Here is a 144179-nt window from a genome sequence, read left to right as displayed (position 1 = left end):
ACGTGGTACAACATCATAATTTTGACTTGCATTTCTCTAAGATGACTACTGATGTTGAATTTTATTTTCATACCCTTAATAGCCAGTTATATGGGTTTTTTTGAAAAATGTCTATTCAAATTCTTTGCCCATTTTGAAAATTGCTATTGTTTTTTCAGAGAGACGGATAGATACAGACAGACAGGAACAGAGAGAGATGAGAAGCATCAATCATCAGTTTTTTTCATTGCGACACCTTAGTTATTCATTGACTGCTTTCTCATATGTGCCTTGACCGTGGGCCTTCAGCAGACCAAGTAACCCCTTGCTCAAGTCAGAGACCTTGGGTCCAAGCTGGTGAGCTTTTTTTGCTCACATCAGATGAGCCTGGGCTCAAGCTGGTGACCTCGGGGTCTCGAACCAGGTCTTCTGCATCCCAGTCCAACGCTCTATCCACTGTGCCACCGCCTGGTTAGGCAATAAAAATATTTTTTAAAATAAAAAAATTAAAATTGTGATATATTTTTACAATGTAATACCATTCTGGAGTTTAAAAGCATCAACTTGGATGGATACAACACTAATACATAAAACAAACTAAATCTCAAAAAGAATTATGCTGAGCAAAAGAAGCCAGCCATGACTGATAATTTATAAAATTCTACAACAGGCAAAGTAGTCTAGAATGTTAGAAACAAAATCAGTGGCTACTTAAGGCTAGAGATGGGAAGAGGAGTTGACTGCATAAGCCACAGAAGAACTTTGGGAAGTAAAGAGAATGTTCTAAATTGATTAGGGTTGTGATTGTACACAGTTGTCAAATCTCATCAAATAGGGCCTTTCAAATGGTTGTATTTATTGTAAGCAAATACATATATAAACTCCTAACAAAAGCAAATTTGCAAAAAATGAAGTCCAGTGTCCCTAAACCAATACTTAATAGCATTTTACTTGTCTTATAGTTATGTGAGTAATTTGAATTGATCTTCTGTTACTTGCTTCCAAATACATCTTATCAATCATAAACAATATATAGAAAACATATAAAACCCATACATATCAAATAATTATACTATAAAATACTTTTCACATATTTTCACAGTTCAACTATAATCATACTTAAATCCACATTTTAATATGTATTCAATTCCTAACTAAAAAAGATAAAATAATTTTTAATTTAATTGTTGCTGATATTTTTCTCCAAAAAACAGAGCTTAAACTAAACTAAAATTCTTAATTGTTAAGTGGAATATATATGAAATATCCCTTTAAGTAACTACTATTTAATTCAAAAATGTATACATAAACAGCTATAGCATGAATTTCATGACATTGTGATCCGATTTTATGTGATATATTTCAATTTAAATATAAATATTCAAAATATTAACTTAAAAAATTTTAAAACTTTCCAACACATAAAAGCGATTTTAGATATATAATGATGGATAAATAGATTTGGGGGATAAACTTTTCTAAATTAGAGAATGCTGATTTATGGTATTAGACACTATAACTATTATGGGAAAAGATATAATTACAGGTTATTAAACATCACTATAGCTAATTTTTCTGTTCCTGTAAGTGACAAAGTATAATGAGCGGAGTTTTCTTCTCATTTTTTCATGTTGTGTTCTCTTTGTTATCAAGAAAGAAAGTGACTCATAAGATATACATTACGTGGCCTTACCTGTGGTGGCACAGTGGATAAAGCATAAACCTGGAACGCTCAGGTCGTCAGCTTGAAACTCTGGGCTTGCCTGATCCAGGCGCATAGGGGAGTTGATGCTTCCTGCTCCTCCCCTTCCCCTTTCTCTCTCTTTCACTCTCTGTCTCTCTCTCTCTCTCTGTGTGTGTGTCTCTCTCTCTCTCCTCTTTAAAATAAATAAATTTTAAAAGAATTGGGCAAATCTAGACTTCAAAGAGTTTTCTAGTTAGTAGCAGTATCACCATAGAGATACTGCCTCTCTAAGCTTTACTTTCCTGATCTATTAAATAGACAAATACAGATAGTTGTAAGGAGAAATTAAATTTTAAATAAGAAAATGAAAATGTACTTAGCAAAGACTGTGAAGTGACAATTGTTAGTGTTTGACAAAGAGTAACTTTTATTCTTAAAAATTACTGTTTTTGTCAGGTCCTAATCATAACAGTTTATTCTTATTATTTGATAAACTTTTGGAAAATAAAAATAAAATAATACATCGGAAATGGTCTTGTGCAGTTCAAAGCCTATTGGCAAAAACATGTTAACAGATGTTTATAATACAGTGAAATGATCTCTATCATAGTATGAAAAACCTAGCACCGTGTTTCAAGGGAAGAAGATATTATAGATTATTAGTTTTACCTCAGAGCTAGAAGGTGACAGCTGCCGGAAAGATGAAAGAAAAATCTCCGTTAATGTTATGACACTTACGCTTCCTCATAAACTAGCTGTGTGAGTCTGTTCATTTGAGTCCCTTTTTTCACAATGACAATTTAGACTTTATCCACCCCTCCTCACACTTCTAATGATTCCTTTCCTCCACACATTCTCACCATGTGACAATTCTTCATTGTTTTGGAGAAAAGAGAAGTCATCAGGTTAGAACTCCATTAATTTCCTTTTTCCTAATATGCAAACCTATCAATATCCCTTTATTCCTGTCACACTAAAGGCTCTTAGCTTCCATATGTACTTTAGATGTCATCTCTTCCACCTTCTTAAGAAACTATGTTACCTATTTCTCCTTCTCTCTTGTATACTTAACAACTCCTTTCAAATGATCCTTTTAGCTGGCTTTTAAATATGTTAAATGTTTCCTATAATAAATAAATAAAACAAACATCTCCAGCCACTGCCTAATCTTCTCTTCACAAACCAACTTCTTGAGTTTTCTATACCTAGTATTTTCTTCTCCTCACCTTCAGTTTTCATCATACTACAGTCTGGTTCATGCCTCCATCACTTCATGTTAAAAGCTCTTTTTAAGGTAATCAATAGCCTCATTTAACTAAACCTCTCCCCAAATATTTCTTACTTAATATCTTAGGAGCATTTGTCACACTGTCTATGCTCTTTTCCTTAAAAGATTTATTTTCTAAGCTTCATGACACAATGTTTCTTTTACTCCCACAGAGAGTGACTCTCTGTCTCCCACTTTGCTGTTAAATGTTAGGATTCTTGAAGTTCCATCCTCTTCTCATTTGATACTCTTCATAGGTGATAGAATCCATGACTTTATCACCAATATACCAATGACTCATATCCAACTGCCTACTTGGCATCTCTTGTTAATTACTTCAAAGGTATATCAAAGTCTACATATGTAAAGCCAAATTCTTGTTCTCCACCTTCCACAATCACCTCATAAATCTACACGTTGTTGTCTTCCAATGTGTGACAAACCATGAATGGTGACAAACCAGACACTTTTTTTTAACTAATTCATCTTCTTTGTCCTCTAATCTGGCACTAAGTCATATCAATTTCAGCTTCTTAATATCTCTTACTTCTGCCTATTTTTTTCTCTATCTGCACCGCCATCACCATAGTCCGAGCTGCTACTATCTCTCACTCCAATAATTGTAATGTCCTCTGTATTCATTTCTTATTGCCAAGGAACAAGTTACCACAAAATGAATGTCTTAAAACAACACCAATTTATTAACTCACTGCTTTTAAGTCAAAATGCAATGAATCTATACAGGGTCCCTTGACTTCTCAATATCAAGATGGTCTTTAAGACATCCCAGAATACTGACCTTTATTGAATGATATCCTAATCAGGAGTCTTATCTGTTGGTCATTTCCACTCCCTCAATAACAGAGACTTCTCTTTCTAATCTATTGGCAGTTTCCTAGGCTACTGGTAGAATCACAGAATCATTCAAATCTATCTAAAGAATTTTTATTAAACATTTATTATTTATGCAGCATGAATGGTAGGCACCATGGGAGAAGTCAATGGTAAGCAAGCAACTATTAAAATCCTAAAGTAATCCATAATGCAGTAGAAAGATGGATGTAATCAATTAATATGCAATGTCAATAGTGAAAAAATTTAGATACATATATAAAGTGTTATGAGGCATAAAGTGGATAGCAAAATGTTATTCCTTATTTTTTTTCCTATAGTAATTTTGCAGGAAGCTTACCAAAAACAGAAATCTGGATTTATTTTTAGAGATAACCCATAAGAGATTAAAAATATAGAATAAAGTAGTGTAAGATCAGCATTTTCAAACTTTATCAAAAACAGAAATCTCTAGATATCTCTATATGAGAGTAGTTTTACTTAGAAAACTCAGAATGAGAAAAAAAAACACTTTAGTTTGGTCAATAAATCACAAATTAAATATTACATAGATCTCTTTGAAAAAAATACACTGTAAACAATCTTTTTAATCATTAAGGCATTTTCATTTAATTTGATGAACATTTAAATTCATTATTTTAATATTGCTAATCATAGGAGCATCTATTTATATTTGAGAAATGAAAGTACATTCATATGAGCCACATTGAGTCCACAGAAAATATTTTATACATTTGAAGACTTACAGTGACTCTACAGGTTCTCAGAAATCTGAAGTATATAATTTGAAAGTTACTTATCTAGGTGGTCTACAGCTCAGAGTAGGAATAAGAAAATTTTGGATCTCTGGGGCCCTGAGAAAGAATTAGAGAGTGTGTGGAGCCTAGAATGGATTTGAGAATTGTGTAAGTGTTTTATACTCAGTAAGTCAGTGTGAATCCCTAACATAAAAATATCAAAATTAGTAGGGACACTAATGATTTTCTTTCTTGGTCCTTCTCATTTTACAATGAGGAAACTGAAACTCAGAGAAATTTACATATGGAAATTTGCCAAGTAATATAATAAAATATGACCTATGTTCCTGAATCTAAGTATATTATTTTATCCAATCCATTAAATTAAAGTGAAATACCATGATGATTAAAAATGTTTTTTGCAGTGCATGTCCTTTTTTAAAAAAAGATATATAAAATTTGATTTGTGATTTATTGACCAAGCTAAAGAAAAATATTGATGTTAATTACATAGAAAAGAGGACAAATTATAAAGAATATAAAATCTATACTGAAAGTAATTTGTATACAGTCAGTCCCTGGGTTATGAATGAGATAGGTTCTTTGAGTTTGTTCTTAAGCTGGATTTGTATGTAAATCGGAACAGGTACATTTACCTATTCAATGCATCTTAGACGGATGTTTGTCTTAACATAGTATTTATTTTTACCTTTTTGTGCATATAAATACTTAAACATTTTCAAACCTACAGAACCTATCTATCTCATCTGTAGTCCAGGGACTTATATAAGTTTGATCGGAAATTTGAAAATACAAATTAACACATTTTCCTTTCCAAGAATGGGAACCAGAAACAAACCACAAACAACTTAAAGCTTGTTTCCTCCAAGAAAAATTGTGTTTATAGCTCATTGAGCATTCTAAGTCAGAATACTTATGTAGGAGAAGAAATATTGGACAATACAAGGACTGACACTTCACCTCTATTCCTACAATAATTACTTGGCTTCATTTCCTAAAATTTTATATGAGGAACTAATTTCCTTTCTATTATTCTGACTATAAATGAGATAGTCATTTGCTTCTGTTTAACTCTGATTAATAGTTATAATCAAATATGTATGACTATTTAATCTAGTTTTGACCAAAACCACCTGTTACCACCAAAAATAAAATTGAAAACATGTACTATTTATTTAGCCAGAACTCTACTGTCACTCAAATAAGGAAACAAGTTCTGCATTGCATCTTTTTAAAGAGCACTCAGATTCTTTTATAGAAAGGCCCAATGCTGGGTTTTGTCCCCAACAAGTTTGTAGCTCAAAGTCCAGGAAGAAACAAGATGCTTCCATCATGCAAAGAAGAAAGTTGAAACTGAAGGCCCTGAATAAAGGCCTTACTTGTCACAAAAACAGGGGGTGAGACCCTCCCTCCAAAACCATCAGACATTGTAACTATTGAATCAAGATGACAAAAATAAATATGTAAACTAAAGATATAAAATAAGAATTTGAAACAAAAGACAGAAAAATGTAACTAAGTTTAAAATATAAAAAGTGCCTGACCTGTGGTGGCACAGTGGGATAAAGCGTGGACCTGAAACACTGAGGTTACTGGTTTGAAACCTTGGGCTTGCCTGGTCAAGGCACATATGGGAGTTGATGCTTCCTGCTCCTCCCCCTTCTCTCTCTCTCTCTCTCTCTCTCTCTCTCTCTCTCCTCTCTCTCTAAAAATCAATAAATAAAATAAAATAAATCTTTATAAAAATAAATAAAACATAAAAAGTTAAACCACAAATAGATACAGCTAAAGTTTTAAGAGTTATTAAATTGAAAGCTAGATATTGAATTAGGAATGGGAAACATAAGAAAATTAGGAAATATGTAATGTGTAAAAAAAATCAATTATATAATCAAGTTAGTAGGAGATCCAAAAGACGAGAAATAAGAAAATAGCAGTAGAAAAAAAGAAAGCACAACTTTACCAATTAAAAGTTCCACCAGGCCCTGGTCAGTTGGCTCAGTGGTAGAACGTCGGCCTGGCATGCAGAAGTCCCGGGTTCGATTCCCGGCCAAGGCACACAGGAGAAGCGCCATCTGCTTCTCCACCCCTCCCCCCCTCCTTCCTCTCTCTCTCTCTCTTCCCCTCCCGCAGCCGAGGCTCCACTGGAGCAAAGATGGCCCAGGCGCTGGGGATGGCTCCTCAGCCTCTGCCCCAGGCGCTAGAGTGGCTCTGGTCGCAACAGAGCAACGCCCTGGAGGGGCAGAGCATCGCCTCCTGGTGGGCGTAACGGGTGGATCCCGGTCGGGCGCATGCGGGAGTCTGTCTGACTGTCTCTCCCCGTTTCCAGCTTTGGAAAAATACAGAAAAAAAAAGAAAAAGAAAAAGAAAAAGTTCCACCAAAATCAGACTTCAGCTCTGGGAAAGCAGCTGGAAGTATAAAGGGGAAATCATGGCAGTCTAGAACCAAAAGGAAGCGAAACTAAAATTCAGAGTATAAACTAACCAAATCACTGCTAACAACTACCCTATGCATAATGGGATGGATCCTGGGGTTATATAGGAAATGCTAACAGAGACCACAAGAAATTCACTCTTGAAAGCAAAAGCAACCTGCAGCCATATCTGTGAGTGTGATGATTTTCTTGACTGAGTACAAGATCCAAGAATCTCAACCAATTCCAAGAAAGATTAAAAGATAAAAATAAAAAGCTCTTCTAGACATATAATACTCATCTAGACTTCATCATACTGATGAAAGCCAAAAATAAAGAGAACTTTGAAAACAGCCAGAGAAAAATGACACATTATATATAGAATAACAATGATTAAATAAAAGGTGATTTAGAAACTCTTAAAGCCAGAAGACATTGAAATGACACATTCATGAGCTAAATAAAAAAAGTTGTCAACCAAGAATTCTATATATAGTGAACATAAACTCCAAAAATGAAAATGAAATGAATAAATTTTTATATAAACAAAAACTTATTGAATTTATACCTCACAGACTTGCACTATAAGAAATACTAAGGAAGCCTGACCAGGCGGTGGCGCAGTGGATAGAGTGTCGGACTGGGATGCAGAAGACCCAGGTTCAAGACCCCGAGGTTGCCAGCTTGAAAGCGGGCTCATCTGGTTAGAGCAGAAAGCCCACCAGCTTGAACCCAAGGTTGCTGGCTCCAGCAAGGGGTTGCTCGGTCTGCTGAAGGCCCGCAGTCAAGGCACATATGAGAAAGCAATCAATGAACAACTAAGGTGTCGCAATGTGCAACGAAAAACTAATGATTGATGCTTCTCATCTCTCTCCATTCCTGTCTGTCTGTCCCTGTCTATACCTCTCTCTGACTCACTCTCTGTCTTTGTAAAAAAAAATAAACAAATAAATAAAAAATTTAAAAAAATTTAAAAAAAGAAATACTAAGGAAGATACTCTATAGGGCAACTTGAATCTGTAGAAAGAGATTTTAAAAACCTAAAATGGTAAAGATGTAAATATATATTAGTGAGACATAGAAGATCAAATGATACTAATAACTTTATTAACCTAAATGAAAACTACGTAAGGTGATAGATATGTTAACTAGCCTTATTGTGGTCATCATTTGGTAATATAAACAGATATCAAATTATCACATTGTACAGCTTAAGTTATTCAATATTATATGCCTATTATGTCCCAATAAATCTGAAAAAATAACCACATTAACCTTTTCCCAATGATAGAGCACTACACCCAACAACTGAAGATGCAAATTCTTTTAAATCTTAAAAATATTTGAAAAGATGGAAATTTCACACAATACATTCCCTGACCAAAATGGAATTAAACTACAAATTACCAAAATAATAACTCTAGAACATTCCCAGATATCTGTAAATTAAACAATTCATGGTTCAAAGAAGAAATCACACAAAAAAAATTAGGATATATTTTTAACCATCAATAATCAAAGCACATACATCAATATTTTTGGATGCAACTAAAGCAGGCATCTATGTAAGAGTTGCATCAATATGAATGAATCTCAGAACATTTCATTTGAATAAAATAGTCATTAAAGGAAACATTGGGTATGAGATGATTTATTACAAAACTGGCAGAACAATGACATGTGAAGTAAAAAACTAACGTTAGAAGAGTCACACAAAATTCTAGAGTATGGTTGGAGAAGAATAAATAGAAATGAGACCAGGATGGTACATGTATGGATATTCAGGAATAGTTTATTAAAAAAAAAAAGAATATAACAAAATGTTACAACTGACAAACCAGAGAAAATGATGATGATGATGATGAAGATATAGAAAGATAAATAAAATTATTGATAATGTAAAAATATCTTGAAATATTATACAAATATATTTTCCAAACTTCTTCTAGGAATGATTTTTTAAATGGAGATATGTATAAAATTACCTGGCACACATTAACGCACAGTCTTATTTTATTTTACTAAGTGAGATAAATATTACTAAGTTGTCAAAGTTCTATCAGTTTTAATTTGTTCGATTACAATTTCATGAGGAACACAACTCTGACATTGGATCTATACCTAACAATTGATCAAACCAAAGCACAGTTGAACCAGTCATTTCAACTCTCTTCAAGATCAATACCAATCACTATAATATTTGTTGGAATACAAGGCCAGGTATAGATTGTGGAGCTGGAGAAAATGATTGGCTTACCCTGATTTTATCACCAGGGTAGAGTAGCCCCGGGGAAGTGAAACAGCAAAATCCTGTCAGTGTGTCAGATGAATTAATCAATTTAGAATCCTACCCTTCATCTTTCCTTTGGTTATTATTCACTTTACTTCCTAGAAAATTTTTGCTTTTAATTTTGCCATTTGGGCTCAGATGACTACCTTATTTCTAAAGATTTCTTTTACCCATTTTCCAATGAGTCAATCTGATCTATTTTGACAATACAATAATGGATACAGCTGTTCCTGTGCCTAATTAATAATCATAAAGTAAAATCCAGAGGAGGAGAATTTGGTAGATTCAGACAGTTGCATGGGATGAATGAGATTGTAATATACTGAAATTTATATAACATAAACCATAATATTATCTAATATACATATTCCTGAAATTTGAAAGCTCTTATAATGAATGGATACCATTAAATACCATGTGTCATGTGAAAATGTTGGTTTACTTCCATATGATTATGATCATTACTAGAATTAAAATGCATTAAGACTATGGCTGTGATATATGAACAGAGGAGACAGTGTGCTTTTGTGGTCATTTAAAATGCAATAGGTAAAGGCATTACTCTTAAACCAATCCCAATAATAATAGATAGAAATTATGGAATGCCGTAATTGTGGTCAGTTTAGGAGAGTGAAATAACATAATCTGGATTCTCAAAGTACTGTAGCAGATTTCTAAATATCCAGCAAAGCAAATACCTCTAAGAGTCTGCTTACAAGTAATACCTTCCTACTCATGTAATAGATGTATACATAACAGCTGCTGCTAGAAATAATGTGCAGCAAGCAGCCCTCAGAACAAAAGGGGGAAAACTCTATTTCAAACTTTTTTTCCCTTCAAGTTAGGGGAAAGATGGAGGAAAAAACATCCGTATAGAACGCTTAGCATCTAAGCCTCCGCACAGCAGTGTGGGAGAAATAATCTAAGGATGCCTGCAAAGTAAAAGATGTAGAGCAAATTATTCATGGATACCACCTGCTGGTAGACATGCAGCGTTGCTATACAGAGAAGGGCAGAGAGGGGAAATACGTATCCAAAGACATGAAAAGACCGTAGCATACTGAATAGAGAAATAAGACATTTATAAAAGGGTGATGAAATTGACTAAACTCTACAGAAAACTGGTGACAACACCTCATTCTCCCAAGAACTTTACTAACAAATTTCTGAGTGTGAGTTTGAAATGTCTGTAGTAGTAGTGACAAGTAGCAATAGACTTCACTTTATAACTTTGTAATTATTCATAGTGATACATAAATCCAAGATTTCTAGGCCCTTTATTCTTATATCTAGAACAATAATTCTTGATGGGGACAATTATTCCACACCCATCAGCCCCACTGAGAAACTTGTCAATGTCTGGAGACGATTTTAGTTGTCACTATGGGGGGTGCTACTGACATCTAGTGGGTATAAGCCAAGGGTGCTGCTGAACACCCTACAATAGACAGGACAGCCCCGCAACAAAGTATGACCCAGCCGCAACAAAGTATGACCCAGCCCAAAATAGAAAGTGTCAAACTCCAGGAACTCTAACTTAGAGGAACCATTTCAAAAACACACAAAACTAATGTTAAACCATGACACTTAGGTTTTTTTTGTCTCTTGTTTAATTTAATAAACACTTACATGGTACATACTATATGTCCACTGTTTTAAGAACTTAACAAACATTAACATTTTATTTTCATAACAATTCTAGAGGGTATATATTATTAGTAGCCCTATTTTAAAAAACAAGAAAATTGAGACACAGAGAGGTTAAATGGCTTGTCCAAGATGTTACAGCCAACAAATGCTGGAGCCATAATTTGAACCCAGGGAGACTGGCACCATAGTAGTTCCCCAAACTGTGAAACTATGCTGATAACCTTTTAGTGGACATAGTCTTTTAATCTAAGAATATATCCAAAAATTAAATTATCATTTCAATGATTTTTCTGCACATCTTGGTATTTTCTGATAGAACCTGATGAATTCAATGTAATGTCAGTCACTGAACCTTTTGGTAACCCTGTATCCAGATAGCTAAGTTTATATAGTTGGAAAAATAAAAACACTGGGTTTTTTTATTCAAAAGATGTGAATTCAAAGGCAAATGAAAGAAGATATTTGCAAATACTTTTGATAAGGGGCTAATATCCAAAATGTATAAAGAACTTATGCAACACAACAAAATACCAATAATCCTATTTAAAAAATGAGCAGAAGACCTTAGTAGACACTTTTCCAAGAAGACATAGAGATGGCCAACAGATACATGAAAAGATGCTCAACATCACTAGTTATGAAGAAAATGCAAATCAAAACCACCTGAGATACTACCTCACACTTGTTACAACAGCTATGATCCATTAGACAAGAAATAATGTGTTGGAGAAATGTGATGAAAAGGGAATCTTTGCACACCGCTACATGGGAATGTTAACTGGTACAGCCACTATGGAAAACAGTATGGAGGTTCCACACACAATTAAAACTAGACTACCATATGACCCAGAATCCCTTTTCTGGGTAATTATCCCCAAAATTTGAAAACACTTATTCATAAAGATATATGTACCCCTATGTTCATTGTGCCATTAATCACAATCACTAACACATAGAAACAACCTTAGTGTCCTTTGGTGGATAACTGGATAAAGACGATGTGGTACAGATATACAATGGAATACTACTCAGTCACAAAAAGATGAAATATTGCCATTTGCAACAACATGGTCGGATCTTAAGTGCTACTCTAAGTGAAATAAATCAGACAGAAAAGGACAAGAACTGTATGACTTCACTCATATGTGGGATGTAAAACAAAGAGTAACAATTGAACAAACAAAACAAACATAAAAGAAACCTTATATATACAGACAACAGAATGGTGATTACAGAGGGAAGGGGGAAGAGAGGACAAACTAGATAAAGGGGATCAAATACATGGTGATGAATGGAGACCACAGCTGTGAGCACACAATCTAATACACATATGCTGTATTATAAAGTGTAGCTGAAACATACAATGTTATAATGAACGTCACCTCAATAAAGTTAATTTAAAAATTTGAAAAATGATAAAGAAAAATAAAAGGTATGAGTTCAACTCTATCTCTATTCCTTAACTCTGTGGCCTTCAAGTTTCTAAGCCTCAGTTTCCCTTTTTATGATAGAGGTATTAACAATTGCAGACTTCTTGCAAGGAATAAAGGTAAGGTATGTTGTGTGTGTAGTGCACATAGAGAACATTGAAAATCAAAAGAGCCAATAAAAATGGCTATTTTTTTTTCTACTTAACATACTGGAATTTCTTATTCATACAGGCTCCATATTCTTTCTTCTTCATACATCTCTACCTCCCTTCCCATTCAAGTCTGAATATTTAGTTCTAGAACAATTCTGACTCTCCTGGTTGGCCTCACTAAATTAATTATTTTATTTCCCAAACTTTGTAATAAGTAAATCACTAGAATAATAAATATAGAAGTACATTTTTTTATATAATTCAAGTGTCTTGAAAAAATATTTTTTACCCACCTTCTTGCTATGTAGATTGGTTTGTCTTAGCCAATCAGTTATTAATTCATGTCTCCTATAATATTTCTTTATCAGAAGCAAGACAACTCCCTGGTCTCAGATAGAAAAATAACATTGTAAACTTCAATTTGTGTTTACAAAGTCAACTTTGACTCCTTAGATTGCCAGCACTGGAAGACTCAAGCTTGGGAAGGAAAGGAGTTTATGTGTTAATTTACATGACTAGGAAGTTAGTAAATGTAACAGGCCCTGGGTTTTCAAGGACGGCTACACACCTCTTTGGCCATATGCTTTTGTTTGGGGGGGTATTGTTTTTGTTTTGTTTGTATTTTGTTTCATTTGTTTTTTAGAGCCTTAACATCTCTGAGTGAAAAATCCCAAGAGGCTTTGATTAGCCTGAAGAGATCATATGCTCATCAATGAACAATCCAAATGGCCAGTGAGATACGTTACTCTAATTTATCCGGCCTATCCTACATTCCCTGTTCTTCACTGATCATAAAGGGGAGAGGGGAGAGCTATGCTCACTTATTCACACACAAAGAGTCTCCAACAAGAAATAAAAGTTTTATCACCAGAAGAGATTGCAGATGCGTACTGTCCACTACAGTCACCAAACAGTTCAAGCCTTGATTGTAAGAAAACAAGTTTTGGTTTTATATTTGCATGTACTAGATGCCTAAATCAACATCGTTTTTAAGATTCTCATTCTCTTGTCTTGAGAATTTATATTGATCCAAAAGATAAAATGTTGTAGAGCTATCCAAAGAATCATTACTGAGAAAATATATCCAACCCATTGGACAGGGTTAAAACTAGTGGCAGGAATAGATATAATAGGAACCTTGTAATAGGGAAGGGAAGCCCAGCTGAGTACAGCATAGGACTTGGGAAATATGATAATAAGAAAAACGTTGTGTTAAGACAAGCAGTCACAGGCCCCGACAGGTTGGCTCAGTGGAAGAGCATCAGCCCAGCATGTGTATATCCCAGGCTCTATTCCTGGCCAGGGCACACAAAAGAAGTACCCATCTGCTTCTCCATCCTTCCTCTTCCCCTTCCTCTCTGTCTCTCTCTTCCCCTCCTGCAGCCAAGGCTCCACTGGAGCAAAGTTGGCCCGAGCACTGAGGATGGCTCTGTGGCCTCTGCCTCAGGTTGCTCCCATCGTGTATGCCAACTGTTGAAAGAAGATTATAACTGATATTGTATAATTTCAAGGCATTTTATATATTATTAATGCTTGTCTTTTAATGTCATGTTTATTATCATGATTCCTTAAAGCCAAGAGATGAGAACCATGTTGATAGATGCTGGGCTTTGTTGTAACAAATGTTCAAAGGAATGTTTTCTCAGGGTGCTCATCCCACTTGCAAAATATGTCCTTTCCTTTCTTGACTCTTCAAGTTGGAGGCTAAGAGATAACAATAGATCATAAATAATTCCCACAAGTGGAAGTTTTAAAAATTTATAAAAATATGTTCTGTATGAAGCCATGCTCTCATCAGCTTATTGATTTTACTTATAAAACTTATATCTCAAAGTAAAGATTCAGGGATAGACTCCCTTAATAATACAACCATTTTTTATGAGTCCTGGTCGAGAAGAAAGTTAGGACAGGGAACCCATAATATGATGAACTTTTCCTACAAATAGTCACAGCTTTTCCCATCACCTGTTTGCTTCAGATAAAGACCTTTCTGTCACAGATTCACAACAAGCAAAGATTAAGTTTCATCAAAATATGTTCAATTTTCAGATAGACTGACTTCAATTAAGAGATTTATGAGCTTCCAGTTCAAAATGGTGACATAAGAGGGTTCTAACCTCACCTCCTCTCACAGACACACCAGATCTCTAGCTACATGGAAAATAACTTCCTCTAAAAAAACAACAAAACAAAAACAACAACATCAAAAACCTCTAAAACTGTCTGAGCCACATCTAGCATCCACCAAACAAGAGAAAGTCCACCTCGAAGTGGGGAGGAGAGGCTGAGACACAATCTCTCCATAAATCCCATCACCACTATCATCCACACAACCTCTGCGGGGAGAAAACTCAAAACCTGGAGCTTCTCACTGAGGAGGGAAGGGTGTGAAGCCCACATCAGGCACCCCCAGCTTTTAAGACCTGCATCTGGGAGACAAGCTCCCACACAGCTAGCTTGTAAAACCAACAAGGCTCAGGACACAAGACCCACGAGGCTCAAAAAATCTGAGCTCTTAAAGGGCTGTCTCTGGACCCACTAGCCTCGGCGCCCAGCCCCCAAGCAGCTGATGGGGGGGCACCCACACTTGGTGTGGGCCTGAGGGGCAGTCACCTGATGTGACACTCAGTTGGTGGCTGCCTGGTGCTCTCAGGGACAGGTCTATGGGTGCCATTCCCCTCACTGCCCCTGCCTCACTCCAGAGCGCTGGTGTCTGCCAGAGGGGAGCTTTAACATGCATCCAGTGCCCCCATTTTTTTTGGCTGCCACCCAGGGGATGCCTCTTGGTCACCAGGCTCTTGTGGCCAGCACAGGTGCGTCCCTGGGTCCCATGGGACAATCAGATGACACAGTTCTTGGCAGGCTGACACCTCCCTCCCCCAAACTGTATAGACCACAGACTGAGACACACCCCCTTTCTGTGTCTTTCTGTGAAAGAGGCCAATTTACTGGCCCAGGGAGGTGGTGGGGGGCTTTGGCCTGAGGGCCATGCTCCCAGGGCTCTAAGGAGAGCTCTCAGGGAACAAACCTGCGCAGGGTGCCATCTTAATTCTCCGTCTGCCTCGCTCCAGTCGCAGGTAGGGACACCCTGAAGTCACCTGAGTTGGTGCTCCCATGAGACCACAGACACGTGCAGACTTCAAAAGCCGCTCCTGAGAGTCTAGCTTCCACATAGCACAATATAGCACGTTAGAAAATTCTAAATAAAATAATCTTCCACAATTTCATGAGTAACCCTTGACTTTTTCACTGATGCCACCCTCCAGTTCTTGTCCACTGTATTTTCAGAATCTGTATGGATTTTTATCTTCTAAGTATGGTCATTTTAAAATACAATGTTTGGTTTTTTTTAAAGCTCACTCTTCCCCCCCCCCTTTTTGCTCTATCTCTCCACCTCCCTCACCCCCCCCCCCAGCTGTCAGCCTGCTCTCTACGCATGAAAGAGCTATAAATAAGACCTACCAAGCACAGCATTGGATTCTATGTATATGTCAGAAATAACTCCGAAGAGCATAGGTTACCCTCGTTGTATTTCTTTTTTTTTTTTCTGCAATTTCTCATGGACTGACTTTGCTAATCAGTGCCTGTCAAAATCAATATTTTACATTCAGGTTTTCAATACATGCTTATTAAACTTCACAGGTATATTAAGTGGTTACCCATGATATCTTATTGAGACCAAACAATTAACTTGTCAAATGATTTTTATAAAACAAATTTCTAACTTCCAAACTTCTGCATACATTTACCATAACTATTTGAGGATCCTTTAAAGCACCTTTTAAATATTTTGAGGTCTTTTTCTCTAACTTTGCCAAATATAGTACTAATAAACCTCTCAATAATTAAATTTAAACAAATTTGCTTAAAATTTAACACAAGTTTGCAATGTTTTATTTATGTAAGCACTTTTGTCAATGTAAAATGGTACTGGGCATTCTTGAAAGTGAATTTTTTTTATTAAAATTGACCTAATAAATTCTCTGGTGCATGAACTTTGTATTAACACTTGTAAAAATGTTACCACTGCCTCTTTCATTACTGTATGGCTTAATAATTATGGTCTTAGGGTAACATTAGCATTGTTTCTTAAGTAAGAAGTACCCATATCTTTTTTTGAATATTTAATGTTTTTCCCCTTGGAGACAGGGTGAGAAATTGATTACCCTGTGATTATTTACATTAGATTAATTCAATGTGTGGCTTTCCTTAAAGTAAGTCAATTAACCTTATCATTAAGCCTTATTTTGTCTTAAACACACTTGGTGGTCTTTTTTTTTCTTTTTTACAGAGATAGAGAGAGAGTCAGAGAGAGGGATAGACAGGGACAGACAGACAGGAACAGAGAGAGATGAGAAGCATCAATTATCAGTTTTTTGTTGCGACACTTTAGTTGTTCATTGATTGCTTTCTCATATGTGCCTTGATCATGGGCCTTCAACAGACCGAATAACCCCTTGCTCAAGCCAGCAACCTTGGGTCCAAGCTGGTGAGCTTTTGCTCAAACCAGATGAGCCCATGCTCAAGCTGGCAACCTCGGGGTCTCGAACCTGGATCCTCTGCATCCCAGTCCGATGCTCTATCCACTGTGCCACCGCCTGGTCAGGCACACTTGGTGGTCTTGACTAGTTGAATTACACTTACCACATTGTAGGACATTAGAAACCTCAAAATAAAAATAATCCCCCATACTCTCATCAGCAATCCTTGACTTTTTCATTCACACCACCCTTCCTTGTCCACATTCATTCTAAGTAGTTGTAGAATTCTGAACATTCCAGGCTGGATAGCAGAAATGTAAGGAAGTTATTTTTCATCAACATCTTTGTATCATTTTGTCCAAAGTTCGTGAATACATCTTTTAATTACCACTTTTTCTGATCTTTTTACTTAAAAAAAATCCCATTAACGAATCTTACCTAGCATAGGTCTTCACCATTTGTTGCATCCATCTTTCCATCCAATGTTGTCCTATATTTCCTGGCCCTGCATTTGACATTCTATTTAGATTTTGACCAAGTCCCTCTATAACTCTTTATGACATCTTTAAAAATCATATGGCAGAAAAATATATCCTTTCAAGATGGTTCAGACAAAATAGAAGCTAAGAGTTGGTCACTAAAATACTTTCTTGGCCTATTGTCCCCATTTCTGTGAAATGGAAAGGTCAACCAGATTGGAAACAAAACAAAATATAATATTCAATACTATATTCTAGTTGTTTTCACGTATTTAAACTTTTCTAATATTCACAACAATCCAATGATATAGATACTCTGGCTCCAAAGTCTTTTAATCATGTACATATTGCCTATTAATATGATTAACATTATTTACTTTGTTCTCACTTTTTTTTTTTTTAAGTGAGAGGAGGCAAGGTAGTGATACAGACTCCTGCATGCGTCCCAACTGGGATCCATCTGGCAACCCTCATCTGGGGCTGATGCTTATATCAACTGAGCTATCCTCAGCACCCGGGGCTGACACTTAGACCAACTGAGCTGCAGGAAGAGAAGAGGGAGAGAAGGGGAGAGGAAAGGGAAGAGAAGCAGATGGTCACTTCTCCTGTGTGCCCTGATGGGGAATCAAATCCAGGATATCCATACTCCAGGCTAATGCTCTATTCACTGAGCCAAACAGCCAGGGCCTTTTCTCACTTTCTAACTCATACATCCACTGAACTTAGTTGTTTTTGGGAGAAGGTGGATATACATAAGCAATTCCTACTTAAAATTTTCTAACAATCTTGAGCAAAAAAATAAAATAAAAATAATCAAAGATTGCATTCTCAATAAGTTAGATTTTAAAAAAGAATTTCAGGCAATTATAATTCAAGTTCACAAGTATTTGAGAAAAGATTAAGCATTTAATCTTTTGTGTTGTGTTAATCATCTGTGTTGAAGAGCACAGAATAATAATTTTCATTTAATTATAGACCTATATAATATGGTACAGTAAACCAGGAATTAAATTAGAACTTTGAAAACCCAGCTCTGATCTTGGCAAAGCCTGTAGATATCTGTTAGGTTAGATAAGTCACTTCTTTTCAAATTAAGTGTCTTCCTCTGATTTTTTTTTTAAGTCTGAAAAAAATGTGTTTTGTAATCTCACTGATTTGTTTTAAATACTAATATGATATGTATTTGGAGCACTCTATAAATTGTACAGTGTTATATACAGTGCTACACAATGAGAATTACTGTAATATGGTTTAGTGCACACTCTAGTGTCTCTTTCATATATCCTTCCTTAGCTATATAAACTTGACCAAGTTCTCTAATCTCTCTAATATTCCATCTTTTTTACTTTAAAAAGTTAGAAGATGGTTTAATAATAAACTGATTTCCTAAGGATTTTTGTCCACCACATTATATAAGATAACACACATGTATGGTTTGAGTTTCCTCAGATGCAGGTCCTAAGACAAAGATTCAAGTATGAGTAATTTAATCAGAGGTAGGAATATGAGATAAAGAGGGCAGTTAGCAAGAAAAGGTACATTAGCAAACAAATTACCACTTTGGGTTATTAGAAGTCAATCCTGAGGGGAACTGTAAGTCTGTAGAATGGCATAAAATATACACCCAAGGAATGACATATAATAAATATATATAATTACTCATCTTCAAGTCCATTGATGCACCATTTCTATGTCCAGTCAGTTATCAAACCCTTCAAATGAATTGTCAGTTCTTATATGTTTTTCACTTCTAGAATTTCTACTTATTTCTCATGCTTGCATTTCTCTGATGAAATTCTCCATCTGTTTATATCTCTTCTTTACCTGCCCTAGTTATTATTGCTGCATAATACATTACTCACACACTTAGCACCTGAACATAACCATTTTGATTTGCTTGATGACTTAATGGTAATTCAGAAAAACCTCAGCTCTTGTTTTCTCCCACGTGATTCTAGTAAGATATCAATGGGGTCAGTAGTCATCTGGAGATTCAGTTGGACTAGATATCAAAATGTCTCAACCCCTAATAGGCAGTGGATGCCGGAAGTCACCTGGGGGCTCAGGTAGGGCTATTGAACTGAGTACATACTTGTACCTTCCCCAGGATGGCCATCTGAGGGGAGTCAAATTTCTTACCTGGCATCTGGCTTCCACCAGATGAAGCAGTTCAAGAACACCAATAGGTAGCTGTGTTATTGCCTGTGAAGACCTTCCAGTGAGAGTAGGTGTGGAGATAGAAGACAGTGATACTTATGATCGGATCCTGTGTGCCTAAGCTCATGTGTCTGTTTGTGTCTTCATTTTTTTAAAATAAAAGTATAAAAATAAAAAATTTAACAAAAAATTTTAAAACAGATAAACGCTTATAGACTGAGGATATAAAAAAAGAAAATAGTTCTGTATAGCTGTACAGTGTGTTTGTGTTTTAAGATAAGTGTCATTACAAAAATTTCAAAAAGTTTAAAAATTAAAACATTTATAAAGTTAAAAAGTTACAGTGCTGCACGTGTTTGTAGCCTAAGAGCAATAGGCTCTACCATATAACACAGTTGTGTAGTGGCTGTACCATCTAGGTTTGTAGAGAGCACTTGGTGATGTTCACACAATGATGCAATCACCTAAAGACCCATTTCTCAGAACACATCTGCATCATTAAACAGCACATGAATGTATGTAATTTGACAATACATCCATGGTGCAAGGCTATCAATGTCTACTTTTGTTCATTCCAAGTGAATGTGCAAGTTTTCTGACCCTCTTTCTTAATTGGGATTGAAAGAAGCACTCTCGTCAGATGGACAGTCTCATGTAAGGTGCTGGAAACGGCATTGTTCTATGTAATAAATATATCACATCTGGAGCAGCAACTGTATTGGGGCCAGCACTTTGGTAAGTTTTTGGAAGTGTACCGTTATTTCCACAGTCCATCGGGTTTTTGCCAGATGGCAGATGCAGATGCAATATCTGCATTCTCTAGTTTTTGAAAGTGGCACTGATCTCTACCATTCTACCTAGAATGCTTCAGATATACTGTCTGGAATGGTGGAGTTAGTTTACAGGGCTTTCCCATGGCCTTTCCCACTCTAATAGATGTTATCCCAAAGGTTGACAAATCAATAGGGGAGTTCCATCAGCTACTAAGTATCTACATCCTTTTAAGCACATAGATATTAGATAAATAACCTCAGGTTGACCCATGGACCCATTGAGCCCACTGACAGATGAACTTAGGCCATAGTTCAGTATACTTCACTAAAATTAAAGAGCCGTCATAGCATTGATGTGTCCTAAATACAGTCTCTGAGATGAGGTGATTAGCTATCTCTTGCTGTATAACAAAATATTAGCATTTAAAAACAATGAACATGTATTATCTTACATAATTTCTGAGAGTCAGAAATGCAGACGTGGCTTAGCTATGCGATCCTAGGTTAGGTCTCCCCATAAACATTACAGTCAAGATGTTAGCTGGGACTAGAGTAATCTGAGGGCATGGCCTGGGCCGGGGGACCTGTTCTATGATGACCGACTTACATGGCTATTGGCAGGAGGCCCCAGTTCCTTGACACATGAACCTCTGTATACAGCTACTTGAGCATTCACATAACATGGCAGCAAGCTTCCTCCAGAGCAGGTGACCTAAGAGAAGCTGCAAGGAGTTACCTAGAATGTATTTACCCCTACTCACAAAACATCATTTCCACCTTATCATGCTGATTAGAAATAAATCACTAAATCCAGGCAAATTAAGGAGGAAATCTGGCTCCTCCTTTAAAAAAAGAAGTACTTAAGTGATGTAGGTACACCACACCACAAAAGGATTTGAGTGCAAATAGTTTGGTTGGAAAACAATCCTAGGAAATATCAGAAGGAGAGAGGGAAGTGACACAGACAGACAAAGAAGGAGAAGATTCCATAAAGAGTATGTTACCGAGTTACCACTGTGGACAACCGAAGTATCACACCACTGGGAAATGGGGAAATCCGTCTCAGAGTGGGTGTGAGAGAGCGGAGCATTTATGCATCAGCTCCCCTCAGTCATATGTCACTGGGTTGACATATATCACTTATGCTCACAATTCATTGTTTAGGACTAGTTACTGGTCCCAAACAACTTTAAGGGAACTAAGACAAAGAAGTACAATTTTGCCATTTTCCAAGAAAAGGAACACTGACCTAAAACAAAGGGTAAAAAAACTGGTTGGCAACCCCAGCTGGTGATGACCACAGCTCTTAAGAATCAAAGCATAACTCTGAAGAAAACTAGGCCAAATTTTTTTGCCACAATAAGAGATTGGAGAGATAATGGTGACAAGTGAGATTCCTGTAGGGCCGGTCCCAAGGGAAAGGGGATGGTATGTTTCAACTTAGACATTACAGTGTCTGAGAGGAAGATCTCAGACCTGGGGATTTCCCTATCCCTCTGTCACCTTTCCCAGTGAGTCAGAGAAGGCCTGACTCAACACCTGTAGATTATTATTATCTTAGCACTCACTGCATTTCCGTCCTGATCAGTAACATTATTTATTCATAGCACTAACTTGTAGGGCCTTCACTTTCCCCACAGAAGCAGTGCCTAAAGCTCTGTTGAGCCTCTTCTGAACTCCCGATGAGTAGACTCATTTCTATAACCCAGAGTGCATTCCTGATACCTACAGAGACAGTGATAGTAAGAAAAGGAAAATTTCTCAGCCATTGTACTTGGGAAGTACCAGACAGTGATGAAAACTATCTCTGCTATTTACTACCTTTCTGCTAACCAATATGAACTCATTAATAAAATTCTCCAGTTCCCACACCATGGTAGATATCTGAAAATGTATTATATCAAGGAAATAAGTGTGTTAAGCTTCTAATTATTCCATTCATTTCCATCACTAGTGGTAGAGTATTTTTCAAATAAAATGTGAAGATTCAGACTTTCTGTGATTATTACAAATTTCATTACACTGTCTATGAAATTGACATTGCTAACCCCAGTGCCTTGCTCAATTTAAATGAAAGTAATTATATTTTGTGTCAGTCGTCTTTTTGAATTTGTAATCTCAGAATAAAAATTATTTCTTTTCTTCCACACGTTGGGCTATAATTTTGTGCATTTTTAGAGAGTTCCTAAGTTTTTCCATCACTCCAAATTGCATGTATAAGTCTTGACTTTTAACCAAAAAAGAAACAAAATGGGGAACATTTCTTTAATGCCAGTGTTGCCAAATTACATCAACATATTTAGCACTGTGATTTTGTGTGACTAGATGGATATTACTAGCCTCCACACTATCCTGGAAATAATCATCAAAATACAGTAAAAGATAGCACAGTTCTCTGATATGGGAAAGTGGGGATATTAGCCAAAGGTCTGGCAGGTCCAGGACAGATTTTCCTCTAAAATTAAATCTTTGAAATAAAGTAATGTGGCAGGCAGGAAACAGATCATTTTTAACCTACTTCTTTGTGACTTACCTCAGAGCTTATAGGCTTGGTCCAACTAGAAATTTTCTCTACTGACAGAAAGCTTCATTCTGAGGAAGCAAAATTCACAACAGTCTCAACTCTCCCTCAGTTATTCTTCATACTATGATTTCACTTTCAACAGTACTCATCATGTTTAAGGATGATACTTCTGTTTTCCGGTTTATGACAGGTAGCATACAAAGAAGAGATGAGGAAAGTATGGAGATTGGATGTTAACCACAGAAATTTTGCTTTCATATGTCATTAAATTTACTTTTTATTTACATAATATTGATAAGTACTCTCTTTTCTCTGTGTTTCCTGAAAAAGTGGAACTGTTTAGAAATATAATTTGGAGCCCTGGCCAGCTGGCTCAGTGGATAGAGTGTCAGCCCAGCACATAGATGTCCTAGGTTTGATTCCCAGTCATAACACACAAGAGAAATGACCATCTGCTTCTGTCCCTCTCCCTCTTTCCCTCTTCCTCTCCCGCAGACAGTGGGTTGAATGGTTCAAGCACTGGCCCAAGGCTCTGAGGATAGCTTGGTTGATTCAAGCATTGGTCCCAGATGGGGGTTGCCAGGTAGATCCCAGTGGGGCAGTGCAGAAGTCTGTATCACTATCTCCCCTTCTTTCACTTAAAAGAAAGAAAGAAAGGAAGAAAGAAAAAAAGAAAGAAGGAAGGAGGAAGGAAGGAAGGAAGGAAGGAAGGAAGGAAGGAAGGAAGGAAGGAAGGAAAAAAAAAAGAAATATAATTTGTTGATTTTTTAAAAATTGGCTCTAGAGCCCTTGTAGAAAATATTGTAAATATACCTTACATGAGTCAATGTATTTTTCAAAAAGTTTATAGTGAGAATGAGAGCATAGTTAAAGGGGACGTTGAAAATGTATGATAAGCAACACAGCTTGTGCTCTGACCAATCAGAAAGGATGTAATGACTAATTAGGACACTGGCTGCAAATAATTAGTTCATCTATATTTACGCCTACTGTATGACTATACAATCTGAAGATAGAGGCTACCAGGATAAGTTGCTAGGATGTAGGAATAATAATGATAGCATGTGTATATATTTTTTATATCTCAGCAAAGCTCATATATGTAGGAATAAAGAGTAGAGTAAGAGATATTATGATCCTCATTCTCTTGTAAAAAAAATGTGAAGGAATTGTAAGATAATAAGATCTTTGACTGATTGAATGTAGAAAAATGTTTTGTAAATACTAATATGGAATTATAGTCACCATTTATAGTTCTCTAAATTTATGTTCAAAGATTTCCTTTTGTAGGCAGTATATATACCAAGTGAATTCATAGCTCACATCAGTAATCACAACTAGGTCAGATCATAGAATTTACTTAAAGATGAGTTGCATGTGAAAACTGACTTTGGTTTATTGCTAGCTATAACTGATTTGGTGACATCTCTGACTATGCAAAGGGGCCACAATAAAGAGGACTGATTAATGCCCTCTGAACAGTGCATGAGATGCTTAGTAATTCCAAGAAACTATCAAAATTTCAAAATGGAAAATAAAGGGTGACCATGGAGGAACAAGATACATTTTGAAATTATTTCAAAAGAGTATAAATACCTTAAACTTTCTTATGTGTACTCAAAATAAAAAGAATACAAAGAATTGTTGAAGCTTTACATTATATAAAAACAGGTCATGAGATTGAAAATCAAAAATGGATAATAAATGAAAATGGCCACCCAGGGAATCCTCAGAAGCTTAAACTCTTGTTTCAGAAAGTAGCCACTCTTTCTCATTTGACCTTCCATCACTCCCAGTAACTCTCTAGACACCTACAAAGAGAGAATGTGTTTTGTCTAAAAAAGAATTTCTCTATGTGAGATCCCAAGGAACCCATTCTATATTTAATAGGCCTGTAGAAGACTGTGTATATTCTGAGATAATGGCGTATTTCATTTTCTTCCCTTCTTGTTACTTTTGATAGCACCCTTTGGTGAATCAAACACTTTACAGATGGGAAACTCATATTTACAACTATCTTGCTACTTAGGTGCGTGTCTATTCAGTTAAGGTGATAATTTTCTTGAGTTGAATCATCAAACATTCCTAAAGTGTAACGTTTATAGAATGATATTGTCATAAATAACTGTTGTTCAAGACTTTTTTTCACCACAAAGTAGTAAAAAAGATACATTTTTAACCATGATCCAGTAAACATTTTATAGATGTAATTGAAACAAAATCCCTTAGAATACAGTGAAAGCTAATATTCTCTATTCCTTTGTAGTTGGCTCACTCTTAAACTGCCATACAGTATGTTTTCGTTGTGATTTCTTGTCTACACCTAATAAATTGCTATCACAATTCACCTATACCTTGTGTTCTTCAGTTTGGGAAACACTGCTATAAAGATCTCAAAATATTATCTAGACCTTTGTTCCAAATGGAAAGAAATAAAAAAAGGGGGTTCTGTCCTAGAGATGATGAATTCTTTAGAATAAAAAAAAAAAACACTCTTCTCTGAGATAACCTATAAAGCCAAGTGAGTAGAAATCTGTTTCATGCACAAGGACTTGTCTGCCTGAATGCCTTTAAACGATCTCTAAAACTTAATGGCAAAAGTCCAGAACTTCACAATTTTGTGGAAACTCTGTAGTAATGCATTTGAATCCACCATGTAGTTCCTTCCCCTTTATTGCTTCCAGAGCTAAAGTTATATATTAAATGTATAAAGACCAAAAGAACACGTGGTATCTTAAGGATTGTGCAATGCCAATATGAACCTGGTATTGTGACATTATTATCAACATTGTGCTATCAGTGTCATTGTCAAACAGGATGGGTGTTACTGTAGCTAGCTGATGAGGACAGGAGCCACACAAAATGATCTTATGGTTATATAATCCTATCAGAACATACTCAGTGCTAACTTTATCATATGACAAAAGAAGTACTTGGAGCATTTTCCTAGTGTTGAAAATTGGTCAGTATTTACTTCATTCAAGTTTGCCTTTGCTTTTTTCCCTATTGTTTCACTCTATTCTTATACCACAAGTTCCCATGCTTTCTCTATTTTAATGAATATATATTCTTATTATGTTTTAAAGAATACACATATTTTAGTTAAAAATTATTAAAGTTTTATGTCTCCTGAAGCCCTTCAAAAGAAAAAAAAAACACACACACAACAATGTCTTTCTTCTTTTCTTAAAGAAAAACAACAAAACAGCATGATTAAAGATTTTTCCACATTTTAATATATTTTTCTGGGAACAAATACTATTGGTAGGGTCAGCATGAGGGTTCAGTGGCATGGGTTACTCAATATGATCTATTATCTAGCATTATGTATTACCCTACTATGGGTTATATTCTAGTAAAAAGGGAATAAAGGGGTCACTTTGTAGAACTGGATCACCTTAGGCTATTGAAGTATTCATGCAAATTAAAGAGCTTTGGATCCCCAAAGGTTTAATGTGCCTATATTAAATAAAAAAGAATGCATCTTCCTAGTAGGCTTAGTGTGTAGAAAAGAAAGACCAGGAGACAAAACGATTCAACAATACAAGCTACACTGAATTTAATACGAAACGTGTTCAGTTGCTCCAAACAAAAAACATTTTGACACACCTTAACATTATAATCAACTGAAAATAGCTGTGCACACACCAGGATCATTTTGTTGCATGAAGTCTTATGTTCACTTTGATGTAAAATAGAAAAGCATAAAACAAGAGGTATATATAGAGATAATAAATGTACCCTTATCTTTCATCAAAATGCAGAAACAAAAAATCATTTTGCTGGAATTTTTTAAAAGTATTTCAATAGACTCAGTTAGAAATATGGCTTATTTGTGATTAAATTTTTATATTTAATAGAGTATAATTTGGCCAAGTCAACCCAAACCACATTTTAAATAATTACTTATTCAATAAGTAACTTGATCTTTATCTTATATCCTCTCACATACAAATTTTTATTATAGATTTGAATAAGAGCTACTTGTTATAATAATATTGAGATTTTCAGATATAATTATGCTTCTGGAAACAAAGACTTAAATGAAATTAATCTGGATAATAAAAAGATGTATTTATGTGGATTTATACTTTAAATTATGTGAATTTATACTCATGGTACAGTGTATGTGTATGTGTGCATGTGTTTATAATGACACTATTACTTCTCCTTTTAACATAAAATAAGCGATCTTTAGTTAAAGATAACATACACAATCATAATATTGCTGAAGTTAAATCTTCCCAATAGTAATACTGAGTCAAAGAGTCAACTAGATAGTGAAAACAAACTTAATGACATTAATCTTGAAAGAGACCCTGCGTCATTTCTAATAAAGACATTTCAAGTCATGTGTGACTTGCTTCCAAATACTATAGGTCTATATTATTAATATTTGAATGCCAGGCCAAATATTAAAATTGAAAACTTCCCAACTGCAAAACTTTACCTTTAATCATTAGCAAGTGTTTATGATATAAATTTGATAGAATACCTGAGTTTGCTACTTGTTGCTAGCATGACTGTTTCTACTTATATAAGTTTTGCTCATTTTCTTAGTATCATGTAAAGACATCCATGGAGTGGGCAGGAGGCATTCATATACATGTGCCATTTGCCAAAAGTGACCCATGGTTAAGCAGCTCTATCCAGAACTTCCACATGAACTCTGAGAAGCCTGTTTGAATCTAGGAAAGCCCAAGTCAGTAGGTATTAGAGTAAACTCTAAAATTCTATTTTACCTGATTTGTCTTCCATTGGGGCAGTGAGAGTGGCAATTCAGGACAATGGAATGACAGCCTATGGCAAGATGGAGGAAATGACCAAAATAGGACTCATAGCTTATTTAGCTTGAAGGTATTTGAGCCAATGGGGTTAGAAAAAAGGACTCTTTCATACATCCCAGCCTAGAATTCTTGGATTTTGAGACAAAACCCCAATTAATATGAAATATTGCATTACCTAGTTTGTCTCCTTTGTGTATGGATTTTTTCAGGAGCCAAATGCACAGTAGGGGCGTTTGGACTAAACACTGCATTTGGCACTGAGCCTGGACATCATGCATCTGGCATTGTTTCAGTAACCAGCAAGTGAACGCCTGGAATGGACACTTAAAAAACAAGTTACAATGTGGACAGATTCCTGTATCAAAGGTGGTTTCTTTCTTTTACAGCTCAAATTGAAAGTGTATTTTTCTAATATTAATGGAATTAGGGATCCAGAAATTTTGGAAATTTTAAAGGTATAAAACTATTAGTCTGCTGAATGAGAGTCACTTGAAGGAAACCGGCATCTCTCCATGATTAGAACTAAGAATTGTTTAAGGGGACAGAGGGGACTTATTCTTAAGCCCCAGACTAAAGGGAAAGCTGCTATTCTTGTGGCCTGAAGCTCAGAAGGAGTCAGCAGCACTCTTGCTAAACCCTCAGTGGGTATCAAAGGCTGTGCTTTGTTTCTAGGTGCAAGGGAGTCTAATCCTAAACAGAGACATGGGCATTGGTTTTCCCTATTTATTGGTTTGTTTAAAAAAGAAAGATTAATATGAGAACTTTCATATCTCTGCATGGGAAGTCAGGTTGTGTTCCAATTAGAAAAAAAAAGATGTAGTGGAAAAAGAATATTGTATTCTAATAAAAATGTTTTATTTTTCATTTATTTAATAAATCATTATTGAGTACCAGGTATGTGCTAAAGTCATGAAGTTCATTCATAGCCTGAGGGTTGAGATGAGTTCAGGAAATGAGAAGACAGGAGCTCAGGAGACGAAAATCAGTAGGGTTACAGCATGAGACCTGGTAGAGGATGCATGGCTTGTCATTCAGCCCCGAGGGATCAGTCTCCTGAGGGCAGCATCTGGGAGCACAGCTTTTGGCAGTGGGCACTTGACATGCTTCTTTAGGATTTGAAAAGATACTAGAGAAGCATGGACCATGTCACAGTTACACTTATTATGAGAATTCTCTCAAATGTCTCATATAATTGATAGTCTGGGAAAGCTAAAACCAAGAGTCTCTCTCTCTCTCTTTCTCTCTCTCTCTCTCTCTCTCTCTCTCTCTGCTATATATACATATTATATATTATACATAATATATTATATATACTAGATACATAATCTCTAATGCTCTTTAGCCATCAGCCTCAGCCTGGACCTAGATTTTAATAAGAAAAGATTTGAAGAAATTGCCTTGCTTGGGAATTATTATTGTATAAGAGAATCAACATTTTGAGTATAAATTGTTACTTTTAGATTTGGGGTTGTGTTGGACTCTGGGGATATTTATAGTTAAGTCATATAGGAATTATTCCAATGATACAGTCCTAAATTGTGTTGACATTCTGGAACCTTGAAAATAATATATGAGTAACTGGTCTTATTAGTTAATTATTGATACACAACCAACAACCCCCAAATGACTTTAATTTGCTCATGACTGTGGTTTGGCAATTTAGGCAGGGCTCTCCGGGACAGACAGCTTGTTTCTATCCATGTGGTGACAGCTGGGCTCATTCATGTGTTTGTGGTCAGTTGGCAGGTGGGTCAAGGTCTAGATGGTCCAGGATGACCTCACTCACATGTATAGCAGTTGGCCTGGGCTTTCAGTAGAGGCTTTCAATGTCTTCAAGACCTTCTCTTATGTCTAATTCACACATTCTCACCCAATGGCTGGATTTTAAGATGTCATGGCTAATGCACAAATGCTCACCAAGCCACTGCTTGCAGCACATACGCTGATGTTTGGACGATGTAAGTCCCAAAGATAACCCAGAATCAATATGGAGAGGAACAAATGAGGGAATGGCTAGTTAGAGGCATGACTCACTGGATCCATTAGCATAACAACATGCCTCCATCATGCTGAGAATAATCTCTCTTTAGTAAAGAAAGCATATTAGTAGTTGTATGCAAAATGACTTGGGCTAAACACACACACCTGTGCACGCACACACACACACACACACACACACACACTCATACTCATTCACTTGAGTGAGACTCTTTTAGGTAGGGCCAAATAGAATAAGAAGAAATGTTAAAGTGCACTCCTTTGAATTATCATTCTGTTGTGAGAAAAAGACTGATCCACTTGTGAGCAAATAATTTTTCTTTAGCCCAAAAAAGTAAAAAAGTTAATCTTGATCATTTAAGAATTTATTGCATTATTTTGCCTATAGTATCCATATCACAATGTATAACACTGTCTGGTGAGTGTGGCTGAAAAATAATTATTCAAGATAGGAAGTAGAAGAGATGGCAAATTTTGACTTGATGTGGCCTTAGAGTTAACTTACTGCTTTATTTTGACTAATTGAAACTGCTAGATGGATGATAAAAGATTTGAGGGTGTAATGGTTTTAGAATATGCCCACAAATTGTTTGATAGCCCTTCCTTCAAGTAGCAGAGTTTCATTTCCCTCCTCTTGACTACAGGCTGGATTTAGTGACTCACCTTCTGATGCATAGTGTGTGGCAGAAGTGATGGTTTGTCATGTACAAAGTAAGGACAATTTGATTTCCTCTTAGATCACACACTTAAGGAAGCACCTGCTATGTCATAAGGACACTCAAGGAGCTCTATACACAGGTCCATGAGGTGAGAGATTGGGGCATTCAGCAACTACTATGTGAATGAACCATCCTGGAAGCAGATTCTTCAATCTCAGCCAGACTTCAAATGACTGCAGTGCCACCTGCTACCTTGAATGTTACCCTGTGAGGAAGTCTGAACCGGAACCACCTGATTTAGCAGATCCCAGGTTCCTATCTCTCAGAAACTGTGTGAGATAATGAAAGTTTTGTTTCATGCTGCTAAATGTTGGGGTAACTTGTTACACAACAGCAGAGTATAGAGGAGCTGAACTGCCTCTGTCATTAATCCTGGATGCACAGAATAGAGTACAGAGAGTGTTCAAGAAAGTCGCCATAGTAATGCAGGAAGGACTTACTGATATTCTCTGTCATCTGCCCCGAGTGAGACAGCCTGACCCTCAGCTGATCATAGACCTGACCTTTAACTCCATGGAATTAACAGAAGAACTAATACAAAAGCAATCGTTTTGGATTATAGAGAAAGAAATGAACACTTCTCCTCGATCCCTCTCCTCCTTACTATCCCTCAGGGATGAATCAGAATCAGGTGAAAACTACCAGTAAGAAACAGCATGCACTAGCCTGAATTTTGGCGGGGAGGAACCGCTGGTTAACAAATCCGGCACAGAGAGTTATGGATCCATTTAGACAATTTCCATGATGCCTTGGTGACAGAGTAAGGCCACACATACTTTACTCTTTCTTCCCACTCTTTTTCTCTTCTATCCACAAGCTGGAGAGAAGCCCAGAACTTGTTTTCCTTCAAAACAAAAATGCTAGCTTTCTTCTTCTCTCTCCTCCCTCTCTTCTCTTCCTGGATATTAGCACCACTGTTGCCAGCAGAGGTAAGATGCTAGATTGTGACGGGATATGGAGGGGAAGTAGCCTACCATGTACGGGGGAAAAGAGCCTCTTCTATTTCCTTCCAGAGCAAAAACCCCAGCCAAGAAGGAAATAGAATAACATTTTGCTTTCTTTGTGCATATATGTCTATATATGCATATATATATATTATATATTAAATATACATTATATATATATAATATATATATACTGCTTACAAAAATTAGGGGATCAGGGAACATGTAGATACTCCAATACTTTCAGCCTTTTGTACAGTGCATTTTTACCAATAAAATAAAAGTTGGTTCTGCATCTCATTTGCATAATCAAACAACTTTCTTTGACTTGTCATTTGCTTCTTTTTTTATTGCTTCATATTCATTTTGAAATGTCCCCTAATTTTTGTGAGCAGTATTAATATATATATATATATTAATATATATATCTTTGGGCCTTTCAGGGAAGAAAGCAGGAGTTGGGTTCAGATGTTAGTTGATTCTAATTAACCACTTTTCTTTTAATTTTTTAATATATAGTTATTAAATAAAATAGGAGAATTACTTCCTTTCATTAATTAGGGAAATCAAGTTAAGAAATAAATACAATGACATCAATTTGGACTATCTGGTTGTTAAATTGTCAGTCTAAAGTTCTCTAGAATGTGAGGAAATGCAGAATTATTCAAGCAGGAACTGGGCACTGTCACATCAGGTAAAATTCCAGTGTCAAGTTTAAAGTAAGGCACCATAGAAATAGCAATTTAGCATTCTTTGTTCTGATTTTGTGGTTTCTGTACCCAACTCCCATTATTTGAGGAAGTAGTTTTGCCTGAGTATGAACTGTGGAACTGGGTCATAGCTGATAAGCTGTGAAATGATTTAACCAGTTAGAGAAGGAAGAATAAAGAAAGACCCAAGAGTTATCACTGTTGTGACAGCTTAATAAAATCTTCTGCTTGGTGAGAAAAGAACTTTAAAAAGCAAAAACTCTAAGAAGTGAATAGTATATATTAAAAGTATGCACTGAGTGTCCAGTATACACCAAATTCATTATATGATTATCTCATTTAATTTTCATTAAAAGTGCCGGTGAGGGCAGTACTATTATCATTTCTACTTACAGATAAGAAAACCGAGGCTTAAAGAATTTAAATATGCTGGTAATGATCACTGAGTCAGGAAGCAAATATACAGGTAGGCTAACTCCAGAATACTCAGTCCTATCCATTTCACTATGGTAGCTCTAACAGGAAAGAACCCTGAGACTACTGAAGTATTATTAAGTACAACCACCAAATTCTTTAGACCTAACAATTTGAAGAGAGAGAAATGAAGAATATTTCTTTACTATGTCAGGTCTGTCTGTATGTCTGCCTTTCTGTCTGTCTACTTGTCTGTTATTCTAACATTATAGATTACAGGAACTTCAATCATTTCTCTCTAACTCAAGGCTGGGCATCCAGGAGAAATTTGTGTGTGTGTGTAGTTAAAATTGCCATCTTCTTACATATTGAAAATACAGTCTCTGGTCACTGTGGTCTTTGCTCCAACCAACAGATCCCAGCATCCTAAAAAACATCTGTATGCTGCACCCATCCCTGTTGCCCAGTGAAGCCATTATATATAAAATGCTCTCCTCTGACCTGCATCACTGAATAGACCGTTTTCCTATCCACTTCAACTGCTCTGGTACTGAATCCGCAACATAATACTGTTCCAAGCCCTCAGCTTCGTACAGGAATATCAGCGACATCTGCTGTCTGACTCTCTGTACCGTCTCCGCCTCACTTAGGCACTCTGGCTTTGAGACTGAGGGAGCGGCCAGACAATCTGAGTACCACTTCACCATGACAAAATGAAAGGGTGCTTTCCTCATGTCATAAATGAAATGCCGTGAAAATATTTCCTCCCTGGGCCTTAGGATGATTAGGGACGGCTTAGCAGGCCATGCTGTCAGGCCCCAAAATGGGCACTGGTTTTATCTCAACCAGGCCCCTGGGTTCCTCACAATAATGTCCCCTGGCTGGTTCCCTGACCGGACCCCAGAACCTGCCCAGGTAAAATACAAAGTTGCAAGAAGCAGATTTAGCATGCTATCCCAGCATTCTGGCCACGTCCAAATCCCATCTTCAGGCAGCAGCAGGATGGCCAGTGTATTATAACCTCTTCAAGTGTCCATTTTACAAGTGCATGCCCTAGTTTGGGGTCACATAGTGCACAACAATGCTGCTAAGTATTTGATTTATGAGTAAAGTAAAATCATAACAATTCTGTATAAATTACAATTTTGGAAAGCTTCCTATTTCATTGCACTATAAAAATAGTATAGAAAATTATAATATTATCAATGTATTTGTGTGTCAATTAAAACATAAATATCATGCCAATTGAGAGCAGGTCTAATCAAACTGGCAGCATTGATATAATCATGATAAGACCTTGGTTCTGAAATAAGCCACTAGAATAAACCTTCTTTGTTATGCAAATAAAAGGTAATAATTAGGCACATATTTGCAGGGCGCGATTGCGTGGAAAATAACCTGTTTTGAATCAATTCAGATTGTCTTTTCTGACATCCCTGGTATGTAAAACTCATCAATGTAAAGAATAAACAATAAGCAGGAGAAAGGAAAGAACTTGAGAACCCAACCTCTGCTCTCCCTGAATCTCATTAAAGCAACCTGGCCAGACAGACTGAGCTGCTGTCTCTAAGGCCCACTGGCAGAAATGAGCTCTGAAGTTCCCCACAGGGAATGAGGAACACGCAGTTTGGTTTGTTGACAGGAAACCTTGTGTCCACCCACTGCAAACTAGGGCTGGTGAGAGCACAGTGAGTCTGAGACTGGAAGCACTTCGGGACCCAGCCAGCTTACTTAGGAAAATAATGGATGAGCATGTCAGTTATTCTGAATCGGGACCTTTTGGTGCTGTGGTCACTATGGAGCTGGCAAGGGCATCTCTACAGAGTGCAGCTAGCATTCACAGACTTGCATGTGACCTATTTTTCAACAGTGCCATTAGATAGCAGAACTGATGAGCTGCCAGTGATCTCTCAGTCTGGCATGTAAAAATAAAATAGAGATTTCATTTTATTAGAACTGTGTAAATCCTGGGATTCTTGGGAAATTTTAAGGTAAAAGAATACAATTACCAGCTAATGGAGTTTCAGCAAGTAAGAGCATTTGGAAGCACTATTTATTAATTCAATGTATAATAAAATTATTTATACAGCTATCCCCCACGTTGATAAAGTATCCTTACATTGGCTTTTCTGATTACCCATATTCCTGTTCCAGTGGCGTTACTCTTGTTTCTTGAATTCACCTCCCAGATGAACAACCTGTACCCAATTCCTTGTCTCAAGTTCAGCTTTTGGGGAAACACAAAGACAGGAACTTTGAGAAGCAACAGTAGGATAACTGAATTCCAAACAGGGACCAAAGCTTGAGCAAGAGCCCAGAAGTAGAAGAGACTGTGCTACTAAGAACCTGTAGGTAGACTGGCCCCCGGCTCTAAAACAGGCCTCGGTGATAAAAACAATGATGAAGAGTAAGTACGCTGGGTGGGTAGATTTTGTAGGAACTCAGGCTAGCAAATTCCAAATAGCAGAGTGATTTGCACGAAAAGATGAAGAGCTTGGATTCTATTTTTTAAAACATAGTAATTCAGAGATTTTTCAGCCATGAAGTGGCATGTTCAAATACATATTTCAGGAAGATAGCTCCCCAGAAAAGAGTCAGAGAAAACTGGGGGGAAAGACACACTAATGGATGATGAAATTCACAGGTAAGAAAAAATGAAGCCTTGAACTAAGGTGGTGGCAATAGAAGTGGAAAGGAAGGTAGATGTTTAAGAGATAAAAATCACCCAGAAAACAGTATAATGTGATGGTTAACAGTGCAAACTCTGGGGTCAGAGTGCCTGGATTTCGATCCCTGCCCGGGTGTTGCTTGGGGCAGAGTCTTAAACTTTCTAGGCCCTGGTTTCCTCAGATGTAATATGGGGATATTAAAATTAAACCCTGATAATGGTATTGAGTATTAATTGAAATAATGTTGAGTTCTGGGTGAGAGCCAGTGGGGTATGCAATTAGAAGGAATCAATACATCAGGGCAGACAAGGTTGGCAGAGGACTTTATAAGTGGGTAGTGGGACTCTTAAGGCTAATTATTTTTCTTGATGGTAGAATAATAACTACCTAAAGAGTCAGGGATTTCTTGCTATATTACATTTAATCAATGACTTTTTTTTTTTCAAAATAAACAATCTTACAGATTACATCGTAGAGTTTCTGCCATTGGCAAATAAGAATCTATATTATCAATCGAAATCTAAAAAACACTAAGTAGAAAAATAGGATACTACAAATTCCCATGATTACGTTGAAAATTATCTTAGTGATTTTCTTATGTTTTCTATCAAAATGACAATGGGATGGTATACTGACTATGACAGCATTGCTACTTGTCTTTCTCAAAACCCTCCTCTTCATTCACCCTCAGTAATAGAAACCAATTTTATTTGGGTGACAAGTTTATTAACGGAAAACTACGTTTTGCATATTTTCCTGTGAAAAGGTATATCTCAAGTCAATGTGATGTAAGACACCTTGTGAGACTTCTGAGAAAGTATAGTTTGTCTCTGAAGACCCTAAGGATGGCAGAGCAGCAAGACGAAGGAAGACTGGATCCCTGACACTCCTGGTGTCATCACAATGCCAGTAGCTGCCTCCCTCTAAGTTCCTTCACGCGTGAGTCAAGACGTTCCTTATATGTCAAGCTCCTATGACTTTGGGTTTTTCCATTTTATATATATGGCCAAATCTGATCTTAATCAATATTGGACTAATTGAATTAAATCATCATTGACTTAGGTAGTTGTTAAATGCTAAATCAGCTAAAAGTAATTGATAAATAGGTGATTTGAGTAATTTAAAATTTATAAATGGAGTTTGCATCTGAGTTTGGTCCATGTGCCTCAAAAATAATTGTTTGAAAGTTGTTCTAAGAGGAATGAATCAGTTAGGTGATAATGGATAAAAATTATCTTGAATTACTTCCACATTTCTAGAATTTTACACACAAAGCATAAGCAACAAGACAATAAAGTGGATTATTTTCATAAATAATGTTCTTGTGATAAATGGAGAATGATCAAATCAACAGAAATGCAGAAATTCATTTTAATTTCCAATATTACCTAAAGTTCTATGCTTTTCCATTAAATTATGTTGTTGAAGAAAATGTACCATTTTGAAAGGTAATATAATTCTTAAATATAAATCTTATGATAACCCTATGGACATTAAATAAATAATAACAGAAAAAGAAGATTGTAGAAGACTCATAAATATACTTGTTAAAATCTCTTCCCATATTTTTACTAAAATTTGGCTATGATTTTCTGTTTTGTCCTCTTTGTTGTGTTCTTCCCCTGAAAGGGTAATTCCAGACTGAAGGAAGACAGGAGATACTGACCACAAGATAGGGTAACTCTAGAAGGAAGGGAAGAGGGAAAAGGGGGCCACAGAACAATACTAAGTGGGTCATTGTACATACTTTAAAATTTTTCTTGTTCATTGGGAGAATAAAAAAATAACAATTAATGAGAGAGAGGATGTAGCTAATCAAGTGCAGTTTCTGCCAGGGAGCGGTGCCAGAAAGTGCAAATGCAGCCTCCTTGTCTTCACGAGGAATAGACCCACAAAAAGGGTCACACTAATCGGAGAGTGTCCCTTGCATCCTCATTTTATCTTGTTTTACATCTTATTACATAGGAATTTCTCTAACCTCACAACCTCCATCATCCCCTATTTACAGAAGGATCCCCGATGTCCTTCTCCAGGTCTCACCTCTGCCCTGAATTCTAGAACTGAATACTGTCATTCTTACATGGATATCAGTAACTCAAAGACATTAAAATGAAAAATAGCCCTGGCTGGTTGGCTCAGCAGTACAGCATTGGCCTGGCGTGTGGAAGTCTCAGGTTACATTCCTGGTCAGGGCACACAGGAGAAGCACCCACCTGCTTCTCCACCCTTTCCCTTCTCCTTCCTCTCTGTCTCTCTCTTCCCCTCCGGCAGAAAAGGCTCCATTGGAGCAAAGTTGGCCCTGGGCGCTGAGGACGGCTCCGTGGCCTCCGCCTCAGGCATAAGAATGGCTTTGGTTGCAACAGAGCAATGCCCCAAATGGGCAGAGCATCACCCCATAGCGGGTATGCTGGGTGGATCCTGGTCTGGCACATGTGGGAGTCTGTCTGTCTGCCACGCTTCTCACTTCAGAAAAATACAAAAGAAAAAAAATGAAAAATAACTCTTTCCTTTGCCCTGCTCCCAACTCACACACATGTTCTCTGGCTTGGTTAATGCCTCCCCTTTACTGCTCATTTTTGCCTACACTTTCTCATTCCCAAACGGACTTAGCTCTGCAAGTTTCCTCTTATTTATCTCCTTCTTATTGCCTCTCTAATGATTGATATTAGTCCCCGTTCCTCCCATCTTTCACTAGGACCCCTGGATATCCTAGGAAATGCTCTCCATTCCTCCTTTTCTATTCCCCCTTAATTGAAGGTGATTTAGCTTCTAAAATTGATGTGTGACCATACTTAAGCTCTCCTTACAAGCCTAACTATCTTTACAGTTTCACCTCCTGTCATTGATTTCCCATGACCTTCAATTCTGGCAACATGAAGCAATTCACGTTTCTTCAAACAAGAGATGCACTTGAGGCTTTATGACTTGTCTGATGCTTTTCCCTGCATAGAGGCCCTCTTTACTTCCCTTCTCTTCCTGTTCATATTACCTGGATGTGTAAATCTGTGGTACCTTCTCTGTGCTTCCTGTCAAAATAAATCGTTCTCTCTTCTTTGTGCTCTGAGAGCATTTAGTACACATTTCTATTAAAACAGTTCTGTTTTGTGTGAGTACTTAATTTTTACTTCCCTTCCCACCACTAGGCTTTGAGTGTTTTGAGAGCAGAGATGATAATTTATCTATTTTTATATCCTGAATATACAGCACTCTATCTTGTAAACAATAGGTGTTTGGTTTCTCTGAATTGATATAAAATGTACCATCATGTTACCCAAATAAAGGTTGTTTTTTGTTTTATACAGTCTTCTTTCTCTCTGAAAAAAAAAATTATCCATTACTTTAGTTTATTCTCAAAAGGTAATGACTTGAAATGATCATGGCATCAAACCAGGGAAATACTCGTGCTACTAGTGCATTTACACAGCACATTTTAAGTGCACCGTAGTGCTTAATAATCACCATAGTTATTCATTAAAATTTAACTCTCTTTTCCAGGTAATTAAACTTGCATTTGGTAAAGCTATCCAATTTTTTATGATAAACAGCTTTTTTCTGTGTGTTTGTATGTGTGTTAAAGGCTGACTAGATAAATTCTTATAGCAATAGAAGTGTTCAAATTTCTCTCCCATCTTAAATACATGTCAACATTGCTTCTTTAATGCAGGAAGGTTCTCCCGCCCACACACACAAAAACAATGAGACTTAAACTATTGCCTCGAAAGGGGTAAATCTGCAATAATTTAGATATTTATTTTTTCTTTTACATATTTACATGCTTACAGATGAAAAGTACCTTTTAAAAAAAACCAGAAACATAAATATTAAAGAAAGATATAGTACAGTTTTTGGTCTTCCTAAATTATTCATCCTACTATGAGTAAATTATCTACATTTCATGCCAACAAAAAATGCATAGCCCTTATGACTTCAGATGTTCTCATCCCAAAAATGTACCTATTTCAACACACTGTGTTCCTTTTCTAAGAGACATTTGCCTTTCTCTTTGTTTTTGGATACAGGTGCTATTGTTGGAGTACACAAGCAGAGGCGGACATATTTAACAGATGTGAAGAAGCTCTGGAACTGCTGATATGATTCTGGAGTTTCAGTCACCAAAATGTCACACTCCACTAGGAACCAATCTTCTCCCAGCACTATTCTGTAGGGGGTTCCTCTGGACATCCAAATTGAAATGCCAGCAAAACTCGATTACAAGTTTGTCTCTTTTATTTTTTTTTTAAGGAGAGCTGTAAAATTTTCCATTTAAGTAATTTCAAACTATTTAATTTAAAACATAACAAAAATACAGAAAATAATTTAACAGCCTTTCATGTGCCTATCATCTATATTTTTTCACAATTTACTTAATGATTTTCCTTACCTGATGACTTTTTTAAAGAAATAAAACTATATTCATATTTTCTAAGTCCCACTCCCATCTTTTCTTCTTCTCTCTGATCTAAATGACAATATAAACAATAGCAGTATAGCTAATTTATGGGTGCATCTAACTGTACTAAAATATAACGGGACTTGGCAATTACAAAAAAAATGTATTCATTTCGAATTTGGGAAACCATACTCTAGAATCTAGAGCAGAAATTGACAACTTTTAGGAAAAGCAAGCTAGTAAAAATTTTGGGTCTCTGTTGCAATTATTCAACTCTGTTTTTGAGCGCAAAAGTAGACACCTACAGTACAAATGAATGAGCAAGGCTGTGTTCCCATATAAGTTTATTTACAAAAACAGACGGCATGGCAGATTTGGCCCACGGGTTGCTTTTTGCTGACCCCTGCACTAGACAGCCTAGATTAAACTATTTATCTCATTCAAGAGTTACCTGAAACACAATTATATATAGAATAAGCTATAAATAATATTCACTGTGGTTCTTGTAATAAGTTTTTTAGAAAAGATCAAAAGTATGTGCTTTATCCATCCTCCCCTTCTTTTATATTGACATGGTTTTCAGCACATGGTGGTCTAGAATAAAAATTGGCATTCCCATATTATTTTCCCATACTCATTGTGCCAACGAGTTATAACTATAAGAGGCACTTGGCAGCTTATATGAATTTCCTTCAAAAGAAAGGTGGCATACACCCTTTGAAGCTCTATCCTTTGCTTCGTGCATTGTGCTGCTTTAAACGTGGCTGAAGTCACTGGGACTCTGTCTCAGCTCACGAGGACGTGAGCCTCACTCTAGTAATAGAACAGCAATGAGTTGAAAGGTGTCCAGGTCTTTGGGAAGTTAGTAGGAACAGTTCCTATAGCCATATTATCCCTCAAATACCTATCTCAGTATATTTTTTGATGAGATAAATATATTTTAATATTATAAATCCATGGTTATCTGGGGTTCTTGCAGCCATCCCTAATTCCTACTAATATAACTTGCAGATCTACTGAGTAGGCAATAGCAAGCCAACCTAGCACTACTATTCTTTTCTAACAGAGTCTCCTCCCTCCTCGTTCAGATTCTGCATTGCGCACTTCTCTTCATCATGGAACCTTCTGGGGGATTGATCATTCTTACCCACTTACATTAGGAAGTTATACAAGATATAAAGAAGTGTCCATCTCCTCTCTACAGCTGTTCAAAGCATACGCTTAAAATGCTGTGCACAGACTTTATCACTTTTATTTATCTAATATTAATTAATACTAATACCTATAGTAGGTTCGTATAAATGCTAAAAAGCTTCTATGTGCTTTGTCCTCTTACTCTGTATAACAGACTCTCATTAGATATTCTAAGAAACATTGCTTCTACACAGGCACCACTATAACGGTGGTTGATATTATTTGTGCTGCCACAGTTGTAGCTAGAAGGAACACAGGTTCCAGACTGGGTAAAACCTACAAAGATTTTTCCTGATGCATGAAAACCATGAAATTTGTACTTTGAACTTCTTATCATATGTCCCCCTATATATAACATCCTGGATTTGGAGTAATTAATTTCACATCTATTTTAATATGAAGAACTTTTATTCATCAGATTGTACATTATGACAGGAAGAAGTAAGTTGCAAAGAAAATTAAAATTTCAATTTAAATGTAATTTAAAATAAGAGAAAGGTAAGAAGATACAATTAATATTTCTAACAGGAAAAAACTGGGGAGAAAAGGACCAGAATGCTAATGGTGCTTATTTCTGACTGATGAAGTTATAGGTGATTTCTTTCTTTCTTTTTATTTCCTAAATAGTCTACAATAATCATTACTTTTGAAAACCGAAGAAAATATATAACTCAAGTTCCTACAAGACTCAATTAAATAAAAAAAACCACATAGAATGGAAAATATGAGGAAAGTCCACATGGGACCAAAAATAAGAACAAATAATAGACCAACAGTTTTCATTTATGTGAATTAAAGAAAGGCAACAAAGATATAGTTCCCTCAAACACAAACAACACAGTGTTTAATTTTGCTTTGGTTAGATTTAGAACACTGTGCAATTAACCTTCTAGTCTCTTCTCTGAGCCCTTGAACCTCAGCTTCGTCTTCTCTGAAATTGTACCCATCCCTCAGAGCTGCTGAGATGACTGAAAATTGATGGGAAAGCCCCTGGATTTCAATTTCCAGCAGATGAATAATCAATTTCCATCCTTGTAATAGCAGATGTTCGATCAATTCATGAAATGTTACATGTGTATACACAGTGAGCATCAGTGTTGTGCGGGGAACAGAAACAGATGGGGAAGCCTCCCTGCACCCAAAGCCATCCCAACTGAGCTAGAGGCAGAAGACATGTACCCACATAGTTACCATGCAATGATCCTCATGAGAGAGGAACAGTTCAATGAAGGGCGGAGGCAAGTCAGGAAAGGTTTTACAGGGCAGAGTATTCCAATGTAAAAATGTAAAGAAACATGCTGGCAAAAGTAAAAATTCTGAATTTTAGAATTGGCTACCCCAGCAACAATGCGACATAGGACAAGGTTAAAAGCCCTCTATGAGTTTCAGATTCATCATTTTTCCAATTAGGAGGATTTTCCCAGATGATCTCTAAGATAACTTCTGCTTTTCCAACAAATACTGATATCTCGTTTTGTGCAAGAACTAATCTAACTTCTTCATAGCTACAGATATAAAAATAGTTTGTGTGTGTGTGTATGCATGTGCATGTGTGTGTAATAAATAGTATAAAGGCATACAGATATTTAATACTCACATAACCCTTAGGATACAAATACTATTATCACTTCTAAATCACATGACTAGGATTCAAATGCAGGCACTCCCCAATCAGTACTATTTGAATGAAGTCTTGAAAGGTTTTTAGAATTTTATAGAAATAATAATTTTTAAAAAGAGAACTTCCCAGAATGGGAAAGCCCCTTAAGGCTGGGATGCAGGTAAGTGAGAGAGCTTTAGGGAGGCTACCTGGGCCCCACTAAGAGCAGGGCTTTGATTACAAATACAAGAGTTGGAATATTTATTCATTTAGCTATACTAACTTATCATTATTAATTTATGTATAATTAAGGATAATAACATGTTCCTTATAGGGTTGAAGTGAAGGTGAAATAAAATAGTAAATGTAAAAAGCTAATCCCAGTTTTTGGTATATGGTAGGTACATAATAAATTGAAGCTATTACTAACAATGGATAAATAGCCTAATTTGGCCAAAACATGTTAGTTTTAGGTGATAACTGGACAATAATTGGCTACAAAGGTAGTTAGGATACAAGTTGGGAAGATCTTGAATACTTGGTTAGGGAGTTGGGGTTTTTTTTTCACACTTAACGTTTTCTAAGTGGGAATTTTGTATGTCTACAGTCAATATTAAGCTTGTTTGAGTTTTCTAAGCACTCATTTGGTGGACAAGAGGAAAATAGTACTGAAGGAGTATCCTGGGCTAAAATATAAAAACTGTATAGAAAATAATATATATCCATTCATTAGAACACTGGCTCTGACCTCCCAGTCTGTGGGATTGTTAAAGTTTCTGGCTAGAAAGATATATTGTTATAGTCTAGACATGTCAATTTCTTTAAAAAGCTAAAATTATATGAAGGAATTTTAAAAACAGAAATGATTGACCTGCCTTTATTCACTTATCATTCAAAGTTCAATGTCAGTCGGCCTAGCGTGCGGAGGACCCAGGTTCGATTCCCGGCCAGGGCACACAGGAGAAGCGCCTATTTGCTTCTCCACCCCTCCGCCGCGCTTTCCTCTCTGTCTCTCTCTTCCCCTCCCGCAGCCAAGGCTCCATTGGAGCAAAGATGGCCTGGGCGCTGGGGATGGCTCTGTGGCCTCTGCCTCAGGTGCTAGAGTGGCTCTGGTCGCAACATGGCGACGCCCAGGATGGGCAGAGCATCGCCCCCTGGTGGGCAGAGCGTCGCCCCTGGTAGGCGTGCCGGGTGAATCCTGGTCGGGCGCATGCGGGAGTCTGTCTGACTGTCTCTCCCTGTTTCCAGCTTCAGAAAAATGAAAAAAGAAAAAAAAAAAAGTTCAATGTCAGATCTATGACTTCTCATTCTGAGAAAATAAGGATGAATCCACGGACAAAGACAGACAGAAAGATAATATAAACTAATTTTTCAACAGTCTGAAATCAGCCTCATTGGCCACATATAAGTCAACAATGAATGTGAAGTCAATTTTACCAATAAATACTCAACATCTTTATTTAAAAGTGGCTATGTGTCTTGCACTTTGCTGAGGGCTACACGTACTTTCTTCCAATTAATTCCCATAGCATACTTATAGACAAGTATTTCAGTGTCACCATTTTTCAAATGAGAAAACTGAGACTCAAAGAGGTTAAGTAATTTGCCCAAGTACACAGAGATGTTTAATGGCTTGACCCAGGATTGAAACCAATCTTGGCTGCTCTGTTATTTAGTGCAAATTGTTAACTACCACCTGTATCCACATGTCAACCACCACCACCACTATAACAACTAGTACAACCACCATCACCATTATGACTACTACAACCACCTCCTCCAACACTATCATTACTATCCTATCACTACCACCAAATCACCACAAATACCAATATTACTACCATCAGCATCACACATCACCGCTGCCTCCCCCACTACTAACATCCACACAACAATCACACCACTACCACAACCCTCTCCATTACCACAACCATCTCCACTGCCATCCTCACACCACTGTCACCACTATTGAACACACAACCATCATCACTCCCACAACCACCATCACCACCAATATCACCACTAATAACTTGCACCTCCACCACCGGCCTCCCTTTTGTTTCTAAGGAAGACTAGTTTCCTTTAAAAAAATGCATATCCTTCTGGGAAAAATAATTGATGCCCACAAAATCCAAGAATAAATTTCTTTCTCAACTTCCTCTTACACAAGGGGCATGTCTTCATCAACAATATTCCTCTCCCAGGACAACTGTCATTTCTACTACAAATCATTGTTACGATATTATTGAGCTCATCGTGGCCAGTTGGCTCAGTGGTAGAGCATTGGCTGGGCATGTGGAAGTCTCAGGTTTGATTCCTGGCCAGGGCACACAGGAGAAGCACCCACCTGCTTCTCCAGCCTTCCCCCTCTCCTTTCTCTCTCTCTCTCTCTTCCCCTCCCGCAGCCAAGGCTCCATTAGAGCAAAGTTGTCCTGGGCACTGAGGATGGCTCCATGGCCTCTGCCTCAGGTGCTAGAATGGCTCTGATTGCAGCAGAGCAATGCCCCAGATGGGCAGAGCATCGCCACCTGGACGGCATTCCAGGTGGATCCCGGTTGGGCGCATGCAGGAGTCTGTCTGTCTGCCTCCCTGCTTCTCACTTCAGAAAAATGCAAATAATAATAATAATAATAAAGATAGTACTGAGCTCAAAAAGACCAAAAGTAGTCTTATTTCCCATGGTCATGAAGTAATACATTTTATTGATAAAGAGTATTTCTAAATTTTAAAAGAATAATGTTTATAAGATGAAATACATATTTGGAGGGGAATGATTCTAAGACCTGCTACATTAAGGATGACCCATAAGCCAGCATAACTGGCACAGGAGCTTGTGAGAAATGCAGAGTCTCAGGCCTCGCCCCCAATCTTATTAATCAAAATCTGCATCTTAACTATATATCCAGCTGATCTTTGGCACTTGAAAATTTGAGAAACACTGCCCTACACCCTTTAATCAAATCTATTACTCTGCATATAACAGTGGGTGATTTTGTTTTTGTCCATTTTTTCAAAGAGCTCGACTCAGCCACATAAGAAACATAACATTCCCTTTCAAATAATAGTATAGAGCCGTTTTCAAAAAGCTGCGCATCGCGCTGTTCATCCCTGAGCAATGAAAATGAAAACAGGTATGCTTCCCGAGACAGGGGAAGGCAGGCTGCAATAACAGGAGGAGGAATTCTGAGTAGATGGCAAAAAGAATTTCAGGAAAGGGTTAAAACTGAGGTGAAATAGGAACAGACATTTGAAAGAAACAATAACAGAGTGAAAACATTTCTTTAAATAGAACAGGAATAAAGAGGACATGGAAAAATGCTGCCCCCCTTTGAAGTAGAGAGGGGAAAGCTGGTAAAAGCTGAAGCTAAGTGGCAGAGGCTGTTAATGAGGTTCTGGGGACGTGTTTTTCAGCCCCCTCCCTTTCTATGTAATCTGTAATCAATTTAGTCTTCTAGAGTCAATTTTTAAGAACCACGGTGACAAGAGTAGTTTAAGAATCACCCCAGGGATGCAATACCGATCTCCCATAACCCCTTCCTCTCCTTTAATCCTCGTCCCAACTCCTGCTTTCTCTCTACGCAGAAAGTCTCTATTTTCTTTTCAGTTTCTATCTTTGAAACTCGTGTGTATCCTCATCATCACCCTCCTCCTCTCTGAGGAACGTATGCAATTAAAATCGATTTCTGAAGTGCTTATAGATGCTCACCATGGGTCTGTTCTATCATTTAGAATCACAGGATTTTAAGAAATTAGAGCCTACCTGAAGGAAAGTGGTCCATCTGATCTGGCATGTCTTATACACTGGGGTCTCTGCTCACTCTCGTCTCCTCCCACCAGCCGAGATCAGGGCTGGTCGATTCCAAATTCTACAAAATTGTTTTTATACATGTCAGCCTTGGTTTTAGCAATTGGTTCAGTTTTTCCCTTCCTGTTTTTATTTTGCTTTTAAAATAATGTTTTCTACTTATTTCAGTCTATCTTCTGTCCTTTAAATGACCTGGATGTGAAACATAATCATTTAAATAATATTGTTGGTTAAACTATGAACTGGAAACATGCTATACATGTTTAAACACAATATCCAAAGAAAGTTGAGTGGACAATATATTCTACTGTTATGTGATTTCATTCATGGTATATTTACCATGTAATTGAAAATGTCCCCTCTTATTTTATGCTAAAAAGGGATAATTCCACCTCTGGGGCACGTGAAGCTCGGTGTTTCTAACACTCACCCACCACACCAGAGTCTCTTAGTGCCGAAGTATTAGATTTCAGAGAGACAATAACTAGTACTAGAAACAAATCTCTTCCCAGGCAGAATTAATCCCCTCTCCTCGGACCTCCCAGGGCACTGGAGCACACTTCTGCCACAGGTTTTTGAATTATTATTAATTGTTTAAATAGTTTGAATCCTCCACTATAGACTATACTATGTCTGAAAGGTAAAAATTCACCTTAATATAGCTGGCAAAGTATTCTGTTTTTGATTGGCTGAAACAGAAATTAATTTTTGAGAGCTTTTTTTTGGCTGTCATTTACAAATATGTATATCTGTATAAAATTGCCAATGGAAATAATCTTATGTCTCATTATTATCTCTATCTATCTATAGATTGATATAGATAGATAGATAAATAGATACAGATATTTTTGCTGAGTAATTACTAAACCAAGGTCAGTTAAATATTATATATATTTATTCTAAGAGTCAATCTAATACATATTATCTATGAAAGAATCTGGGCTCCTTTGTCAAATCATTTAACTCATTAAGCATCATTCTCTACATCTTTATAATGGGGATATTAATTGTACCTACTTCATAGACTTAAAATGAAATAATGTATTAAAGCACTTAGTAAAATGCATAGAATATAGTAGGTGGTAAGAGTTCAATAAAGCTATTGATTTTTAATCAGAAACAGGAAAACGAAGAGTCCTAGGTATTAAAGACAAGTTTTACATTAGTTCTGAGTAACGTTGTAAATTGCCTTGGATTTTAGCACTCTGACAAAAGACTGAGACAACGCAAGCTGAAGGGCTAATGTCATGAGAGATTTCTCTCCTAATTTAACATCATCTGTCCCAGCTCCGAAAGTAATGAAAATTACCACTACCTGTCTCTTACTGCAAGCCCGATACCTCCCATCTCCCAGATTCCTGAGCAGACTAAATAAACATGAGCAAATTACAGAAAGCCTGTTATAAATGCACACACACCTACACACAATCACAAAAAGAATAGATTCCTGAACCAAGCGACATTTATTTTCCTTTAATAGGGATGAAGTATCACTGTATGCGATTTTTTTCTGAGCTCCCTCGGAATAGCCGGCTCCTTCTCTTTCACATCTCAGCTCCAGAAAGGCCGTCTCCTAGCACCTAGGGCAGCAGCACCCATGCCTGCCTCACCATCCTCCGTCCATGGTTTCATATCCTTGTCAATATCTGAAATTAACAACTTATTTCTTACTCTAGCACCTATTTCCATTCTTCCACTAGAACGTAAACTTTTAAATCTGTCGGTCATTGTTTATTAAATAAAGCAATACATAAATGCATGCATCCATTTGCTTCTGGAGTTTTTCTCCTCATTCCTGGATTTTCCTCCAGAATTCTTTCTAAAACCTTAAGGAATATCTGGCTATTTCCCAATTTTATCAGAGAGAGAGCAATTAGTTTCTACTGCCACTTACTGCTGTATGCCACCACCATCCCCTCCGGGCCTGAGTTATTTATTTATAAAGTTAAGAGTTAACCCAAGTACAGTTTATGGAAGTACAATCTGGAAAGACACTTTCTAGTTTAAGCAGACCTTGTTGTTTCCCTGCTAGGTGACATTCTGTAGAGAAACCTGTGTTTCTCTACAGAATGTCTCGTCACTTCTGAAAGATGACGACGGAAGAGAGACTTCTAAGTGCATCAGCTCCTGTTTCTATAATGGAGGTGGAAAATCGAAGCAAAAGACTACCCTTGATAGAGCTTAATCTATTAAGAAGTTCAAATTGTTTCAAAATGAAAATATTCATTTTACATCACAGTGGATCGTTGTTCTCTCTGTCATGATGAGGTCTCTTAATCTGTGAAGGGTAATTATGTATAGGATAATCACCAGCTGTTGTCTATTTGGAAGGAGGTTACAAGAGGAAAAAAGAAACGTCCTCAAGTAGATTGTGGGCTTCTTGAGAGTAGAAGCTGCCTATTATTTATTTTGGGACCGCTTTGGGTGACTAGGACAGTGTGCTGTGACATAAGGTAATGTTATATATGCATTAAATTGCTGACAGATACGTATGAGGAATTAGCCTGATTTTTAATGCAAGGAAAACTTTGCTGATTGGGGAGTTAATTAAGGGTAGGTATTGGGTTTCTGACAGAGTCGAGATATTTTTTCTCTAAAATCCTTTTTAAAAGAAAAAGAACTAATTTATTTAACCTGATAAGTGACTTTCTTCCAAGTAGAACTAAATGACTTTTTAAAGTCCCTCTAAAATGTGATCTTTCCTTACAGTATCTTATATAAAAAAGGATAAGTTTTAGTAGAGTTCATTTTTAAGAACACATTTTCCTTCCACTCACTGCACTTCAAAACGTCACTGGATTCTAGGATCATAAATAGCAGTAAAGTGGTTCAAATACTGGCTTTGCAGATGAGTAAACCTTGTTCTGGGGAGACGGAGCTGAGAGGTCACTCAACCTTCCCTTTGTTAGTCTCAGGACTTCAACTTTACTTCCTCGGCAAAGAGAATAACGGTTTTGAGAACCAAAGTGGAGTTTACATCAAAAGGCTGCTTTTTAGTAGCCGAACATGAGAGACAGGTTCTACAACAGATTCTCTCTCAATTAATATCTGCAAATAGGCAATGTTTTGGTTGTTGTTGTTGGTTTTAACGATGAACAGGGGTTAAAGTCTCATAAAGACAGAGAATTTTAGTCATAAGTAATCTGAAAATATCAGAAATGTACGATTGCCACATTTTAAGATGTTTATTTTCTAAGTGCCTCTTTGATTAACTAATTTTATTGAAAGATTTATTTGCAAATACAAGGCATTCTATTTGAAGAGTGGCTTGTTATAACCAGGTATCTTAGGATACTTTCAAATTGAGTCACAGAAAGAAATATACTATACTTTGCATCTTTGTATAACCCTATATATAGAAGAAACACAAGTTTCAAGAAATCATGCTCACACTTGTCATAAAAAAATTAACTTTACTATTTTCTATTCTACTCCACTCATTTTTTTAAATGTAGCTGTGTTCACTAAATTGATTCAGAATCCACAACTGGGTCATCTTCATTTCCAAAAATACTGCCAATTCCTTACCAGACCACCCCAGGTTAACATTCACCTTCCAAGGATCTACAATACTGTTTCTACATAGAAAATATTATATTTTGATAGTAAGTCAGCAAGAGTTAAATACCGTATCTGTAAACGCCAAGTAGTTCTAACAGGTGCAAAAACCCTTTGGTGTTCAATAAATGTCTGTTGCTGACAAAGTTAATTTTATCCTCTGAAGAGACCAAAGAGTCCCATTCCCTGATCCCACTTCTACTATATCACCTTCCCTGAAGTCATCTGCTTACAGAGATTTCTCTCTAATGATGCCTCCAACACAATTAGCACTTTAATCAGTCTGGATCTCTTGTACTTATACCACGCACAGTTTAAGGTTTATAATACACACATGCCTTTTTGTCTCACTAATTTTGAGACTTTGTTTTGTCTCGGTTAAGGGCTGTGTCCTGCACATCTTTAGTAGCTTTACGGAACCAAGCCCATCCTGCTCTCAGATTCCTGGTTATCAATCAGAGATGTAGGATGCCCTAGGATTAACCTCCACCCCAGAAAAACCTCCTTCTGCTAGCTCTGTCCCACAGCACAGAGGACTGCAGCACCCTCCACTCTGCAAAAACCTCCTGATTCAATGTTATTTCCATGATTTGGGCTACTGTAGGGAAAATCTCAATGTTTGGCCCCCAGCAGTCGACCCTAGGCGATTCTCAAAGAACATTAATAATTCTCTGCTGGTTTGCCCTCCCCCGCCCAAAAACAGGGTAATGAATGTTCTGAAGGAGAATTCTTCAAGGATGGCATGGTCAGGTGTTGGCTGGTCAGCAACAGCCGAGAAGCAGGGAGCTATGAACTCAGGACGCTGTCAAAGCACAGAGTAAATATTCATAGCTAAATCCTACAATTAGGTTTCTCCTACCGGTTTTGTTTGTGTTAGTGTGTGTGTGTGTGTGTGTGTGTGTGTGTGTGTGTGTTTCTTTGCAAAATCCTCTCCTCATTGCCCAGATTTTTTCCTAGCCATTTTTTTTTTTATTACTGCTAACAACATTCCCACTTAGAGCTCCAGAATAAAGGGAGGGTAGCATGTTCCCCTGCAGTGGGGTGGTGCTGTAGGGTTTGAATGGACGGTGAGTCACAAGCAGCCCTCTAAGTCACCAGACTGGAGGTGGCAGGGAAGGGGGGGATTATGGAGGGAAGACAGAGACTGGAAAAACAAAACCCCTGGAAGGTCTGGTGGGAGAGCTGCTCTGTCCCTTGATTCTGTCCTCTGTTAGGTCCCCTGAAAGCCCCTAATCACACAAATTAGGAGCCCCTGAGATTGCCCTGGGATGAGAGCAGGAGCTCCCCTTTGGGCAGACGCACATGCACCTTTTGCCTATAGTAATAGATGTCTCCAGGTAAAAATCAGAGACCTGATGGGTTCAGGTTGCAGTCCCATTCACAGGGCACCTCTGTCTCCTGAGTGCCCGGGAAGTGTGCTGTGCTCATGCCGTCTGCCTTTCTTCTTGTCCTATTATGCTGTTGCTGTTATTTCTTTTGCTAAGCACACAGTGAGGGTACCCTGGACGCGTATGGCCACCTTGCAGATCCAGGATGCGCGGGGTGCTGCATCCTTAGCCCAACATCCCTTATATAGAGTTAGGGAAAAAGTGTCCTTTGCTGCCTTGCTCTACCCAGCATGGGGGCGGGGGGTGCTAACAGATGTTAAGGACTGTGTGTCCTTGGAAACAACTTGCCCGCCTCCCAAGGTGCTACTGCCAACCAGGGATGCGCCTTGTTTGGACTCGGATTGTCCCGGGATCCACCTGGCATCAAGGGTTTTAAGAGGGAAGTGAGGGATGTCTCAGTCCCGAACACCAAGTCTGGAACTGCAGACCCCCATCTTCCCACGCCCTCCTCTGTGCTCACTCCCCCGAGGCTCCTCTGCCCACTGCCAGACCCCTAGTGGAGGGTGCTGCTCCCCCAGACCCAGCCAGCGCCCCCAGCGCAGGACAGCTCGCCTAACACTGGACGCTCTCCAGGGTTTGCTGGACCCCCAGACCCCTTTCTTACCTCCTGCCTCCGGGCTCCTTCTCCTGCCTCGGCTCCGCACCCAGCTCCTAGCCAGCCGTTTTCCCACCCATGCCCATCCCACTTTCACTACCTCGCCCACTACCGCCCCTCTCCAGAGTCTCCCAGGTGGTGCCGTCCCCCTAGTAGTGGCTGAAGGAGCTGGGGTGGCACAGTCTCCTGGGTGGGTTCTTTGGGAACTCACCTCCCTCCCAAATGTGCATCGTCTGGGGAGGGGACGGGGCTCCGAGAAAGCTGTCACCCACCGGGGAGGGTACCAATCTCCCAGAACAGACTATCGCCCCCCGCCCCCCCCGCCCCTCCCTACCCAAGGTCTAATTCGGGTCCCCGTGTTTACGCCACGTTTTGGTCCCGGGACCAGTTGGGGGGGGGAGTCCCAGCCGGGACAGGGGCAGCAGCCGGGGCTCAGCCCCACCGGCGGGCGGGGGAAGGGGCTGGGGCCGAGGAGCGAGCTCTCCTGCTAGCCACGCCCTCTCCGGGGACAGGAAAGGGCTTGCGGGGGCGGAGGGGGGGCCACGCTCATCAATTCCGCAGCCGCCGCCTCTGCAGCTAAGGGGGGAGCGAGGGGGAGGAGGGAGGGGTGGAGCGGAGCGCGGACGAGGATAAAAGTCGAAGTCAGGAGAAGTTTGCGCACTGCTCACAGCTGGGCGAGGGAAGCAAGGCACCGGGAAGGTGAGCCTCCTGGGCTCTGGGGAGGTGGAAACGGAGCCTGGAGCAAAGCCTCGTAGCCTGTAACGCCAGCTGGGACGAGGTTTAAAGCATCACTTAAGGCAGAATTAAGGTGTCAGGAGGTCGGGAAGGGGGGCAGGAGAAAAAGGGCTCAGGACTAATGCTGTTTGTTCTCAAGTCTAAGTAGGAAAGGCAGCCCCCCAGATTCTGGGTGGGCTGCGCCGCGCGCCCCGCGGACCTTCCTGGGTTGGAGGTGCGCTCCGGCTGCGCCTCACCCTGCAGCTAACATCTCCTGCTCCGCAGACCGGCGCCCGAGCCCGAGCTCCTGAGGCTGGAGACACCACCTGAGGGTCCCCTTCGCTTCTACTGAGCTGTGCCCAGCCGCCCGCTGAAAGTATTCCAGGTAAGGAGGGTCTGGGAATGAGCTTTGAGATGTTCCCAGGGAGGTTAACAGTGGCGATGCCCAAGGCACATCGTTTTTGTTGAAAAACTGCTGTTTGATTGTGGTGTTTGAGATTCTGATGTAGGGTCAGCTTAGTCTCGGCCCCTACACTTTACCTGGGAAGGTGCTACAATTTAAAATTTCATATTAAAATGTCTTCTGATTTTTTGGTGGCGTTTCTTATGTTGTTAATATGATTTTTTTTTCTCCTCAAAAGTTTTGTTCTCCAAGTCATTGGGCATGAAAATTATGGGACTGAAAGTGGTGGATTTTTTTCCCCCCCAAAAGGTGTTATTTAACAAACAGGTCATGTTGGCATTGTCGGCATCTATGTGATGTGTCATGGCTGTTTCGGATATTGGGAACGAGTACAGTGGTGAATGGAGTTGCTTGTTAAGTCATGTTTTACAGAGAATTATTTTCCAACAATCATTTATGCATAGCAGCCATTCTTCACACCTATTAGGAAAAATATGTTGTGTGCGTAGTTTCCAAAAGGGTACTCTTTTTCATGATGCTCTTTCCAAGCCTGGGTGAAAGACATCAAGAAAAGCTCTAACAAATTCATTCCTCTTCCTAAAACACATATTTTTCTTGAGATCCAAGAATTGTTTTGATCAAAGTCAAAAATCAACAATCTGATAGATTTTAACCCATTATTTAGGCTTTCTTCTGCAAATCTACTTAAGTTCTATCTGAAAGCTATAACCAAATATTATATGGTATATGCAAGACTGGAAGTCAGAAATTCACTTGCAGACCTTCAAGAGACCCTCATGATAACCAAAGTTGAAGTTAACGGGAAGCAAGTCATCTGTTCAAGGCAATTTGTTGAAATCATTGCGTAATTAAAGGTGACATGTTGAAAATAAACCAAAATGTGACTGTGTCATTCCTGAAACTAATCTTTAAATACCAGAGTGTCCAAGTTTGAGTGTGTCTTAAATGATAAGAGAGAGCAAATATTCTATACATTTCGACCACTTTGGCTTACCATTAAAGACGAAGTAGGAATGAATGCATTTAGTGTTGTGGAATTTATAAAGTATAATTTGTAATAGCATGTTGCTAGCCTACTATGTTTTCAGTTAGAGAACTCAGCTTTAAAAATTCAAAATTGCTTGTTTTCTTTACTAGCATTATGAGAGGAACTGAGGTGACTAGATTTTTAAAGCATCTTTGCAGTTAGGATTCTTGGGGTTGGGGGGGGCATTTGTTTCTATTCAGTATTTTGACATAGCTCAAAACGTCTCTCAGCCAGGATTTGTTTTGATTCTATGCCTCTGATCTACAGTGAATTTTAGGAGTTCAAGCCACAAGAGTAATATTCAGACATATTATAAAATGTTCTAAAATTATTTGTTGATCATACCAACATACTGAGCATAGGAAACATGAAATCCTTATTATAACTTTATCATGAGAACATATAAATAATCTTAGAGTTGTGTTGTTTTTTGATACTTGGAGTTGAAGGACATTAGCTGATATAAATTTGACTTCTGTTTCCCATTTTCCTGTGTTTTTGAAAATCCAGATAATGAATAACAATAGATAGATAAAGATAGAATTTGCTTCAGTCAGTTACAGAATGAAGCTAAACCTTAGCATAGAAGTGCCGTGGCATTTCTGTCTTGGTGTACTTCTCGGACTCTTTCCATGTCAACATGAATGAAGATATTATCTGTTGTTGGTTTTTATTGGAGTAAAAACAAAATGGAAATAGGAGACTGGTGATATTTTCAATGATAACCTAAACCACTATTCTCAACTCAGACTGCAAATTAGAATCAATGATAAGAAATTTCAAAAAAAATTTTGGTGCCCAGACCCTACCTGAAGCCAATTAAATCAGAATACTTGAGGAGGGGTCTGCATTTGGATATATTTTTAATATGATTGTAATGTGCAGCCATGATTAGGACCCACTGGCTGAGATAGTTCCCATTGGTTTTGGTAGAGGTCCTGTTGAGGTCAGAGGGTCTTCATGAAAATAAATACTGTATGTTCTGTTGTCGGTCTCACTGCTTTTTCTTTTTAAAAAAATGTATAACTTAATGTATAATTAAAAGAAAGAGGGTTTTTTTGGGGGGTAGATGTTTAAACTATAACAGCTTCTGGGGGGAATTTTTTTTCTTCAGAAAACAATCTATTGAATTTAAGCTTATTTGTCTGTTTAGAAAAATGCTTTAGTAAATTAAGTTTACTTTTAGGAGATGTTGGAAATGGTACTTTATGAATTACAAAACTTGACCTCATTTTGCATAGTGTGTAATGTGTAAATATGTACCCTTTTGAAAGGGAAGAAGGAGAAAAATAATACCATTCTCCTTGACACACCAACTAAAAGATCCTGGGTGCTGACTATGTTCCAGAATTTTCACATAATTTATTTATTTAAAGCCAACAATAGCTTTGTGAGTGACTAGCTATTATTCTGATTTACATATGAGGAAATTAAGGCCCCGTTAAGTTCATGAACTTGCTCAAAGCCACAAACTAAGTAAATTGAATGTGTGTTTGAACCCAGGTCTTTTTGTTCTAAATTCAATACTCTAATAAAATATATGTAAATATTTTTATATATTTAAATTTAAGACAGAATTTTAAAATAAAGCAGCATTGGTTAAGAGCACAGATGCTAGCACGGCTATGCTCGGGTTTTACACCTGACCCCATCATTTTCTAAGAAGCTGTGGGATTTGGGACGAACAGTCTAACCTCTGTCTGCCCTGATTTCCTATGGAAAATGAGGTTTTCCTAATGAAAATTAAATGAGTTAATATTTATTAATCACTTTGGCTAGGTGACTGGTGCATAGTAGGTTCTATGTAAGTGTTGTATTTTTTTAAATGTCATTTATTCAAAATTATTTTTGATTGTTTATTATATGCCAGAGATTGTATTATGCATGATCTGACAGAAAATAAGACATGTCCCAAATTTCAAGAATTTTGTGTCTAATAAACAATGATCAATTCATAAATAATCATTCCACCCAGGAATGAAACTTTCTTTTATTTTAATTATAACTGAAAGCATTATTTTGTGTGACAACTGTGTGCTTTTCAGTATTAAAATGATATTCCAGAGGTCCATATAATGAGGGTTATAAAACCAATTGATAATAATTTGTATTCGTTTTCAATTCTATCAAAAATAACACTTACATACGTTTCTGGCTATACTTTATGGGTTTAGAAAACTGATAGTCTTTAAATTTTTATTTTCAAGGTGAATTTAGGATGGACGAATTGGTAAAAAAAAAAAAAAATCTCTTCGGAATTTATGCGTAATGTGATTTTCTTGAACTGTTTTCCAAAAAGAGTATTGTCTGGAACATTTTTTTTAAATAAAAAGCAAAATAATTTTAGGGTAGGAAGTGTCCATCTAGAAGTACAATTAAAAGGTCTCTTATATGGGACTGACTCAGCAAAACTCTGATCTCACAAGAAATGGCTACATTTCTTCCCCTGAGCCGCTGCCGGGTACTGCGTGATACCTCCCGGGTACCCACCCGTGATATCTGTCTTCGTTCAAATGAAAAGCCTCTCGTTATTAAAAACAAACAAACAAACAAACAAAAAAAAGCCTATTCTTGGTGAAATAGCTTAGATACGCTACACCTGTTGGGCTATATTCAAATAAATAAAGTACCGGGCTCCGTAAAATATGTTGTTTTTGTAATCAATATTTAACCATTTTATTTCATTAAAATTTCTGTTTGCAAATGTTTGTCTTTCTTTTCTCTCATCAAGTGTCAAGGCTACTCCCAATTTTTCCCATGGACACTACATTCTCATAGTCTCACAGCCCCCCCCTCCGGTTGAAGCTTTTATTACCCTTCACAAAATATTTATATTCAATATATTCTCCTAACATGCGGTCACCTTCAGCCTCTCTGTGCTGCACTGTTACACAACATGGTCAGGCTTGTTTTCCATGCTCCCATTTTGTCATCCTCAGTTCACCATTATTGCCCAGGGACTGAAGACTTACAACCATTCTTCAGCCTGGTATCTAAGATGTTTCAGGATATAATCCCCTTTTTTTTCTTATCCAAGACAAATAGAAAAGCTCAACAGCTGCCTAACTCCAGTTCCGCAGCCTTTGTGACGCTACAGTAATTGACTCTAAGTTTGGAATCCACCCTTCTCTTTCAACCTTTGTGCCCTTGCCTGTCAACCTGTCTGTATTCCACTCCAAATTGGGGTGTGTGACTGGGCAAAGGGCTTTGCTTCAGCTGTGGAGCTGGTTTGCCTGAGTGCCAGTTTCTCCACAAACCCCGGTCCCGGTCCCTACCTTTTATTGGTCAGGTGGTTCAGAATTCAGCATTTCAAATCTTACCTTTCTCTATCCTTCAAAATGCATTCATCACTCACCTATGATACATCCAACAAATTTTCACTCTTATACCTTGGGCTCATATTTTAAAACTCAATAAATTTACTAAATGCCTATTATGTCCTAGTCAGGGGGTACTGTGACAAATTACAGTACCCTGGCCTTATGAGGACTGGAGGAAACAGACAGACCTATAGACAATTACACACCTGTATGGGGTAAGTACTGCAACAGAGAAACGCCCTGCGTGAGCCGAAAGCAGGAACAGCGCCAAGGTAGGCATTAGGAAAGCTTTTCAATGAAGATGACCCTAAAGGGGACATGATTTAGTATTGAAATGACAAGACAGGATGAGGAGGGGGAAAGATGAAATGTGTTCTGGGTAGGACACCAGTCTATAAAAACCCATAGAGGCTTGAAACAACATGCTGATTTGGGGAAATAACCATTATCTTAGTTGGCCCTGAGGTCTCCAAGGCACTGATTACAAAGGGGTTTGTGTGTCTGCAGGGCTGAAAGTTTTGCACTTTATCATGAAGACAATGGGCTTCCTTGAAGGAATTAAAAGTAAGGGACTGAAAGAATCAGCTGTGCCAATCTGGGAGATTACTTGGGTGAAAACGTAGGAGAAATATTAGTCTGAAAGAAAGATCTCCAAATGAACTGGAAGCCGCGTACCTTTTCAGTAACAGGGGGGGGGAAATAATTAGGCTCACCTTGTTAGAGAGAGAAAGGAAAGAACAGATTATTGTTGAAAATGGCTGATAGATGATCCCCTCCAGGTTTCTTTCACAAATAATAGGAGAGGTGAATATCATTCACATAATCTGGACAAGGAATATTTTCGGGAAGGGGAATAAAGCATTTAATTTAGAACATGATGCATTTAGTCTTACCCCTGGGAGGATGCTTGATGGAAGTTGGTACAGAAATCTGTGGCTCACGAAAGAATTCTGAACTAGAGATGCAGATTTGGGATATGTAAGTATGTAGGAATGGAGAATCTCACCTTTGAAAAGGTTAGAAAAACAAAGGCAGAAAATTAAAAAGGAAACAACATCTAAGACAGAACCCTGGGAACATCAATGCTTTTAAAAGGAACAATTAGAAAACAAGCTGAAAAAAAAGTCATGATGAAAACCTCGAGGAAAGGAAAGAACACAGAGGGAGCCATTTTGAGAACACCAGGGAGAAGAAAGTGGGCACCTGAATGGGGTGTTACACGTAGTTCAAGAAGGGGACGGAGTGAGATCACAGTCAGATTTAAGAACAATTTCGGGAGTGGGCTGAGGAATAAATACGTGAGGAAATGGAGACATTGATTGTACACAATAATTCCAGTCAGCTGGATGTGGTGCCCTAACATTATCTCCTCTTCTTGAGATCTCACTGTCCCCTCAAGTTTAATTCCCATGCCACTTCCTGGTTTTAGCCTTACCTGCATAACCAGTGACCCCTCCAAGCAAGATGTAGTATCACATCATAATATCTTTGTCCTTAGAGCTTCCAGAGATACATTCATGTACGCCTGTGTGTGTATAATAAAGTATTTTCCCTTTTGTCATTCATCCATTGAAACAAGCTCTTAATCTCTTTATTATATATAATAGTATATTGGGGAAAATGTGGGTTTTATAAACCCCTACCTGCAAGGATTGCAATCTAGAAATCCCAGTGTTACGGAATCCAAATATTTTTCAAAATGTCCGTGCACTCAAAAGTTGCACGGCTGAATTTTTCAGGTAAACATAACCAATTTTGGATCACAAATAATACCATCATATACTTCTTTTATGGCACTTTATCATCCCCTTTTTACTGTGGATATTTGTTCATTTTGATTTTCCTACTACATTAAAAAGGACTTTTATTTAGTCCATATTCCAGGAGACACATACATATACAGGAGACCTTCTCATAATGAAATGAGTTCAAGTTCCCTAAATGTGGCCATACATATTGTGCTTTTTCCCCCTGAAATCATTTATATCACATTGAGGATTACATTTTTCCTCTTTTAAGATATCAACTGTTGCCCCAGAGAATTCGGCCCCTTCTCTCAGCTACTTCTTCCAAATCAATAATTCATTCACATTTATTATACCAAACTCTTATTTCCAGTTTAGTCAGTGTCAGCTTAAGGAGCCAACTGTGTTTTCTTTAGCAAGCATTTAAAATATGGCTTACATATTCAGAACGTAGCATTCAGTTTAAGCATGCAGAACAATTTTTTCATCAGCCCCTTGATACCTTCTTAATCACAAAGTATAGACCTCTACTTCTCCCCTGCCTCTTGAATTAGGCTGAAACTACTTAGGTGGTATTTATAGTCAGGAAACAAACAGAACTTTCCATCTCATATTCTTAATATGGACTTGGAAGCAATTAATTCTAAATTGTTTGAATTACTGATCGTCAGCAAGTTAATACTTCCTAATTTTTAGAACCATAACTAAAAGAATAACAAAAACGGCTCCAATTCATTGATCCCTTACTGTGTCCTGGATACAGCAATGTTTAGTCACTTCTGACAGCCCTATGGGATGTCATCAAGCCATTCCATAGATGAAGAAACGGAGACTCAGAAAGCTTATGTTATTCTCCAAGCAATGAGTTAGAACTCAAATCTAAATTTGCCTGATGCTAAAAGGCCATGCTCATACCATTACCAGTCAAATGACATTTTGATAGTGACTTAGAGATGTTTTTATTATAATTGATATATATTATATTAAATGATTAGAGTCCTTTCTATGGACTTTTTAGACAATATTTCTGGAGGCTTTAAGCTCAGCTTCTCAACTCAATGGGGCTATAGGAGCCATGGCTATACTGATAAATTTTTTAAAAATGAGCTCAGCCTTTTAAAATAGCTCAAAATAGTCCAGGCTTGCTCTATACATCAAGTGCACATTCTAGGTAGCTATGCACATAAGCAGGAACTTCCTGCATGGCAGTAAAATGGTAAAATGTCATATAATTCTTCTAAGCATTCATCTCAGACCAAAATCTATTTCTATTAAGTAGATGTGAGATGAATTTATTGTAAAGATATGAATTTGGTGTCAGCCTAATATGAAAGCTGTAGTTATTCTTTCCTGGGACCTACAAGTAACAGCACTTTATCCCCAGACAAAAAAAAATCTCCCGGTGATAAGAAGAATGTTGCAAGGAAAGCTTTGCGGTTTGATGAAACGGCCTCTCTCGCGAGGTGTGCACCAGTAAACCGGGCCGGTGGGGAACCGGAAAGGCAAATTGCACGAAAGCCAAACTTAAATTTGAAATTGACTTGGCTCATACATTAATTAACCCAAACTTTGGCATAATTATTTGTTTCTCACTTTCCATCTGACAAACAATTCTTTTAAGCACGAAGGCACATTATAGAAGAGGTACCGGTGTCTACAGATACTCGAATGGGATTTCTTAAGCTCGATTTGAAGAGGTTCATAGCACAGAGAACACAATCATGTAAATTGCTCTGACACCTCGTTCCTTGCACCTACCACAGAGCTAAAAGGTCAGGACAGTATTAGAACACTTTTCCATTCCTAACGTAATAGAGACCTCAAAGATGGCGTAAGGCAAAATCCCAGCAAAGAGGAGTCTTTGCCCGAGACAGTTCAGAAAAAATAAGAATTTTACTTAATTGCTTTGTTTCCCTCTCAAAATGAAAATAATTTTATTGCCTCCAATGAGAAAAATACATATTCTTTAAAAAGTCAGATATACTATTTTAGTGAATAGAAAGCTAATGAGAAGCTTGGATTACTTTTTAGCTACTAAAATTTTAATCTGAGCAAATTTGTGAAGTAGCAACTTGGAATCAACAAATAGCCAAACTAGACATTATCGTCTCACTAAGCTGGGCTTTAATGTGTTAAAGAGGCAGGCATTCCTCGTACCTGAGGTGATGCCATATGTTTTCTTGGTGACTAGTATTTTACCCTTCTTATTGATCAGGAGTCCAATGCTTGCACTAAAGAGGAGACTGAGGCAGAGATGACGTATTTCCCCACCAGCTGGTGACATTTCTGCCATGAGGATTTCCAACCTTCTGATCCCACCACATCCAGCTCTCTCCCTTAAGGGTTTGCAGAGTTGCAGGGAATCGGGAGCATTTGCAGAGAAACGTTTGTATGAATGTACTTATGACCACAAGGAGAGCTGAACACGTCAATTAGGGTCGCGTGGGACTGCACTGCACAACAGGCAGAGCCTATCTCTGGTGTCTTCTTTTCTCTTAGTTTCACAGGCTTCTGCCACTGGTAGTGTTCCCATTTATTCCACAATCCTGCTTTCCTACGCACAAAAGCTCCTCTGAGTTTTTTCTACAATCGCTACCTCAATTCCCCTAGCCCACCGAAATCAATTGCTTTGTTTTTAACCCTTTTATTACAAACTCTGCTGCCTGCAAATAATGTAATAGGGGACTGAGCCCTTATTCCCTTGAGGAAAATAAAAATATTTGCTGCGTTATCGCCTGACCTGTGGTGGCACAGTGGATAAAAGCATAGACCTGGAATACTGAGGTCGCCGGTTCAAAACCCTGGGCTTGCCCAGTCAAGGCACATATGGGAGTTGAAGCTTCCTGCTCCTCCCCTCCTTCTCTCTCTCTCTCTCTCTCCCCCCCCCAAAAATGAATAAATAAATAAAAATAATTTTAAAATATTTGCATTATCAATGATTCGGGTGGTGATGCTTGAACTTGCGTTTCCTGATGTGTGTTCTTTGATCAAATCACTCCAAATGCTTATTCCTGAACTCAAAGTTTTGTACGACATGTAAGCATATTAAAAGCTGTGAGAAACCTGTTTTGCTGCATATGCACCACCTGCAATGTTGCCCAGTGGCTATCACCACTCATTCGAATCACTCCAACAGCCTCCTCTGACCTTCTCACCAGCCCCGCGCCCCTCCTGGACACAGTCTCTGCTAAGCACCCTAAGTGACCTCCTAAAATGTAAACCACTTTTTCTCTGTTCACAACTATAGAACAGCTTCTGACCATGCTCACACACCCCTCACCAGAGCTTCAAATTGCTCTGTGACCTCGCTGTCACAGCCTACTGTTCCAACCTCATCTCCCTGGGCCACTCACTCCACCACACTGATCAGGATCCAGTCACTGGAAGACACCACGTTCTTTCCTTCTCACGCCTTTCAAACGTGCACTTCCCTCCACCTCCCTCATTTTCATGTCTAGCTGCATCTCCTACTTCAGGCCTTAGCTTAAATGCCAATACCTCAGAGTGGATCACACTTCGAAAGTATTTCCTGCCCTGTTCATCTCTCTCTCTACTCCTTGTTTATGTCCTGTGTAATAATTAATACAGTTTGGAATCATTTTATTTTTTGTGTCTGTTTCATTTCATTTCTATCACCTGCATCCAAATGTAAATTTCATAAGGTCTGTCTTGCTAACTCTCTTCATTTATAGCACTCAGTAAATATCTATTTAATGAATGAAGAAATATGACGATTTAATCTAGTCCTATTTACAACATTTCTCAATGTATGTGACCATAGGAGCCTCTCGTGGTACCCCAACTCTTAATATCCTGCTGAAAATCTTTGAAAAATTGGCCTTTTCTCAAATAAAGTTAAGTAATAACAGGAATTTTAAATACTGAAGCAAGTTGGTAGATGTTTCTTGCTCATAATTTAAATCTCCCCTTAGATGTAACTTCATGGTGGGATTGACCAGTGAGTGTCATATCCACAAGTCTAAATAGGACTAGAATGTGGTAAGGCAACACTGCACCCAAGTTTACAACAGGTGATTTTAGTCTAAATGCTAAAGAACCTTCCACAGCCTCTTTGGCTCAAATGGGATTTTTTAAATAAGTATTTCAAGTGATGATATACAAAACTAGCTGAAATAGAAGCATTTTAACCAACTTGTACATGGTAGATTCCTAGAAATTAAGTTAATGGTGTTGGGAGTGACGGGGCCATAATCTAAACAGAGCCAAACGTGGAACTTGATCAATTCTGTCCCTTAGCATTTCTGGTTTTTAAGAAAAGTAAACTTTTAAACTTTTAAGGAAAATAAATTTATTGAAATATTTCAATGATGGTAATGGTAATAATGACAACAGTTGCTAACACACAACACTTACTATGAACCAGTGCTGCTCTAAGCCTGTTATATATAGATTTTAATACATTTAATCCTCACAGCAGTCCTCTCAGGTAGGTACTATTATTATCCCGTTACACAAGAGGAAACCGAAGCACAGAGAGGTGCGTGGCCTCTGGAAGAACACACAGCCAAGCCGCCGCAGACTCGGAAGGGAAACCAAGGAGGTCTGGCTCCAGCGTGTAAGTAAACTCTAAAAGGGACAGGTACTTATTAGCAATGTACTTTAACTGCAGAGTGTTGTCATTACACTGTAAAATGTCTTCCAGTTTTGCATTGTTGCAGATCTCTCATCAGCGAATCTGCAGATTTCTCTCTTTTTCTTAGAGAATTGTTTTCTATATTGGTTGTAAATGTTCATCTCTGCAGCTATCAGCGATGTACCCATGCTGACAGTATTCCACTCTGCCCTGTGGTTGCCCAGAAGAGGAAATGGCGCTCCAACAAGTGGACACTTCATTCATAAAAAGCAGAGTCAAATACAAAAACTGTTTTATTATTTTAAAGGTGCATTTTCTACCTAGAAAAAAACAAAAACAAACGCAAAACACAACTCTTTACAAAACATGGTTTTAAATAGAATTTTAAAACTATATTTTGATTACTTATGTGAAAATTCATCTGAAAATCATGATATGTATGGCTTCAATGACACGGAAGAAAAAAAGTGGCCTAAAAATGGCAAATACAAATACATTGAATTTTAATTGGGCTAAAAATGGTCAAGTTTCCTATTTACTCACTTGGAAATGATAAAGTTTCCAAGATCTATTTCAGAGCATGGCTACTGTTTTCCATGTGCTCTAACGGTCTCGTTTCCCTAAGCGATGACTCCGTTGGCTTGCCGAGGACTTGTGCAGAGGGAGGTATGGGTTCAGATGCCCAAAGGAAAGTCTGTGTGTACTTCCACGTGCGAACTGCTGAGCCTCCTGCAAGTGGTTTTTATTTACCGTCTCTGCTACATTTTTAATTTATTCACCATTTCTGTGGTTACTTTCTTTTCTAATATTAATTTTAGATCTTTTATTTACTGTTTTAAATTTTTCATGCATTCTGTTGTGTAATACATTTTAATCTAAAGTCCCCCCCCACACACACACACACAGTTACATCTCACTTTAAGAGTAATAAAAAAAATGAGGAATATGTTTTAGGGGCTTTTTACAGAATATTGATCGAGAACCTGACTGTGCTACATCAAGATTATCCAGTTTCCCTGGGAATCAGGTCATATTTCCAGTTGTAGGTTATCATTCTAGAGACAAGCAAATGGATGCACCAGAAAGTGAGGGGATTTGTCCTCCAAAGTTGTGTAAAAGTGTCATCAAATTCATGGAGAAAAAGAATGGAGGAAAACACAGGTATACAGCACAAAGAAAAACTTTTATTTAGTCAAGTTGGAAAAGAAAATCTACTCTTAATATTTCTTCAGTCGGCCCTGGCCGGTTGGCTCAGTGGTAGAGCATCGGCCTGGCGTGCGGAAGTCCCGGGTACGATTCCCGCCAGGGTACACAGGAGAGGCACCCATCTGCTTCTCCACCCCTCCCCCTCTTCTCCCTCTCTGTCTCTCTCTTCCCCTCCCACAGCCAAAGCTCCATTGGAGCAAAAAGATGGCCCGGGCGCTGGGGATGGCTCCTTGGCCTCTGCCTCAGGCGCTAGACTGGCTCTGGTTGCAACAGAGCAACTCCCCAGATGGGCAGAGCATTGCCCCCTGGTGGGCATGCCCGGTGGATCCTGGTCGGGCGCATGCAGGAGTCTGTCTGACTGCCTCCCCGTTTCCAGCTTCAGAAAAATACAAAAAAGAAAAAAAATATATTTCTTCAGTCAATTTGATATGATGCTATATTTTAAGAACTCACGAAAAAAATTCAGGATCTTGTTTGCCCTTTGTCAATTTCAAGATATTACAGAACAAGAACTATAAGCACCCCCCCCCCGAAATGCCAAAAATCCTCTTAGGATGGGGGGGGGGATCACTTGATCTTTAACACAGAAACTCATCTTGAATGCTTCTGAAGATGGATCAGTATCATTAATACAAGAGGAGCAGTCGTCACTCTAGTCAGTTTAGGTAACCTTTAAATAAAAAAATTAGTCAAGTCAATTGAGCAGAAAAGCCCAAACTTTTATAAACATTACATTATAGAATTTATTTGGACCCTGCCTAAAATTTTCCCTCCCAGAAAGCCAAAAAACAATCAGTTTACAGACTGAGTTAGGAAGGTCATGATTGAGAGCAGGCTGGCTCTGGTGATAGCACGTTGAACCTTCAAAGATGATACAGACCTTGCTTTCATTGATACTTCTCTACTGATTTAACAGGGATTTTTCTAACTCTCTTTCCATTATTTCTATGTACCACCTCTTAAAGTGACATGAAAAACATATTTGAGCTCTTCTTCATGTTTATTATAAATCCCCACCTAAAGGATTCAGTTTGGTCAATAAAAGTTATTTCTCACCATCAATTTTATATATGCATATCCACTCCTGGCCTTCATTCAGACTCTTAAGTCCTAATGTTAATTTATGTTAGTCCAGGATGTACTTGTGTATTTGAGGAATTTTCAGAGGAATGTATCATCTCCCTATTAAGTTTCTTCTCCTCTAAGCTACTTGTAAATCTCCTAAAACAACCTTTTACCTTTCTGCACTGCTTAATCCACTCATTCTTACAGATAGTTAGAGCAGATCTTAGGGTCCTAACCCCACTCCTTCATATCCATGAAGAAATGAAAGAGATACGACTTCTTCAGCGTCATACTTTCCTTTCAGTCACATGTTTTGGAAGGCATAGGAAGGAAAAACTATTCCAGTTCCATCCCATAGTGTGTCAGACAATTTTACATTTGGATTTGGAGGTGAATCCTAGAAAAAATAGGACATTCTCCATTGAGGAACCAAGATTATAGCAATATCAGTTTATTCTCCTTTTGATTCCATCACTGCCCAGAATCTTCCAGGTGGCCAGACTCCACCCCACATAAAATAAAAAAAGGAATGGAGATCCTGACATAACCTCCATGGTGACTAGTGGGCAGTTGGTATAGAGATAAATGGCGCCTTGGCTGACTCCCTGAGCTGCCCAAGCTGATGGACTTAGGCAGGGCAGAAAGCAAGATTACCTGGTTTTACCATTACTCATTGTATCCACCTACAATTTTTTTTTGGTAAAGTCTTCTTTTTCCTTTTGTCTTCACAATACTTTCAAGCAAAGCTCCAAAACAGATGTTGCTGAGTTTTTAAGTGGTAAGCATGCATGTGTTTTGCACTTAAGATTTCTCAGTGTGCTGATTAAATAACATTTAAAACTTTCTAAAAGCAATTTGTTTACAGAATTATTTTCAGATGCATTTAGAACCGTAAGGGACAAATACACAGGACAGGTAAGTTTTCCGGCAAATGACAGAAGGATTGGCTGGCACCAGTGGATTTTCAGATAGGGTGCCAAGTGAGAGTATATTCTTCCTTTTCTGGTTTAGGGGAGCCAACGGCAGTCTGGCAACTGTGAATGCACTATGGGAGTGGGGATTGGAAGCGTCACAAAAAATAACAAGGACTCTTAAGTGGCCTCTTATGTGTGTCAAATTATGTACAAACATGCATTATTTCATTATGCTCCACAACAACGACGCAAGTTAGGTATTTTTATTTTCATTTTATAATGGAAAAACTGAAAAAGAAGCAAACTAAATTAATAATAAGAAGAAATAGGAATAAAATAATTACAGTTAATAATAATATGTTTTGCTAATTTAAAAACTAACATATTTGAGCCTGAACAGGTGGTGGTGCAGTAGATAGAGCATCAGACTGGGACATGGTGGACCCAGGTTTGAAACCCCAAGGTTGCCTGCTTGAGTGCAGGCTCATCTGGTTTGAGCAAAGCTCACCAGCTTAAACCCAAGGTCTCTGGCTTGAGCAAGGGGTCACTCGGTCTGCTGTAGTCCCCCCGCCCCCACCAAGGCACATATGAGAAAGCAATTAATGAGAAACTAAGGTGCTGCAATGAAGAACTGATGCTTCTTATCTCTCTCCCTTCCTGTCTGTCTGTGCCTATTCGTCCCTCTCTCTGTCTCTCTCTGTCTCAGTCACACACAAAAAAAAAACAACAAACAAATAAACAAAAAAACTAACATATTTGTTGGTTCTTGAACAAAATATTGTTCTATTCAATTCTCATAATAAACACAGACATTTTATACCTATTTTAGCTCCAGGAAATGGTGAGGCTTAGAGACTTAAAGAAAGATGATATAACTAGTTACAGAGACAGGATTTAAACGCAAACCACTTAACTATAGAGCTCATGGTTTAAATTGCTGTCTTATACAACTAAAAGCAGAGCACGCATTCTCACCCAGGTCTGTGCTGCTCAATCCATGACTTTTCAGGGTCCCACATGAACTTTAAAATGGTAGTACTCAAATTTGGTCTGATGACCCACGCTGATCCACAACGGACACCATCATCTAAAACACACGTGCGCAGAATGATGGAGGCATGTTTAAATGGAGTTGCACTGTCTGGCAGCAAAGGTCAAAGGCAGTGTCAGGAGTTTCTCCAGCCATTAAGTGTGTTCAATTTAAAAGATTGTACTTTATATTTTGAAATATTTAAAAACTATAAATTTGTCAACCCTGTGCCCCCTACCTCACACTGGGGACAATGAATGAAGAATTGTATTTATTCATAAAGTTTAAAAAAAAATCTGGGCTCTTTTTAAAAAGGAATAGGGAATGAGGAGTGATACACAAAGTGAAATCTACAAATCTGTCCAAGATTAACCCTTACGCCAGCAAGCACCACTTCATACTTTTTAAAGAATTTGCAAGGAAACAGGTTTCACTTGGAAGAAAATTCTATCAGTGTATAAATATATTTTTACAGAGTAGCACTGTCCAGATACAAAACACCTGAGCTTTGCAGAGTATGTGCCCACAGCCCAGGAAGTTCCTGCACATCCCGTTTCTCACCTGTTCTGCACCCAACGCTCCCCGATGCTCTGCTGCCATAATGGGAAGTGTGTTGTCTTTCAAGTTCACAACAGAATACACGACTTATTAGTATTGTTTGCCCACTCAACCTGTTTCCTTTAAAGAAGGAATTATTCTATCTTAAAATATTTCATAAATCTTATTTTTCAATTACTGTTTATATTTAATGTTATTTTGTATGAGTTTTCAGTGTACAGCCTCGTGGTAACACAGTCACACACTTCACAAAGTGTTCTTCCCAATATTTCCAGCATCCACCTGGCACCTTCCATAGTTCTTACGTTACTGACCATATTCCCTAGGTTGTACTTTACATCCCCATGGCTATTCTGTAACTGCCAATTCTACTTCTTAATCCTTTTACCTTTTTCACCTAGTCCCTCAACTGCCCTTCCCTCTAGCAGCTATCTCTTCTCTGTATCTATGAGTCTGTTTTAAATAAAGGAAGATAAATGTCAAGAATGGTACAAAGCATATAGCAGTCGATAACTGCTATCTGCTGTTACAATTATTATAATACTCATTTTACAGATAAAACTATAACTCAGATTAAGACACAAGCTAAAGTAGCCCATCTAGTTAAGTGATAATACTGGGCCTTGAATCTAACATTGTCCACATTCCCAAGCTTCTTCTGGTTACCCCATCAACCACAGTTCTATCTGAATCCCAAACTTCCTTTTCACTCCCCTATGCCACAATTCTAGTAATAGTAAAAACCTGAAAAATCCCATCAATTGATATGTGTCTCCATCATTTTGTAGATATGTGTCTTAGATGATGCTGTCCATATGGGCACGGCACTTAAACTTCTCAGCAGGACAGTCGGATGACGTTTGAAATGATTTATTGGATATATCAATCCAATAAAATAACATTAAAACAAATGCAAGTAGGATTAGAAATTGTAAAAATCACCAGATAATGAAAGGTAAGATTCTCCAGTGCATAAAGGAGACAGTAACTGAAGGTCATCAGTTTAATGGGAAGATAAAATTTGAAAATAGACCTATAACTTTATAACAGAGACTTCGCTGAGTGACTAGTGAATGCTAGCAGATTTAGTTTCCTAAATTAAAGACACTGGTAGTATATTCTTTGTTTTTTATTGAAATTTCCTGAATAGTGACTTCATTTCCCTAGCATGAAGGGTGGCTTTAATTGGAAATGAGAGATTAGAAAAAGCGGGCATCTCACTGATTCCTTAGTCAAAGCTTTATTTCCATCATGATCCTAAAGAATAAGAAGTTTATGTCTTTTTAATGAGAAAAGACAAATAGGACTACATTAGTCTTTACAGCAAGCAAATGAAGAAGAAAAGCCAACTCATCTCTCCTTCTTTCAGAGGGATTTCCTCTTAATACAGCACACTAATTCAGAGCTCCATCTCGTGAGCGCATCAGAGATCTGGAGCTTAAACAGCTGCTTCTAATCTATTCAGAGACAAGTGTACGATCCATATACTCTGTGTTGTGGGAATGAACATGTTGAACTTCAAGGATTTAACAGATAAGTTTTATATCTTCCTGTGACTTAGGGTACGAAGCTTGTCATATAGTGTGAGAGCCACCAGACAGGGAAGGTAACACAGGCTGGATCTCCCAAGGGAAGTTAAGAGTTATGAAGTTAAGTTATACAAGTTAAGAGTTAGGAAGGGACACCAGCGAGAGTAAAAAGAGAGCGGGGATAATGCCTGAGAATCTCACCTGTGCACTGATTTTTGAAAATATTTCTATCCAAAGACCAGCTTATTTCTTCAAAGATTACTTTAGCTCCATCAAAAGTAGTGAATAGGAATCTACAAAATGGTTGTTGCCAAGCAGCTAAGTGTATTGCTAGCAATTTATCACCACCCCTGAAAGCAAGGAGAGCTCACTTTATTTTAAGTGACATTCTTCTAGTTAAATAAAGGTTTAAATTCCAACATGTAGCTATTTTTAATTCCTAAACTAAATGGCAGAATAAATAATGTTCTTTTAAAAAGTAAAGATAAATAAACAATTGCCAAATCTAGGTACACAAAGAAATAAATATCCTACCAATATAACTGCTTTTAAAACCTCTACTGATGGTATAATAATTATATGAACGTCAAGAAGTAACTTGTTTCTTTCCTAAAATTGGATATAGGACAGTAAGTAGTTCAAGAGTGTATATATTTTTGTTTTCTGTATTTGTTTATTTTAACAATAAAAAGTTTTAAGAAAACAAAAAAAAAGCAATGAGTGTAAAAAGGATTGCTAGATTCAAGTTAGTTTATTCAAATCACAAACATTGAGTGGCTACTTTAAGCTAGACAGTGTTTCAGGCCATTGAGATACAGCAATAAAAGGTCATGCTTCTTGGAAGCATTCTAATGCCACGATAAGTGATAAACAAATAAATATAACCAATAGATTTAAAGGAGTACAGTCTTGCCTTATCAAGAGTCAAAACATACCATGAAACTGAAGTAACTAAAATACCATGGTATTGACACAGAAAAGGATAAATAGAGGAATGGAACAGAGCAGAGTCTAGAAACACCTTGGAATTTAGTAAGTGATAACATTGGCATTTTGAGTCAGTAGTGAAAAAATGAGGAATTTAAAATACAATATCTACCTGTAGGTCTAAGTGTAAAAATTAAAACTGGACATGGACTAGGTGGACTATAAGAGAAAATATTTGTTATAACTCAGGTTTTATAAGTCTAAGCATAATACAAAGCCTAAAAACTCCAAAAAGGGAGTGGGATGAAAGATTTGACTAAATTTAAATGTAAAATTTCTATAAAGTGATGACTTCTGAACATAAAATTATAAGTCAATAACACGAAAATGTATTTGAAACATATAAAACAAACAATATTTATTGAACACATACTCTGCCAATTGCCATCCTAAAAATGAGCAAACATTGTATAATTCTCAAGACTCAAGAAAACCCTATCAAGCATGTAGTCTTATTATCCTCATTTTATATATAAACAGTATGAGGATTGGAGACTTTGGAGAAAGTGCCAAAGTCATCCAGTAAGAAAAAGGCAACCTGGGAATTGGAGTTGAAGTTACTAAACACTGAAATATGAAGAGCTCCTATAAAAGAAAAAAGGGAAATGGCCCAATTTTTTAAAAATGGGAAAACATTATAAATTCCATTGACAATAAACCAAATGGCCAAGGTGATTATAATAAAGCATTCAGCCTCACTAACTGAGGAAAAGCAGGTGATTTGGTATTACTTACCCAAATTACAGGTGCTCATCTGTGCTGGCCCAACATATTTATTTATTATCTACCCTAAAGAAATGAGGGTCTTTTTGTACCTGAATGATAGACATTCCCTTAACATCAGTTAACAGGGGAGTATTTAAATGTATTATGGTACACCCATATTGTGCAGTACTATACAGCCAATAAAGAAGAAGGAAGTATATGTATTGATATGGAGAAAATATTCATTATATATTAAGAAAGAAAGTTTCATAAGAACATATCTAGACAGATTACTAGATCCTGTTTTGTAAAAGTATACATTCTATGCACATCTATGTGCACAGAAAAATATCTAGGATAGCTAGCCTCACATTGGTAACAGCTTCTACTTCTGAGCAGTTATACTCAAGAAGTAAGTAAGATGGGTATAAGGGAGAATTTTAACTTACATAATACGAAATAAATTACAAAATAAAATCAAAGTTCTCACCAGTTCAGATTTTATCATTTTTTTAAAAAATGTATTTTACTAAAGGCAATTAGGAAAAATACAATGGAGAATATTTTAAAAACATTTTAATTAAGAAATAAAGTACATATCAAAAAACATTCTAGATCAGCCTGACCTGTGGTGGTGCAGTGGATAAAGTGTCGACCTGGAAATGCTGAGGTCGCCTGTTCAAAACCCTGGGCTTGCCTGGTCAAGGCACATATGGGAGTTGATGCTTCCAGCTCCTCCCCCCTTCTCTCTCTCTGTCTCTCCTTTCTCTCTCTCTCTCTCTCTTTCTCTCTGTCTCTCCCTCTCCTCTCTAAAAATGAATAAATAAAAATAAATAAATAAAAATTTATAAAGTGTATGTCTTTAAAAACAAAAACATTCTAGATCAAAGAGTACAAACTACTTTTTCCTAAATAGGATCTCTAAATGCAAGAAAAATACTTCCCATTTATATCTGACTCAAGGATATTAATACCTTTGAGGCCAAACTTTGCTTTCATACTTTTCCAAGCCACTGATAACAAAAGTCATCCAAATTCCATTTCTGTGTTCATTCTCCATTCGTATTCTGCTGTTTTAAAGCAAGAACTTGCCCTGGGAAAACAAATTCAAGTATCCTCAAGTATCTTGGTGACTTAAGGATAACCTTAATGGACTCAGGAGGGAGTACAGACCCATGTTTACTTTAGAACTGTTGCAGTATGTAGTATTTAAGTTAAATTAAACCATGCAGTGTGAAATATCTGCTCCATTCATTTGGCCATCTGAATTAGTCATCTCTGTATTATGGGTTAATTTTAATCTCTTCATAGTTGGTGAAAAGCACCTCAGTGGGTATGAGATGTTTTAGTAAGATTAAAAATTAAGCAGAAATATTTGTTCATTCATAAATGTGATAAACTCATCTGCCCACTAATTAGCCTCTAGTCTGAGCTCTTTGTTGTCAAGTTCTTGTTTATCAAGACCTGTTTTTAAAGGCTTTTTTTTTTTTTAATTTTTTATTTATTTTTTTATTTATTTATTTTTACAGAGGCAGAGATAGACAGGGACAGACAGACAGGAACGGAGAGAGATGAGAAGCATCAATCATCAGTTTCTCGTTGCGCGTTGCGACTTCTTAGTTGTTCATTGATTGCTTTCTCACATGTGCCTTGACCGCGGGCCTTCAGCAGACCGAGTAACCCCCTGCTGGAGCCAGCGACCTTGGGTCCAAGCTGGTGAGCTCTTTGCTCAAGCCATATGAGCCCGCGCTCAAGCTGGCCACCTCGGGGTCTCGAACCTGGGTCCTTCCGCATCCCAGTCCGACGCTCTATCCACTGCGCCACCACCTGGTCAGGCTCAAGACCTGTTTTTAAAGATATGATTTCAGATTAGATGTTAATTTGATATTTTTACCTGTTATAATGAACCTGTGATTGGCTCAGTGATGTGCTTAATCCAAGCCATTTTAATATAGTCATTAACCTGCATCAATAAACTATTTAACAAGTTTTGAATTCAATGTCTTCTCTTTGATAAATGTTTATCCCTTCAAAACAGCTTGAAGGGAGGCAGCATTCTAAATGCTTGCATTTAATCTCCTCCATGAGTGTCTTTTAGCTGTTTAAACCACTGTCAGATTTATTTGGGCTACCAGCCCATGTCCCAGTCAGCTGTTGCAAATGACCCCAGGAGTATGCAGGTCTGTCATCTTCATTGCCAGTTTGAGGATAATGAGTCAGTCTTCCTCTAGTCTACCTTTAGTTCTAAGGGCTCTGAGTTAACTGCACCTGCACTGCTTTGGAGCACGGATAGGCTATTAGTGGAGCCTGATCAGCTCAAACCCATTTGTCAAGCTCCTGATCTTCTATTTATCCGGAAGTTTCTCCAGCCTTGTGCAGAGTATTGATGCTGAGTAGTAGTTATGTTTGACGTTCTCTGTTATTTGGCTGGGATCTGCCTGTGTAGGATTTCCCACTAGCCCTTGAGCCCTAGGGGAATGGAACCTGAAAGTTATCCCAGAACCACAAGGACCCTCAGGATAGTAGTTAAGTACAGACTCTAGAGTCAGAGATTCTAAGATCAATGGCCAGCCCCTCCAGTTACTGGCAGCTTGGCCTGGGGTAAACACTTTAACCTTTCTATGCCTCAGTTTTCTCATCCATTCCATAAGGATTTTAGTTGCTACTTTCCAGAGTTATTTTGTCAATAAAGATGGAATGAGAAAGACAGTGCTTGGTGCAGAATAAGTGCCCCAATATTAATGTATTATGTAAAACATAAAATAGCATGCACTATTCTATTATTATATTATCATAATCTATTCTATTCTATGTGGCCCGGCAGTTGGATTGTTCACTGTCTCTGCCTTTAGAATTCTGCATTTGCCCTGTCCCTGCAGCTGAGACTTCCCTCTGGAATACAGTGTTTAACTTAGACTAGAAGCAACCTGTTGCTACTTGGTCTTAAACTTTCTGCTTCTCCCAACGAACTGTTGGACTCTGTATCCTTATAGTTATCTTTAATCCTTTATTCCTTTAGGTTTAGCTATCTTGTTATTAGAAAAGGTTGATGATTAATATTAACCCTTTTGGAGAAGAAGTTAAAACAGGGTCATCTTTATAATTTAGATCACTTGTGCCAATTTCAGATTATCTCCTTTGATCTCTTTGCATGTAGATGTCCTTTCTTTGAGGAAAGTTTGCATTTGTAACTTATAAGGGATAGGTACAGGTCTCTTCTAGCAAGTGTTAAAAACTTTTTTGCTGATTTTGTTAAAAAATAGAATATCATGAGAAATATATTGTCAAATGACAACTAATAAAGTGATGCCTCTAACAAAGCACAAAAGCACATTTTTATGCATCAGTTCTCATAACAGTTGATTGAAAATGCACACCTCATAAAAATATAAAGAGATAAAACCAAAATCTTGTGGCAATATACCAGAGAAACCTTGGAAATATCACCCTAAAGCTAAAAGTGGGGTAGCTGCGGCAACCTGAGGTTTATCTTTAACATTGACACGTTTCACAGTTAACATTTAAATCCAAATGTCTGGAACAAGTGAACAAAAGCAGAAATGACAAATAGGCCTCCTCTCATCTGTCTGCTCTAGAGCTCTGTCCTGAGAGGCATGCTGAGGTCACACCTAGGCATATGAGCGCCATGTATAAAATGAACTTTATCATGGCTACAGCAGTGGGAAATGATGGGATTAGCACTTATCATCCCTGCCCAGTTTGGGATTATGTATACATTTCCTTTATGTGCATAAAGTGTGGTGTGCCTTTTGTAGAAAGGGAGGGTGCCCTGGCGTTTGAGGAGCGGGGGCAAGAATTACTCTGAACCAGGCACTATTCAAATGAATACTTCACATGTATTCATTCACTGAATAACAGTGTTCTATTATTACTATTTTTTGTTATTACCCATTATCTATTTCACTGACTGCTTCTTCTTACTTTGTGTTATCTGTAGCAAACATTCATCTCTACTTGAGTTGGCTTAATACACCATATCATTGTGATTTATTTTTACATTTGGTATATATGTAAAATACAGTTAAATATTGCAGAATTTGACTCGTGCATTTGGAAGCTACAGGTATACTTCACTAAAAGTAGAGGTGTTGGCAACTTTTGTTCCCTTCACTCAGCAGATGCTGTCCTGGTCCTCATATTTGTTTTCCCAAAGGGTAGGAGGGTAGAAGTACCTACAACCCTTTCATTCTTGCTGTCACTTTTGGCCTACTGCCTACAAATAAAGTGGTTAATTCATATGTGCAAATGAACTCTAAACTACCCGGTACTAAAAAACCCGTAGAAAGACATTGTTGCTGTTGTTTTGTTGTTATTGTTTGAACATTATAGAATTCTGAGTATATGAATTGTATTAGCAAAAAGACTCCCCTAATAAATAGGAAATAGCTTGTTTTCAAATAAGTTGGAAAACTTCCAGAGTTTTATTCAAAATTCCAAAGCCTGAGAGGCCTTGCTATTGAAATCCACATTTTAAGTTCTTGAGTGCATTTCTTGGTAGTTGACAAATTGTCCAGTAGGTGGCAGAGTGTTAACACTATTAATGGCTTTCCCTTTTAAAAGGAATTTTCTTAAACTTGGTTGGAAAACAATCTGAGGAAGGACCTGATTTATCTGAAAGGTGTTGAAACATACATGCAGCATATTTATTTCAGTTTTAGAAATATATTTTGAGATTAAATAAATTTGGAGCTTTTATATCTCATTTGGGTTTTCTTAACTTTCTAGTCATTTATTAAGACTTCTTCATCCAAATATTTCTATTATACACTTTTTAGAAATGTTTGTTCTTAGCCGTAAGTAGAAGCAGATATAAATTGGAAGTGGATTTTTCAGAATCACAAATATTTATTGGCAAAGTTCTTGCAAGTGAGAATTTGTAGCATCAGATCACTGGTTTAAGAATTACTGGCAGCTAATTTGCCATCTTGCACTTTGCAACTGACCTGTCTTAGCAGGTAAGCAGAAAACCAGGAAGGTTACACCTATAAATTGTGCAGATAATTCAGCCAAAAGCATCAATGCATTCCAGTTATTTGATTATAACAAATACTTTTTTTTTGTCATTTTTAATCTATCCAGATATTGTACTTGCCTAATAACTTTTCCAATTGTCCCATTTTCCACATCTTATTTTCTTCTCTCTCTCTGTGTCTGTGCATGTGCTTAGCCTAAATGGGAATTCTTAGATACAATAAATGTAAATTCTAGAGATGCTAAAATCTGCCAACCTTGATCAAGTTGACAAATTTCTCCACTCATTTTTCTTTAAGGGGAAAATAAAACCATCTAGTATACTATGTACTGAACACTATTTAACCAAGTCATTATTTCAAGAAGCAAAGCTGCTTAAATGTTCTGTACTGGGAAAAATAAAAAAAGATTCCAGCTCACATGTTGACATGTTGTATTTAACTAAAGTGCAATAAATGATGAACTCTATCATTGTGCTCTGAAGCAAATCATTGCATTTAATTATGTTGCCCGTCTGATCTCTCCAGAAGATAAGATTTTTAGTGATTTAAAAGGAACTGCTTATTTGCATTGTTTAAGGGGCTTGGGAGGATGGGTGGAAAAGGTAAAGGGATTAGGAGGTACAAATTGGTTATTACAGAATAGTCACGGGGATGTAAAGTACAGCCTAGGGAATATAGTCAGTAATATTCTAATAGCTATGTATGGTGTCAGAAGGGTACAGGATTTATCGGGACAATCAGTAAGTTATATGATATAATATCTAATCACTGGGTTGTACACCTGAAGCTAATAAAATGTATGTCAACCCTAATTGAAAAATTTAAAAATGATTAATTAATTAAAATAGAATAAAATAAAGTGCCGCTCCATCAGCAGCATATGGCAGTTTGGGATAGATGAGACCTGGAGAGCCCCTCTTGAATGTCCTTGTTATTGTAATAATATTTAAACACTGCTCACGGTCTTTACTCCTCAAGTGAGTTACAAGGAAACAGAACTGCATTAGCTTTGCCTTCCTGTGAACTCTTCTTAATAAGGTGTTTATCAAACCTTCAGTAAACCAGAGGGTTTACCCAGTCAGTGGGTCTGAATAAATTCTAAAGCCAACCTCTTATTTTTTTTTTACTTTAATCTTTTCATCTTGATACCCTATCCACACATCTTAGCCTAAAATTACCTTCATGGGAAACTTTCTATGAAAAATAATGAGTAACTTCAGCCTTCAGAGTAATTGTTTTCATCCCATCTAACGTCAGTTTCCGAAGCGGCATATTTTAAGTGGTCCACAAGCTAAGAATGCTCAGGAAACACACAGGGAAATTCAGTAGCTGAGAAGACCTTATTCTATCTTTTCCACGAGACTCTCCCTTGTCCCTCTCCACCTTCCCTAGTTGAAAGGGGTATAGAATTGAGACTTAAGAGAAACACTTGAAAAAAAATGTTACTGCCTTTAAATGCATATAAAAAAACAAGAGGTCTACGAGTGCTTTATTATCATTCAGTCTGCAACACTGACATCAATCTCCAAGCAAATCACAGTGCCCACGTGGTGTGTGGTCTTGTCTCATTGTTCGCTGGAGACAGAGCAGCATGCCCAGCGTGACGCCTGGCACCTTGTTAGAACGAGCTATTAATATCCTATTAATATTTCCTGAGGGATTAGGCTCAAAAACGTTTCAGAAAGCATGGCATTCTCTTCCGTGTTAGCATTTTCAGAGTTATTTTGAATAAGAAGAAAGGGTGCTCAAATGTTTTACTCATTTAGCCCCCCACACACACTTTATGCAAAAGAAATCCAAGCATGGAGAGTAGCAGGGAGGGTCCTGAGTTCATTCCAATACCCCCACCCCATCTGACAATGAAAGCGGGGTGATATGAGGTCAGCCACACAGTAGCAGGCAGACTGAAGTTTAACTTCGGGAAGTGGACAGTTATTTTTATTCAGATTTTTAAAAAATTAAAAACACTGTGTCAGAAATCCAGCAAAAATAATTGATAATAGAAGCAAAGAAATTCCAGACTCAGAAGTCCCATGAAGTCATCTCTATACCTCTTGCCAGCATAGGGTCTTTTAAACACATGTTCTCAGGGTCCTGGCCAGCTTAGCGTCAGCTGCCCCAAAGATGGGACTTCCATCATTTCTTTGGCAAAACATCATCAAAGTCCAGCAGCAAGGTCTTCTGACCTGCCTTTCTAAATTCATTACAATCTCAGTACTAGGAGATACTGCATTAACTTTCTGTTAAATGCAACTCCTTGATCAACATTGGCTTCCTTTGAGCCTATGCATCTAGCAGCAAAATTTACATTGCAAAGTTCAAATTCTTTTCATATTTACCGTCAAAATTACCCTGCCCTTCTAAATCTAAACTTAGCTAGCACCATACACTTGGCAAGAAGACAGGATTTTTAATGTATGTGACATGAAAAGCAACAGCATACATGAAATCCACAATGTATCGAAGAGTCTAAGTAGGTTCTTTTTTTGCCTGATAATAATAACAACAGGAACAGCATTGGTACAGGGCCTCCCACTCTGCAAAGTTAGCCAAAATAGATTATCTCATGGGTATTTTATTCTCTCGGTTCCACCAATTTAACACTCAGCAGGTCCAATCTCGTGCGCGAAGCCGCCCAAGGGGAACGCCCAGGCAGTAGTGCTGCGCAGCGTGTTTTCGGCGCTTCTCCAGCAGTGCAGGGAAAATGTGGGAGAACTTCACCAAAGGATGAGTTCATGTTCGGCCTGGGAAAGCTGCACAGCGGCCGTTCCTGCTGCTGGGCATGAAATGTGTCCTGAGCAGCATGAAATCACTGACCACAGGTGTAGGGAGTCGCAGTGACATAAATATCTTTGCTGTTTAGCAGTTGGAGTAAGACTGTGGGAAGATTTGCCACAGGCTTCTCCTGGCCAAGTCTGCCTCTATAAAGAAATGGTCATTTAGGCCACACTGTTGCCAGGGAGCTTGGTGAGTCTCATCTCAACTTCCAAGGAAAGGACTCAGGAAGGAGTATTAGGGAAAGATGTACGTGAATATTTATCTAAGTCCATTCTAAGGAAAAGAGAAAAAGAAAAAAATCATAAAGTATAAAAGTGCTAGGTATGTTTGACCACAAACACTTAAAATTGTCTCTGTGTTAAATTTTTTTAAAAGCCATTAACAAAATGTACAACGACAAATAAAGGCAAAATTCTAATTTATAGAACAAATTATTAGCAATGCAACTATGTAAAATGTTTTCAAAAAATGAGTTTAACTTCCAAAACATTAGTTTACCTGATATAAAAATATGAAAAGAAAATGGAAAACAAATCACCGAAGGAAGACTAAAGTCATAAAATATATAAAAAGTATTCAAATTTGCTAATAATAAGATATATGTAAATTAATGTTATAAATATACTGTTTGCTTATGAAACTTGAAGACTTTGTTTTTTAATTGTGACATTCAGGCTTAGCTAGGGTATAGAAATGGGAGACTATACCATCTGATTTCAATTTTAAATTCTTTTATTTTATTTAGTATAGACCAAATTTTATTTACATATTTTACTTATTTATTTCTGCACCATGTTGTGTTATATTCTTATCAATGTGAGCAGGATACAGCTGAATTTTTAACCAAATTAAAAGTTACAGTCTATTAATGAAAAAATATATTCCAACTATGTTTATTGTCATATTGGCATGATTGATCTTGAGTTTTGCTGTAAATTTTCTACTTTTCCTTTGCTCTGCATTTACTTTTGTTAAGCAGTCTATGTTTCATTTACTTTTAATTTCTACTGAAATTTAAAATGTGGAAGTCCTGTAGCAATTATTATCACATATTGATATAACCTAACTACTAATCATAATAATTATAAACAGACCATTACAGAAAAATATACAAATAATTAACAATAAGAAATATTAAATAAAATAACTTTATCAACTTGATAAAATATTTTAATTAAAAAATTTTTATTTATAAAAAATTATGACAGAAGAAAGTCTCATAATATAATAAAAACTGGACAACTAGTACAGTATGATCCCAAATGCATACACATACACACACATATAATATTCATAGGAAAAAGACTGAGAGGTAAATATATCAAATAGCTATCATGATTGTCAGCTATTTATGTTATGGGTAACTTTTTCCTCTGAATTTTTTTTAATTTTCCAAATTTTATGTAATGAGTTCATACTTTTAATAATCCAAAAACAACCACTAAAGTGAATTTTAACTTAATGCTTATCAATGAACTTCTCAGAAAGCAAAGACATCAGAAACTCTTCTAATGCCTTGTAGCAGATTATAGGGATTATTTAGAAGTCAAAAAACCAAGTTTGCAGTAGAAGATCACAGGCCAGCGTCTTTAAGAAGGGTGGCTAGTTCCAGCCACACAAGCTCCATATCTGTTGATGGACAAATGAGTGGAATGGAACTTGACTTGCATCTGCCCAACTGTTTTCATATGTTATCATACAAGTTACAACCTTGAGATACCCGCTAGCCCATAACATATATTGTACTAAAAGAACAAAAAACAAAACACTCTAGTAGCTGACTTTTTTTTTGACTTTTTTTAATTATAAAAGTATTTGATGCATTGTTCTGAAGTCAAGATTTAATGCAAATGAAGCAGCATATGTCTCTTTCCCCAGTTTCTATCACTTAATTTCAAATCTGTTTCTCCTTATCTTAAAAAGAATACAGTGCTCAGTTTCATGTTTCATTTACAGAGTCTATGATTTTGTTTCTTTGGAGTTTGTAATCCAATTTGTATCTATTGTTCAGCCCAGTGGAGTAAATTTGCAAGGCAACAAAAGGTTACAAATTATACTCAAAACACAACTAATTTTGCCATCTATATCAGGCTACCTTGAATTTTAATATCAAATCAGTTGTCATTTTTTTGTAATGATATGGAATTTTTTGCAATCAACTATTTTCTGTTGAACCTTCCCAGTTGGTTATAAATGAAGAGAGAGGTTGAATTAAGTTGAGATATAGAGCAATGCTAATGTTCCCATTCTCTATTATATCATTTACATATAATGAAGATGTATATCTTTTCTTTCAAGGTGTCTTAAAGTTTGAGCATATTTTAAAAATAGGACAATTGGGAATAATGCAAATTGTTTTAAAAAACAAGAACAATACTATACATTTAAAAGAAATTGACTACTGTTGGGCACTAAATTTGCCTCCAACCTCTCTATAAGTAAATGCAAATTAAGAAACTGAGTTACATAACAATAAAAATAGCTAGAAAATGGATCAGCAGACAAACATTTTACTGGATCTCAACTCAAACAAACTTTTATCACTTGATTCCACTTATAAAAAATATTGAGCATCAACACAAAATCCTTCCCACCACAGTTTACCAAATCAATAAGTATAGACCACTATGAGCTTTAAAATTCACAGAAAACCTCAGAGAGAAAATGGGACTTTGGTGTGTGACTGGGATTCCATAAATCCTGAACCCTAAGAATTTAGAAGAATCTCTAATATATAGAAGAAAATTATCTGGGGAGCTTTTGTCATATACTAAATAATGTGCATAGGCTATGTAAGTTCAGATTCTTCTAGAAGCTAAGAAACACTAAACCTGGAGAGAACATGGAATGGAAATTCTTCATCTGAGGGTCCTAGACTCCAGAGGAATTTTTGTCAAGAGGCCTGTGTGGTTACCCGACATGAGTGTCACCTAGAGTTTGTTAAAATGCAGTTTCTAGGTGCCTCTTGAGTTGTCTCTAAGTAATATCTCAGGGAGTGTGTATTCACTATTTAGACAACTGCCAGAGGAAATCCTTATTTTAATAACTGCTATACTGGAGGATACACGTGCAGGCTTTGCAGTGCCACACACCTTAACACAGTGTACAGACCCTTGAACACGTGTACCTGTGTGCATAGCTCCCGTGAGATTCTCAGAGGGTCTGTAAACCAAAAAGAAGTTAAAAATAATTATAATGCAAAAGAGAAGGCTAAGATGTTTTAAAGATAAACACATGTTTTCAATGTTAAGAGGATCAGAACTCTCTAGTTCGGATAGAAACACTAACCCAAGGGTGGATGGAGCACACAATGTGTTAAATGGATGGGAATGCTGACCAAGCTTCACCTCCTCTGTCTCAGGCAGAAGAAGAATAACTATTATAAAACTGTAGCAGTACAAATTGAGACAGGACGTAAACACTCCTTCACACTAACAATGCTGGGAATGCCCCAGAGAGTGAGAATAAACTAGACAAGCACCTATGTGGAAAGTCAGACATACCATAAGATAGATTATCTGGGTCTGTCTGCTTCTTCAGTAGAAAATATAATTACACATTCTTGGTTGTTTTTGTTATTATGATTACCACAGTGATCCTAATAAAGGAAGAAACTTTATGATATTCAAGGTATTTTCATACGTAGCATTATTAAAAATTAAATTTAACTTAATCCCTTATTTGATTTCTTTGTTCTTCATTAATTATCCATTACCACAGCAAAATACTGCTACAATATTATGGATCAGTTGGTGATTTTTTTTTAAAGTCATGTATTGGGAACATACTGCCTGGCTAATTTATACTGGCAAAAGATGTGACAAGTTTTTATAATGAATAGTACCTAGACAAAATAAAATAAATTTACATTATAAATGAAATCATATAGATCATATTGGACCCTGGCTAAAACAGTCTCATAATAACTAGTCAACTTCATTAATTTGGTAAGAAAAAAAATGCTGTCAAACATGTTGTTTGACTTATGCAAGAGAATAAAAATGTTGATTTTTTTTTATCTAAATCATTTGAATATTATATATTACATTTATATATGTATATATAAATGTTACATATTAAACAGGCCCTGGCCGGTTAGCTCAGTGCTAGAGCATCGGCCCAGTGTATCAAAGTCCTAGGTTTGATTCCTGGCCAGGGCACACAGGAGAAGTGCCCATCTGCTTCTCCACCCTTCCCTCTCTCCTTTCTCTCTATCTCTCTCTTCCCCTCCCACAGCCAAGGCTCCACTGGAGCAAATTTGGCCCGGGCGCTGAGGATGGCTCAGTGGCCTCTAACTCAGGCACTAGAATGGCTCTGGTTGCAATGGAGCAATGCCCCAGATGGGCAGAGCATCGCCCCCTGGTGGGCATGCTGGGTGGATCCCAGTTGGGCGCTTGAGGACTTTCTCTGCCTCCCCGCTTCTCACTTCAGAAAAATATAAATGAACAAATAAATAAATATCACATATTAAATATATGTATATGTATGGTAAAATGGTTTAAAATAGCTCAGGATAATAAATAGGATAGGAAGTTTGTAGAAAGTGATCCAGGGAAAGAATTGTAATAAGCTGGTTAAATGATTAATATCAGAATTATTTTTGTTAATTTTTAAAGTAAAATTATCTAAATTGATCAAATTGTATAGACTAAACTTAATAATAATAGGAAAAAACTGAAAAAAATATTTTCACTAAGTTGGAAAGCTATGAAATTCCATAAAGTTAAGAAAGGGATGAGACATATAGCTGTAAGTATTTATGTTTGGGGTATGAAGAACATTTAACTGAATTAACACCAAAAAAGAGAAGTTGAAAAGTAGACAATGGCTAATGGAGAACTGGACTAATGAACCCTATAGAAAGATGATATTTACAAATTGTGGGACATTGTCCAATTCAGTATAGTTCATACAGGGGAAATAAAATGTTCAGAAACACGGGTTTTATTCCCAGTTCTCCCAGCAACTCCTGTGTTAATCTGTCCCAACACCCTGCAGTTCTATGGAGTAACCTAACAAACGGGTACTTTCTCACTCAAGGTACTAAATCATAGTCTTCTCGTCCAAAGCACTGACCGTGTTAGAAAATGGTGTCGATGAGGGAATTTCACTCTAGCCTGAGACCTGGGACAGAGTCTAAGAGAAAAAAACATTTTTATTAGTTCAGTAACTTTCTATTATTTCACAGTTTGATGTTTTATGAATGCTCATTCAAAATGAAAAAAAAAAAACTGTTTCACATTTTTTTCTTAATATAATTTATTTCTTTAACTTACTGTCATAATATGTTAAACGGCACAAATAGTACCAGGAATTCCTATATAACCCTTACTATATAGATATACCAATTAATTTGTGTTCTCATTTTTTATAATGTTTTGGACAATTTAAGAATAGGTTGGGGCCCTAGCCAGTTGGTTCAGTGGTGGAGCGTCGGCCTGGCGTGCGGGGGACCCGGGTTCAATTCCCGGCCGGGGCACATGGGAGAAGCACCCATTTACTTCTCCACCCCCCCCCTTCCTCTCTGTCTCTCTCTTCCCCTCCCACAGCCAGGGCTCCATTGGAGCAGGGATGGCCTGGGCGCTGGGGATGGCTCCTTGGCCTCTGCCCCAGGCGCTAGAGTGGCTCTGGTCACGGCAGAGCCACGCCCCGGAGGGGCAGAGCATCACCCCCTGGTGGGCAGAGCTTCGCCCCTGGTGGGCGTGCTGGGTGGATCCCGGTTGGGCACATGCGGGAGTCTGACTGACTGTCTCTCCCCGTTTCCAGCTTCAGAAAAAAGAAAAAAAAAAGAATAGGTTGGAACACTGCGACCTTTCAGTCGCATATTTTCTGAGAATAAGTATATCTTCTGACATAACCATGACTGAGTTCTCAAACTCAAGACATTTAATGATGATACAATACTATTATTTAATCCACAATTCATAGTTAAATTTTACCATTAATTTCTTACATCAAGAATGGCCCAAAAGAAACATCATGGAAAAAAATGCAAGAAAATTAATAAGTCACCAAACCAATTAAAGAAACTGAGTGCTTTCCTCTTAGGGGAAAAAAAAAATAAATGAGGATGCTCTCTGCTATTCTCTATAATTTTTAGAGATTTCATTTCTTTCATAATGTCAGAAGAGCTGAGTGTTGTGCAGGGCTCTATTTTTTATTTCCAAAATCCGTTAACAGGAAACATTAACATTTCTTAAATAGACGCTCCTGGCACAGTAAGACAGATCTGTTTAAGCTGATCGGTAGAACAGGAAAAAAAAATAATGTGTGGCATTGGTTGACAAAGTATGCCATTTACTTCCATGAAATAGCATGTGTCGGTCTGGGGGCAAAAAGCATTTAGCATAGAAAATGGCTCCCAGAATTTATTTTGCACTTTAAAAATGCTCTTTACTTCCTTAACGCACTCTCTGCCTCAAATCAATGGCTAGAAGTGAAAAAAACTTCTAGAGAATGTTGTCAGTTAAAAATTTCTTTTTCTGGCCCTGGCCGGTTGGCTCAGTGGTCGAGCGTCAGCCTGGCATGCAGAAGTCCCGGGTTCGATTCCTGACCAGTGCACACAGGAAAAGCGCCCACCTGCTTCTCCACCCCTCCCCTTCTCCTTCCTCTCTGTCTTTCTCTTCCCCTCCCTGCAGCCAAGGCTCCATTGGAGCAAGGATGGCCCGGGCGCTGGGGATGGCTCCATGGCCTCTACCCCAGGCGCTAGAGTGACGCCCCGGAGGGGCAGAGCATCGCCCCCTGGTGGGCAGAGCGTCGCCTCCTGGTGGGCGCGCCGGGTGGATCCCGGTTGGGTGCATGCAGGAGTCTGTCTGACTGTCTATAACCGTTTCCAGCTTCAGAAAAATACAAAAAAATTTTTTTTTCTTTTTCTGAAACAAAATAGCAAAATATTCACCTGGATGGATTTTCAGTCTTGGTACATACACAAAAACACATGTGATATTAAATAAATAGGTAAAATTATTTAATACAGCAAAGGTTAAGAAGGCACCTTGAGAGATTTGAGAGGACACAAATAATTATGCCAGAGTTTAAAATATATATATTTAAATTCCATTTCTAACCAAAAACTTTAAATATCATGGTGGTATTTGACAGAGTTCAGTCTGGTTTGAGAGTTCTCAAAGTCACACACTGTGGTTCAGACTGCATCTAACTTCATAATTAAGTCAGAGAAATTATCAGCCTGCCTCTTAGGTCAAGAGCAAGTGCCGGAAGTGAATAGACAGCCCTGAGTAATAAGCCAAGACTGTTTACTTCTGCTTGTCAGCATAAAACTCTTTTCATTTTGAAGTTCTCTGGCAATTTTCTATACATCTCAAGTGAAAACTACAAAGTAAAGGAGAGAGACTCCTTTTGGTCTCTGAGAACATTCATTCGTTCATTCACACATTCAAAAACTGACCTTGAGTTCTTTTGGTCTCTGAGAACATTCATTCATTCATTCACACATTCAAAAACTGACCTTGAGTTTACTGATAGAAGCAGCAGCACAATAATAATCATCTACATATTGCTTTTCAGTTAATGAAAGACTTTAGCATATATACTGTCAAATAGTCCTTGTACCTACTGCCAGGAGATAGAGGCTCTCAGTGTGTTCATTTTACACAAAACTGTGCTTAAGTGCTGATAATAAAATGTAAATAGGCCCATGCACCTAAGAAATTTAGGCTTACATGGTCAGTTTCCCAGCTAGGTGGAATTTTTTCTTAATATGAAGAATAAAATTTGCATTGCAGCTTGTTTGCTATAAATTATCCGACAGATTTCAGTTGTGCAATTACCAGGGTCTCCTAGAATCCACGTCCTGTGATTAAAAGAAATACTGATTGCATGTGGATAAATATGGCATAAGCATGGAATTAACCATCATAGGTCAACAAGATTCAGTGACAGTGAAATTTACACTCATTTTTGGTGTTTTTCATGAAAAATTATGGGAGAATTGTTATGAACAACCATAAAACAATCAGTAAATAATGTTGAGAGGCAGTATAGTTAACTGAGTCAGGAAGATTAGCATCGCCAACTCTATCACTGACCGATTTGTAGTAGGCAAGTTTTTAATTATCTGAATCTTAGTTTTCTCATGTATAAGGAGAAGGTAGTAATCAGTTTCTTTGTTTTAAAATAGATTGAGACATTATATATAAAGCATAGTATAACTCAATAAATGTCATCTCTTTTGTATGAGCATTTGAATACTTCTATATGGGATTTTTTTGTGTTACTAAACCTCTCTAGACTTGTGTCGGGGTAAATATTTCTTATTGCATCTGTGTCTCTCCTGAGTAAAGCCTTGTAATACAGAGATTTTTACTGCAAAATGGAAGAATAGAAAATGTAATAAAATGTTTCATGAAAATACTGTCCTCAGTTCTGCAACCAGTGTTACATATAAGTCTAATAATTATTATCACTATTAAAAAGGCAACCTCTTCACAAGAACAGATTCTTTTGATACTGTAGTTAGTAAGGTTTTGGAAGTTTGTTGGAAGGTGTGTTAACATGGACAGAAACAGAAATAATATCTACTTACATTTACATATTATTCAAAATAATTTTTAATGAGTCAGGTTTTTAATCTCTGAGCGGATCTATACACTTAGGACCAGAGACCACATTTTAAGGGGCAGCATTAGAGTAGGAAAATGAATGGGAATTAAAGGCAGATTCTCCTAGTTTACAAACTCCAGCTCATCCTCTTATTTCCTGTGTAATTTGGGGTCGACTTCTTAATCTCGCTCAGTTTTACTTTGTACTCCTTCAAAAGGAATTACCAATACCTACTTTTAGGGCTGTTGTACACATTGGAGATAATACGCAATACTTGCCAAACACTTGATAGGTGTTTAGTAAACCATGTTTTTTAGTTAGATATTTAGCTAACTTTGATACAGAGCTTTATGACATTGATAAAATGTTCCTAGTCAGTTTTCTCCTTTAGATCATTCTTTTTCAAAATCACCCTTCTGTTAGATAAAAGGGATCATTTGTTAACCAATGGTGCTTGATTTGTTTTCCACTTTGAAAATGCCAGATTAGGAAAATGTGGGATAGAGAGCTGTTCTCTAGGGTGATAACAGTATCTATACAATCTGCTAAGTAAACAACAGGAAGGTAAAAGTAGACTGCTACCAAACTCATGAGCAATGACCTCCCCCAGGTTTATTCCCCAAAGAAAAACCATTCATGGCACACACAAAAAGAAATTGAATACTTTCTGAATTTACTGGGCAAGGGGAAAAAAGACTAAAATGTTGACAGCTTATCTTTATAAATTTTAGATCTACTTAGCTACTAAACCCCATGAGCAAAGGTTCCCATCTTTCCATTCTCCTTCAATCAGCTCGTGAACCCAAGGTAAAACAATGAAATGAACTGACTTGTATTTCAGTGGACTTCTCTACCTTAACTCCTTCCTCCTTCATGTCTAAATCCCAGCCATGCCAAATCTTTGATCTTCTCTTAATTTCCTCCCCACGGAAATCTCATCTCTGTTGTTTCACTAACACAAAAACATAAAAAACAAACAAACAGCTTTGTGCTTTATGATCTTTGCATTTCAACAGAGCTCAAAGGCCAATTTATCAATTTAAAAACCTGAAGCATAATTTGTTTAAGAAAAAAGTCAAGCTTCTGGAGGAAAAGGTGCTAGATTGGGAAGATGATCAGAACTTTCTGCAAATATGAAGTCTAGCTGGATCACTGGTACCCATCTCTGGGGCATGGTGGTTAATACAGAAAAAAAATAAAAGTGTCCTTCAGACACACTTTTGGCTTATTCAAAATGAAAATCATGTAACTGAGAACCATGGAAAAAGGTGTTCTCTTCAATTTAGATTTTCAATTTTATTATATAAAACAAGTTTAAAAATAAGAAAATTGGCACCATTTATATCCACTAAAATGTTAGTCCCTAGGTAACTTTTAGCAAAGTACCTAATCTCTCAGATTTCAGAGTATTTTAATCCCATGTGTGTTTAGATCAGGGGTCCCCAAACTGCGGCCCCGGAGGCCATTTATCCGGCCCCCACCGCACTTCCAGAAGGGGCACCTCTTTCATTGGTGGTCAGTGAGAGCACATTGACCATCTCATTATCCAAAAGCAGGCCCATAGTTCCCATTGAAATACTGGTCAGTTTGTTGATTTAAATTTACTTGTTCTTTATTTTAAATACTGTATTTGTTCCCGGTTTTTTTTTTACTTTAAAATATGTGCAGTGTGCATAGGGATTTGTTCATAGTTTTTTTTATAGTCCGGCCCTCCAATGGTCTGAGGGACAGTGAACTGGCCCCCTGTGTAAAAAGTTTGGGGACCCCTGGTTTAGATAGTGTTCCTCTTAATACTTGTCAGAGTCCTGAGAGGTGAGCACCATTATTACCCTTGTTTTGTGAAAACTAAGAAGGGAAAAGTAACTAAGGTTGAACAGGTATCAGATCAGCAGAGCTGAGGCTAGAATTAATTTATCCTATGCATTGGACTATTTACTGAATACCTGTTAGGAGCTAGGTCCCCTACCACACAATCTTACTAAGCTTTCCTCTTTGGTATTCCAAGCTTTCTTTTCTGCTTGACCTTGGCATGGCAGAGCAAAGGGGCCATGCAACATATTATGTTAATTCTATGAGTTAAGCAAGGAGGGAGGGGTTTGGCTCCTCCAATTTGCTCTGCACAGTAACACCCAGATTATCCAACCCATACTGAACTGTGGCTGCCCCGGCTGTGTTCCCTGGGTTAGGCTACATGTACCCAAGAGGAAAAAAAAAAAAATCAAAGTTCTTCTCTTTGATCTAGAACTGTTATTTCTTTGGAGGCTTTTATCCTATAATCTTTCTTTGGTCAGAAAAGTAGTGTTTAAAAATGTCAAAACTAACTACAGAAGTTGATAGTCAACCAACTGGAACATGATCACTTTCTTCCTAAATTTAAGGCCAGTGCTTAATTATAACCATAATTTTAAAAAGTCTTGGTCCTCTGTGGCTCCTGGGTACACCCGTCACAGGAAGGAAAGTCAGAGCACTCTCCCCCCCCCCCCCCCGCCCCGTTTGGCAGTACATTGATCTTGTAAAGATACCAAGAGAACAAGTTGACACTACATCTAGTGTGCCAACCATTTCTGCCTTGACCAGGAAATGAGAAATTATCTTTCACACCAATGACATTGCAACTCATTTCTTTTTAGAGATTTTTCTAAATTGGACTTGAGCAATCAAGGCTTTCTGATGTAGATATGTATTGAATTTCCTACAAAGTCCTCTGGGCCTTTTGGCAAAGGAGCACCCCAGCCATTCTTATGCTAAAGAACTGCACCCATAGTCTACAATCTGTCCACTATTCCAAACCCTAGCCAGATGGACTGTTAACGGGCTTGTTCTAATTCGGGAACGATTTCAATTCTAAAATAAAGTGCCTTAATAATTTTGTTCCGTGTGAATCAGCCATTGACCGAAGTTTTGGCCCACCATGAAGAGCAATTATGCAGCTTTCTCATTGCTATCATCATCCATCTGTAAAGCATCCTGTCAATAAACTACATTCTCTGCTGCTTGGTATCTTTATTTAATCTAGCTCCCCAAATATGTTTCTACTCTGCCGGAGGTAAAAAGAGATGCAGCACACAGCACATATAACAGAAGGACTAATAAAGATAGATTAGTGACTAGTACAATAGTGGAGGAGACATTGCATCGTCCCACTCAGAGTCAAACCCTCAAAATGTAATCTCGTAGGGGCTTGTGGGCATAGCTATTTGTGACAGAGCTTGCACTTGCCTTTAGCTACACCTTATTATGCAGCATCTTTCCTAGAAGATGCTGAAGGAAGGAAGTCTTTAAACAGTGAGAACTTGTATTATTTTACCACCACTTTCTTTTATTTCTGTCAACACCATTATGACGATTCTTTCTGCATGGCTATCTATAGATAGTATTTCAGAGTATTCAGTAGTGTTCAGAATAACAAAAATCATGTTCTTACAGTTTGTTTAAGTTTCTTTTTAAATACCAGAAAAAATAATATTTTTAACTTGTTATGAATGTTAACCACAAGTGAGAGCTTTGTTGACTTATTCAGAATACTAAATATTTTTCAACCATCATTTAAACACAACTTCTGTGATAATTCCTTTATGATGAGTTCATTGTATTAAAATTTTAGCTACATATTGAATTTTGACTAAGACTTTGGTCACCAAATCTTTGGGTTGTTTCAATTATGCTAAAGCTTCCATTAGCAGTGACTTCCATGGTTAAAGTTACTGTTGACATAGAAAACAGAGTAAAAAATGACCATAATGAAAGAAATAAGAATTAAAAATGTATATATAATTGTATGACCACCTATATTCATATTTCCATGGAATTCTGAAATTCCTTTGAAGAGGATATAAAAATCAATTCAAGAAAAGGGAATATTTTTTTTAAATATTATCTCCCTTGGCGGGTAATTTGTTAATTTCTCCACCTTGCAAGATGGGTTGTAACTTTTCAGCTCTATTTTGTGATATATCAAGGCAATGTATAATGAAAAGGAATATTCCTGATGTCAGACAGCATGCAAGATGGACCTATGGGACTCCAAAGATGGTAATTTAGCATCTCAGGTCCCTGCCAGTATGCGAAGACTCTACCAGCAACTCACCTAGGTCCCCATACTCCATAATTTCCATTTTACCATTGCCTAAAGCAAATTTTTTTTTCACAGAGTGAAATCACATTTGCCATTCATATAATGCTATGTCAATGAGTTATTAATTCAAACACGCTAATGCTAATAAACTCAAAATGAAGAAATTAAAGATAAGAATCGAACATTCTGTTTATAATATAATTTATAATTGAGATATAATATAAATTATAATAATGCTTTAAATAACTTGTACATTTCACAGTGTTTCCTCTAGAGAGAGCCTTTTTCATAGGCCACTCTGAGTGGCTCACAGCAGAGGTTCTCCAATGTTAATTTTCTTGAGAATTCTCTGGATTGTTTGCAGTAACGCTGATTCCTGGCATCACCACCAGTGTTTCTGGTTCACTAGATCTGGGGTGATGCCAGAGAATTTGCATTTCTACCAGCTCCCAAGTGATGCTAATGCTGCTGGGCCAGGGGCTACGCTTTGAGAACCACTGGCTTCAATGACCGTCTATCTTGCTAGAATTGGGTTTTTCATCATTGAGCCATTTTGAAAGCTCTAAAATGAGCAAAGAATTTATTTCCCCCCCAGCTTTATTGAGATAAAATTGACCTATAACATGGGGTACATCTTAAATTTAAGTGATTTTTCTTTGATCAGTGAGCAAAGAATTTACATAATGATCTAAGAAAGCTAGAGCATTTACAGGGCGATGCTTTGAATATCATCTAATATTACTGTTTGTTCCTGGAAATTCAGAGATTATTTTCATAAATGTCGCTGCTCTCCTCAAAGAAGTTAATCACATCAGCACCTGTGTGACTAATTGCCATCTGTGCTCTCTGGAACCTTGCTAATAAGAGAGCATGTCAAAGATCTTTAATGAATTTCAAAATGTTCCACTTATGGCTGATCGGAAGCACTTTTTTATGTAAAGGAAATTATGGGCCTCCTGTCTAATATATTACATTAATACAAATAAATGATGTTATGCCAACCCCTTTATGTGATGTGACATTAAAGTCAAATTGAAAGGTGAAAATAAAGTCTGTAGTTACATAATCTAGACAGCTTCTAAAATATAAAAGAGAAAACGGGGCTACCAGCTGAGTCCCCAAATAGGTTAGGTTGTCAGGAAAGGACTAATAGGTATTCTCCACTATCAGGATCACACATATACATCTACCATGCTTAAAGATAACAAAATTCATCATAGCTTAGACTAAGTAAAAATCTGAATATTTTCATTTATAAATTTACAACCTGTGTCTGCCGCTTTCTATGACGATCACTTAACCTCTCACTATTTCTTCTCAGTTCCATAATAAAAGTGACAATTATGTTGATCTGCCCTATAATTATGTGAGAATGCTATTAATGGAAAAGAACTCTTTTAAGAACTTCACTTTCTAAAATACCAATAATGGTCAAAGTACTTATTAGTGTATCTTTGCTCAGTTTGGCTAACCAATTTACCTGACAGTTCATGCTGTAGAACATGAATACTAATAGAGAGCAGTGAAAAAAAGAAGTCTGTTTTACATACAGAAATGTAGAAATGATGAATTTGTGAGGCCTTTACTATTGTAAAGGGAGTAAAACTTAAAGTGTTAATCTAAGCACCGAGGACAATTTTGCCTCCACATATATTAACATTAATTTTATTGTCCTACCTTTCCAATAACTACTGTATTTTAGAGTCATAATCATGACTTTGCTCAAACCTTAGTCATTTTTCTGTTTATTCGTTCATTCAACAAGTACTAATACCCAGTGTTCTGTTTGAACTGTGGCTGGGATGTAGCTTGACCCTATATTTTAATGAAAGTTATATAATGCAAGATACAAGACATTCAAACATAAAATTAAAAGAAATAAAGACAGCAAATGGAAAGACACCTGGCACTTAGGAAATAAGTGATTCCAAAATAAATGAAAAATTATAGCATCAAATATGGAGGCTTTATGGTTCTTCAAATTGTTGCTTTACTTTGCACCTATATAAAATGCATACTTATATCTATATCATATGTTCACTTGTCAAATTTCACTCATTAATCAATTCATCCATGTATGCAACAGGTATTAAAATAAGTTCATTTTTCAATAATCATATTTTAGAACAGTATTTATAGCTAAGACCACTGCAGTGCCCCAGGAGAAATTCAAGACCAAGGTTTGCTATGGCAGTAAAGCCAAACATTCTTCTTCACAAAATTCCAATAAAATTGGTTAAATACTGTACATATATCAGTTTCAGGCTAAATTAGCAACTTGAGTGATGGTAAATCAGAAGCCTTATTAAAGTATTTTGGGACAAAATAGAACATTAGTATTACAAAACAGACTTTAGGAAATTTCACTGTAGTTTTTTGTGTTTAATTTGTTCTTTAAAAGCTAAATACTAATAAGATACAAAAAATAATTAGTGAATGAAAGTTATACACATTCTGCAATGCATGCAAAGAAGTGTTTAAGAACACTTCTAATTATTTTAAAACCTTTTAAAATCCTATTACATGTTCAAATAAAATAACTTTGATATATTTAAATGGAAAATAATGTTTTAGAGCTTATTTATATTATATCATAATTTTTTTAATTTCATAGCAATTTTCCAAACATTATTGAGGGTGTACTTTGAACCAAACACTGTGCAAGTCTCTGGTACTGCAGAAATAAGTAGTCTAGAGGTAGAGCTGAAAGACTTCAGGTTAATATTCATCTTTGTTATTAGAGTACAAGATTGTTTTAGATACAGATTTAATTTTTGGACTACTCAGAGGTATTCAAGCGTTTACTGAGCATTTGATTAAAAAAAAGACTAATACTTCAGAGCCATTGACAATAATATCTTATATTGTGGAACCTCAAATAAGCCATTTGATTAATATGCTTCTTCAATAAGCTTACTAAATTAAATTTAAATGTTCATACTTTGAGGCAATGAGTAACAAAAACTTCAACTTTGTAATGAAAATCTGCTACTTTTGGGCAGTGTTATCTTGGGGAACATTGCTTCATCACTCAGGGTCCAAGTTTCCTCACTTAATCAAAAAACAATCCAGTTCACATAGATGGATGCTAGAATCTCTTTATTTTACTGCCAATGAATCTTTTTGGAATAGTGGTTTCTCATCTTTATATTGCTTCTCATCAGAATAGCTCATTGATACAAATCCATTGATTCTAATCACATGTAATCTGTTCTTGTTTATTTCCTGTGTCTAGAAGTGACAATGGCAGCAAAGAGGTGATTATTGATTTGTTTACATATCCCACCAGGATCATGCATTGATTTTCCCTGGACACAATAATTCTTTTCCAAAGAACAATCAGCCACTTTTTAACTCACTTAATATAAAACAAGACTCTAAGCTACATAGGAATATTAATCAAAAGAAAATATTTGAAACCATTACTGAAATATTCTGTAGCCAAAGAAATAATTAGTGAGTGAAAGTTATATACATTCTGTAATGTATATAGAGAAGTGTTAAGAACATTTATAATAAAGATGTTTCTAAGAACATGGAAGGAAGGAAGGAAGGAAGGAAGGGAGGGAGGGAGGGAGGGAGGGAGGGAGGGAGGAGAGGAGAGGAGAGGAGAGGAGAGGAGAGGAGAGGAGAGGAGAGGAGAGGAGAGGAGAGGAGAGGAGAGGAGAGGAGAGGAGAGGAGAGGAGAGGGGAGGAGAGGCGAGGAGAGGAGAGGAGAGGAGAGGAGAGGAGAGGAGAGGAGAGGAGAGGAGAGGAGAGGAGAGGAGAGGAGAGGAGAGGAGAGGAGAGGAGAGGAGAGGAGAGGAGAGGAGAGGAGAGGAGAGGAGAGGAGAGGAGAGGAGAGGAGAGGAGAGGAGAGGAGAGGAGAGGAGAGGAGAGGAGAGGAGAGGAGAGGAGAGGAGAGGAGAGGAGAGGAGAGGAGAGGAGAGGAGAGGAGAGGAGAGGAAAGAAAGCAGGGAGGGAGGGAGGAAGGAAAGAAGGACCCCATGTTCACTGGCTTGAGCCCAAAGTCGCTGGCTTGAGTAAGAGGTCACTGGCTCAGCTGGAGCACCCAGTCAAGGCACATATGAGAAAGCAAATCAGTGAACAACTAAGATTCTGAAACGAAGAACTGATGCTTCTCATCTCTCTCCCTTCCTGTCTGTCTGTCCCTATCTGTCCCTCTCTCTATCTCTCTTACTAAAAACAAATAATAACCAAACAAACAAAAGAAAAACTCATAGACAATAGTGTGGTAAACGCCAGAGGGAAAGGTGAGTGGGAAGAAGCAGAAGAGGGAGGGTTAAGGGGGATGAACAGTGATGGAAGAAGACTTGACTTGGGGTAGTGAACACACAATACAACACACAGATGATGTACTATGCAACTGTACACCTGAAATCTATATAATTTTTTAATCAATGTTACCCCAACACACTTAATAAAAAGGAAAATAAGTCAAAAAAGGAAAAAACCATATGATTTTATTCATACATGGGAAAAAACAAACAAACTTATACAGACAACAGCCTGGTAGTTACCAGAGGGGAGGATGGTGTTGGGGTAGTAATGGTAGAGGGGGCTAAATAGATGGTGATGGAAGATGATTTGACTTGAGGTGGTGGGCACACAATGCAATCAACAGATCACATATCATAGAAACGTACACTTAAAACTTATATGATCTTATTAAGCAATATTACCCCCAATATATGTAATTTTATAAATAAATAAACAAATTGGTTAATAGATGAAAAAACATTTATATTTTTTCTACTATTTTTAATATTTTATTTCTACATTTACTTTTTTATCCATCTGAAATTTATTTAGATATAGAAAATAAAGAAGCCAAATTTTTTTCCGTATGGCATTGCAGTTGTTCCAGCACCATTTATTAAATAATTTGTCTTTTTCCTATCAATATAAAATCCATCTTTATCCTATAATAAGTTCCCATGAGGAATCGAACTTAGTTTTGGATTTTCTATATAGTCATACTGAATTAATTAAAGGTCTCCTTGGGTCAATATTTTACTCAGCAAGGCTTTCCTATCTGGGTTCAAAATATGTCCTCATTATGGCTGCAAGATAAAAAGGGGTGATGAGTCGGGTTGCCTTCACTATAACTGCACACAAAGAAGTCCAAGGTGGGTGGTGTTCAAAGGCTCAAATCCTTAGAGTTTAAGTAGCTGGGATGTACAAATAAAATTTTCTTTCCTTTCTATAGAGTGTCATCTGCTCTTAGTTCTTAGTCAGTACAATCTTTAAGAATTCTCAAAAGATGGCAGCATTGTGATTAACTATTATAATGCTACATTTGAAAGGTCTTTTACAAAGAAAAATATAAATAGTAATCATTTATGTGCACTAATCCCTTATAGTTTATAATATAATTATTTAACTTTCCAACTACATGATGAGGCATTATAGCTATTAACACCATCTACACTTGATAGGATGGCTGTCTGTCTAGAGGCGCAAACCATTCACCTGGGATCCAACTTGATTAGGAAAGGAAAAAGCTTACCAAGAACACACAAAAACTTTCCCATAAATGTGTGAATCTCTTCTAATAATCTTATTGTACAAAGACATAAATGTTATTATCTTAATGCTATAAGCTCAGATGAGGGATTTAACATTGCCAACTGCAGTGTTATTCCTAACTTTTCTTAAAAGACTGATTAAAGCTCCTTTGGGAAAGCCTTGTCCTCCCTGAGGCATGCCTTCCGGGCCACTAGGGTGCGATGGAGCCTTCACAGAGCTGTCCCAGAGGGGCCTGGAGGCTTTCCAGCAGGGAAAGATAAGCCCACCTTCATCTTTCCTGGCGACCTTTCCCCCCAGGCCATTGGACAAGCCTTCTGTTCCTCATGTTACTCTGAACCAGGAAAATGTGGAGCAGAGAAATGCAGGCCTATTCTGACTTTAAAATACAGCTTTGCCCTGGCCGGTTGGCTCAGCGGTAGAGCGTCGGCCTGGCGTGCGGGGGACCCGGGTTCGATTCCCAGCCAGGGCACATAAGGAGAAGCGCCCATTTGCTTCTCCACCCCCCCCCCCTTTCTCTCTGTCTCTCTCTTCCCCTCCCGCAGCCAAGGCTCCATTGGAGCGGGGATGGCCCGGGCGCTGGGGATGGCTCCTTGACCTCTGTCCCAGGCGCTAGAGTGGCTCTGGTTGCAGCGGAGCGATGCCCCGTAGGGGCAGAGCATCGCCCCCTGGTGGGCAGAGCTTCGCCCCTGGTGGGAGTGCCGGGTGGATCCCAGTCGGGCACATGCGGGAGTCTGTCTGGCTGTCTCTCCCCGTTTCCAGCTTCAGAAAAAAAAAAAATACAGCTTTTAGGGGAAGACACATTTTTATATCATCAGTGTAAATACTTATAGAGTATTTACTATTCTGAAATATAAATAAATGCCTTTGCTCACAGCAGGAAAATTTATAGGGAGAAAAAAAATCTCAAAAGCCCATAGAAAATATTTTCTTTTAAGATATATGTCATTTCAAATCATCTCTGAAAAATCCCTTCTATATTAAAAATAGCCAAGACATTATAACTATAATGTCTGACTAATATGATTATAGGAAAGTTTTAAACTTTTTAATTTTTTTAATTTATTCATTTTTAGAGAGGAGAGAGAGAGGGAGAGAGAGAGACAGAGAGGAGAGAGAGTCAGAGAGATAGAGAAGGGGGGAGGAGCTGGAAGCATCAACTCCCATATGTGCCTTGACAAGGCAAGCCCAGGGTTTCGAACCGGCAACCTCAGCATTTCCAGGTCGACGCTTTATCCACTGCGCCACCACAGCTCAGGCCGGGAAGTTTTAGATTGATGTAGGCAAGCTGCATTTTTATGTATTCAGCCTGTCTATATCTTCATTTTGGAATTAGAATTAACTATTACTAATTTTACTATAGGACTTTTTCAGTTCTGTATTTAAACTTTCATGGTATACAAATGTCATACATTTACTTGATGCTGAGTCCTAAGTCAGGGACATAGTCTTCAAATGCAACAGTATCCCTGGGATAAAAATTCACTTAATGAAATTATTTCTATTGAGAAAGTAAATAAGGAACTTCTGTAATTGGCAGAAGCTTCACCTCCAAATGTGAGTATTCCAAAAGTTGCTATGGCCAAAGTCTTTAGAAAGAAAATAAAGCCAGTTTCTGCAGTTGACCTCCAAAGTTGTAGATTGATTTAAAATTGGATTTTTTTGCTGAGTTGTCTTGAAAGTTTTTTCATTTTATTTTGTTTCTGTCATATGTACTACAAGGTCCAAAAGGACCTAGGGCATCTGTTTATTTATATGATACGAGATTAGAAAACCGGTTAGTTCTTAAATAGCCTATAAGGATTTTCCCTTTCCAAGGTAACAATATCACATTTCTAATAACTTGAGTCTCAGAGTTGCCAGCAATTCTTGAGAGAATAGCTTCACAAATTAGATTTTCAGTAATGTGCAAGATAAGACTTCATCGTTTCCTGTCTAAAAACCAATATTGTTGAAGACAATCTAAGAGAGTTGAGGGAAAGAATTTTGCCTGGGAATCTTATGGGATCCCTCTCTGTCATGCTTTTATTTGAACCAAGGCAGCACCTCTGTGCCTTCCTCTGCTCCCAGCTCAGTCACAGATCTCTCAAAGGCTGAGTCCAACTCCAACTCTTAGAAACAAAACGTCCTTCTCTCTCATTAAAGCCATGCCACCTTTCAGGTGAGAACATTCAATCCAATTCGCCAATGGTTATCCTCATGTTTCCTGAGCTGACACGCAGGTGGCTTCTGAGAATGAGAAACTGATGCCCACTTACTTAGCGTAATCTTTATTATAGTTCGGTCGAGTCACAGCCTCACGCATGTTTCCCTTTATGTCCACAGTTCATTCCTGCCATGTAGGACTTTTAACAAAAAAGTTGGGTTTTTCCGTAATCAAGGGAGAGCAATCATACACTTTTCATACAATTTCCTTCCCTTAAAATAACTATTTCCCTCAAATCAGTTAAAAAGAATCATTTTGTTTCCAATAATTAAAAAAAAAAAACCAAAAAACATGCCAATTGCCTCCTAATAGAGAAGTTCCCTTATCCTCTCTTCTCTGTTTCCCTCCAAGCAGAGCTCAGGAGAGTGCAAGTCAAGAGTTAAATGAAGAGCTAAACGTGGATGTTAGTTCTAGCCAGACTTCCACCCAGAAACTGAAGGAGATGTTTCCTTACCAACATCTGGGTCACACCCAGGGAATCAGAATCTTGAATGAGGCCAGGAAACCAGTGTGCTGTTCAAGTTCCCCAGGTGATTCTAAAAAGCATCCGGGCTTGAGAAGCACAGGAGTTTCCAATCATGAAACAATACTGAATACTTCTCTTATTCCCAGTTTATACTTGCTAGCTACTATGTATTATCTGTGTAGCTTTTAATACTGTCTGTACTGTTTTTGTGTCTGTAAAGTAGAGGTAGTGAGTGGTGAAAATCACTCTATTTTTTTTTTTCATTACAAAAAGGTTTCATTTATTTTCTATATAACAACTCACGCTGTTTGAGTATGTTGTAAATGTGCATCAGTGTTATTAGGATGATCAATATATGATTTCCACTCCATTCATTCTGTCATCATTAAAGCTCCCCAGGTGTTTAGTTAATGGCTATTATATTATTTTATTTTTAATTTTTAAATTTATTTATTTAACAACAACCCATTGGGCACACATGATATTCTCTTATTTAAAATCCCCCATCACAGAATCATGGATCCCAGGACTGGAAGAAATCTAGTCCAAATTGAGACCCAGGGGGTGCTGTGATCCTCTTTCCGGGGACCCTCTGACAGCAAGTCGCACCCCCATCAGTCATGTTATAAGATTCAGAGACCTAGGAGTTCTCCTGCACACCATCCTCGCCCTCACAATCCTCAAAATCAATCCACAATTGAGTCCTGTCAATTTACCTCCTAAATCACTTCCAAATGGGCAATGTTTCTCTCCCAGTCAATTGCAATCTCTCTTTAACTGTTTTTTTTCTTTTATTTCTGCTCTCTTCCAAATTTTCCTCCAAGCTGTCTATTTATCACATCACCAGAGGCGGATTTAACAGCGGGTGCACCGGTCATGCGCCCTGGGCCCCGACTTCTGAAGGGCCTCGCAAAACCCCAACTTTACACTTGTTTCTAATGACAAGGGGCCCAATATTTTCTTCTGCATCCGGGGCCTTAACCGACCTTAATCTGCCTGTGCATATCACCACCCCTCCTTCTGCCTCCGTTAAAACACTATAAAGACTTTGTCATAGATCTTAGGTTACAGAGTCAAAGCCTTCCTGAGGTTCTTATGGTATATTAGTTTGCTAGGACGGTCAAGACAAAGTACATCAGACTGAGTGGTTTTAAACAAGAGAAATTAATTTGCTCACAGTTCTGGAGGTTAGAAGTCCAAATCAAAGTGTGAACAGGATTTATTTCCTTCTGAGGCCTCTCTCCTTGACCTGTGGATGGCCACTTTCTCCCTCTGCCTTCGCATGGTCTTCATTCCGTGTCCTAATCCTGTCTCCTGGGGAGACCCGTCTTACTAGATTCGGGCCCACGCTAATGACCTCATGTCATTCTAATTACCGTTTTAAAGGGCCTAGATCCAAATACAGTCAAATTCTGGGATACTAGGAGTGAAAACTCCCACATGTGTATTTGGGGCGGGGCACATTCAGCCTATAACATGTGTTTTGTGTAATCTGACCCCTAACTCCGCCTCTAGCCCCCTGCCTCAATTTAGTTTATCTACGCCAACACCATAGGATTCTACATACTGTTTCCACTAACCAAACACCCTCTCCCTGTGCTTGGTGAACTCCAACTCTTCCAACCAAGCTAATTCAATCTAGAGTGATTAACGATTCTTCCCTGTCTACTCTCCCTATAAGACCCTTTTTAGAGACCCTCAGAACTTCAAGTTCCCTCCCCTCCCTTTTTTGGATAAAATACTGTATTTTTCTTAATTTTATTTTTCAATTAGTTTCAACTTCCCCTTTGTAACACTTAGCATGGTTATTATTTCGCTAACTTTTTACTGTTTCCTCTGCATCACTTTAAATGCCATGCTGTTGACAGTCCCGTAGACTTCTGTTCACTATAATATCGCCAGGGTTCCGTGACTACCTGGCACAAAATAAATACCCAACAGATATATTTTTGTTTGACTAAGTTATATGACTCCAAAAGTTAACCGTGTTCACTAACACATATAACCAAATAAATTCAGCGTAAGGAAATACTGATTTTGGAGAAATACTGAGTAAGAGATCAAAGATTTAATATAGAAATCTCGAACTGATACCAAAATCTAATATTTGTCCCATATGATAAACTTTTCAGCATTATTTGGCTTCCACATAAGCAATATATCTGTGATAATTGTTAGTTGTTCATTTATGACCTCTGGCCACCTAAGTAGTTTCTGTTAAAAATATATTTGATTCACATTTCCTCTTGATTAGTGATGTTGAGCATCTTTTCATGTGCTTGTTGGCCATCTCTAGCTCTTCTATGGAGACATTTCTATTCAAGTCATTTGCCCATTTGCTAATGTAGTATTGTGGTTGTTGTTGAGGGTTTTTGTTTTTGTTTGGTTTTGGGGTTTTTTTGATAGCTTATTTAATACCTGTCTCTTCTGAAAAATGTTATGCTAAAAAAAATGACATTTCAAGATATGACATGTGTGTAATGTACATAGAGTTGCCTATCTGGCCCTTTTTGTCAAAGATATATCACAGGGCTAGTCATGGAACGTTCTGAACATCTGTCTCTCTAAGATCTTAAAGCTTAAAGATTATAGACATGGAGGTCTATCTTCTTCACAAATGCTATCTGAGCATCTGCCCAAGATGGCAGATCACAGGTTTCACACACAATGGGAGAAAGAAAAAAGTTGCTGAACAGAGGAAATAATATAGCTGAAGAATTTCTGCTGGCATTCTAGTTACAGTATCTAACTTCAGATACTGCTGAGGTTAGATACTGTAACTATCCTAGGGTCTTTTATTTTTCAGTCAGGGGTTACCTTTATTTAAAGAACAGATGTAGTAAAACTTAACTATTTTTAGCCTAATTTAAATCATGTTACAGTAATAGTGTATATTAGGGAAGGCAAATGTGAAATGTAACATAGAATTTGTTGTTCTTTTCCCCTTCTGGTGGAAATTTCCAAAGATATAAAACAGTGGTAAGAAGTAAAATGGAAAACTTGGGCAGTTATCTGTCCCACCACTGAATGTGTTTTGCCTTTGTGTTTTGTTGGGAGCTGTTTTTTGGGTGTGTTATGACTATTCTTTGGCTACTGAGATTCACTTCCCTTTACAGTTTTGTAATTACATTTCATATGTTTTTAATACCTAATCACCATCAGGTCACTCTTAAGAGATGGAATTAGAACAATCATCAGACATCTGTCTTAAATGTATTGCTAACTTAATACTAACTCATTTTATTTTATTACAACTTGCTATTAGTATCACAAATGACTTTTAATTACAGAGAACAGTCCTGGATGAAATGGCATTCCCACTGCTTTAAGTGCCTTATTCCAATTTGCAGAGTATTCTTCACTGGGGGTTACTGTCACACATTTTTAATTTTTTCTTCATTGAATTTATAAGTGACATTGGTTAATAAAATTATATAGGTTTAGGTGTACACTTCTATAATCCGTCCTCTGTATATTGTTTTTTAAAGTACACTTGCAGTTACTGGAAGTCAGATTGCAAGCAAGCCCAAACAATTAAGGTGAGATGAGTGTGACTTTTCCTCTCCACCCCCTACAGCTTTCTTCTGACTGCAAAGCTACTCCACAGGAACCTTCCTAAGAGCGACACTAAATAAAACCCAGAATAAAAGCAAGTTAGTGTATCTCTTTTTTCCTCTCTTCTCTTCTATACTTCAAAAGCAATCCTTGTAAGGCCCTGGCCAGTTGGCTCAGTGGTAGAGCCTCGGCCTGGCGTGCAGAAGTCCCGGGTTCGATTCCCGGCCAGGGCACACAGGAGAAGTGCCCATCTGCTTCTCCACCCCTCCCCCTCTCCTTCCTCTCTGTCTCTCTCTTCCCCTTCCGCAGCCAAGGCTCCACTGGAGCAAAGATGGCCCGGGCGCTGGGGATGGCTCCTTGGCCTCTGCCCCAGGCGCTAGAGTGGCTCTGGTCGCAACAGAGCGACACCCCAGAGGGGCAGAGCATCGCCCCCTGGTGGGCAGAGCGTCGCCCCCTGGTGGGCGTGCCGGGTGGATCCCGGTTGGGCGCATGCAGGAGTCTGTCTGTCTCTCCCCATTTCCGGCTTCAGAAAAATACAGGAAAAAAAAATTTTTTTTTTAAAAAAAGCAATCCTTGTATATTATAAAAATTAGAAAATGCAGATAGATGAGCAAAAGAAAATCACCCACAATTCCCCCCCCTGGAGAGGTTTTAATACCATCTTTGCTATTTACTCTGCTATGGAAACTTGTGCGATTTTGTGTGTGTGTGTGTGTGTGTGTGTGTGTGCGCGCGCGCGCGCGCGCATATTTTTAACTATTCATTTTCCCATTCCTAAAACAAGGATTATTCATTCCAAATACGTTGACTTTGGGCTTAACTATATGACTTGCTAAGTCAATGGGGTGTGCGTAGTGTATCTTACCCCATCTAAGCAAAGCTTGGAAAGCATTCTGTGGTTTAGCTCCTAGGGCATGACTGTCCCTGGTCAGGAGAGCACCATGTTCCAGGTCACTGCTGCTCTTTCAACCTTGGTCAGAGAAAGAAAATCACATGGAACAGCTCCACACAGGGGGCCACAGCTGCCCCAGGACTCCATGCAACATGAGCAAAAAAAAAAAATCAATATTTATTTTTTTAAGCCACAAGATTTGGAGGTTGTTTACTATTCAGCAAATCCGACTAGTATTTTACTTAGCCCTTTAAGATTTCCACATCTGCAAAATACAATAATAGTAATAATACCTACACAGAAAGGTTGTTGGAAGAATTAAGAGATAATAATTGATAGTGCCTGCTGTGTAATAAGAAATAAAAAAAATTGGCCCTGGCCAGTTGACTCAGCGGTAGAGCGTCGGCCTGGCGTGCGGGGGACCCAGGTTCGATTCCCGGCCAAGGCACACAGGAGAAGCGCCCATTTGCTTCTCCATCCCCCCCTTCCTCTCTGTCTCTCTCTTCCCCTCCTGCAGCCAAGGCTCCATTGGAGCAAAAGATGGCCCGGGCGCTGGGGATGGCTCCTTGGCCTCTGCCCCAGGTGCTAGAGTGGCTCTGGTCGCAGCAGAGCGACGCCCCGGAGGGGCAGAGCATCGCCCCTGGTGGGCGAGCCGGGTGGATCCTGGTCGGGCGCATGCGGGAGTCTGTCTGTCTCTCCCCGTTTCCAGCTTCAGAAAAATAAAAAAAATAAAAAAAATTAAAAATTAAAAAATAAATTAAAAAATAAAAATAAATAAAAAATTAACATTATTATTCTTTAAGTCCTTCTTCTGTGTACATGTAAATAAGTATTTACAGAACAAGAATATACTGTGTATTTAACTTTTAGTCTCATAAATTAATATAACCTACCATAAAGTTTTTTTTATCTAGGTAATGAAATATTCTAATACACAGTTTTTAATGGCTGCATAGTATTCCAAAGTATAGATAGATGTACCAGAGTTTAACAAATTTATTATTTTTAGCATGAAGATTACTCCCAAATTCCACTGCAGTAAACAGTGTTATAAAGAATATCCCGCTGATAAAAAGAAATATATATATATATTATTTTCATTTTTATCCCTTTATTATCTTTCCTAATAAAACAATCTGTAGTCATGAAAAACTGTTGATATTTGTGACTATTGTGGTCTTGGGTAAGAATGGTGACCTGTTAAGTGACATACTCAATCTTTGGTGTCGAAGAAATTGATTCTTAATAGCAACTTGAAGACTGGAGAAAATTGTGTAGGAAAGAAAAATACTCAAGGCTCTAAATAAGACTCCTTATATAAAAGATGGCCTTTTAATTACCCACTAAGCAAGAGTTTTAATCCATTCCAAACCACAGATTTTATTTGTTCATGCACAATGAGGTGAGGTCTTTGTGCATGATTCCCCTGGCATTTCCAAAAGTCCTATTGATCCCACATGTTAATTAAAGTAGACATTGATTGCTCTTAATTTTTCTGAATTCTTTATTTTGTTCTTGATATATAAAGGTGGCTCCAGTGTACCTGATGGAGGACTTAGGACAACAACTAGACAACAGTCTTTTCTGGCTGACAGGAAAGGCCACGGAACACGCAGCTACAAGCATACTGTTTTACTAACATGAATTTTATTTAGGGTGTCTTGGGATATTGATCCTCTTCAAATCAAATAGAAAGACAAGAAAAAGGAAGATTATAGACAATACTAACGCTCTATTAATTTAAATATCTTTGTTATTTTTATATTTTTCTAGGAATTGAAAGTCAGATGCAAAATCAAAAATGAGGTTGAAAGTTAATGCCTGGTGCTTCATACTGCTCCTCTTGCTAAATGTAAGTAAAACAAAATAATTCTAAGCTCTGTTAATCAAGAATGCTGAACTATGGAGCAATGTTTCTGGTGTGAGTGAATGGACATTAGTAAGAGTAGATATTTTTCTTCAGAAGTCAAAACTAAGTGCCTCAAAACTATAATTTTTTAATATTTTGTTTTAAAAAATCTCGCCTGACCAGGCAGTGGCGCAGTGGATAGAGTGTCGGACTGGGATGCTCAAGGACCCAGGTTCCAGACCCCGAGGTCGCCAGCTTGAGCGTGGGCTCATCTGGTTTGAGCAGAGCTCACCAGCTTGGACCCAAGGTCGCTGGCTCCAGCAAGGGGTTACTCGGTCTGCTGAAGGCCCACGGTCAAGGCACATATGAGAAAGCCGTCAATGAACAACTAAAGTGTCTCAACGAAAAACTGATGATTGATGCTTCTCATCTCTCTCTGTTCCTGTCTGTCTGTCCCTATCTATCCCTCTCTCTGACTCTCTCTCTGTCTCTGTAAAAAAATTAAATTAAATTAAAAATCTCTCCTCAGGATGTACACTGGTTTAATTAACTGTTTGGTTTCCCAGAAAAGTGAGCCTTGTTGGTTTATAAAAATTTACATTAGTTTGAGACTTTACCTTATTATGTCATAAATTAACACTGAAGGTTAATAATTTTTTTGGATAAAATGTTTTTCATGTGAGACATATGAATTTGGTTTCTGGGCTTCTGTCTTATTAAAACATCTTAACTCTTTCAGTCTGTTTATTGATTCTCAAATGTATGTTTCTTATTAAAAACCGACTAATAACAAGATAGTTTGAATAGTATCTCATCACCTTTTTTATTACAAAGGCTAGAGATAATTTTGGTGTGTTAAAAAACTAAAGTAGGTCACTTTTATTCATAACTTTTACCTGCTATATTGTGAACTTTAAAGATTGAAAGAATTTCATATACTTGCATGAGCCATGGGTAGAAATGCTTTATGGTTTGTGGGCATTTCTTTAGTAGCAACCAGAGCTGCATAGGGCACTTTAATGGCTTTTCTCTCTCTTTGAATACAGAAATTTGTTTCTTTGTCTGAATTTGGATTGTATATTTGATTTTAAGGATTTGTCCATAAAACATTTTTGTTCCATCAATTTCCTTTTACAATATTCATAATGTTCCACCCTAATACTCTTCAGAGAAAAGTAAAAATTTTAAACATAATGACATTGACTTTAATTACTCCAAAATGTCACTTCTTAAATACATTATGAAAAAGCACTACTAGTCTATTTATTCTACCAAACTGATTTCCAAATGGACTTTAAAGTGTTGGTTTGAGTCAGGACATTCCGTTAGCCTCATCTACATTAATCAAAACCACCTACTCACTTCCGCTCTCTCATCTGCTGCAGTACAATAGGTTTAAAACTGGGCTTAGCTGCTGCTGATGTTGACAATGACAACAGTAATGATGAAGACAGAAGAACCTAGTTCTTCTGAGAACTAGGTTCTCAGAAGCATTTTATTGTTGTTTCCTTAGCTGTATTCCTCTATTTGCTTTGAATTTATCGTATATGCAACAGTTTTGGTGTTTATCTACGGCTTAAGTAGAAAATAGGACATCAGCCAGGTATCTGATCCCACCAGGATGAACCAGGACTAACACTCACAGAGTTCTATTTTATTCTTTGCTACTTTGAAAAGTATAAGTAACTGAAAAATGCAAATATTTCTTCCATATACAGAATTGTTTAGGATGGTGACATGGAAATCCTGTAGGTTATATCAATTTGTGGATTCTGGATTCACACTCCTTGTAGACAGTTCCGTCTTTGGCGCAATAGGATTCTCTCCCTTCAGCACAGTCGCAAGGGTGCCACATTCAGTAGGTTTGGACCGTTGCAGAGTTGCACTATTTCTCCAAGTTCTATACAGAGCAGCTCTGTAATTGTTCTGACTCTACTTCCGGAAGCCACCTAAAACACAAAAGTAGGCTGACTTTCTCACATCAAAGTAGGAATTGCTTGAGCTCATGACTATTCAATCAGATTGCTTCCTTTCTGGACTCCATGATTGGCATGAATGAAACCCCCTAGACTGTAAGCTCCATAGGGACCTTCCCTATTTTTATTCCCTGCTGAATCTTCAGAGCCTAGAACAGTACTGGGCACGTGGGAGACATTTGAAGTGTTTATTCATTGAAAGAACCAGCAATGTTTTAGTTGCAGACTACAGCTGTCAGTGGCGGCTTAGTGGCCAAATGTATGGTGCCATTTACTTGAACCTTTAGGAATGACATCATGTATATGGCCACAGAACTGCTACATAAGACAACAATTAAAAGGTTGATTTTTGTGTTGTTTTGGATGATTCATGTAAGTGACTTGTGCGCAAAACATTGAACACCATCTCCACTCAAAAAATGATTTGATTTATGCTTACTGTCACATTTCTACCTTCATGTGAGCATAAAATCATATGTTTATTTACAACTCCCAAATATATAGCATAAATATAACACATAATAGTAGAATATTTTTTAAGTAGTGTACATTGCTTGGTAGTTTTAATCTGCTTATTTATTGCTGAAAATTTTACCACCTCACTAGCAACTTTCATTTATATTAAATCAAGAGCAAAAAGTTTAATGTGTTTAATGAACTTTATGAGATTTATGTTATTGAATACTAATTCCATGATTTTATATACATATTCCATAATGTTACATGTGTGATTCTATAATTTTATATATGTAAATGATCATTGTTGATCATATATACTTATTTATTTTATATACATTTATATACAAGTAATTTTTATATACATACATAAATAATTTTATACATGTCTACATCAATATATCTGTTATATGTACATATGTAACATAATGCTTTGATATGTATGTTATTTTTGGAAGAACATCACTGAAATATTCAGCTACTATTAGAAAAATTCATCATCAAAAATTTCATGCTCAACTATGAACTAGACCAGAAGCGGACTCAATTTATTGTGGCTCATCTAACAACAAGATTCCAATTAGTCATTCTTTCAATGTTGAAACAATCTCTATGGAACTGACTACAAACCAAGTTCACTGGAGATTGTTTTGATATTGCAAGAAGGACAAAATTAACGCTGCTGTCATCTGCATGAAATACACCTGCTTTTTCAGATGCTCCTGTATCTACTGTTACTGATGTTAAAACTGTATTAAACCAAATAATGCTGTAATTGAAAATACAAGTAGAACAGTGCTTTCCCCTTGGTATCTTTGCATATACTGTCCTCCCATGGCTTCAGTGAACTTCCAACTAGTGCAAGAACATTGCTTAATTGGTTGCCCAGTCCATTTAAGGATAGAATTCAGAATGTTACTTTTAGAAAGAATGCCAAGTGTAAGCAAAATAATCCCTGCTGTCTAAAGTACCTAATAGAATTGGCAGAAAAGATTTATATATGACATATTCCATCTTCTAGTTTGAATTTGAAGATTGTGAGAAAATGGCCCAAAAATAGATACCAAATGGTAATTCTCAAATCAACTCAAAATTCTAATAATAGAGCCACAAAGGATCTAAAATTAGATGCACAAGTTGAATCAACCATTAATATCTTTTATTGTGAGAACACCATGATTTATTAAAGATCATGCTTACACATTCTTATTATCAACACACATGGACACATTCATAGAAATGTTAGGCTAGTAAAATCAAAAAAGAAGACTTAACATTAAATCTCTCTCTCTTTTTTTTTTTTTTTCATTTTTCCCAAGCTGGAAATGGGGAGACAGTCAGACAGACTCCCGCATGTGCCCGACCGGGATCCACCTGGCATGCCTACCAGGGGGCGATGCTCTGCCCCTCTGGGGCGTCGCTCTGTTGCATCCAGAGCCATTCTAGCACCTGAGGCAGAGGCCACAGAGCCGTCCTCAGTGCCCGGGCCATCTTTGCTCCAATGGAGCCTTGGCTGCGGGAGGGGAAGAGAGAGACAGAGAGGAAGAAGAGGGGGAAGGGTGGAGAAGCAGATGGGCACTTCTCCTGTGTGCCCTGGCCAGGAATCAAACCCGGGACTCCTGCACGCCAGGCCGACACTCTACTGCTGAGCCAACAGGCCAGGGCCAACATTAAATCTCTTTAAACACTTTTTTTTATACTCAACCATATTTCAATTCCTAATAAAATATCTGAACACTTAACGACTGATAGCTTTTTATCTTTTGGTGTCTGGTGTCAGGAAATATTTTATAGAGTTGATCTTTCTTGCTAATCTCTAAGCTCTATGAGGGCAGGACCTATGCTTGCTTTATTAGCACTGTATCCTCAGCATCTAGTACAGTGCTTAGCTCATCAAGTTCAGTGACTACTTGCTCATTGATCTTAAAAGCAGTGGGAAAGGGTCATATGACAACAGAATGGTGTTCATCCACATTAGTAAACGATTTGCACACTTAAAATCATCAAGAGGCATTAGAATTAGAAATAATTTTAATGTTTAAAAAGTAGTGTCAACTATATTCACAATAAGTGTCCTTCTACAGTTATCACATTAATGTTATAACAGTAATAATTATTCTCCCTCTTTGTTTGCAAGCAATTTCTGCTCAGATAGCTTGCTGCCACCTCTGAAAGAAGTCTAAAAGAGAACTGACTTTCTTTCTTGTAGAAGAGTTTTCCTCTCCTAACTTCTTCCCTTTCTCCAGGCCCTACCATTTTTTCCCCAGTAAGATAGGCTGAAATATCTGGGCTATTTGACTAATACTATTCTCCATTCTTTATATTCAAATATGTCTTTATGTTTTCATTATTTGAGAAAGTGCTGGGAGTTGCTCTTTCTTGTTCTATCGTGAGATGATCTAGATTCTGGTCCATACTTCAGTTTCCTGGTTGCCCTCTCCACTCTCCAACTAATCACTGAACATCTGATATACACCACAAGAATTTTACTAACACTCACCATTCACAACCATCCCTGATAAAAAAGCTACAGTAGATCTTTATTTCATTATCTTATTAAACAATATTATTTAAAATGCATTGAGCCTTTCATATCCCCGCACATTGTATTTGTTTTTGCCAGGTTCTGTATTATCTGACTTTCCTGGACTCCATTTCTTAGGAACCCTGAAATAAGCTCCGCTCCAGTCGGATGATTTCCTTACAGTGTCTCAGACATGTTTCCTACCACACTACCCATGTAGACACTGCATATGCTCAAGGTCCAATTCAAATTCTACCTTGATTCTGTAGCAGTCCCTAACTATTCTTGCCCCATGTCCTCTCTCCACTTGGAATTTTAATCATATTATGCACTGTACGATTTAGCATTTAGTGACATGCTGCCTCGCAGGGCAGGATGCCCCATCTACACAATGACACACACTGGCAACAAGTGAGGCTCTACCATGAATGGCCTGGGGTATATAGGTTAACTTAAAGGGGATGATTTTTTTTAGAGGCTGTAGAGAATAGAAAAAGTGTATAAAACACGTACTGCCATCAATACATTTGGGAAAATGGCACTGTTAGATTAATTTAGACAAAGTAGAGCTAAATAAAAGTGTTTCAACAGATACACTAAAGAGAGAGCAAGGAGGATTCCTAATTTCAGAAGAAAAGTCAGTGCAGGATGAAGCTTGCACGTCTTCTCTAAAAAGGTCTCTAAGAAGAACCCGGGCATTAAAAATCACAGAGTCAAACACCACTAGAACATCAGAGCCACAAAGGAAATTGACATTTCTGTTTACACAATTGAAGATGATATATTAGGCAGTGATTTTTTTAGATGTGTACACACACACAACTTTGATAAGTAGGACCTATGGTAGTGAGGAGAATTAATTGAAACTGACAAAACTGTGAGCCTGTACCAAAAATACAAACTATCTGAAAGAAATAGTCAAGATTTACATTGATTTGCAATAATAAAAATGAATGACCCTGTATAGGTCAAATGTTTAGTAAACCAATTAAAGAGATTAGGGCCAATTATTCAAAGAAGAGTATCTAAGAAGATATTTGTTTGTTCTATGGAAAAAATGGGGCAAATATTTGGCAGTATGCACAATCGAAGCACAAATACAAATCAGCTGAAGAAATCTAATAAAACGTTTATTTGGTGCACTAATATGTCTATTTTTAATAACATGATTAATGATTCTTAGGCATTCCAAAGAAAACAAAGTTGATTTAATTAACAGTATTTTTTGGAAATCAGGTTATTTGCATTGTTTACATCTAAACTTTACAGCAATAATAATGTTAAACAATCGTATATGATAAAGAGGTGGACGAGTTTGTATGGCTGCTATACATTTTCAATAGTGAATGGGATGAATACAAATATTTATATAAAATTTCTAGATAGAATTTGTAAATTAAATATAAACAGTAATTAATTCTAAAGCAAAATATTCTACCTGGAATCTATGCATGATTGTTGCTTTTAAGAGGAAAAATCAATGTTTTTCAATTTCTTATTATTTTGTTTATTTATGTGCACACCCATTCATACATTCTATAAGTAATTGGATTTTGTCTTTCTGATACAGTATCTAACTCGGGTTCGCCCTACCTCTGTAAATGACACCTATCCTCCAACAACGGATGCTGAGCCATTTCTGTACGTTGTTGGACGAAGGAGACTGAGGGATGCACAGGAGAGATGCTTCAAACGAATGCAGGAGATGCCCCCATACCAAGGGAAAGGTAAACAGAGAATGCACGGAACATGTTTCCAACATCATTGAAGGTTTATTTTCTTCCATTGGTAAATATGTACTGTATTGACTAATTTTAAATTAACACACAATAATGTACCGGCGGTTTTAACAGTGGTTTTTATACCATAATATGTGTTTTTCATGCAGCAGACATGCCTAGTTTCTTTGCTTAAGTTCATCCAAAGACTTTCTGACTAATATCTACACTTACAACAAAATTACTACAATAACTCGGTATTCATACCTGGCAAGCGGAAACAATATAGGACTAAGTGAGGGAAAGGGATTGGAAAATGACAGGAAGGGAACTGGAATAATGTGGGCAGAGACTTTGCCTGAGGTGGACCCTGTCAAAACCTGGTTTTATTTGGGTTAATTAGCCAGTATCATCCCCTACCTGTCAGTTGGTTGGTAGCTCATATTATTCTTTTATTTTTCTACCTCCAGTTCCCAGATAACTTAGAAGATATCACCTAGGCAGAATTGTTTATCTATCATCTTCTCTACAATGCTCTATGAGATTGCCCAAATATTCCCAGGGCCAAGCATATTTGATTAGCTATTGAAGGCCCACAGGAAAAAAAAACAGAGCATGTGATTGGCCAAGCATGGCTACATCCATTTAAATTCTCTCCCCCCTGTCCCCTAAATCAATTGGAAAGACCCGACAAGATCTCGTACACACTTGTATATTCTAAGACAACACTCTTGAGGGGTGGGAAGAACTGATTAAATATACTGTATTATGATACAAGGTTTGCCTTTCACTCGTTAAACTTTTCATTCATAGTTCCCATTTTTGTTTAAACAAAAAAAAAATCAAGTCAATTAAAAGATAAGTAGATGTTATTTTTCTGTCTGGAGAAGTTTCAGTGTTTTTTAAGAACCTGAAAGGTATTAGATGCAACTCACCACCAAAAAGAAACCATAAATGAATAATAGAAACACAAAACTGATACATAAAGTGGTCAAACTGAGTATTATTTTTAGCCAGTAATAAAATGCAATTCTAAAGAATAAGACTGTTTATGTGTGATCCATCTGGTTGCAAATCCATCTTCAGTAGGGATTCTAAATAATTGCATCACCCTTGAATTAAGAATAGAAGCACCCAGACAAGACCTTTGAAGGTTAGAGGTTAGAAGGGTACATGTGTTCCAAAACCATATAGGTTTTTTCAAGGTAAACTTTATCCAAAGGTGATTTTTGCATATACTTTCACCAGTGTTCTCTTATAGCATTTCCAGAGATGCTTTAAAGGAAAGATTTTCGATGAGAGATTTCACATGTGTCTTTTGAGGAACAAATGGAGAAATCATTACAAAAATGTAATTTCCATTAGTAGTTGGTAAAGTTAATGCCTTTATTTTGTTGCTGCTGCTGTTACTGTTATTTTTTTTTAAATAAATATATTTCCAAGTGAAGAGCCCCAGAATAACTGCCTATGCACTATTAAATCCTGCTAAGGCTTCAGCAGTTTTGACAACAGCAATGTTCATTTCTTTCTAAATGGCCAGGTCCGTTTTGCAACCGCACCTGGGACGGATGGCTCTGCTGGGACGATACACCTGCTGGAATAACATCCCATCAGCAATGCCCGGATTATTTTCCTGACTTCGATGTAACAGGTAGAATAGTTATTCTTACTTTACATTTTGCTATGAAGCTTTAGAGATTTCATGGTCCTAAACAGAAAATCAAGTATAAACTATATCTACCTAGTCCTATTCTATAGATCTTAGCATGCTCTGAAGCATTTCCATCAATAAAATATTACCCAGTCGTATGAATATTACAAGCTGTCCTTATTTTTTAAGTCATATTACTGATCAGTTGTGTGCACTGGTCATAAATTTCATTACAGTTTGAATACAAGTTATTTATATATTTTAAATGTTAAATATTAATAAAGATTTAAATCAATTTTTTTAACTGTGAATGTTTTTAAAAAATTATGTGATGTTTAAAAAATTTTATTGTCTCACATTTTGGTGACTTATGTAAATGCTCGATCTAGAGTTTGTAAATATTGGGCTGGTATAACATGCCGATAGAAATTTTATATAATGTTGAAAATTATATAAAATCATGACGTGGAAGGGAAAATAAATCAGGTGTTAAGTATAGATACCATATTTCTGTTCTAACAGATTATTAATATATGCTCAGAAAATAAAACGAATACTCTTATAATGGATTATGCTAACACCCAGCTCTGTGTCCTGTACAACATGAGCAGTTGACAGATGTGTGTTAAGTAAAACAGTGACACCAAATTGAAAATTTTTTAAAGAACAAAGAAAGTTCAGATGAGAAAGTGGCCAGTGCCCTGGTTGGCCAGGGAAGCCCCACCAGTGAGCCAAGTAGTGGGGCCAGTGGCTGCAGAGCATAGTATAAGAGGAGACTGGTAAGGACCATGGAGGGTGGTGGGGTTCAGAGAAGTGAAAGTTGTAGCTGGTGGCAGGGTTGTGGGTATCATGGCCAGGAAACTTTTGTTCCAAGGAACTAGATAGAAAATCTATCTCATTGGAATAGAGTAAATCTGGGATTAAGATACTGAAAGGGGGTATAAATCTTAGTTATAAAGGAGACCCAGATGCTGAAAGTAAGCAGGTCCAGCTATAGACACATCATGTAAGCCCCCCATGTAAGGGCTGAGATTTGTTCCTGACAGTAGAGTGGGCCTGAGCCTGAGCTTACAGAGGGTATTTAAGGGGCTCCTGATGTTGAAACTGGATGGTTGTGGGAATAGGGCCCCAGGCAAGCAGGTCATTTTACCTCAAGCTCTATATCTCTTCTAACAAAACGTGATATGATAGAACCCAGTAATCCTTCCACATCTCACAGTGCTCATCCTCCTCCTTCCATTTGTGTTCTTCAAAAAATGGTTCCATGGACAGAGTTAGAACATCCAATCAGTGAAAAAGAATGCCAAGAGGATCTCTGAATTATCTGGTCCAGTCTAGCAATAGCATTTTAAAATAAGTGTTTGTTTCACACTTAGGTGACCATGGAAAATCAACTTTGAGTTTAGAGTTGTTTGATCAGAGTTTCTACCACATTTCAGGGTCAACCAGTCCATCTAGTTAGTTTCACTCATTGACTATGAATGACAAGAGGTTACTGCCCATAGACTGAAAGTGAGGACATCAGTGTAAGATAGAACACAGCAGTCAGATGGCAAATATAGGCAAGAAAGTTTCTGGAATCCAGATTAGAGCAGTGAAATTTGTCTACCTTGATGCTTTCTGTGCTTTCTTCAAGGATGGGATCCTAAATTCTACATCAGTAAAACAGAGATAATAGAAATGGGATTACAAGGGGCCACTTTTAAAACCAGTTCAGGCCAGTCACTTCCAGGAATTTTCATTTTGATGAAAAAGTTGGGATGTGAACAGAGAAAGGGCTTCATCTCATGCCCTGCGCAGAATTACATTCCTGTAAACTCTAACTAAATGCTATTTGATGGTAATCCTTCAGGCCTTTATTGACTCTTCAATAAATGATGCTTCATTCATTTTGATTGGGCAGCTGCATTAGAGGTAACACGACTGCCACAAAGAGCTGTTCTGCAATTTGAGGCTACAAAGGCCAGTTCCAAAGTGGCCATAGGCTCTTGCCAAAGTGGCTATAATTATTGACTAAAAGGCCAGTTTTTGCTCAGCAAAACAGAGATTTCCAGGAATAGATCCATCTTTTTAGCCTGGTTTTTAGATAGAACTTCCTCAGCTGAGGGACAAATCCACTTCAAAAGAAAAGCACATCTTAAAAATACCTATACTCAACAAACTGAAATTCTTTAAGATTTTACCATTAACCCAAAACTATTTTGATAATACACCAGACAGTTTCATGAAATGACAGAAATCTTATTTTAGACAAAGTGCTTGGTAAAAGATTGATAAGTCACGAAAGAGTGAATAACAGTATTGCAATTCAAAAGAGGCTAAAAATCAGAAGGAATATGCTAAAGTGTAAAAAGCAAATTTAACAAGGAGGTAGGTGTGCATGGCCTTGACCTTGGAGTCAAACACTTAATCAACATTAATGGCATAGAGCTAAGATGGTTTAGGACAATGATTCTCAACCCTGAGACCCTTTGGAAAGAATGTGCTTTTTAAAAATGCTGATGCCGGGTACCTCTCTAGAACAATCAAATTAGAATCTCTAAGAATTGGGCTTAAAATCTGTTAAAAAAAAAAAAAAAAAAAAAAAAAAAAAAAAGCTCCTCCGTGCGAATCTAGGGTGGGTAGCATGCTGTCCTCTTCATGGGGCAGTCCAAACATAGACCATTTTAAAGGGAAATACCAGTGTCTGAGCACATGCAGAGGCTCCAGGCACCAAGAGGACTGCCTGCTGTGTGTGTGCTGTAAGTAAATGGGGACTTAGAATGGACATATTCTCTCTTTAAATATTGAGAGACTTGCCAGGTGGCAGAGGACAAACTCCTGATGGCCGAAACAGTTGGAACAGGAAATGTCTATATCCAAACTTCAGTTAAGTTAGAAACAAAGCAATAATACTCCATTAAAAAATAGAAAGTACACTTTGGAGCCTGATGGACCTGGTATTCAGTTCTACTTCACCCACTGTCCATTGACTTTTTAAATTTCATAACCTCTTCTACTGTCTCTGTGTGGTTTCTAAAACAGAAGTAACAATGTCTGCTTTACAAGGCTCTGCTGGAGTTAGAATGAGACAACACATATTAAAATATTTTGTATAATTAAGACATCTCTATAACCTAGTGAATTCATGGTACCCTCTACTGATAGTCACATTTAAGTTCTATAGTGATGAACATTTTTGAGTGATTTTTAAGCCTTAATTTATTATTTTTCCTTCTTGTGATTTTGAAATGGTAATGTAATAACTGTTGTTTCATGAACAGAATCGGTTTCAAAGTACTGTGATGAAAATGGGGTTTGGTATAAAAATCCTGAGAAAAATGAAACTGAGACTAACTACAGTATGTGCAATGCTTTCACTCCTGAGAAACTGCAGGTAGGTGCTATTTCCAATTTCAGTATTTAGGGAGAAGGCCATTGTTTATACATAGAAATGTATGCATAACTATAAAGTACCTGTTGCCAAGAAGCTAACCTATAATATAGAAGGAAATCAGATAATGACTTAGATAGTCCATTCTTTTCCGTTTAGAACATGCATTTTAGTTTGCTGAAAATGGACACTTAAGCCTCAGTTGTCTTTCTCCTTATTGATATGTAGCATGTATCTGTATTCTCTTTTGCAGGTAAATCACATTCACCAGTTGATGGACACTGGAATTATTTCTAATGTTTGGCTATTATGAAAAATGCGGCTATAAATCTTTGTATTGACACACATTTTTATTTCTGTTGGGGTTTTTTTCTTGATTACTCTTTCAAGGGGTAATTGAAATTAATTTTTTAAGAACTATGCTTTATCTTTGTTATTCCACTCAATTGTATGTTCAAGTTCTCTTTATCATAACCATTTCATTTCCTTTACATTCTTTGAGTTTTATTTAATTCTTGTATAACTCATGTATCTGGAAATTTAGGTCATTGACTTTATTTTTCTTCATTTTTCACATATGTCTTTTTGTCTTAAAACTTCCCTCTATGTACAGCTTCATCTGCATCTAAAATTTTTTGATATGTTATTGTGAGTTCTTTGATCCAAAGCTTAATTCTCAATAATATGAGAGTATTTTTAAGTTATCTTCTTATTAATTATTTCTAAATTATTGTGGTCAGTGAAGATAGTCTTTAAGATTTTAATTATTTGAAATATGTTGAGATTTGCTTCATTGACTAGTGTATATCATTTTGGATAAATATTCTTAGAATATTGACTCAGCACTTGAAAAGAATAAAAATTCTGCAATTGTTGGACACAGTGTTTATTATATATGAATTAGTAAAATTGGTTAATCTTATTGTTCAAATCTTCTATAGGTTGATTTTTCTGTGTTCTATTGATTAGTAGGAGGTGTCACTTTTGCTTTATGTTTTGAGTTTATATTATTAGGTGCATAGAAATTTAAAATGTTGTATCTTCCTGATGTAACATCTGCACCTATATGATATTCTACCAGTTTTCTTATGGGTAGTATCAATCTGGGTCATTCTTCCCTAGCCTTTTCATTCAATATTTCTGTATCCCAGTATTTAATGGCATTTCTTAAAAACAGCATTTAATTGCTTTAAAAATCATCTAGTACAACCAAATTATTTTACAGGTGAAGATTACTGAGGTCTACAGAGATGAACTGCCTTTATGAAAGTCTTAATAATAATACCCTGAGTAAAGAACAGCTCTGATAAACTCAGTCTTATGTTCTTCCCACAACATTTTGCAGGTTCTTAATCTTATAATATTCAATCTGGTTCTTACAGTTTATTATAATTGAATATAATTTCATTCTCTGAAATACTTTCTATAATTTTACTAGGTTTTTTAAAGGAGGGAAATAGTAGTGGATGTACACTGATATTTAAAAATAAAACTGGTAGAGCATTGGCCTGGCGTGTGGGGGACCCGGGTTCCATTCCCGGCCAGGGCACATAGGAGAAGCGCCCATTTGCTTCTCCACCCCCACCCCCTCCTTCCTCTCTGTCTCTCTCTTCCCCTCCCGCAGCCAAGGCTCCATTGGAGCAAAGATGGCCTGGGCGCTGGGGATGGCTCCTTGGCCTCTGCCTCAGGCACTAGAGTGGCTCTGGTCGCGGCAGAGCGATGCCCTGGAGGGGCAGAGCATCGCCCCCTGGTGGGCAGAGCATCGCCCCTGGTGAGCGTGCCGGGTGGATCCAGGTCGGGCGCATGCGGGAATCTGTCTGACTGTCTCTCCCCATTTCCAGCTTCAGAAAAATACAAAAAAAATTTAAAAATAAAAAATAAATAAATAAATAAATAAAACTATTTCCCTTTTCTACAAGCAGGCATCACCTATTTGTTTTTGTAACTGTTTCTGTTGCTGCTGTTGTTGCTATTCCAGAACGCATTCATCTTGTACTACCTGGCTCTTGTGGGACACTCTATTTCCATTTCCACTTTGGTGACTGCACTGGCGATTTTCACGTATTTCAAGTACGTACCCTCTCAGCATCTGCTTTTTTTCCCTTGTTTAAGGTACTGAAATAATGGAAAAGTCTGTAGAAGTTAGGCAGGGGAAGGAGAGGTCTCCTGCAAATCATAAGAGACAGATGGGAGTCATGAAGTAGCAAGAAAAATGATATTAATTAAAATATGCTTTTAACCCTTTCTTTGAGGAAAATAAGATAGATTTATATAATCTTTAAAGGCAATATGCCTCCTTCATAAAAAGAAACAATCCGTCTGACCTGTGGTGGTGCAGTGGATAAAGTGTCAACCTGGAAATGCTGAGGTTGCCAGTTCAAAACCCTGGGCTTGCCTGGTCAAGGCACATATGGGAGTTGATGCTTCCTGCTCCTCCTTCCCCCTTCTCTCTCTCTCACTCTCTAAAAATTAATAAAAATTAAATAAATAAATAAATAAAAAGAAACAATCCTATGAGCTCTTAAATATACTGTGTTTACATGGTAAAGGTTCCATGTTATTATTCCAAGAACCTACCAAACAATGACTTAAATCCTGGGAGGAAAAACAAGTCGTATTGACTTATAATTATAATATAATAATGAGAAGACATAAAATAGCTGGTTCTTTAGAGCACACACAGCAAGTAACAAACAGGATATGAAAACCACACATGCTGAGATGCTAAATATTCAGATCCTAAAGAAGTCATATCTGATACTTATATAGGTTCTTAATTTAATCTTAAACAAACTTAAAATGTCAAGGACACCATTTTCTGAAAATAAATTTCTGATTCTCTACATTTTTTTTACATTTGCATTTCAGAAATATTGAGAGTAATTGTGAAAAATAAAAGGTAATTCTGATCCATCACTGGATTTTATCTTTAATCAGCAGCATTTTCCCAAAATTGTCAAATACTGAGCACATTACACTGGAAGGTTTCATGATTTATGCACTTAAATGGCATCATCTATGTGAAACCTGAACAGAAATTATCACTCCCTTGTGTAATTTTACATTTCCAAGGTTATTCTGCAAAATCCAATCAATTTTATAAAATCTTCTGAAACCAAAATGAGAAGTTACACCTAGCTACACTTATGATATCTAATGGCCCGTTCACAATCACCCCATTGAAATCTCACTCTAAACTCACAACATGTGCCTTATAGGGTCAATAAAAGGAATAACCCTGTAGCGACCCTCCTCAAACCAGCAAGCTAAAAAAGGCCTGCAGAGGAATTTAAAGTTACTGAATATACAGGAGACTGTGGACTGCCAATATTTTTGCTGCTAAAAGTCTAGGGATATTAGTCAGAATCTTAATATGATTTTATTCTGAGTATGCCTGGGAAGGCAACAGGCAGGGCTATATAACCCTGAAACAAATAAGAATCATGTTCCCTGCACTACTAGAAAATAAATGTAGAAATGTATATAAAGTCTTTGTTATTTTAAAGAAAGAACATTGAACTTCTATGACCTCTTCAAGACAGAGAAATAAATTTTCAGTGCTTTAAATCAAAGAAAAAGCAATACTAACGATCCTAACTGTGTAAAAGTGGCAGAGTTAGAATAATGTTCAGGATGATGTAAAGGTTACTTCTGGTCCACTGGTTATGTTTAACATAAATAAATTCTTTCTTTTTAAATCGTTAAATTGTGCTCTAACACATGCCCTCAGTACTCAAACTCACTTTTTACTACAGATAATTGACAATTCATTTTCCTTTGATTTGGAAATATAGGGAAAGCATTGTAAATAAGCCTAGACCATTCTCATATTCCACCTTTCTTCAGAATTTTCTTTTCAAAATTCCTGGGACTCTATTTCATGAAGATCTATTTAGAGCTAGCTACTATGATTAATCATCAGCATCATTAACCAAATGCTGTTAGTTTTCACATGATGTTAAATATTTTTTAACTGCTCCAGATATGGTAAATACAAAGTTTTTATTTATCTAAGACAATCATTCCAATTTTGTTAAACCATTCTATAGGCTACCTTCACCTGCATCAATAAGTGAAATAGGATATTGAATCTAATTTTTATTCATGTGGACATTCACACAAATACATATTACAAGTTTTTGAAGTGAAGAACAAAGGAATAAAAGAAATCCAATACATTGCTTAGCACCCAAAAGGTGGGAAGTGACTATGTCAACGAGGGTAGGTGTCGTCAGATCCAGACCACAATATGCCTCATCATGAGATCAAATTTGAGCCAATTTCAAATTCTTTGCCTGTGTCTGAGCTCCACCATCAGGAAGATGGGAAGAGGAAGAACCACACAGTTGATTCCGGTTGGGATACGAGAAATAAGATGATGTTCAAAGAAATGTCAGAACAGAGGGTTGACAGGAGACATTAAAGTCTGGCTATGTCATAGGTCAAAACCTGGACCCGGTACTCTGTCACAGGCCACGCTGGCTCTGACTTCATGCTCTGTAATTCCATTTGCCACTCGATTTCTGCCTGGTTACATCCATGAATAGTCAGTCAGCTTTTCATCTGAAGCACACTCCAAACCATAATGGTTTCTCTTATGAGTTATTTTCTCAATTAATTTCACATTTGTTATAATTAAAAGTGATTTTATCACGCACTCTTTCACTTGTTGAACGAAGTCACCTGAGGACTGAAAACTATGAGCTACTGTAACCATAAAACTGTTTTTAAAAATCAAGTAGAAAAATCTAATGAGTCTTATAAGTGGGACCAGCCTCACTTATTTCTTTATGTTCTCTCATCTAGTGCTAAAGGGCATATTAAAAATATTCCCAAAATGGTTGTTTTTCCTCAAGTACTTAAACGTTTCGGCACTAGTTAATGCTATTACTTTTTCTCCCAGGAACCTTAGCTGCCAAAGGGTCACCATGCATAAGCACATGTTCCTGACTTACATCCTGAACTCTCTGATCGTCATCATCCACCTGGTGGAAGTGGTTCCCAATGGAGACCTTGTGCAGATGAACCCGGTGAGCACTACCTTACTTGTTTTTAACTTGATTTTAAAGATGTAGGATTTGTGAATAGTGAACATGATGTTGCTGCTCCTGACTTAAACAGCTCTTCACATAGGTGATCGTATTTAGTTTTACTGTTGAGTTTTGCACTGAGTCATATCATTGCTGTGGCGTTACAGGAGTAACTGTTATATGCCATGGTAAAAGGTTAGAAATAATTCAGTCAGAACCACATAAGAATTATACAACAAATCATGAGTTCTTACTATTAATCAAACATTTATTAACATCTATGGAAAGTTTACTGAGCATACTTTGTGTACACAGTACTAGTACCCTAGAGCAGTACATTAGGCCCTGTGTGTCATTAATGGGTTACAAATTATTTTTTTTTAATTTTTTTTTTCTTAAGCTGGAAATGGGGAGAGACAGTCAGACAGACTCCCGCATGCACCCGACCGGGATCCACCCGGCACGCCCACCAGGGGCGACGCTCTGCCCACCAGGGGGCGATGCTCTGCCCCTCCAGGGCGTCGCTCTGCTGCGACCAGAGCCACTCTAGTGCCTGGGGCAGCGGCCAAGGAGCCATCCCCAGCGCCCGGGCCATCCTTGCTCCAATGGAGCCTTGGCTGCGGGAGGGGAAGAGAGAGACAGAGAGGAAGAAGGGAGGGGGGTGGAGAAGCAAATGGGCGCTTCTCCTATGTGCCCTGGCTGGGAATCGAACCCAGGTCCCCCGCACGCCAGGCCGACGCTCCACCGCTGAGCCAACCGGCCAGGGCCTAATGGGTTACAAATTTACTTAAATATTAATCCCCCCAGCATTCTGGCATCGAGCTGGGCTTGGGCCAGTTACTTCAGCTATGAATAGCTATGCATTGACTCTAGTAAGCCATCTAGATATCATCATGGTCTATATCTGCATGGCATGATAAAAGTTTAATTATCCCTAGTTCACTCACTCTCATCTCCCAGTCTCCACTGATGGTCCCCGATGACTGAGCCCAGCCAGAACCCAGAGGGCGAGTTAGCCCTGATGGGGATGCACAGGCCCGTTTCTTGGGCCCAGGCCAGTGAGAGCAGGGTGGAGAGTGCATCTGAGAGCACAGACAGAAGCTACCTAGCACAACATGGATGGCTGAGGGATATTTTCAGTTTGGTTTCTCTGCTTTACTGTGTTACACAAGCATCTGTAGATAGCTTCATCTTTCAACACTGGCGTTTGACAGCTCTGCCAACCTAATGACAAAAAAGCGTGAAATCTGCCGAGAGCATGCATCCTGTGTGACAGTGGCATGGCATGGGAAAGTAGCTTAATTTGGCTTCTAATGGATCCACAGTGTTAATCATTTCTGCAGTGTGAATATATCAAAAAAGGGATTATGATCCATCTTCCTCTGTTATCTGAGACAGTCCTGTCTTACCTGCAGAATGAGACCCAGTAGGTTTACTCTGATAAGTTTTCTTTCTCAATGTCAACTGGTTTTAATAAAAGTAATCTCATTTCATTTAAATCTTATAAGACCCCAGGAAAGGGTGAGTATCATCTCCACTATTAACTGAGTAAACTGAGGCACACTAAAGGCTCATGTCCTCTGTACTATGGGTAGTTAGAGATGGGATTCAAACCCAGAGCTGTCTCAGCACTACTTCTATTAGAGTTTGTTTTGTTGGGGAAAAAGTGAACCAGTGTTCCCACCCTTCAGTGAGGAAATCCTATGGGTTCGTGGTCCCTTTCCCGTCACAGGAGTTTCTTCCCTTAGAAGTTTTTTGGTTAAGCAAGTCTCTTCTGTAAAATCAAGCAGGAGAATCTTATTCCTGCACATTTGCTTTTTAAAGTTAATCTCAGAATAACTCATAGCATAAATAAGAGCTAAATAGATCCTCAGTTCATTGAGTGATGTGAACATTGCTCATTGTCATTTGTGTCATTTGAGTATTTTATTTCTATAACATCTAAAATTTCATTTTTTTTAATCTATCTGTTTATTTCCTCACATAGAGTCATGAGGCAGAATTAAGAGTATTGTTCTTGCTACATCTTAAGGAGGCTGGGAGCATACTTGTCATTTTCTGAGAGAAATGTCTCTGAACTTTGTATCTGGGTCTGAAGGGACAATGCAGGCAGATTATTAGTTTTTACTGGAACCTGAGCACTTTGCACCTCAAAGGCCAAACAACCAAGTCATGTTTTCTATAGCCTTCTATATATGTAAAGTCAAATCAGTCCCAAGATCTGAAAGCAAAGTGAATTTCTTCTAATTCTTGTTGGTTCAGGACACACTTGAGCCACCAAATTATGTCAGAACCATACCTCATCACAGGAAGATCAACTCTGAAATGACGCTCAGGACTGAGGGATGAGGGACCCGTGAGCCCAGAGTGGAAGCAGGCTCAGGCCGCCCGAGCCAGAGGGCTGCTGCCTGGGCGGGCATAGAAACGTGAGGGAGTCTTCAAGAGATCCACGGCAGACAAAGCTAGGTTGGAATTATCCATTTGGTAGCCTAGGGAAGAAATTAGATAGGGAGTGAAAGGGTCTGATGGATTTGAGGGGCAATGAGAGAGAATAATGCCAAAATATGGCCAGGAGATGAGGTATTGCTCACTCTGGTCAATCACCTACTTCACATTACGTACATGGCAAAACCAGCAAACAGAATCTCAACCCACACCCTACAATGCAAAAAAATAGAGGATTTCTTTATTCATTTTAAATTTTATTACTTTAAATGGACCACTTTCCCATATGGCTTTGAAGAACTTTTCCCTAAAATGGCTATAGGTATCAACCGAATTTCCAGTTCCTATCCGGTCACTCTGGGCGGCACTGCCACTGCGGAAAGTAGTAGCTCACCAAAGGTGGCTCGCGGCACGGCTCATGTGGCGAGACTTCATCTCAGCATTGGCGGCTAGTTCCCTTGCTTTGCAAAGGCTATCACGACTTTAGTGCACAACTTCTTATAGATTTGTTTGCATTCTCAAAAAGTGCCATCTGAGACGCAAGTAGTTTTGTGCACTCCTTTGGGACATGTTGGTTCACTGCCAGGACTAGCTATGGAGCAACAGCCAATTTGGTATTTGCTGTGCTTCCCTGGGTTGCTCCAAATACTGTGGCATTGCTCTCGCTGCATTATAGGGTCTCAAGTCCCAGCCTTTCTACCTCCTTACAGTTTATTTTGTAAATTTGGGCAAGTTACTTAACCTCATTGTGCCTCACATTTCTAATGTGTGAAGTGAAGATAATAATAGCAGCTTCTTCATAGAGTTGTTTGTGAGGGTTAAATAAAGATACACCTAAAACAAGGTCTGGCACATAACAATTGTTAACTATTATTATTCACATTATAGCTGTTGTCATTGTCATTAGCCTTAAGCCTTTGTCCTTTTCTAACTGTGACACCCAGTTTCAAGTCTGTGTTAAACAGCATAGGAGATGTGGGAACTCAGAGAGTTTATAAAATACTGCTTCAGTCCAAAAGGGACTAAGTGTAATAGAAGAATGCAGAGAATACTCAGAGGTTTATCAATCACAAATAAGCAAAGGGTTGTGGTCTGAGAATCGAAGACTAAATCAGTCATGGTTTGAAACTCCCCAGGGAAAAGTGATATAATATGCTCATTACACATACAGAGAGAGGCCCTGGAGCGGAGCCAGCTGTTAATTTTTATTCCCTTGCCCCAACGCTAACAGACTTTCTTTCCCATCATGTGTGTATCCTGCTTTCCTGTTTACTGTAGTTTTGTTAGCTGAACATTTCCAGATTGCCTCCTCTGCCAATTTTTGGATCATCTTTCAATGTGCTTATCTCAGATGGGACCTTTTTCTCCTGTGCTTTCCTGCCCTCTCCCCAAGCACACCGAATCATGACCACAGTCCCACAGATTCAAGCTCATTTTCTCTAAGGCTGTATCAAAAATCAGCTCTGGATTGAGTGACAGACTCACATTTAATTGAAAATGTTGTACCTTTCGAGTCCGCCAGAGAAGCCTCAGTCCCTCCCTACAGTTAGTCAATGTGGACTTTCTGACTGGAGGATTTCTCTCCTTCATTCAGCTAGCTTTAAAAAATGTACAACTGGACAGTTTTCCAGTTAATATCAGAACCTTTTTGTCTCTAGTTTATCAACTGCACTAACATCTTGTTGTAAAGTTCTAGAATTTCTCTTCGTGAGGTGTTAGTATACCTGTGACTCAAAGTCAGGGTGTTTCCCATTGCATTGTGACTGCCAGAACTGGAAGCTCAGTTTAGCTCTTTGGTGGTGAGGATTATCAGCACTGGATCCAGGGACAGCAGGCAACAACACAGGATCATCAGTTGGATTCAGCATAGCTCCTGGACCATATATGACAAAAAGAGGCTATCAAAGTCACATGACAAATCCTTGTCTGCTCTAAAAAATTATGGGTCTCAGGCTCACTGCAAAAATATAAGCTCGGGCCCTGGCCACTTGGCTCAGTGGTAGAGTGTCAGCCTGGCGTGCAGGAGTCCCGGGTTCGATTCCTGGCCAGGGCACACAGGAGAAGTGCCCATCTGCTTCTCCACCCCTCCCCCTCTCCTTCCTCTCTGTCTCTCTCTTCCCCTCCTGCAGCCAAGGCTCCATTGGAGCAAAGTTGGCCCGGGCGCTGAGGATGGCTCCATGGCCTCTGCCTCAGGCGCTAGAATGGCTCTGGTTGCAACAGAGTGATGCCCCAGATGGGCAGAGCATCGCCCCCTGGTGGGCATGCCGGGTGGATCCCGGTCGGGTGCATGCGAGAGTCTGTCTGACTGCCTCCCTATGTATGTGTATGTATATGTATGTGTGTGTATATATATATATATGGGTTTGTCTAGTCTATATAAGTCATCAGAATGTACAGGGAAAGAACATTTTAGGGACTAGGCTTCCATTGCCTTAGATGGCTGTTTCTATGCACCACTAATGACCTGTGCACTATCACTCTGATCTTTGGATACAGAGGGTGGCACGTGTTAACAGATGCTTGGGAAAGCTGAATGCAGGCTGAATGCCGACACTGGCTCATTTTCACATCTACTCTCTGTTCACTGTTCACTGTCAGATCCTTGCCCATGTCTTCCACTGAGTACCTCCCTTTCTTTCTGACAGCTGAGCTGCAAGATTCTGCATTTTTTCAACCACTACATGATGGCGTGCAATTACTTCTGGATGCTCTGTGAAGGGATCTACCTTCACTCACTCATTGTGGTGGCCGTGTTCACTGACAAGCATCACATGAAGTGGTACTATCTCCTGGGCTGGGGTACGTGTTTGCTCCAGCAGGGTTGTAAGCCACCCTTACCTCTGCCTGGATATTTACACCTCCTTCTAGTTTTGGTCTCAGAGAACAATCAGGGGCCCAGATCCTTTGATGAGATACAGGTGCTGGGAGGACATCTGTCTCCAATAGGCCTAGTGAAAGTAATATACCTACCACACTGGATAATTTGTGAGAGGCTTTGAATTATCTGGGTGCTCTTAACCAAACTCTCTGAGAGCACATGATGCTCTTCCAACAAAGAACATTTCCCCTGGTTTGACCAAAGAAAATTTGTGCGAAAACATTAGGGAAATATCTTGACGGAGATGTTAAATTTGCCACTATTTTCTAAAGCAAACTACTGTTTTCCATACTAATGTACTATATTTTTTGCTTCATAAGACATACTTTTTCCCCAAAAAAGTGGAGAAGAAAATGCCCATGCATCTTATGGAGTGAAAAAATATGGTATTTTATTAAACATTTTAACACACCATTTGGTTCAGATTTTTTTTTTCTTATTTTCCTCCTTAAAACCCTAGGTCTGTCTTATGGTCAGGTGCATCTTATGGAGAGAAAAATATAGTAGTTAAGTCTATTGACAAAGAACCAGGCGTAATTTGTACACTCTCACGTTTTTTAGGGTTCCCACTGGTGCCAACTACTATCCACGCTATTACCCGGACAATGTACTTCAACGACAAGTAAGTCTTGTGGTGGGTTTGGTTACCACTTGTAAATACCATGCGTTTGTACTGACATATGCCCCTCCTTTCAGCTGCTGGCTGAGTGTGGAGACCCACCTGCTGTACATCATCCACGGCCCCGTCATGGCAGCACTGGTGGTGAGCATTGCTTCCTAAACCCATTATTAGCAATGTAGTCTCTGAGAAATGCTTTGAAAACAGTTCTATATCACATATATAACTTTCAAATGAAGCTAATTTAATGATAACCTATAGTAAGAACAATCTGATCTGAGAGTCTCTAAGTGAAAAAAAAATATTTTAATGGAATAAAATTTGGGGGGGAGGGTGCATAAGTTCATTTCTAGACACCCTACAACAGGGGTCCCCAAACTTTTTACACAGGGGGCCAGTTCACTGTCCCTCAGATCGTTGGAGGGCCAGACTATAAAAAAAACTATGAACAAATCCCTATGCATACTGCACATATCTTATTTTAAAGTAAAAACACAAAACGGGAACAAATACAATATTTAAAATAAAGAACAAGTAAATTTAAATCAACAAACTGGCCAGTATTTCAATGGGAACTATGCTCCTCTCACTGACCACCAATAAAAGCGGTGCCCCTTCTGGAAGTGTGGCAGGGGCCGGATAAATGGCCTCAGGGGGCCACATGCGGCCCACGGGCCGTAGTTTGGGGACCCCTGCCCTACAACAACAATATAGTGGTTTGTTTGTTTTTATAAAAACACTGTAACTAAATTCTCCCAGTTAAAGGTAAAGAGCAAGGGTTGAGGAATGATACAGGCGTTGCTGATAAGAAAGGGAGAGACCACCACGTCCCCCTGCACTTTTCCCCCTGGCTCAGCTGAGCAAAACTAGGATGAGCCATTATCCTAACTACCAATAACGATGCACTTAAAGGATTTCATGCACTTCGCATAGGTGGCCATGCTGTTTCTAACAGCAGCCCTCCAAATAGATACATCATCAGGATATTTTACTCATTCGGAAAACTAGACCCAGAGACTTAAGTAAGTTCACCCAAAACCACACGACTAGTAAGAACTTGGCTTCGGGGAGACTATGACTCCCTGACTCACTACCCAAGCTCTTTCTTTATGCCCATACAGGGTAGTCAAACTTTTTACAAAAACTGCCCACTTTTGCAGTGCTGGTCAACCTGGTTCCTCCCGCTCATTAGTGGGCGGTCCAGTTTTCATGATGGACCAATCACGGCTCCATATGGTTGCTCTGCTACTGCCCACCATGAAAGCTGAAACGCCCACTAGTGGGTGGTAGGGACTAGGATGACCAGCACTGCAAAAGTGGGTGGTTTTTATAAAAAGTTTGACTACCCCTTCAAAAACCATTAAATTTAATATTTAGATATTATTTTTCTCATTAACCACAATGTTTGGTTCAAATAAGAGTGGGAGAGATAAAAAGAGTCTGAGGCACAGACCATGCTCTGCTCCTGCATTGAAGAAGCATCCATTTGTAATGAAATAAATTGGATTATCATCCAAACTGTCTTTTAACTTTCCTGGCTTTTTCAATGCAAATTCTATTTTTTTTTTTGCCCATTTTCAGGGTAGTGACATACATACTAGCTCAACTGTCTTCATAAGGACCCACTGACACGGCTCTTGAATACTTAAATGTCCCATAAGAATTTATTATTAAAGGTCTTTTTTCCTTGAAATTTTTGAACAGTAATATTTATTTATTTTTCAGGTAGTGGAAACCATTTTAATTATTTTAAAATATATTATCGATTAAATTCTAAAAACACTTAGTTCAAAGCTAGCTTCGCAGCTGAAAAGAGCTGTGTGCCCCACCAAAATGGCTGACCTGAGAGAGAGCGACCACACGAGGGCTGGCAAGGTGACCAGGGGCAGGAATTCTCATACAGTGCTGAAGGGAACGTAAAATAAAGACACCTCTGTGGAAGGCAGTTTGGAAGTTTATTGTAAAATTAAACATACACTTACCATATGAGCAGGCATTTCCACACCTGGGTACTTATTCAAGAGAAATGAAAATGCATGTCAACACAAAAGCTTGTATACAAATATCCATAGTATGTTTATTCACCACAGTGAAATTGTGCAAACCATTCTAGTTTCATCAGCAGGAAAATGAATAAACAAATCAGGTGTGTAATTCATATAATGGAATACTACTCAGCAATAAAAATCAATGAAATGCTCATATAAATAACATGGATAAATCTCACAGAATATGTTTAACCGATGAAGCCATCCCCATTAATAGAAATGAGTGGAAACATGCATTATACCTTTATGAAGTTATTTTTCTTTTAAAAAATGTTATTTAACAAAGAAGACTGGGTTAGTTGTCTCCACTATATAACCTTTGCAGATAAAAATTTTAGTCTTCCTCTCACTGTTAGTTAAGTATTCCTGGCTGTGGAGAAAACCTTCATAATGAAAAGACAAGCAAGCAAGATCTAAACTTTTTCCCTTTGTAAAAGTAAAAATCAACCCGTTACAGTTGACCTGATAAATTTACATGGACAGGAAAATATTTCCTCAGTTAGGAAAATAAAAGGAAATGTTCATTCGAGTCTGTTACACTGATGCTCAGGGTCCCAGCAACGCTGGGCAACGTGAACGACCTTTCGGGCATTCTCACATCCCATGTAGGTGACATCTGCTCCCCACACTAGATAAAGAGGACCTGAGGAAAGCAGGTGTCCTTCAGCGGTACTGACCTGGACGGTCTGCGCATTCATAACATCCTGTCTTGGCAGATCAACTTCTTCTTTCTGCTCAACATCGTCCGTGTGCTCGTGAAGAAGATGAGGGAGGCCCAGCAGGCTGACTTCCACATGTACCTGAAGGCGGTGAGGGCCACTCTGTTCCTGGTGCCCCTGCTGGGAGTCCAGTTTGTCGTCTTTCCCTGGAGACCATCCAACCAGACGCTTGGCAAAATCTACGACTACGTGATGCACACTCTGATTCACTTCCAGGTAAGAAGCCAAGGGTGTGTTTATTCCACGGCTCGCTCAGGTAGGGGAGACATGGGGATCAATTTCCTGGGGCTCATCACACTGAATGTGAGAGGTAGTCATTTCTTATCGAGCCTTGACTTACTGTCGCAATAGTAACATGCTTCTCTTTGGGCTGTTTATATTGATGGCTAATCAATGTCATGCTCACAAAAGTAACTTCAACTCTCTCCTTCCTCCTCTTTATAGGGATTCTTCGTCGCGGTGATCTACTGCTTCTACAACAGCAACGTAAGCATGCCTTTCCCATAATACCACTACTCGTTTACACAGAACCAGCCCCTGACAGTTTCCAAAGGGCTTCTTTTCTTTTGTCCCGACTCCTGCACACTTCCTTACTGGGTTACGTGGCAAGCAGGGTTGTGTGTTTCCACCACTGCATGCTAAAGCTTTCCTGTGCTTGTGTGGTGGAGTCACTAATATCAGACAGGCAGCTCAGTTGTGATTTCCTTGGACAGCACCCTGAGCAGCAGTGGTGAATGGAAAGGAAAGCCATGTCCCATGACCCAGTTCTTCATGAGGGCAGAGCCAATACCCAGCCTGCTTGTGCTGGTTCACTGCCTCCTCTGCAGTCGCTTGCTGCCAGGGTCATGTCACTTAGTGAACGTTTTGAAAATCACCCTGAAGTGAAGACTCTAAAAAGATTCTCCGATAATTTATTATCTGAATATTTAGATCAGTAAAATCTAGAGATGCTGATGGCCAGTGTTTTGGGAGGGGCCTTTAGTGAGAGTTCCCTTTCTGCCCATGAAATCTTGACTGAGTACCTAGTTTGTAAAACATAAAAGTGGAACTGCATAAATTTGGGAACATGGTTCAAAACCTCCCTCCTCTTTCAGGTGAAAAATCTAAACTCCAGAAAGATCACATGAGTTGCCCAATATCATAATCATAGTTGAATCACCAGGACTAGAACCCAGGTTTCCTGATTCTTAATTGAATGGACTAAATCTTCCACTGCACTGTATAACATCTATGACTCCTCCTTAAAGCTTTGTTAATAAACTTGCTGTAGTTAGAGACCACATAATGCAAAAGTATTTTTCATAGCATCAAATTAATTCCTATAAAAAATAATTCTACACCAAGGCAAATCTCATTTGATTAAGAGATCAACCTATTTTTTCTTGTTAGTAATTAGAAAGCTCATTTAATAATCAATTGATATTCGATTGATTTGCTATTCATTATTTCTTCAGTTGAACACTATTTAGTAAGGACTGATAATATGATATTTTGCTGCTCTGTGACCTATTACCTCCAATCCCAATATCGCAAGATTATTGTTACTCCTATCTTCCCTTTTAGTTGGTGTATTTTATTCCTTCCTTCATCCATTCATTCATCAGTTCACTCTTTTATTCAACAAAAATATATTATGCACTTACTATTGCTAGGGGCTAGACTGAAGCCTGGGATAGGAGTAAAAAGACACCCTCTGTGGCCAGCCAAGAAAGAGTCTGTTTCCTTTTTTTTTAACAGTAAAAACTAATAAATAAGGAAGACTTAGGTCATTTCATATTTATATCACTTTCTGTGAATGTATCTCCTTGCCTTTGAGTTGTTTCAAGTGGCATACAAAATAAATATTTTTCATCTAAAATAATATTAATATGGGACTAATATAAAAATCAGATCCGGAGGGGCATTCCTTGAAAACATGAGAAGATTGCATGCATTTGTAATAATACATCAATATTCACTGTGTCTTAACTCTGATGCTGTTTTTGAAGTGTCAGGCATAGAAAGCAAACCCAGAGGTACTCCTAGCAATTGGATATGTCTAGTTCATTGCAGTATGTTATCTCTGCTTTTTGAAGTAAAGAAACCAGCCCCATTTTAATTAAGATTCCATTCTGCTGACAGAATGTACAAGTCTGACATTTCTAATAATATATAAGTTGTGTACTGTGTCAAATGTAATATCATAGCCCCATGGATTTAAGTATCTGGGTCTTCTGTGAACATATCATCTTATAATATTAAACACGGCAGGGCAGTCATCCGTGCTAGACGTTATTTCTAGCTGCATGTGAGACTGGGCTGTGACTGGGCTTTGCCTGCTTGGATACTAAGTGTTAGCATGGAAGACTTGGGCTGATGAATACAAAATGATGATGCACTATAGAATTGTACACCTGAAACCTGTATAATTTTATTTACCAATGTCACCTCAATAGATCCAATTTTAAAAAAGTGTTAGCAAAGACCCCGGGAGCTAATTGTCCATTGTACAAGGAAGGTGGAGGTTTTAATTACTTCTTAGCAGTTATAAGTGATTGCTATTATGGAAGTGGGTTAGATAGTCAGTGGATCAATTAGAAGTGGGGAAGGGATTTGGAGAATTACACTCACAGAGATCAGGAGATGACCATGAGAGCATGCTTACGTATCAAACAGTTCCTACAAGTCTTTTAAGTATGTGGACATGGACCATCCAAACACTTCACTAAATTATAAGTACCAAAGAGACCTCAAAAAGATGGTTATGACTATACAGATACCCATTTTTTCCCAAACAGTAGCTTAAAACTTGACAGAGTACTAACAGCACAGTAGATTGTTGCCTTCGTTCATGCTTCTTGCTATTGCCCATGCATGCTGGATAAAATCGTTTGCAGATGTAAGTAGCACAACCAGAAGAATCTCAACATATTGGTCACAAATTAGGGTGTGTGAAAACTAAAATTTTGGTGATTTGCTGTAGCTTACCTCATGCCACTTTGAAATTCCCATTGTACTAGCCTAGAATACAGACATACCTCATTTTATTATGCTTTACTTTACTGCATGACACAGATATGTATTTTTTACAAATTAAAAGCAAGACCCGTTCCCTGCAACCAGCAAAAAGATTACAATTCACTTTATTGCGATACTTTATCGCAGAGGTCTGGAACCAAAGCCACAATATTCCAAGGTATGCTTGTAGTTTACAACAGTCTCTATCTACAAAATACTTAGTCCAAGAGCTTTGTTCAAGGGTGTAGCTGGTTACCATTATTATGCTGACTCCCCCTGCTGAAGTTCATGGTGGCTACACTCACTTCTGTTGGTCAAGCCCGGACCCCTTCTGATTCGCAGTTCTCTCTTCCAAGCCACCTGAGGAGCCCAGGAATTCTGGGTCCTGTCTTTACACCGTGAAGCTGTCTCCGCTATATGTCATGGCCACGCCACCGCGTGGGTACCATGTTGGACGTGGCACCAGACCAAAATGGGACTTCTTTGCTGGGCTATCAATTTACAGGACTCTGCTCTCAGAATCAAAAAGCCAGACGTGCTATATTGGGGTATTTCTATCATCTGCCTTCTTTCTTCTCCCCATCTTCCCAGGCATTCCCACCATGAAGGGGAAATGCGAGGTTTCTGTCTGTCTGTCTGTCTCTCTCCTTTCTCTCCGATTGGAGGGGCCTCTGCACTCACCACCTCCCCTTCCTGTCTGTGAGGGATTCCCCCTATGTCATGTCCTACAGGTTCTCTATATTATGATCTATTATAGTAAAGCTTTAGTAAAATTCTATTTTTAGACCAGTAAGATTTTCACTACATATACAAAGAGAAGATTTTCTGTCTAGAAAGTCTTTTTTTCACTCAATAAAACCTGGTTTTTAAAACTAACGTCTTTTTAGAGTAGACTCAGAAAGGTCAGTTTTGGAAATGAAAGCTAAGCCATGATTTCAGTATTCTCAAATGTACTTGCGTATCAGAATCACCTGGAAAGTTCGTTAAAAGACAGACTGCGGGACGCCCCCCAGCGGTTCCCTATTCAGTAGAACAGGGATGGGGGCCTGAGAATTTGCGTCTCTGACAAGTCCTCAGGTGATGCTGACGATGCTGACGTGAAGACTGCACTTTGAGAATCAGTACTTCAGGCGGAATCTAAGCTGTCCTTCATGCAGTGAATGACCCTGACTTAACGAATAGGGGAGACACAGGGAAATATCAATATTTAAGAAACACTATGATTAAATATTTTGAAAAATATTAACCTTACTTACAGATGATATTTATTTATTGTTGTCTTTTAAATAAGACACCCTTCCCAAACATAGGAAAGGAGGTAGTGAAAGGAAATTAGAAAGCCCTGATCTTGTAGTCATCAAGGACCCAATTACCTCAAACTACAGGCCATATAAATTCTGCACAGTAAAGACCAGCAGAGCCATTGTTGATTCATCCTGTAGAACACTGGGAAAAATATCAGTAACAGCCCTGGCTGGTTGGCTCAGTGGTAGAGTGTCAGCCTGGCGTGCAGGAGTCCCGGGTTCGATTCCCTGCCAGGGCACACAGGAGAAGCGCCCATCTGCTTCTCCACCCCTCCCCCTCTCCTTCCTCTCTGTCTCTCTCTTCCCCTCCCGCAGCCGAGGCTCCATTGGAGCAAAGATGGCCCGGGTGCTGGGGATGGCTCCTTGGCCTCTGCCCCAGGCGCTAGAGTGGCTCTGGTCGCAACAGAGCGTCGCCCCCTGGTGGGCGTGCCGGGTGGATCCCGGTCGGGCGCATGCGGGAGTCTGTCTGACTGTCTCTCCCCGTTTCCAGCTTCAGGAAAAAAATAAATCAGTAACAACTTTCTGTATAATATTCAGAAGTATCCCTTAGAATTTAATAAATAGTATATAATAGGTACCATAGGTGCTTATGGAGAACTTAACAGGACAAAAATATGCAATTTTTTTTTTTTGCATTTTCTTTTCTGAAGCTGGAAACGGGGAGAGACAGTCAGACAGACTCCCGCATGCGCCCTACCGGGATCCACCTGGCACGCCCACCAGGGGGCGATGCTCTGCCCATCCTGGGCGTCGCCATGTTGCAACCATCCTGGGCGTCGCCATATTGCGACCAGAGCCACTCTAGCGGCTGGGGCAGAGGCCACAGAGCCATCCCCAGCGCCCGGGCCATCTTTGCTCCAATGGAGCCTTGGCTGCGGGAGGGGAAGAGAGAGACAGAGAGGAAGGCGCGGCGGAGGGGTGGAGAAGCAAATGGGCGCCTCTCCGATGTGCCCTGGCCGGGAATCGAACCCGGGTCCTACGCACGCTAGGCTGACACTCTACCGCTGAGCCAACCGGCCAGGGCCCCTAATTTTCTTTTTTACAAATGTATATAAACTGAGGCCCAAATATACCAACCTTACACAGTGTGCTAATAATAGAGCCGGGTGTAATAATTCTGTCTCTAGACCATCAGACCAGGGCTCTGCTTTGTAAAATGAGCATTAAATAAATTGAAATAATCAGAGGAAACTCTAAAGTGACCTGTATTAATTGCTTTTATAATGAGTGATGAACTTATATAGTAATTCAAAACTTCGTATGTTATATTAACTATCCCCTTGGCAGCTCCTACCATTTCTGGTGCTTCGGGAGCAACAGAAATCTGGTTTGGTTTGTTTGTCTTTTTAAACGGATTTTATGTGTCCTTATTCTTGGATCAAAGCCGCATGAGGCCCAACCTGTGGAAGTGCAGGAAATAATTTCCCTTCTTAAAGTGTGATTATTGAAAACACGCTTCTATGGGCCTCATCTTGTGTGGTTTTCATATTTGGAGCTTCCTGACTTTAGCATCTTCTTCTCCTCTTGTGTTTTATATACAGTTTATCGTATTTATAAAGCTAGTTGGTAAATTTGTTAACATATCAGAAGTCTTTCAATAGAAAGAGATCGAAATTTTATTCTGAAAAGGTTGTCACTCTGTAACCAGAGTTTTCTCTGGCACAGCCGACCTCTAGCCTTGTTGGATACAGGACATCAACAGAATGAGACCGCTGTCAAAACATCCAGAACTGGCCTATGGTTTACAGAGATATTTTATGACCAATGATTAAATATTGTGTGGAGAGTTAGATAAAAGTGTCTGCTGTATCGAAGGTGGTAGCAGATAAAGTGTTTTCCAGTTCCTTCTCCCTAAGGTGATATGTCTGCCATATATTGAGTGCGAAACCAAATCCCATTTCGTTCGTTGACTTAAGAGCTGAAGAAGAACCCTCTGCACAGTAGCAGGGAACCTTGCCCACGGTGGCTTCCGCAACTAACTCAAGGCTCCAATTTGCAAACCCTTCTCTGCATGGCCAGCACATAGACCACACGGCCCCTTAGATGAGAATTACATTCCACCGACCACCTTTAAACTAATCAACATCAAGAATTGTGTTCATAAACCTGACTCGGGTCGTTTCTGACAATCATATGAAAACAAGACTCCCTTTTCTCTTCCAGGTCCAGGAAACCCTGAAGCGCCAGTGGAAACTAATGAAGCTCCAGTGGGAGCAGCGCTACGGGCGCCGCCACAACGCCCGGCACATCGAGTTCAACGCCGCCGTGGCCGCCGCCGCGGCCGCCTTCGACGCGGAGGAGAGCGGCCTCCCTCTCTACATCTGCCACAACGAGCCCCGGAACCAGCCGGCCTCCATCCGCCTGGGCGAGGAGCGCTTCGAGGCCATCCCTATGGAAATCTTTGAGCGGGAGTCATGCGCTTAAATGTGACGCCAATTCAGCATCGTGATCTCTGAGCCTTCTTCATGCCCTGGGAGAAAAAGCAACCATGCATTTAAAGTGATTCCCATCCCCTGTCCCCAGGTGCCAAACATATCATTCGTGAAGAATTATTCAGTGATTTTTGTCCATCGTGAATCTGAAGAATGTTCTTCTTGGTACTATTGCTATGGGAGACAGTCAGGAATGGAGTCTCCCACTGCAACACTTGTAAATTCCATCTTTCATCCAGTGCTGAAATGCAGGTGTAAAGCGAGCAAAGTATCCAAGGAAAACCAGTAAATTGACCTAGTTCAGATACAGGGTGCTCCTTGTTCATCTTGAGCCATTTATACCTTTCAAAATTAAAATTGCTATTGAGAACTTTCTTTTCATTCTAAACTTTGAATCAGACTATTTCTGTATTTGGCTATGAATCTGATTTTTAATTTTTTTATTTCAATCAATTCTGGTGTTACTCAGATGGTTTACCATCCACACAATGTAAACCACACAGATTACAATGTGACCTTTGTAAGACGAAGTGGCTTTCTAACACAGGTATGACTAAGAATGTGGAGAAAGACCTGCGCTTGGCAGGAAGACATCATGCTTTATGTGAAACAAGAAATTGAGTCCATTTTCTTGAACCGGTTTGTTCATTGGTTTACTAACCTTGTATGCAATGTGGTCTTGGATTATTCTGTCCACTGGGCAGCCCTAACTTTTGTAAGGAATTGACCGTCAGGTTGACTGTGCTTTGGTCACTGACATTTATAAATTGGGAGGTCACAAAGTATCCTTTGCTAAAATTTTCACAAAACTGCCAAAAATATAATTCTTATGGAAGAGAATATTCTCTTTAAAGAGAGTTTTCTACTTTCCTAAGCACCAGGATTTATAACGCCAACCACTACAAAGTTTATAAAGCCGATTACCTCTTGCCCTTGGGTGCTATCTAGCAGTAAAAGACAAATTTCAGACTGGTAATTAAAGGACTCCACACAAGTCCATTAACTGCCTTCCACCCTGCTTCAAAGCTTAACAAGATCTTAATGTTTTCCTGGAAGATTCAGTAGGGCTAATTAGAAATCAGTTTGTAGTTGACCTCTTGTCTGATGCAATTAGCAAAACCAGAGGAAGAAGAAAATGAGGTAACCGCTACAAGTTTAACCATATACCAATTCATTTAAAATTAAAGTAGTTTCTCATTGAAGCCCAAAATTATAGCCCATGTCTCTCTTTACTTCCTCAGTTTAAAATCTACAAAACTCCCCAAATCAACCAGTATCATTACTGGCACCTAAAATTAATTTGTGAATTTATAACAGTAATCAGAGTTATCATTATTTAATTTGTATTCTAAATGAGGAGATACATTGAAACCCTCCAAATCTTAAATCTCATCTATGACATCTTAAGCCACTGTGATTAGAAGTGATTCAGTTGAAGAAAGATAAAAAAACTAATTTGTTCTGGTTACATATAAAGTGTACTCCCACCCCCCAAAAATATATTCTTTCAGAAAATATTTTGGATACTAAAGTAGCTTAAGTCTCCTTCACTGACTGTAACAGAGGAGTTAAAAAGAGGGTATTTTTCCAGTCACAGTGTTTATGTAGTGATTGTTCTATTTTTGTTTACAAACGTGGAAAACAGTGTATTTTGGGCAGCTCTAGTACAAATGTGATAATATATTGCTAAAATATTCTAGATGTTATTAAGCTAATATATTAGGGGCTGAAGAAAACAAAATTGCTTATTGTAGAATTGTGCATTGTGCCAAAATTGTGTGAAATTTGCATGCTATTATATGTATAAATTAATACAGTGTATGTGATAAACAAAATGGTGTATATGTGCATATTTTTCTAAAGAAATATATTCTTCATCTTGTCATTCATTCATTTTGTTTGCTGCTCATTCCATATTCTTTTTCATCTTTGTCGTGGACTGCTAACATTTCATCCGGCTAGTACTGCAGGAGTGGGGAGGAGAATCCAAAAGTCTAGGTTAGAAAACCATATGCAGAAAGATTAAGGATATTATGTTTGTCGGTTTAACCATCTCCAGTCTTCAATCTGACTATATAAACTTTGTGGCACATTTCTCATATCCTTGATAATACAAAAACTACACACAACTGTCAATGTACATCGTATACGTTTGGGAAGCACAGCAAAGGAATCTAGGGCAAGGAAGTATCATATTCTTTTATTGTTCTTGGGTGTTTTGTTTGTTTATTCATTATTCTGGGACCAAACCTAAACTGTCCAACATCATATCAGATCATTAGAATTGTTATAATTATTGATTTTTTTTTGTATTTTTCTGAAGCTGGAAATGGGGAAAGACAGTCAGACAGACTCCCGCTTGCGCCCGACCAAGATTCACCCAGCACGCCCACCAGGGGCGACGCTCTGCCCACCAGGGGGCGATGCTCTGCCCCTCCGGGGCGTCGCCCTGCCACGACCAGAGCCACTCTAGCGCCTGGGGCAGAGGCCAAAGAGCCATCCCCAGCGCCCAGGCCATCTTTGCTCCAATGGAGCCTTGGCTGCGGGAGGGGAAGAGAGAGACAGAGAGGAAGGGGGGGGGGTGGAGAAGCAAATGGGCGCTTCTCCTATGTGCCCTGGCCGGGAATCGAACCCGGGTCCCCTGGATGCCAGGCTGACGCTCTACTGCTGAGCCAACTGGCCAGGGCCTAATTATTAATTTTTAATATAGTTTGAGAGAGAGAGAGAGACTAAGGCTAGATAAAAGGCAACTAATATCATATTATTAGAATGCATAAAGGCCACTATTGGAAATACTTTCAGATCTTGGAAAGTATGAAATAAAAAAAGAACAGTATGAAATAAAAAGAAAGAAATAAAAAAAAAGGGAACAGGAGCAATCTGTAGGTTCTTCACACTGCACAATCTCATTCAAAATTTGTCTCATAAGATCTGGAGAACTTTTTCATAAAGGATACATAAAGGGAACAATTTCTCCTTTATGTTCCAGTGGGCGAGACACCCTTGTGATCTTGAAGAACAAAAGTAGTTTTCCATCATACCATACAATCTGATTCTTCAAGAGAGTAACTGAAACTCAGATGGTCAGCTGCCCATCTGCTGGGTTCCCTTCTACAAAGTGATCCTAAATGAGCCTTTGGGTACACATGGATATCGTAGGGTCCTGAGGGAGGAAACATGTTTTTAAAAAATGACATGATGGGAACACTATCATCATGGAGCTCCAACCTGTCTCATTCATTTCTTCATTTTCATTGATGTTTCATGTACCTTTCATTCAGCTATACAACAAATACTCATTAATAGTGGTTATCATGGCAAAGTTTCTTTGCACTGGTAACTGCTTCCTTTCTGTGTTATAGTAAAAATCGAAACCTGCTAAGTGAACTATTATCCTAATACCACAACCACTGATACATTGGGAGGTGTTCTTCCACCAAAGAACAAAGTGATGCATGTGGTTGGATGTGGTAGCTAAGTGTACTCTTTCCTCCTCATTAGCCTGGGAGTGGGAGCAGCTCAAGGTCTAAGAAATACCCTCAGAACAAGATCTCTGCACAAAGGCTGAGCAAGGACTCACTTTCTTGACAACGAGGTCTAAAATAGTGGTTCTTCCATTGGCTAGATTACAGTTCAACTGCTTATCCAAGGAGTTAACACTTTAGAGTTTCAAATAAGATTATTCAGGAAGAGGGGAAATCAGAAGTCACATTTAGAGAAACAACTGGGTGAACGCAGAAACAAACCTCATTTGTTATTTTGAGAGAGTAGACAGGCGTCTCACCCCTAACTTACGCTTAATTAAAATTGATTTTACATAACTAATCCATAGGTAACTTGTGTGGGGTGGGGAGGTTGGGGAAACAATAAGTGAAGTCATAAGGAAAAAAGATAATAATATGTGTATGTGAGCACAAAGGAGGGTAGAGAAGCCGCATTTGAAAAAAAAGAAGTAGCTATGTTTCTGATGGTTATTATTTCTCTGGACATAAAAGTAACCTCTGCTTAATATCTGAATAATATGAAACAGTGAAGAAGAGAAAACACAGCCATTGAAACTGGAAACCAGCTTAAGTCAAGAAAATTTTTTAATATCGTATCTTCCTCCACTTCGATTAGCAAGCATCTCTGAAAAATTGCAAAGATTTTTCCATTATCTTCAGCATTGACCAGCCAGTCTCAGGTCACTGATTATTGCTCTTTTTCTATTTAAGGAAACTCAATGTCTTCTATCTAATGCTCCCAGAAACCCTCCCACCGAGACTCAAACTGTGCTTTGCTCTTCTGCAATTGACCAACAATGCCACTGCATGTCACCGCTGTCTTCTTTACTTACGAGACTATCTTAATTTTAATTTGGAGAAATTGCCTCCAAATAAAAATCTCAGGGCATTACTAGCGAAGTGCTGAATAGAAATTCAATAAAACCAGTTGAGATGTCTTTAATGAAGGAAAAAAAAGTTGAGAATAGATCAGAAAGCCTGGCTCTGTCTAACCCTGCCAGACCGGCTGATCAGAGCCAGCTCACTGGTCTCCCCACACAGAGGCCCTCCTGCTAAGCATACGCCCAGCTGCAAGCACTCAAATCTTTGCAGAGCCCGATAAGTGGTTAGCCTCAGGACAGTAGGCCCTCCTCTGCATTGGGCAATCCCCCACCCTGCCCCTATGCACCTGTGCATTACAGCTTCTCTATGCTGTCCTCAAGGGGGGAATCGTGGGCCTTAACGTTATAGAGAACATCCCTTAAATAAAGATAATTGGAGAACAATAAATAAATAATAAGAAAAAATACCAATCCCTGAAACACTGCAGTTAATGTAGATCCAGAGACATTAGCTTACTTTTTATAAACCAAACTAGTTTTCCCCCCATTTTTGTGATGAGAAAACTAAGTGGAAGAGAGGTGGAGTAGTGTGTCCACCACAGCCTCACAGTAAGTGGCTGAGCTAGAACTGGAATCAAGGTGCCCAATGCCCCTGCTTTCCTCCCTCCCTCCTTCCCTCCCTCTTCCCCCTCCCTCCCTCCTCCCTCCCTCCCTCCCTCCTTCCTTCTTTCCTTCCTTCCTACCTTCCTTCCTTCCTTCCTTCCCAGGAAAAATGGTTTATTATCACACAGAGGGCCTCCTTGGTACCTGAGGTCATCAGGGCACTTTCAAGAAGGCCTCATGTAGGACATCAAATAGCCCACAGGCCTTTTAGGGCCCCAGGCCTGGGGACAGGAAGGATCCCCCCAAGATGCAGCTATGAGTTGTCTTAGAGACCCAAAAGTAGCCAGAAGGGCCTGATTATCCGTTTTGTTGACTGACTTCAAAGTGGTCATTCAGTCACCTGGGCAACAAAGTCTTGCTCTAGCCCCTCCATCAGGAGGTGTGCCAGCTCCTGCTCAGAGGCCTTGTAGTATAAGATTAATTTTAATAAGTTGGCCATAGTCACCAATTAACAATCGAATTTCATGTTGGGTTAACATATTAAAGCCCCACAATGTATAGGGAATGAGAGACACAACTGAGACCAAAAATAAAGAGACAGAAAAGATAGAAAATAGTTGGGAAAAGTTATGCTAAGGAAATATGAACAGAAAAGTGAGTTTATCACTAAATATCTGACCAAATAGAATTTGAGACAAAA

The 144179-nt window shown here is 38.1% G+C and overlaps 1 protein-coding gene across 1 annotated transcript; it reads left to right on the top strand.

The window, feature by feature from the left end:
* Positions 1 to 52274: 52274 nt before the first annotated feature.
* CALCR (calcitonin receptor) lies at positions 52275 to 140232 on the top strand. The gene is made up of 14 exons (XM_066239114.1): positions 52275 to 52360; positions 52661 to 52760; positions 106307 to 106385; positions 112909 to 113065; positions 114597 to 114707; positions 117971 to 118083; positions 120059 to 120150; positions 122984 to 123110; positions 128201 to 128354; positions 128995 to 129055; positions 129130 to 129196; positions 131817 to 132035; positions 132264 to 132305; positions 138284 to 140232. The coding sequence occupies exons 3-14, from the start codon at positions 106335 to 106337 to the stop codon at positions 138542 to 138544; spliced, it is 1455 nt and encodes a 484-aa protein (XP_066095211.1). The 5' UTR covers positions 52275 to 52360; positions 52661 to 52760; positions 106307 to 106334; the 3' UTR covers positions 138545 to 140232.
* Positions 140233 to 144179: the final 3947 nt, after the last annotated feature.

Source organism: Saccopteryx bilineata, chromosome 7, assembly GCF_036850765.1.
Source record: "Saccopteryx bilineata isolate mSacBil1 chromosome 7, mSacBil1_pri_phased_curated, whole genome shotgun sequence".
Lineage (NCBI taxonomy): Eukaryota > Metazoa > Chordata > Mammalia > Chiroptera > Emballonuridae > Saccopteryx > Saccopteryx bilineata.
The sequence above is the reverse complement of the archived record's forward strand: the minus strand, read 5'-3'. Positions and strand labels throughout refer to the sequence as shown.

What these genes read in the sequence shown, in the direction of transcription:
- CALCR (XM_066239114.1), top strand. Translation starts at nt 106,335, where the DNA reads ATGAGGTTGAAAGTTAATGCCTGGTGCTTCATACTGCTCCTCTTGCTA. An exon ending in TACTGCTCCTCTTGCTAAAT is followed by an intron (nt 106,386 to 112,908) that starts GTAAGTAAAACA and finishes TTTCTGATACAG; the next exon opens with TATCTAACTCGGGTTCGCCC. An exon ending in ACAATGTACTTCAACGACAA is followed by an intron (nt 129,056 to 129,129) that starts GTAAGTCTTGTG and finishes CCCTCCTTTCAG; the next exon opens with CTGCTGGCTGAGTGTGGAGA.